Here is a 137,277-nt window from a genome sequence, read left to right as displayed (position 1 = left end):
GGCTTCGGCGGATGAGACGACTATGGCCGATCGTCGTCGGGAGAAGAGGGTGGCCGAAGCGGAGGCCGTTCGGGAGGTCCACCTCCAGGTGACGGGCAAGAGGCAGATCGAGGGTGCCTTCGATGTGACGCCGATGCCGAAGAAGCCGATGGGGCCGAACGAGGGGACCTCTGTGCTAATTCCCGACGATGAAGGGGAGGGAGAAGAGGGGCCGGTGAACATTGCCTGCCCTCGGAAGGCCGTGCCGTTCATCAACTGCATGATTTATGGCGCTTAGATGGAGCTGTCAGAGATCGAGCAGTTGTCTATGAAGACGGTGCGCTAGCAGACCGGACGCGCCCTCCAGCTTCAGGCTGCAGTAAGTGTAGATTTTGTTGTTTTAAAGCGTTTGTGGGATCGGTACTTACTGAACCTTTTTTTTTTTTTTTTTTTTTTTTTACAGGCTGATATGGAGATGTGGCTTTGCGTAAAGCGAGCCGTTAATGCTGTCGAACGATACCAAAAGAAGTTTGAAGAGGGCCGTTCGAAGATCGCCGAAGCCGGTAAGCTCCTCCAGGAAGCTGATCGGCGGGCTGAGGAGAATACCGCGAAGATTGCAAAGCTCTCGTCTAAGCTTGCGGCGACCGAGCTGGAGGTGGTGGCTGCTCATGAGGCCAAGGCGGCTATAGAGGTGGCGATGGATGCGGCTGAGCGGTCGCATGCCAGGGAGGTGGAGGAGGCTAAGGCGAAAACCATTGCTGACTACCGAAGGACGGAGGAGTTCACGCTTCTGGTGGACAAGGAGGTCATGGATCAATGTGACGACCTTGTCTACCGATTCAAGCGTTACAACGTGGACAAGAAGCTGAATCTGAACTTCCTCCGGGACCCGCCACCGCTGCTGGAAGGCGTGACTGAAGAGATGGTGGAGGCTTACAAGGGTGAGGATGCCGAGCCTGAAGAAGCCGACGACACCGATTCTAGTAGCGGGGAATAGGAGAGCCATCCTGCACCAACTGCAGCTAGTGCGCCTATTGCCGAAGCTTCGGCTGCTGCCGAGCCTGCGTCTACCGAGCCCCCTGCCCCTTAGACTTTGTTGTTTTTAATTGCCTATTTTTGGGAATGTATAATTTTTGGAACATGCCGAATGGCGATTTGTTAAGACAGATGGTCCTTTGGTGGCCCTTTCATCTCAAGTTTACTTTGATTCGGTTTAATGTGCTATTTCCTGTGTTCTTGTATGTGTGCATGCCGTAGATAATATATTTTGGATATAGGACTGGTTGTTTAAGGCAGTGCTGTATGCATAGAATAGGAAATATGAAAATTGATGCCGAATACAAAGGCGATGAACGACCGAGGGTGCAGTCACGTGTACAAAGGTGACGACCGAAGGTGTAATCACTTGTAGTAGTATTTGAGATGCTCGATATTCCAAGGGTGGTCGAGGGCATAGCCATCAATACCACGTAATCGGTAAGTTCCCGATCGGCAAATGGAGACGACCTCGTAAGGACCTTCCCATGAAGGGCCTAGGGTACATGTTGTGTAGATTTAGCTCCACCAAAATGGATTAAGCTGCATCCTCAACTTGTGATACTCGCAAGTGCACGAGCCGTTCGGTAGTATAGCGTATGTAAGTGCGAGGTCGATCCCACGAGGATTGGTGATTGAATGATCCAATTCATTTCTCCTACACAAAACAGAAATGAAAAAGAAAGGAAATAAATAAAACAAGGAAGAAAGAAATAACTAACTCAAGCAGATAAGTTCCCAAGTTCAATTAGATTAATGGATTGATTCTAGCTAAAGTATGATTAAGCCATGGTGTTTGGTCATAACCTTGTGTTCCTAATTCCCTAATTTGATCATTTGTTGTCTAACCTAAAATTAAGCATTAGGAACCCATTAAGCATAGAAGAACATTTTAAACAACCAAGTATGTATCTAATCCCTGTTGTCGAATGTCCATACATACTCTTCCTATTCATAGTTCAATTCGAATTAAAGCATGGTGTATACTCTTAATTCAAACCAAGATAGCTAACATGCAAGCCTAAATGGTGATCAATCATTCAAACTAGCATATTAACTTATAAGCATAATGAATAAGAACAAAAACCATAATTGAAACTTGGAAACTAATTCAACTTGAAAACTTAAGAAAAGAATTTACATAACAAAGAAAAATAAATTACAACTAAGAAGCAAAAGGAAAGCTAGAATTGAGAACTAGAAAGCAAAATTAAGAGAATTTGAGGGAGAGAAGGGAAGGGAGCTCTAGAGAAGTGTTTGAGAGCTCCCCCCCTTGGGGTGTGTTTACAAGCTTAGGAAACCTCACTATTTATAGGCCTAAGGAAGTTGAAAATCTGAATTATACAATTGAATTATCTAAACACACTAACTTCACCTAACACACTACACTTAATTCACCAACTTAACCTAACACACAATTGCATTTGAAAATAATTCCTCTTGTCTTTAGGCTTAGTGTTGCACCCCCACTTCAACTTCAATTAATTCATTTGGCTGCTGCAAAATTCCACTAAAAAATAGGTATTGAATATGCTTCACCAAACTTTCCCACAATTAACAACACTTCATCATGCATATGTCATGCATGACAATGCATTGCAGCCAGCTTGTGGGCTCGTTTTGGGCTTTTGGCTCCAATCTGAAAAATATGGAAAAATATGGATCTTGAAGCTCTTTGTCTTATCTTTCCAAGCATATGCAGCCCAGCTCAAGGAAAAATCGGAAAGCCCTTCAAATGTGATTTTTGGCCCAGTAACGCAGATGCTGCCGAATTTGACCTTAAGTTGCCAAAACATGTATAACTTTCTCTAGAAGACTTGGAATCATGAACCGTAAAATTATACAGAAACTAGACTTCTGTATCTTTCCAATGATATATGACTCATCATCTGGTTCTTCTTGAGCAAGTACAGTCCAATCCGTGAAGTTGACTGATCTGCAGACACCGTTTTGAGCTAACTTGTCTCCAAAATGCAATTAGTGAGTCCTCAAGTTTATTACACTGAAACAAACACAAAACTTATTAAAAGCACAAGTTTAACTCAAAACCATAACCAAATCATAAATTAGAAGGGTACAAAATGATATGTAAATATGCACCGATCAAATACCCCAAAACCTAGATTTTGCTAGTCCTCGAGCAAAACAAAAGGAAAACAAAGATAAAAACAAACAAGAAGTTAACTAGACCACTTTCGTAGGTAGGAGGTGTTGATGGCCCATAACGCTTCCGGGAGCAAGTCAGGCCAGGCTCCTTTAGCTGCCCCGAGCTTTTTCTTCAATGTCTTCTTGATGATCTTGTTGATTGCTTCTACCTGGCCGTTTGATTGTGGGTGTGCTGGAGATGCGAAGAACAAGTTGAGGTTGAATCGGTGGCATAGGTGCCGGAACTGAGAGGAGTCGAATTGTTTACCGTTGTCGGTGATGATTGCGTTCGGGAGGCCGAATCGACAAATGATGTTCTTCCAAACAAAGTGCTCGACCCTAGCAGCAGTGATGGTTGCCAATGCTTCAGCTTCGGTATACTTCGTGAAGTAGTCAACGGCAACGATGGCGAATTTTACTTGTCCCTTGCCTTGTGGCATTGGGCCGATGAGATCCAAACCCCATTGAGCGAAGGGCCATGGGCTGACAATCGGAGTTAGCGGTTCGGCAGGCAGGTGCGGGATGGAGTCGAAACGCTGGCAATTGTCGCACTTCTGGACGAGTTTAGTGGCATCGGCATGAAGAGTTGGCCAATAGTACCCTTGCCGAATGGTCCTGAAGGCCAGACGTAGTTCCCTTGCTGTGGGGTCATGCACCGAAGTAATGGTAAGGAATGACCGCGCCGATAGAGGGACTGATTCAAAAGGAGGTATCGTGCCGATCGGCGACGTAGAGTTTTGGCCTCGGTCTTGTCCTCTGGTAATGTTCCGCTTGTGAGGTAATCGTGGATCGGATCCATCCAGTTTGGATCCTGCCGAACGGCATGTACTTCGGTTTCAATGGTGCTACGCCGAGCGAGGACTTCGATCAGCACGTGGCGGCCGACGTTGTCGTCGATTGCCGATGCCAGGCGTGACAGGGCATCGGCGTGGCTGTTTTCGGATCTGGGGATCTGCTGAACTCGATACGCAGCAAAGTGGTGGAGCAATCGGCGGGCATACGTCAAGTAGGCTGCCATCGAAGTATCCTTGGCTTCGAATTCAGTCAGTATCTGATTAACGACCAGTTGTGAGTCGCTGCATATCTTTAGCTGTTGAGCACCCATTTCCTTGGAGAGGCGAAGGCCTGCCAACAGAGCTTCATATTCGGCTTCATTGTTGGAAGCTTGGAATTGGAATCGGATGGCATATGCGATGGTCGTTTGATCAGGGGTCTTCAGTACTAAGCCGGCCCCGCTGCCTTGTCGGTTGGATGAGCCGTCCACATAGAGGATCCATAGAGGAATTGATGGATTAAACGTTCCTTCGGTCAGATGGGTGACTGGTGAGGCCGAAGCCGAACCGGGGGCGATGTGTTTCGAATCAGCGCCTTCGGACGTGGTCATCTCAGAGATGAAATCAGCTACGGCTTGACCCTTCTCGGCGAGCCGAGGGTGGTAGTGGATGTCGAATTCGCTGAGCTCGATAGCCCATTTCACTAGTCGACCGGACGTCTCGGGTTTCTGTAGTATTTGGCATAGAGGCTGATTTGTGAGAACGGTGATGCTGTGAGCTTGAAAATACGGCCGAAGCTTTTGTGCCGAGAGGACCAGAGCGTAGGCGAGCTTCTCGAGCTCAAGGTACCGAAGCTCGGCATCCTGTAGGGCATGGCTGGTATAGAAAATTGGGAGTTCTATGCCGTTCGGCTTGCGAATGAGCACGGAACTGAGTGTTGTTGTTGAAACCGAGAGGTAGAGGATGAGTTCTTCGCCGGGAAGAGGAGTGGATAATAGGGGCGCTCTGCTCATGTAGGCCTTAAGGTCTTGGAAAGCTCGATCGCATTCGGCAGTCCAGATAATCTGCCGTTTGCTTCCTTTGAGGGCCTTGAAGAATGGGGCGCATCGATCGGTAGCTTTGGATATAAATCGGGCCAAAGCGGCGACGCGTCCAGTGAGACTCTGAATATCCTTCTGTGTCTTCGGTATCTGCATGTCGAGCAATGCCTTGATTTTCTCAAGGTTGGCCTCAATGCCTCTTGGGCTGATCATGAAGCCAAGGAATTTTCCTGAAGAGACGCCAAAGGCACACTTGCTTGGGTTGAGATGCATGTTGTATTTTTTCAAGACACTGAACATGAGGGAGAGGTTGTGGAGATGAGAATCGGCCGTTTTGCTTTTGACCAGCATGTCGTCCACATAAACTTCCATCGAGGTGCCGATGAGTTCAGAGAAAATTTTATTGACCAATCGCTGGTATGTTACCCCAGCATTCTTTAAGCCGAACGGCATGACGTTGTAGCAGTAAAGGCCTTTGTCAGTGATGAATGCCGTATGTTCGCGATCGGCAGGGCTCATGAAAATCTGGTTGTAGCCCGAGTAAGCATCCATAAAGCTGAGAAGTTCATGGCCTGTCGTGGCGTCTACCATCTGATCGATCCTTGGCAAAGGGAAACTGTCTTTGGGGCAAGCCTTGTTTAGATCGGTATAATCCTGACACATTCTCCAGGCGCCGCTTGATTTTTTGACCAATACCGAATTGGCCAACCAAATTGGCTAAGTGACTTCTTGGATGAAGCCGATTGTTTTCAGTTTTTGTACCTCGAGCCTCATTGCTTCGTATCGTTCGGCATCATAGGCCCGCCGTTTCTGTCTTATGGGTTTGAAAGTGGGACAAATGCTGAGCTTGTGACTGATGACGCTCGGGGCGATGCCGGGCATGTCGTTGTATGACCAGGCGAAGACTTCTGTATTGGCGCGCAGAAAGGCAATAAAATCGGCCCGTAGTGCCGAACTCAAGGTGGTGCCAATTCGGACCTGTCGGTCGGGCTGTGCTTCGGAGAGGGTGACCGATTCTAGATCTTCGATGGGTTGTGCTTGCAGGGTGACGGCCTCATCTCGGGGGTCATCTGGTTTGTCCGTCCCCCTGCCATTCGACACAGTCATTTTGGTAGATACGGAGTATGCTTCGCGAAGCGTTGCTCGTGCCGATTCCTTTGTTGCTGAAACGTAACATGTCCGTGCACTCAACTGATCTCCCCGCACTTGGTCGACGCCAGCGTGCGTGGGGAACTTGAGGAGGAGCATGTGTGGTGACAGCATGGCCTTCATCTTTGTGAGCGACGTCCGGCCGATGATGGCGTTGTATGCCGTCGGGCAATCGACCACCAGAAAGTGAGTGTAGATTATCGTTCGTCTGGGGATAGTGCCGATGGCAAATGGGAGCTGAACACTGCCGATGGGTTCAACCAAGTCACCAGAGAAGCTTAAGAGGGGGGTGATATCCTTGTTTAGGTGCCGATGGTCTATGCCGAGGGCATTGAAAGCATCGGCAAAGAGGACGTTGACTGAACTGCCGGTGTCGATGAGGATTCGGCCTACGTCGAAGTCTGAAATGTCGACTCGTATGATCATGGGATCGGAGTGGGGGTAGATGATGCCTCGTTCTTCTTCTTCAGATAGGGTAATAGGTTCCCAACCGATTCGCCAGACCTTGTCGCTGCGGCCTTCTGCTATGCTAAGGATCTGGGGGTGCCGAACGGCACGAACGTAATTCTTGATTGATCGGTTGCTGGTTGTAGTGGTCTTTTTCTTCCGGCGGCAGGTGGGCTTAGCTGATGAAATTGTCCCCTTTGTCTGAGTTCGAAAATTAAGCCCCAAAAATACTTCGAAAGGCCAGTAGAGCCTTAGGAAGCATTTTGGTTACCTTCACCAACCAAAACAACAGCAACTTACAGATAATTTCTTCATGCTTACAGATAAAATCTTGGGCTTGGCATGAGAGGCATGTGGCATGGAAGCAAAATCAACATGAGTTTAGCACTGAGGGAAAATTAAGTGTTTCTAGGGGAAAGATGGGGTATTAAGGTAGGAGAGGAAAGGGTTTTGCAGAGAGGTTTGGTTGAGATTGAGGGAAAGAGAAATGAGTGACTTGAGTATCACTTCCGGCAGCTCGTCAGTGACTTTGAGCAGCTTGCCAGAAGAGGAAAAAATGAGGGGAATAAGGGTGATAGACCAGCAAAGCACGAAAATTACTGAGCTTGCAGGCAGGAGAGGAAGCTTGCTCTCCCAAGTGTGTTGTGTTGGGTAGAGAGGGGTCCTATTTATAGCTGCTGGGATTTGCTCTTCTCCAAGAAACCCTAATGGTTTCCTCCCAATCTAGCTAAGCTTTCCTCCTTCTTTCTTCTCCTCCCTCTTGACTTACCTTATGGTGGCAATAATTAGCTCTGCCCAATCCCACAAAATCAGAGACTTTTGGGGGCTCAAGGCTCCCTCCCTTGGCTGCTTCAGAGGAGAGCCTCTATTTTCACCCATCTTCTTTCTCTTCTTTCTTCCTTTTTCCATGGCCAAATTTGATGAAGGAAAGAAACTGGGTTTGTATGCTGGTTCAAGGGATGGCATCCCTCCTTGCGTGCTAATATCCCTTGGTTCCTTGAAGGATTTTTGCTTGGAACTTGCTCCCCCATGTGCTGGAACCTACAACAGCTTTATTCAATAAACCTTCATACCTCCCCCTTCGTGGCTTTTGTTCTCCCAGCCAGCTGGGGTAATTGTATGGGCCAAGATGGCTCATTAAGTAAGTGGGCTTTTTGGTTGAGTCAATAGGCTACTTTTTGATTGGGCTATTTTTTATTGGGCTATTTTCATTAAACGTTTGGGCTTTTGGTAAGGTTCATAGGCTATTTTGACTGGGCTATTTCTTCCTCTTGTGCTCACCCACATGTTTGGGCCTAAGAAATGGGCTTGAGTCCCGAGGCTCCCAAGCGACTCGGGGCTTCCATTTCTCGGCCCATCAATGGGCCTCATGTTGACTTATTACCATCCATACCACAACCCACTCAAGCAAGCCCCGAGCATTTGAGTGGCTTGGGCCCACTTAAGCTTGTAGCGCGACATGTTGCTTATTTGCTTGGCGTGGCAAGTGTGCAAGCGCGTATGACGAACTTTCGCGTGCCCTAATGATCCAATTCCCTATATGATGTATTGCTCCATTCTTTGCTTCAGCCCATCAGTTCACACCCCACTTGGTAATTCTTTTTGTTTCTCTATTTTAAGCTTCCAATTCCCTGCTTTATTCACAAATCATCTTTTCTACAAAAACTCACACAAGACACATTAAACTCACCAATTTAATATAAAATCATGACTAAATAATAAGTGTAAGGGGTATAAAATTTGCATATAAAATCAACCTAACAAAGGGTCACTCCCACATGAGATCATTTCGTTAGGCAGGGCATCCTTCTTTAATTGATTTCCAATATGCGTGTTTCAGACTTCATAAAAAAAGTATATCTATTTGGACTGCCATCGTCTTGTCTTTGTCCTGACATCGCGTGTAAAATCATTCATTCTTCCCCCTTCTGGAAATGGCAACCCAATTAAAGTTTTGTTATTGTTGTAACTGTGGCTTTTGCCTCTTTTTCTAGTAGTGATTTTTATAAATAGCTAGGGAACCTAAAATAATTAAAAATCGACAAGGGCTTAAGATAATTGAATGTGGGGTACATTTGGAAGATATTCAAACCTATATAAGAGTTGGTGATGAGTTATTAACTTACGAGCAATGCTTGCTTGTGTAAAGTAACAGAACTTTCTTAATGAAATACATATAATAATAACGTCATGAAGAACTGTTAATTTAACAAACAGAAATTCAGGACACCAAAAATATAATAGCAAATATGGCAAACGTGTTTTGTGGGTTGTGTAGAATTGAAGGATTCTCAAATATATATTAACCCGTGCAACGGGTTCGTGTTGAATATCACACTACAAGTTGTAAGCATATCAGCAACTTTGAGCTTGCTTAAATAGTTGACCCTCCAACATGGATGAGTCCCTTTCCCACAATGATGAAGCCCATGCATCATCATCACATTCCGGTCGCAGGCGCGGTGGTTGGATCACTTTCCCATTCATTACTGGTCTCTCTCTTTCTCTCCATCTCTTTCATTTTATTAGTTTGCTAACTCACGCTAGTGTAGTGATTGTCGAACATAGTATCCGAGTTATGATTATGAACTTCTATATTGCGCAGGGGCTTTGGTAGGCCTGACACTTGCAGCCGGAGGATGGCTCTCAAATTTGATTGTATTTCTGATTGAAGAATTCAATGTAAAGAGCATTGATGCTGCTCAGATTGCAAATGTGGTTAACGGTTCTTCAAGTTTTTTCCCAATCATCGGAGCAATCGTAGCTGACTCTCTCTTCGGCTCATTCTCCGTTATCTCAATTTCCTCCTGCATTTCCTTGCTGGTAATAAAATAGTCAATCTCTTAGTACATGCTTGTTCCATCTGTGCCTATTTTTTGCTCCTGATTTATGTGAACACATGAATAAAACTTTTGATATGTACTTGGTTTTAGCTGCTATTCACTTTTATTTGGCAATTGCTAGCTAAGTACTTGGGTGGAAATGCTTAATTTAGAGGCTTAAATTGAGGGACAAGTTATATATTCACATTTAATGGTTGAATTTAACAATATAACATCGTCTGGTCAATCTGATCTTAGATTGATCACGTAGAGATGAATGATCTAACAATATAACATATTAGATATCAGCATAACCTTTTAACTTGTTAAACTTCCTGCATAATCTTGGATTCAAATATTTTGTAGGGCATAATTGTCTTAGCATTAACTGCGATGCTGAATTCGTTGAGGCCTCAACCTTGTGTTGTGGGATCAGAGTTATGCCAACCCACTTCAACATTACAAGATGCAGTATTGTATACTGGTATAGCTCTAGCTTCTATTGGCTTGGGCGGTACCCGCTATACCCTGGCAACAATGGGAGCAAACCAGTTTGACAAGCCTAAGAATCAAGCGAGTTTCTTCAACTGGTACTTCTTTACTCTATACTCTACTACAGCTGTAGCCCTAACAGTTATTGTCTACATTGAGGACAATGCTGGATGGAGATGGGGGTTTGGCCTATGTGTCCTTACCAACATAATTGGCTTGGCCGTATTCTTATCTGGAACCCGGTTTTATAACATTGATAAGCCACAAGGAAGTCCATTTGTTGGTTTAGCTAGGGTTGCTGTTGCTGCTTTTCAAAAAAGGAAACTCCAGCTCTCCTCCGAAAGCAAGGATTATTACGATGGACATGATGGAGTGAAAGAAGGCATAGTGACTGGAACACTTAGCAACAGTTTCAGGTACAAACTTTACAGGGTTAATTACTTAGATCGAAAAGTTATGCTATCTTACCAAACTTTTGTTGTCAAACAAATGCTTATGTCGTCAGAGAGTGAATCTTGGCCATCTTAGAATCATAGTTTGGCACAAGACAACAATTTCCTTTTCTTTTTTTTATTAAACTAGTCAATGTCGTATAATATAGAGATCATGTAGAAATATGGGTTGAGAGATCGATTCAATTTGGACTATAGAAATACGAACTTGATGTCCCCTCTTTGCATACAGATTCCTAAACCGTGCAGCACAAAAAATTGAAGGAGACATCAGATCAGATGGTTCCATTGCAAAACCATGGAGACTAAGCACAATGCAACAGGTCGAAGATTTCAAGACAATTATAAGAATTTTGCCATTATGGTCGACAACCATATTCTTAAGTACCCCATTAGGAGTCCAGTCCAGCATGATAGTCCTGCAAGCTCTAAGCATGGACCGTCACATTGGCCCTCATTTCAAAATGCCATCTGGCTCTGTTATAGTCATTGTCCTACTCTCCACAGCCATCTCTCTCACCCTTATTGATAGGTTCTTATGTCCTGTGTGGCAGAAGCTGACTGGTCGATCTCCAACGCCCCTCCAACGTATAGGATTAGGCCACGTGCTAAATGTTCTTAGCATGGCTCTTTCAGCACTAGTAGAGTCAAAAAGGCTCAAATTAGCCAAAGCGAACCACCTCCAACCTGTTGTACCAATGCTGGCCTTGTGGCTTTTCCCGCAGTTGGTTTTGGCAGGTATTGGAGAGGCATTTCATTTTCCGGGACAAGTTGCATTGTACTATCAAGAATTTCCAGTGTCTCTTCGAAGCACATCGACCGCGATGATCTCGTTGGTCATTGGGATTGCATTTTATTTAAGCACAGGTGTGATTAATTTGGTTCAGAGGGTTACAGGGTGGTTACCAAATGATATAAATAATGGGAAGCTAGACAATGTGTATTGGATGTTAGTTGTGGTTGGGGTGCTCAATTTTGGTTATTATCTAGTGTGTGCTAAGTTGTACAAGTATCGAAATGTTAAGGGTGCAGATGTTAATTCTGGCTCTGCTGATAGTGAAAAGTGATGTTGTCTCAGTCCAATATTATGTATTTCTACTATTGTTGATGAAAGAGATCCGTATGTATTAATTGTTGAAAGGATTATCTCACATCAGAAAATGAAAGCCTTATCTTAATAGTTTAAATTTTGGGTTAAATTATTAAATTATTTTATTAACATTGAAATCGATGTGTGGAGAATATTATTTTTCTTTTTCCTTGTCTTAAATTTCAAACTCTGCCGCAGTGTAGAAAAGAAAATTGCACCAAAAACAGAGTTTGATCTTCATCCCCTCCAACCGGAAAATAATAGAAATTATAAGAAAAATATAAGAGCACTTTCACCCATGGTGTCATGGTGCCATGGCAAAGGATAAGGGCAAGAAAGGACTGACACTATTCACATAAATAGTGACTACCCTACTCATTTTTATTTTGCTTTTCCACTCACTGCCATGACAAGTAAAAGCAAGCATTATTCACATGAGATATGAGCAGAGGAATTTGTATGGAGTTTTGGTGTGTGAAGTAAAGTAAAGAACATGGCTATGTATTTATAGAAAAAATATTCTGAACATTTTGGTATTTTTCCTTCTTTTTTTGTGTATTATTTTGGTTTTTTTTAATATATAATTTTTTGATTTTTGAATTTGCAGAAAGAGAGAGAGAGAGAGGAGGGGTGGTTTAGGGCTCTGAGTTGGGATGAATCTAGGCAGTAGGGGCTAGAGATTGGGGTCAGGAAGGGGGGGGCTTGGGTATGATAGTTTTTTTTATTATTTATTTTAAATTTTAAAAAATGATTTTAAAATTTCTTATGTGGAGGTGGGCTCCACTTGCCACATCACCAACTCAATTGATGGATAATGATCCATGTGTACGAAATTACAAAAACACCCCTGTCACGTCATCAAAGTTAACAAACTTTTGGATGGAGTTAATGGGAGAGAGCAAAGTGGGTCACCAAACCTCGGTCAATGGATGAAATTGGGTCATTTTGAGTTTGAAGGGGCAAAGTGGAATTTGACCAAAATTTCAGGGGTATTGATGTAATTAAGCCTAAATAATTAGAAGGAGACCCGAAGGCGGATGGTTCGTTCCAAAGCCATGGATGAGGTTGTTCTGTGCACACTCCAACAAGTAGAAGATGACAAAAAGCGTGTTTGAATGAAGTTCGTTTAGAATTTTAGTGTGTTTAAATAAAGGTATTATTCGAGAGATGCTGAAGATGATGATGCGGAATATAGCTGCTTCTTCTTCTTCTTATTGCACCAGCAGGAGATGGAGAGGTATGCCTTGTCTTCACTCTCACTCCACTGTTGTTGTTTTTGCCAACGATTACTTTGTTTTCCTTCACTCTCAATCTCAACCTTCTAAACCAATCAAATCTACAAGAACCCAACTAGACCAGGCAGTGAGAAACGTACCCACAATCACAACTGTTGAGGATGCTTTCAATGTGTTTGATAGAATGCTTCAAATGCGTCCTCCGCCTTCAGTTGTTCATTTCAATCAAATATTGGGTCAAGTTGCGAAATTGAAACATTATTCCGCCGTCATCTCATTGTATAACCAAATGGATGTGTCGGGAATTGGACCTGATGTTTATACTCTAAACATTCTCATAAATTGTTATTGTCATCTAAACCAAATGGGATTTAGTTTATCTGTATTGGGAAATTTCTTCAAACTTGATCTTGAACCAGATGTCTTTACCTTCAACACTCTGATCAACGGCTTTCTTCTTGAGCATAGAGTGGCGGAGGCAGCTGCACTTCTCCACAAAATGGATGTGTCGGAAATTGGACCTGATGTTTATACTCTAAACATTCTCATAAATTGTTATTGTCATCTAAACCAAATGGGGTTTAGTTTATCTGTATTGGGAAAATTCTTCAAACTTGGTCTTGAACCAGATGTCTTTACATTCACCACTCTAATCAAAGGCTTTCTTCTTGAGAATAGAGTGGCGGAGGCAGCAGGAATTTTCAACAAAATGATTGCGGGAGGTAATTGTCAGCCCAGTGTGGTTACTTACGGCACACTAGTAAAGGGCTTTTGCATGAAAGGTAACAATAGTGCTGCAATTCAGTTGCTTAGGAAGATGGAGGAAGGAGCTTGCAAGCCTAACCTAGTTGTCTATAGCACAATCATCGACAGTCTTTGTAAGGACACACTAGTTGATGATGCATTAAACCTCTTCTCAGAAATGATGTGCAAGGGTATTGCCCCAAATGTCATTACCTATACATCCTTGATTCATGGAGTTTGCAAATTAGGCGAGTGGAAAGAAGCTACAAAGTTGTTGAATGACATGGTGAGTAAAAGTATCTTTCCAGATGCGCACACATTCAATGTCTTGGTAGACGCACTTTGTAAGGAGGGAATGACCGTGGAAGCAGAAGGCGTGGTTGAGATGATGATTCAAAGAGGTATTGAACCTGATACGGTTACGTACAATTCACTAATGGATGGTTACTGTTTGCAAGGAAGAATGGACGAAGCGAAAAAGGTTTTTGAACTAATGCTTCGCAAGGGCTTGATGGTTGATGTTGTTAGTTACAGCACATTGATAAATGGATATTGTAAGCATAAAAAGATTGATGAGGCCATGATGCTTTTTCTGGATATGTCTCATAAGGGACTAGTTGCAAATCCTGTTACCTATAACACTCTTCTGGATGGTTTTGGCAAAGCAGGTAGAATACAGGATGCACAAAAGTTGTTCTCCGAGATGCAAGCTTGTGGCCAGCTTCCAAATGCTCAAACTTATTCTATTTTACTGGATGGCATGTGTAAAAACCGACAACTGTCTACCGCAATGCAATTGTTTGGAGAGATGGAAGCGAAGAAGTTGGATATTAATATTGTGATTTACAGTATTCTTATTGAAGGTTTGTGCATAGCTGGAAAAATTGAATCTGCAAGGGATCTCTTTTGTGGTTTATCATCATCAGGACTTCGACCTGATGTGAGGACATACACTATAATGATTAATGGACTCTGTTTCGCGGGCCTTACAAGTGAAGCAGAAAAGTTACTTATTGAAATGGAAGTGAAAGGCTGTTCTCCTGATGGTTGGACCTTTAACACAATTATCCGAGGGTTCATCCATAATAAACAGACATCAAGGGCGATGGTACTTATTCAAACAATGGTAGAGAAGGGTTTTTCTGCAGATGCATCAACAATGGAGTTGATAGTTAATTTACTGTCGAAAGATGAAGTGGATCCTGCTTTGTTGCCTTTGATAAAAAAATCACTGTGAAATTAATATGCATTTGTGGACAATGAAATTTGGAACTGCTGCACCTTCAACGACCATAAAGGTATTACAGTGGTTGTGCGTATGGCAGGAGGTGAAAATGCCTTCTCACTTGCATCCTTAATTTCTGGTATTAGTTCTGTTTAGTGGGATATCTCTTTTGAACTTTTCCCTTAATCTATGATGATTTATTTACTTTGTATTCCTGTCACTTGGCATCTTGCAGTATATAGAAGGCCAAATATATAAATTTAGGTGTGCCTTCTCACGACTGTCCTAGCTTGAAAATGTTTCTACAGATAATGTGTCTACTGTTTCGGGATCAGAAACTTTGACAAAACATAGACCATTATAGGTTAAGTCAATTGACATTGACTTCAAAATTAGTTATCTACAGAGGATCTTGAAAATCAAAGGTTGGTTTGTCTCTCTTCCCACATAATGTATAATATATACACTAATGGCTTCTAGTTCATTGATGTTCTGGAGAGGAGTGTGTTATTTTGGGATAGTTCCTTGATTGAACTTGTGTTGAGTACCCATCTTTATGTTAACTAAACTATTTTTCCAAGTTAAAACTCTTTTGTTTCTTGTCTGGTTCATATATACCAGTCAAACTCTTTAGATGGTTTGCTTGGTTAGAAGTTGGAACTAGTTAGCCATGATGGAAAATGCTTGCCCCAATGCCAGGATTGCGATTGGAAGGGAAGGGAGAATTTTTACGAAGTGATTTCTTAATGTAGTGAACTATATATTTTCTATCAAAAAGAAAATGACATGCTTTAATTTGCAGCTAGTTTATGTTTTCTTTTCATATTTCCACCCATACAGTAAGTAAAACTCATGTGTGTTTGTAAAGGCCTATATTTGTGCAATTTGTGTAATTTTGGCATTAAGACAACTGTCATTTATTGAGTTTGATGGTGCAAGCAGTTATTGTGATTGAGTTTAAATAAAATAATAAAATTTGACAGCATTTAATAATAGTTTTGTAATTTTGAGGTTTTTTCGTTGCGTGATTGTAAAATTACATCCTATTTTTTAGGCATTGGCCTTATGTAAAGTAGGTAAAATTATATTCTTATTTTATATATTAATAAACTATTTAGTGGGCTTAAACTAAAGCTCCATATACACTACTACAATATTTGGGTTTAGGCACCATTTTTATTTGTGCTCTTAACTTCAAAAGACACAAATAATTGTGCTTTATAATCAAATACCACGATGCAGCCACTTTTAAGTTGACGGTTTCCTATATAGGAGTTTCCATTGCTATAGGACACTAATTGGTCATTTGTGTCAGACACTATAGAGCACGAAAAGAGGCATCTGTGCTTGTATTCTGATAGGGTCATGCTAGGTAGACCAACTTGGGTTACCAACTTGTGTACCAACTCTCTAATAGAGGTGGAGCCCACCAATACAATGGGTCACGCTCTATTAGAGAGTTGGTACACAAGTTGGTATCCCAAATTGGTCTCCCTAGTATTTTCCATTCTGATAAGCTATAACTTAGCAACTTTATCAGTTGATTAGACATATATGTGCAGGCACAACTATAGAATCGTGCTCAATGCTAAATATTTAAATATTTTGTTTAAAAAAAATTTGAAACCCAAGCGCTCGCGCCTTGGGCTGGATTCCACCCATTCAGAAGTTACACCCAAATACAAATATGAAACAAATTACGAATAAATGAACATAAAATCGAATTACAAATTGAGAAAATTAGCATATTAGGTGCTCCAAATAGCTTACAAAGCCAATGACCCAATTGTTTACAAGAACCAAACAATTATTCTATGAAATACAACAACAAACACTTAATTATACCCAAGTCTATGAAATGCAACAAACAAAAAAACTCAGCAAACGGCAACAACCGCCACAAATTCGAGAAGAAGACAGCAACACCAAGAGAAACTGCATAAAAAACCATCCAAGTATGAAAAAATACAGAACCATCCAAATGAAAAAAGTGGTAATTTAACGTATTAAGTGGTAATTTAAATGAAAAAAAGTTGTGTTAAATAACATAACTTTCTTAATGAAATACATATAATAATAACGTCATGAAGGACTGTTAATTTAACAAACAGAAATTCAGGACACCATAAATATAATAGCAAATATACTGCAAACGTGTTTTGTGGGTTGTGTAGAATTGAAGGATTCTCAAAGGGAGCTGATTTCCCCACTTACACTCCCTTTTACTTTTTAATACTTTTTAATCAATTTTGTTCTTTCTCTTTCCTATTCTATCCTTACTCTACATTGTTTTCTTTTTTACTTCACTTTTATATTATTTCTTTTTCTTTATACTTAATTTTCCAACTTACACTCCATTTTCAGTATTAAAGGGAGAAAAAAAACTTAATTTCTTACTCGATTAAAGGAAAAAAAAATACTGAAAATGTAGTGCAAGTTGGAAAATTAAGTATAACTAGCCTCTCTGCACGCGCTTCCGCGCCTGCGAGAGGCTTTTTAAAAAAAATAAATAAATTTATTTAGAATTAAAAAAGATAATGGGTAGTTGTGTTCCATAAAAATAGGCCATTATCTGATTTATTTATTTTTTAATTATATTTTTTTTAAATATGAAAAGGTGTGAATTTACCATATTATCCTCATTTAATTAATAATTTTAATTCTTAATGTTTGCATTAACCAAGGGCATTTTCTGGTATTTTGAATGTTTCACCATTCTCTGCCTTTTGCTTTATATATATAGATGAAAAAGAACTAATTAAGTATAATGAAAAAGAACTAATATAAAAGTGAAGTAAAAAAGAAAATAATGTAGGGTAAGGGTAGAATAGGAAAGAGAAAGAACACAATTAATTAAAAAATATTAAAAAGCAAAAGGGAGTGTAAGTGTGGAAAAGGGGAGTGGGGAAATCATATCCCTTCTCAAATATATATTAACCCGTTCAACGGGTTCATGTTGAATATCACACTACAAGTTGTAAGAGCATCCACAGTGGGAGATGTATAATGGGGTGTATGTTAAATATATACCCGTTGTGATCGGAATCACTCGCAATGGGGAGGTGTAAATGAGTGGAAATTTACATCACCATCATGAGATGTAAATTTAGATGCACTTGTACATCTCTTTTTAACATCTCTTACAGGTGGGACCCAACTGAGAAAATGAGAGAAAAAGTGGAGAAAAGTCAGCATAAAAAGGTGGGACCCACTGCTACAGTAATTGCTGGACCAAAATTCATATGCAGGCCCATTTTTTGGTTGTCATCTCTCCTCCCCACGGCTACATTGTGCCAACATTTAAATCATCTCCAACAGCTTTAATTTTTCAAAGACAGCCAACAGAAAACGGCTTGAATTAGGCATGCATCTGAAATCAGGTCCAATGGGTAGTTGATCCAAGGGTCCAAGAAAAATTCAGATACAATAATCCAAAGGCCAAAAAAATTCAGATTTTTCTATATATACTCACCTCTTTGTTCATAAAATCACAATTCTTCTTTACTCTCAAAGATTTGGTTTGGTTTGGTTTTTTTTTTTAATTTTAATTATTGTGCTTTCCTATCTTTTACAATCCAACGATTCTTTTTCGATGAAATCATATCATCTCTGAATTTAAATATTTTTAGGTATATTTGTTTGAAAAAATAAAATTAACCTAATACATAAAATAATTAATTTTATAAAGTTAACACAAAAACAAATTAAGACAAACAAATCAATTATACATCTTTAGATTTACATCGTTTCCTATTGGAGCCAAAAACATATTTACACCCCCCGGAGAAGTAAAGGGGATGGAAAAGTGGCTTTACACCCCCGAAAATACACACACACACCCACCCAACATGTATGAGTCCCTTTCCCACAATGATGAAGCCCATGCATCATCATCACATTCCGGTTGCAGGCGCGGTGGTTGGATCACTTTCCCATTCATTACTAGTCTCTCTCTTTCTATCCGTCTCTTTCATTTTATTAGTTTGCTAACTCACACTAGTGTAGTGATTGTCGAACATAGTATCCGAGTTATGATTATGAACTTCTATATTGCGCAGGGGCTTTGGTAGGCCTGACACTTACAGCCGGAGGATGGCTCTCAAATTTGATTGTATTTCTTATTGAAGAATTCAATGTAAAGAGCATTGATGCTGCTCAGATTGCAAATTTGGTTAACGGTTCTTCAAGTATTTCCCCAATCATCGGAGCAATCGTAGCTGACTCTCTCTTCGGCTCATTCTCCGTTATCTCAATTTCCTCCTGCATTTCCTTGCTGGTAATAAAATAGTCAATCTCTTAGAGCAACTCCACCCGTTTGCCCTTTGCCATGGCAAGGGGGGAGTTAGGGCAGCCACTATTCACGTGAATAGTAGTTGCCCTTGCAAATAGTATTGTGTGTTTCAACCCGTTGCCATGGCAAAGGGCAATTACTATTCATTTTTTTGTTTTTTTCACAAATTTTTTTACCTCAATAATTAATTTGGATAATATTTTCGGATAAGATTTTCGGGTTCCTACGTGTCAAGACTATTCATAATCGGATAAAATTTCCGGATAAGATTTTTGGGTTCAAATTTCGGATGAATTTCAAAATTCAAAATTCAGATAAATTTCAAATTTCAAATTTCGGTTGAATTTCAAATTTCAGATAAGATTTTCATCCAATCAAATCAAGCCACGTGGCATCTCTATCTGGCCAAAATTTTCTATAAAACCAGAGGCTCAACTCATACCTCTCACACCACATCTTTCTATATTTTCATTTCTGAGAGTTTAGAATTCATACTCCATTCTCAAATGGAAGATTTTAGGAGATGCTTGGAGAGGCAAGAGCGAGAAACAAATGAGAGAAGTCGTAGAGCAGATGAAAGAAATATGTTGCAGAGAGAAGAAGATGAACAAGTTGTCATAGCAGTGGCTATGCTTGATGAAGAGAACCAAGGTCGCTACCGTGGTTCAGAAGTCGGCCGTCGCCGGAATGTGGACAGACATAGGCAGTCTCGGGGTAAGAATCTTTTGGAAGATTATTTTATCCCAACTTGTTTGTACTTTGATGTTGATTTTCGAAGGCGATATAGAATGCAACCCCATTTGTTCAATAAAGTCATGCATGATATTTGCAATTATGATGCATACTTTGTTCAAAAGTGTGATGCTGCTGGGGTTGTCGGACTTCTTCCGGAGCAAAAGCTTACAGCTGTTATACGAATGTTGGCGTATGGAGCATCTGTTGATCAGGTGGATGAGATTGCCCGGATGGGGAAGTCCACTACGTTGGAGGCCTTGGTAAGATTTTGTGATGCAGTTGAAACTCTGTACACTAGAGACTACCTGCGCAGACCTACTCCCAAGGACCTCCAACAGCTTCTACAAAAAGCCGAATCCCGAGGATTTCCAGGAATGATTGGTAGCATCGACTGCATGCACTGGCAATGGAAGAATTGCCCAACTACCTGGCAAGGTGATTACGGAAATAGAAAAGGCCAAAAAAGTATCATCCTTGAAGCCTTTGCTGGCTTCGACACATGGGTTTGGCATGCCTTCTTCGGAGTTGCTGGATCCCAAAATGACCTCAACGTGCTGGGTCAATCCCCGGTCTTCAACGATGTTTTGAGAGGCCAAGGCCCCAATATCACCTATCAAGTCAACGATACAATCTACCAGACGAGGTATTATTTAGCTGACGGCATCTACCCGAGGTGGACCACATTTGTCAAATCCATTCCGAATCCCCGATCCCAAAAGCAAAAATTATTTGCTACCTATCAAGAAAAATATAGGAAAGATGTCGAAAGGTGTTTTGGCATCCTTCAAGCTCGGTGGTTGATTATTCGAGGTGCAGCCCGTATGTTTGATGAGGAAGTCCTCAGAAGCATTATGATGATTTGCATCATCCTCCATAATATGATTGTGGAAGACGAGTATGATTATGAAGCTCCAGAGGTCTACGAACCGGATCCCATGAACACGGCCTTGACACGAATTTATGAAAGGCCCATGGGGCTAAGTGGAGAATTGTTTGAGCCGGATCCGTTAGTTAGGGATGGTCGTTTCATGACCCGTATGATAGATCGATATACAGAGATGCAATCTTCGTATATTCATGAAAGGCGTCAACTTGACTTGATGGAGCATCTATGGGCGGTGAAAGGCAATGAAGATGAATGATGGAGCATAGATGCTTTGGTTAGGTTTTATTTAGTTATGGTTTGGTTGTGTTGTTTTTTATTTATTATGGTTTGGTTGTGGTTTGTTATTATTATTGTGCTATGTTTGTAGTTTTTTTTTGTTTTTTTATTATGCTTTGGTTGTGGTTTTTCCTTTTAATTATGTTTTGTTTGATGTATGGAATATGTTGAATAAAAAGGTATTTTATTGAATGCTTTGTTTATTAAATAAAGAAAGCCAATGCAAGTCATTAAGAATTACTACTACTAAAATAAAATACATGAATTACAAGAACTTTAATAGAAAACATGAAAACTACAAATACATAAAAGGTATGCCAACTAATTTAATGGTTTTGATCATTTAACCAATCCGTGTTGCTAGGCCCATCATCCCGGAAAAGTCTTCTTCTCATAACATCCCTTCGTTCTAGCTTCCAAAATTATTTTGTTTCAGGAGACATATGGCTTGTATCCATCGCCATGGTTTCCCGATCCGTCTTGTCCATCTCTTTTTTGCGCAAATACTCCCTTTCTTGTGCATATTGTGCTTCCATTGCCATCTCGTTCTCTTGGCGTTTCTGCTCCATTTCAACTCTTATGACGCTCTACCTTACAATTTCCTCCAAAAAATTTGATGTATTACTACAATTATTACCCCCTTTCTTTGCCTTCGCAGCCTTTCGGCCAATGGGCCTCGACTCATTTTCGATGGGTGAGTCTTGACTCATAGGGGAATCGACAGGTGAATCCGATGTCATTGAATCAAGGAGTGGCGTCTCGTTTAACATAACGGCGGGACCCGTGGGAATGATTCTAAAGCGTTTGCAATTTTTCACCACGTCCCAACATTCATGATGGTTGAAACTTTTTTTGCCTCGCCCAATTGCACCAAACCACATCTGTTCTTGAATCATCTATTAAAAAAAAAAAAATGGACATGCAAGAAATATTTAAAATATATTGGATATGCAAGTAACAAAAAAAAAATAATGGAAATGCAATTAACCTTACAAATATATTGGAAGTGCAAGAAATATTAAGAAACAATTGGAAATGCAAGAAATATTAACAAAATATTGAAAATGCAATAAACATAAATAAATATATATATATATATATATATATATATATATATATATATATATATTAGGACATTAAACTTAATAAAACGAAAATTACAAAATACTTACCTCGTTACTAAGATTTTCCCCGCTTCTATGGTTGTCTATCGCTTTTGCCAAGGCATCCCTCCATTTTCCCAACTCTTTATTGAGAATTTTCCACCTACTAGACAATGCCATTTCCGGACGAGTCGACCCCGGAATTTTTTCACAAAATTCCGCATGAATTTTTTTCCACATATGAAAAAATTTCATCTCATTGCCTGACACAGGACAATGACAAATTTGGAGCCAAGCCTCACATAAGGAAACATCTTCCATGGTGCTCCACGCCCCTCCGGTTTCGATAGAAGAAGCCATAAATATAAGAAATAAAAATACAATTTGAAAGAGAGGAAAATGTTGAGTAAAGAGTGAATAATAGTAGAAGTAGAAGAAAATGTATGAGGATTGGTGTTGAAAGTGAAGGGTATTCATAGGTATTTATAGAAAAAAAAATTCAGAATATTTTGGTTTTTTTTTTCATAATTTTATTGCCAAAAAAAATGCCAACCGTTGGATTGGAGGAGAGAAGCAGATTGGAGCGCCCAGGGCTTGACACCTATCTTCTACCTGTTGGACCTGGCACAGGGCTGACGTCAGCGCGCGCGAGTTTAAATTTCCCCTCGAGTTCGAGCTCAGGCGAAACTGGCCTGAGGGCCAGCCCGTCTACGTGGGTCCCACTCCCAACCCGGGCTTGGGCTCCTCGCTGGAACGTCATTTCCCCCCCCCCCCCCCCCAGGCCTTGGGCTCAGCTAACCGGTGGAGTTGCTCTTAGTACATGCTTGTTCCATCTGTGCCTATTTTTTGCTGCTGATTTATGCGAACACATGAATAAAACTTTTTATATGTACCTGATTTTAGTTGCTATTCACTTTTATTTGGCAATTGCTAGCTAGCCTAGTTTGGGATTGCTGTCACTTTTAAAAAAAGTTGCTTATGCTGTGCTTTGAAAATAATTAGCTGTAAAGTAAAGCAGCTCCATGTTGGGTAAACAATATTTTTAAAGTGTTGTTAGTACAAAAAGCAGTGTAAAAGCGTTTGGTAAATTTTAATATAAAATTGTTGTAACTGTGAATAATGACTAAAATAGACATGATGTTAAAAGTGTTATGTACTAATCATGTGGTGGTGATTGTAGTGATGGAGTGGAGGTGGTGTTGGTGATGAAGGTGGAGTTGGTGGTGGTGGGGATGGCGGTTGTGGAGGTGGTGGTGGTGGTGGCAGTGGTAGCATGGTGGTAGTTGTAGTGATGGAGTGGAGGTGGTGGTGGTGATGAAGGTGGAGTTGGTGGTGGTGGGGATGGCGGTTGTGGAGGTGGTGGTGGTGGTGGCAGTGGTAGCATGGTGGTAGTTGTAGTGATGGAGTGGAGGTGGTGGTGGTGATGAAGGTGGAGTTGGTGGTGGTGGGGATGACGGTTGTGGAGGTGGTGGTGGATTTGGAGGTTTCGGAGGAGGAGGTGGTGGTGGTGGTGGTGGATGAGGTGGTGGTGGTGGATTTGGTGGTTTTGGAGGAGGAGGAGGAGGAGGAGGAGGTGGTGGTGGTGGTGGTGGCGGAGGATGAGGAAGAGGATGTGGTGGTTGTGGTGGTGGTCGTTGTGGAGGTGGAGGTGGAGGTGGAGGTGAAGGAGGGGGTGGTGGTGGAGGTGGTGGTGGTGGAGGATGAGGAGGAAGAGGATTTGGTGGCGGTGGTTGTGGAGGTAGTGAATGTGGTGGTGCAAGTGGTGGAGTTGGATGTGAAAGTGGAGGTGGTGTCATTTTTTAAAATGAATGATGGTATTTTGGGAATTAAAAAAATTCATTAAATGTTCATCTCTGCTTCTTTTGAAAGCAGCTTTGAAAAGCAACCCAGAGCCTGCTTTTAAAAGCTGCTGTCAAAAGGCCATTGCTTTTAAAATAATTGGGATATTTTTTTTTACCAAACACCTTAAACTGCTTAACTTTAAAGTGAAGCAGGTTTTTGGCGAAAAAAAGCAATCCCAAACGGGGCCTAAGTACTTGGGTGGAAATGCTTAATTTAGGGGCTTAAATTGAGGGACAAGTTATATATTCACATTTAATGGTTGAATTTAACAATATAACATCGTCTGGTCAATCTGATCTTAGATTGATCACATAGAGATGAATTATCTAACAATTTAACATATCAGATATCAGCCTAACCTTTTTAACTTGTTAAACTTCCTGCATAATCTTGGATTCAAATATTTTGTAGGGCATAATTGTCTTAGCATTAACCGCGACGCTGAATTCGTTGAGGCCTCAACCTTGTGTATTTATAGGAATTTTTTTTTGAATATTTGGGTATTTTTTCCTTCTTTTTTGTGTATTTAAATTGGTCTCTGATGTCAACATGAGATCAGCAAAGTTCAAGCAATTCTTGCCTTTGGGTTGACCTGGGTAAATGGGTCCCATCTTTGCCCAACCTACCTTTCATTGTTAGGGGCTTGTTCCAAGCCTAGACTCCCTTTTGCCCCGGCAAATAAGCACTGGTGGAAGTACTCTAATAGAAGGATTATTGGAGTAAAATTCTTATTATTAGCTCCATCGTTTAGATTATATGCACAGTGTCAAAGGATAATCTGAAGAAAGAAAAAAAAAGCTGATCATTTCGCAATTAGTACGTAAAAACAAACGTGCCATAACATATATAATATGATGATATTTACCAAAAATAAATAAAAGGACATATACAACCAAGCCAACCCTGGTCCCCGCCTTTGTTGCCTATAATGGGTTGGGTGTTCTGACCAAAAACTTGATGTGGTCTATACAACTGACTAATTTTGACCATGGAAAGATGATGTGGCCCATCCAATCTTGTGGTTGGCTCCCTGGCTGCCTACTTGTTTTGTCTTGGAAAGAAGCGTCTCACGATAACATCTTTCCCATGAATTGAGAATTTGACTTTGCCGCTGTCGTCTACGCCAACAAGAATTTTTGTGATGTCTGAGGAAGACTTAACAACAACACGAGCAAACAGTGGCTGCGAATTTCGCTCCTCTGCTCCCATACATATTGCTTCTATACACTCTCCAAATTTCCTACGTATAACATACACGACGCGTTAAAACATTTAATTCAAATCTTGTCAAAGCTGATAATGAAATAATAATAGAGAATAACAAAATTATTTATATCATCTTAACTAATCATGTGTTACGGTCTCTAAATAGAGATTCGACCCAATACGGTATATGAGAATATCATCAGTTACGATTGTACAAACATAGAAATACGAAAAAACAGAGTAGAGAAGCACCTTGTAAAGAAGCCTCTGAGTTCTTCTTCTGAAACAGGATGGCCCCTTGAGAAGGTCAAGAACAAAGTTCTTTCATTCTTGTCAGCATTAGGCTGGTGCCGATCAGGTCTTTCATCACATGCTTCTTGGGCTGGCAACGAAGGTTGAGCCTCAACAACATTAGGATCAACGCACAAATTAACTGAATTTTGAAACCCTTGTTGCACTATTAGACCATTCATCAAATGCAACAAGGGTTGCTGGGAAACAATAGGTTGTGGAATAAAAGCCAAATATGGATATATTGGAACTATATCACTAAAAGCTCTCTCACACACTTTGTTCACAAATTCCTCCATGATTTGCTTGGTGTGTTCCTTGTTGTTAAACACAGAACTTAGTGAAACTTTTACCGGAACAAGAAGACGCAGTTTCGGAAACTGGCTATCGATGTCCTCGAAGGGGGGATGAACGCAATCTGAATACAAACGTTTCAATAACTCAAAAGATTCGTTTGCCAAGTCATTGAAGAATGGATCGTGCAAAAATAAGGTATTCACCATAAATTTCTGGCCAATACTTTGTCTTTCAAGCGTGTGCCAAAGGGCTACGATATACTTGGATAGGATAGGGTCAAAACCTAACCCCATCAAGAGTCGAGAATATATGTTGCGATCGATTGTATGGAAAAGCTTAAGTTCTTGAAGGGCTCTGTCAGAAGATTTCATGGTGATATAAGTGGCAGTACTTCTTGGAGTGGTTGGAGAGAGAGAGAGAGAGAGAGACTTTGGATTTTGAAAAGGGTTGGCTAGGGTTTTAAAAAGGGGTGAATATCGGTCCTGGGGTTCATTGACAAGCAAGGCACCTTGTTTTATAAGAACTCTAAATCAGTACCAAAAAGGAACTCTAATTGTTAACCAGTGAAATTCTCCCTCACGATCAAGGAAACTTGATTTCTCTTTTTTAATTAAACCCCAATTAAGTTTTTATTCTTTTATTCTAATTAGGCAAGTTCCAAAATTCTGTTGCTGAAGCAATTTTATTGGCGCTTGAAGTTCCAGAGATTTGATGTTTTTGTGATGCTGCTGAAGCAACACAATATCTTTTATGGGGCCCAGTTGATAGGTGAGTATTATGATTGCTTGTTCTGGGTTTTGCACGTTTCGCTATATTTAGGTTTCCTTATTTCAATTGACTTCTTTCTTCTAGTGAAATTAGGTTTCCTTATTTCAATTGAAAAAAAAAAAAAAGGAGTTGTTCTATTTTGGTTTAAATAGAACAACTCTTTAAATAAATCCAAAAGAATAGTACAGAAAGAATTTGTAAAGATTTGTAAGTCAACAGAAAGAATTTTTCTATTTTAGGAAAAGAAATGCAAACATTTGTAAGTGCACCTAATAATCACATTAATTTCCTCTGAACTGAAATTGATGTTATCACTCATCAAATTAATCGGCTCTACTGAAACTCAAGAGCAATGGAAACACATGAGCAATTGCGTAGCAATTCATTGATTTTATAGGAGTGGGAGAGTTACAATTCCTTGCATATAAGGATATCCAAAACAAATGAAGAAAGAATATGTAGCAATTGTGGTGCCATGAAAGCATTAACTTTCTTCATTTATTTTTGGGTAATGGAGGACGCGGAAACAAAGCACAGCACACGGGGCATTGAGTCAATTTCAAATTCATAGGATTAAATGAGATTTTCAATAAAGCACACGGGGCATATCAATAAACAAGCTTTTATTGTTTTATCCTTATAAGCAATTGTTGTAGCAATTTGTGTGTTACGAAAGCAATTTGGCAGGGGATCCAAAAGCAGTTCGTGTGTTATAAGTTATAGTGTGCATGCACTAAAAAGCTTTGCAGGACAACTATTACCTCTCCGGCTGCTTCAAGCGCAAGTAACCATTCATCCGAGAAATGGAACGACATCTGATTCTGATGGAAGCTTTATTCCAGGGGCATCTTGTTTCCTATCACTTCCAGACTTCTTACTGCAATCAGAGACAGGAAAATTGAATCACTCACAGAACTTTTGTGAGCCAAATAGCTTAAAACACACAGGTACACCACATGCAATTGCACACATACAAGTAGATAAAATTGATCTAGGCTTTTTGGTACATATACAGCTCTTTTGTTGCCTCATTTATCTTCTGTGGGGTGCAAGGTATCTTCCAACTCATGCTGCAGTTCACGGTTAAGAGTATATACTCTCTTCTAAGATATTAATTTCAGATTCCTCTGCCAAAGTTTTTCAATCCAATAACACAATCTTGACAGACAAACTATATGAGCTGCAAATGTTTGTTTTTCAAATCCTATGAAGAAAAAAAAAAACCAGACGGTACGTAGCTACGACTATTGATGTATTCATCCATGGATTGTCGATCCCCATTCAATTAATTAGGTGGGAGCTTAAAAATAGTATTCTATCATGGGTCAAATATACATATATATGCCAAAAGTTTATCTAAATCAGTAAGATATCTTCCAATTCTCTCACCATTCTGTCAGTTGTATAAAATTTCTCCAACTAATCGTAAATACAATCTGCTACAGGTGCCAATTAAGAAAGAGGAAATGCCAATTGGAATTCCTAGTCTAGTTCCTTCTAGATTCTTCTAGAGTAATCCTATTTCTAATCTAGTACTACAAGAACGACACTTGTGCATCATGGATAGACAGAGAGTTACAGAGGCTCAATCCACACCACTTTTCCAAAACAAAGAAACAATTGGAGAAAAAGCCTATCAGATAAACAATTCAATTTCTCATATCTAATCAGACGTAATTCTTAAAATTCCAGCGTAATTAAAATTAAAAATACATAAATTTTAAAATTACAAAAATAGATGATTTGATAAACCTTTTCCCAGTTTCGGCAGCTTAGGAACTTCCTCCACCAATCAAGCTTTGGTCCGTTGAATCTCCACATTCAACCGCCACAGCCTGAGTACTCACCCATCTCGGTTTTCTGCACATTTCAGCAGACAATCAAACACCAGGCACTCAAATCTTTCCGTTTCCCCTTTCTCTCCGTTGCTACATCTCGGCAACCAAACAGAAACAATGGAATGATGAACAGACGCGATTCAAACAAACCTGAGGAGCGGCTTAGATTTTATCGTCGACGCCAGCGTAGAGACGAGCGAAGGCATTGTCGCCGTAAGGGTTGAGGTCGCGTTGCTTCTCGAAGTCGTACTAGTCGTATTTCTCTTTTCCTTACAGAATGAGAAGAAAATATAGCTGCGTTTGAGAGAGAGTCTCTCTCGTTTCGTTCAGGCATTGCGTCTCTCTCTCTCTCTCTCTGCGTTTGTCTTATTTCCAAACGAAATAAGGAAAACTAGTCTCCAACGGCTATTCTTTGTCTCCAAGTAACTGCTGGATTATAAATATAGTCGCTGCTATCAACACAGTTGATCAAAAATAAGCAAACAAACACTTGAACAAGAACCAAGGTCTTTTCTCTACCTCTCTCTATCTCTCATGGCTAATTCCGGCGTGACGCAGCTGCTCGGCTTCCGGTTCGACCCCACGGACCAAGAAATTATCGGCTTCTTTCTCTACAAGATGGTGGTGGCGAACAACCCTCTAACTTTGATGCCGCCATACAACAAGGTTATCCACGAGTGCAACCTCTTCGGCAACAAACGAGAACCCTCAGAAATTTGGAGAGATTACGGAGGGGATCAACTTGACGATCAAGACTTGTACTTCGTTTCCGAGCTCCAGAGAAACGGTTTGCGCATCCAACGCAAGACGGGCCGCTGCGGTACTTGGAGTGAAACCGAAACCTATCAAGATGTTAAAGATGAGGTGGATGAGATTATAGGTAGAAAACGGAAATTCCGGTACGAGAACGGCAATACTTCGGAGGACCACGCCGGCTGGCTTTGGATGAATATAGCCTTTTCGAAAAGGGCTGCAAGAATCGCACAAGTCATAATGGCTATGATTTTGACGTTGTGATTTGTCGGCTGAGAAGGAAGTGCAATATGGACAAGTCCGGGAAAAAGAGGAAGTGCTCATCTCAAGATCAATCAAACAAGAAGATGGAAAGAGATCAATCTACAAAGGAGATGAAGACTGAAAATTCAGTGGAGCCGCAAATTATGAATGATGAGAGCAATCAGTTGATGATCAACGACATTACAACTTGTGATCAAGATTATTTGATCGATACCAATCATAAAAGTTTCAACATTGATGAACTCTTTGTAGAACTAGACCACGAACCGCCATTGTTACACTCGCAGCAACTACCTCAGATTGTTGAAAGCCAAGAAAAGCCTTTGCCAACTTCTTGCATCTGTGTTAATCAATTTGATGGACCACTGGAAGCAGCCACCAGCAATCTGAGTAATCTTGAGTATAATAGCGATCAACTAGCAAGATCAACATGGCAACATAATATGAATGCCGATGATCATCAAGATCCGAATTTATTCTTCACCGTGGATGAATTATTGGCAGAAGATGCAGAGCCTTTGTCAACTTATGCACTCGATGATGTTTATAATGTGGTCAGTTAAACCATTAAACCAAAACAATTGTTGGTCCAAATCCTCTATGGATCAGACTTACAATTCCTATATATACTCATCAATAGAGGAGGAGATCATAGCTGACAATTAGATATATTGTACAAGTGTAACTGGCTGTAACAAAATTTTGACTACTCGTCGTAATTTCCATTCTTAGTACATGATATTGTTTCTTTATCTCATTGAATTTCTGCATGCAAATTCCTTAATACCAATACAAAACTAATTACTATCTATTAGTTAAGCAAGCGAGTAATAACAGGTAAACGGTTGTGCATTGACAATACAAACTTTGCACTATATTAAACCAAAGTGGTAAAAAAGAAACGAAAATAATAATAATAAGAATTGCTTGATTTTGTTTGTATGTTTCAGAGCAAGATAATGTGGCAATTATCTGTAAAAGTAGAAGAAAAGGAGGAAAGAAGAATGGTATCACACAGTTAGTGATTAGGCAGACTCCTATTAATTAGGTCATTGAGAACTAGGAGGAACGTTGTTGGTATGTTTTGTACAATCAAATGGTCCGATTACTTGATTAGTTTTTCGTTTCACCTGAAATTCAACAATGGAAACACATGAGCTCATAGCAAAATAGATAATGCAAATAATAAAATTACATACTAAGAAAGCCCATCTACCACTAAGGAAAAGGTGGCAGAATTCATTTTGTGTAGAAAAAAATTCAGATATGGTGTTGTTTCTCTCTCTATCTCTCTGTGGGGGGGTCCAAGTCTATGTATGGAAATGCAAACAACGAATAGATGATTGTCCAGTAAGCAAAACCATACCGGGGACCATGGACCTATTTGAGGTTCAGATTTGTTCGGGGGTGAATTTTGTACAGCACCACTTTTCTTTGTCAAAATTTCCTGCACCAAAACTTGGTATAAGATTACAAATATCAAAGAAATTAAGGCTAATTGTCTTACTATAAAATGTGTCCTTGTTTAAACCCAGAACTGCATTTCATTGATTTTAAAGAAGTGGGACAGTACCATTACATACATAAGGGTGCAAAACAAATGAATAAAGCATATTTAAGAATTGCAGTGCCATATCACAATTCATTGATTTTAAAGGAGTGGAGAGTAACAATTAATTGCATATGAGGATCCAAAAGAAATGAAGAGAGAATATGTAGCAATTGTAGTGCCATGAGACATTTGGTAAATAAAAACAAAAAGTTACAAAATGCTGGCATGAATTGCAAAAATGCAGTTCGTGTGTTATAAGTTATAGTGTGCATGCACTAAAAAGCTTTGCAGGACAACTATTACCTCTCCGGCTGCTTCAAGTGCAGCTAACCATTCATCCGAGAATGGAACAGCATCGGGTGGAAGCTTTATTACAGGGGCTTCTTGTTTCCTATCACTTCCAGACTTCTTACTGCAATCAGACAGGAAAATTAAATCTCTCACAGAACTTTTGTACCATCTAAAACAATCCATAAATTATGTGAACCAAATGGCTCAAAAGACAAAAGGCCTTTTGTCACACATGCCATTGCGCACGCATACAAGTAGATAAAATTGATCTAGGCTTTTTGGTACATACATCTCTTTTGTTGGCTCATTATCTTCTGTGGGGTGCAAGGTATCTTCCAACTCATGCTGCAGTTCACTGTTAAGAGTGTGATTCTCTTCTAAGTTATTAATTTCAGATTCCTCTGCCAAAGTTTTGCTGCTCAATACGTTAACTTCAATTTCCTGCAGAATTCTTCCACTTGATGATCTCAGATCAGAGATGACAGATGAGCATAACTCCCCTTCGCAGGAACTATATGCCAAAGTTGACACAAAGTTTTCTTCATTGGTTGTTTTTACAGATACATCAGACTCCACAGAACCAGCTTGATTGCTTAGCTTATTATCATGACTGGACTTCGTACAACTTTGAAGATTTTCTGATGATGGTTCAATCTTGAAAGAGCTGGTCACTGCAACTTCCATTTGTAAGTAGTCAGCCTTTTCCTCCAAATCAGGTCTGCCATCATGCATTGCTGCTGCTACTTTTGAACTCTTTGATTCAATTCCACAAGCATCGCAGTCATCTAAACCAACCTCATGAACAGTTTCCTCAAATACCTTGCAGGAAGCGTTGTTTGCAAGCAAGGTTCCATTCAAACAAGATCCTGGATTAATATCCTGGTACTCTAGTATGACACCAATATCTGAACTGAGATTGATTTTATCACTCTGCTCTACTGAAGTATCTTGCTGGCAATAGCTTTTGTCATCTTCAGTCTGTAACTGAGGGACACCATAGCAACTTTCAACAGGTAAGTTGCAATCTTTGGTTCCAAAATCATTGGGCTCAATTACGTCTTTTATCGCAGAGCCACCCTCAACTTGCACTTTCACATTTAGCTTGGACGTGAAATCTCCCACACTATCCAATTTCAAAGAACGGTCTTGACAATGAAGCTGATAGTCACTCATTGACTGTGAGTCCAGGTTGTAACTCTCAACCACTGTTTCGTTGTTTTCAGATACTGATGCAGTATTATCCACATTCTGGGACTCTACTATTTCTGCAACATTAGAACTGAAATCTAGCATACCATGTGGTATTAGAGAAACGGTTCTGGAAACTTCTGATTCACTTCTGCAGGCAGCAGTTCCTTCTGGTCCTTTTGAATCAACAAATTGAAGAAATTTCTGCTGGGATTCTTCAGGGAAAATACTGAATCCATCCAACACACAATCATTTAAGTGCAATTTATTTTCCTGGGAAACCTGTTCTCCAACATAGCAGGAATTTGGAAGGTCTAGCTGTTCAGGTTTTTCATTTCCACAATCAGTTATCACCAGTTGACAATTTTCTGGAGCTGAAGTGCTCAGGTCAACATCAATCATTTCATCTATTAACCTTCCACAATTTTCTGGAGCTGAAGTGCTCAGGTCAGCATCATTCATTTCATCTATATACCTTCCCCCTAAAGCCAGCATTTGTGCATCTTCCACATGTGGGTTCCTACGCTTTGTGTTAAATCTACTACCATCATCTTTTGCTTGGTTTTTAAATCTAGAGTCAGACAAAGCATCAGACCTTTTCAATTCAGATGCACTAGAATTTTGGACCTTTGGACTGACATCTGCAACCTTCACAGAACTGTAGCTCTGGATCTCTTCAGAAACTTGACATTCCTTGGTGAAACTACCTGTGTTTTCCCATATCATATGATCCTCATCAGAAATTTGGTTGCCTTCACAGGTCATAGGTTTAAACAGATCAGCTTCTGCCCCATGCAGTTCATTGACATTATGATCCCTACTTGACTGATCATCGTATGCTATCAAGATACCACCAGAAGAACTTGCCCCTTCAGATTTGGACTTTAAAAGGACACCACAATTCTTTTGTGGCAAGTCATGGGATTTGTGTTCAAGAAGTTGATGGATAGTCATTTTATTTTCGCCAGAAAAACAGGGAAATTTCACTGCAGAACTAAGATGGGGTGTAATATCTTTACTTTTTGGAGTAAGTACAAAAGCAGCCTTCACGCTATTGTCATCTTTATCCAATTGTTCACGGGATCGCCCCTGTAAAAGAGATTTATCAACATTCCTCTGAAATTTTACCTCTCCCATAGATTGTTGTTCTTCATGAACAGGAATGCTATTGAACTTACGCTGATTCTCTGTCATATCATAACTATTTGAGCTAGATTGTACCTTCAGTTCCACCTTCTGCATATCTGTGACTTGTGAGAATGGTTCCACCTTGTCCTTTGTGGCAGAGTTACTTGTAGATGAAACTGAGCAACATGAACTTGAGCATTGGACATTAATATTTCCAATTAGGGAAAGGGTTCTGGAAACTTCTGATTCACTTCTGCAGGCACCAGTTCCTTCTGGTTCTTTTGAATCAACACATTGAAGAACATTTTTCTGCCGGGATTCTTCGGGGAAAATACTGAATCCATCCAACACACAATCATTTAAGTGCAATTTATTTTCCTGCAAAACCTGTTCTCCAACATAGCAGGAATTTGGAAGGTCTAGCTGTTCAGGTTTTTCATTTCCACAATCAGTTATCACCAGTTGACAATTTTCTGGAGCTGAAGTGCTCAGGTCAACATCATTCATTTCATCTATCATCCTTCCACCTAAAGCCAGCATTTGTGCATCTTCCACATGTGGGTTCCTACTCTTTGTGTTAAATCTACTACCATCATCTTTTGCTTGGTTTTTAAATCTAGAGTCAGATGCACTAGAATTTTGGACCTTTGGACTGACATCTGCAACCTTCACAGAACTATAGCTCTGGATCTCTTCAGAAACTTGACATTCCTTGGTGAAACTACCCGTGTTTTCCCAGATCATTTGATCCTCATCAGAAATTTGGTTGCATTCACTGGCCAAAGGTTTAAACAGATCAGCTTCTGCCCCACGCAGTTCATTGACATTATAATCGCTGCTTGACTGATCATCATATGATATTAAGACACTACCAGAAGAACTTGCCTCTTCAGATTTGGACCTTAAAAGGACACCACAATTCTTTTGTGGCAAGTCATGAGATTTGTCATCAAGAAGGTGATGGACAGTTATGCCATTTTCGCCAGAAAAACAGGGAAATTTCACTGCAGAACTAAGATGGGGTGTAACATGGGGTTTCTCCATATCAAAAGCAGCCTTCACGCTATTGTCATCTTTAACCAATTGTTCACAGGATCCCCCCTGTAAAAGAAACTTATCATCGTTCCTCTGAAATTCTACCTCTCCCATAGATTGTTGGTCTTCATGAACAGGAATGCTATTGAACTTTTGCTGATTCTCTGTCATATCATAACTATTTGAGCTAGATTGTACCTTCAGTTCCACCTTCTGCATATTTGTTACTTGCGAGAATGGTTCCACCTTGTCCTTTGTGGCAGAGTTAATTGTAGATGAAACTGAGCAACCTGAACTTGAGCATTGGACATTGATATTTCCAATTACCGTCCGATCATTGATCACATTTTGCTTTTTCCCAAGGGAAGAGGGCGGCCTCAATTCATGAATTGGATCTACAGAACCAACTTGCCTCAAATTAGGAATAATGCATGGTTGAGAGCTTGTCTTCAAAGGACTAGGCAAAGAAGAAGCTTTTGGCTGCAAACAATTTATCAAAAATATAGCAAAGGAAAATCAGACATATGGAGTTGAGAAAATATCATCTCTTTTATGCAGCTGCAGAACAGTTGTTTGAAAAATACCTGATGAAAGAAACTCAGTGATGGTGATGGCATCCGTAAACCTGATGGCTTTGATGTTGGGAGCTGAGTACGTGACAAGTTCACACCAGTATGAGGAAGAGAAACTGCAGGTTTTCTGGATCTGTCATCGCAGCCATATGTTGCATGACCGGTAGAAGGAAGTGCTTGTTTTGAGATCGCCTCTGGAGCTGCAGTTTTCCGAGATCTGTCATTACGGCCATATGATGCATGACCAGTACAAGGAAGTGCTTGTTTTGAGATCACCTGCGGAACTGCAGTTTTTTTGGATCTGTCATCATGGCCATATGATGCATGACCAGTAGAAGGAAGTGTCTGTTTTGAGATCACCTTGATGCCATTATTTGCTTCAATAGTCGGTGGACATGGTATTTTGGTTGGTGAACCCTTCACCAAGCTGGCCTGCAAAATAAAGGAAATTCACAACACAGGAAGCACATGCATCTTTATTAATACCAGATTGTTGACGCAGTACAAAGGAAATGTCTATTGTCACACGTATTATTAGTAGTTAATTTACAAAGACCATTACTAAAGCTTCAAGCTCTCACCACATTTCTTCTGGCTTGCCGAACAGAACTTTTAGAAGTTAAAGATTTTCCAGGAGCAACTTTTGCATTATTTGGCCTAGTTTTGTTGTTGTTCAATTTCCCTGCTGCATGAGAGAGAAGTCGTTAACAAAATATAAAAAAATAATTTCCATTTGATTCAAATGTGAAAATCTTATCTCTTTATCCTTTAAAAAAGTACGAACATGTTAGACTACAAGGCCTTCTAGAAGTAGTGAAATAAATAAATAAATCTCACTAATAAATACAGTCAATATCTAAATATTTACCAGGGTGAGCAATCTGATTCCTCTTTAAATCATTTGCACCAACCATCACATTCTTGGAAGTCCTAGACAGCAGATAGGGATCAGGTTTTTGAACCGGTAGTGTAGAAATTCTTGGTTCTTTAATCGGTGATTTCATTGTATTCACATTCGCAGGCCTTTTCAGAGTTCACATAAGTCAAGGCAAACTCTCCCAAAAATTCATTAACATAACAAAAGACTCACAAAACTCCAACATATAGAAAAATTAATCAAAAGGATATGAAGAGGAGGCCAGAGGTCGAGGGCAACCACTGCGTTTTGAGCCACTTCTATTGATATCATGGGCTGAAAGCACCTTCCTCTTGGCCTAAAAATCAGAAACATGACTCCAATTGAACAATCTTCAACTTAAGGAAAACTTTGCCATCCTATAAGGGATTTGACAACTAACCGCAGAACCTGGCGCTGCCTTATCTTTAGCTGATGAGTCATGCTTTGGTAATAAACTGCCACCAACAGTCCTATCTTTACTTGAAGGACTTTCCGGCAATACCTTGAATAATTTTTCTTCAATCACCTCTAGATCTTCTGAATCAGCAATGCTATTTGTGTCTTCATGGATAACTGACAGCAACCCATTAGAATTTGCACTTCCACTAATCAGGGATAACTCTTCGGAATTCAATACACCTGACAAAAGTACCAAAATGGGAAAGAAAACAATAATCCCAGCTTTAATTTTCTTTTCTATATGAAAAAAATTAGTACGATCCAGAAACAAAATATAACCTTCATCAGTAAAGAAGGCTCGATCCCAAGCTAGGCTTTTACGCAAATTGTATCCTCCCCCCTTCTTCCTCTTCATTTGCTGCGGCTGGAGGCTGAGTTTTTGTTCCTCTATTTTGTTTGCATTACTACCATTATTCTCTTTATCTATACTATCTCTACATGACGGAGAGCTTGGCTTTTGGGATTTCTCATTCACCACTGCAATATAATTCACATAGTTTTCATTGTATGCCATGCAATGTAGGTCCAATTATGTTCATATACATATAAACATGTAAATATAAATCACTAAGAAGACGAATTGTACACTACAGAGCACAGTTAGAGGTCAATCTGAGTCAACATTATTCAAATGAAGAGAAAAACGAAACCCTAGAGAGCCAAAACAGAGAGCAAAATGTGAAGCATAGACTCAGTGAGAGAGTAAGAGAAAACCCTAACCGACTGGCTTGGATCTGCGGGGTTGGAGAGGCGAGCAAAAGAAAATGGCGTCGTCGCTGGTGCTTTTGCTTCTGTTACTGCTCGAAACGTTATCGTCCTGGATCAATTGAAGCAGCGAATCGTCTTCTTCAGCGATTTCGATGAGAGGGACGTCGGATTCCATCACCCTCTCTCTCTCTCTCTCTCTCTCTCTCTCTCTCACTCTCTCTCAAAGTTTCTGGAAAGATCGAATGGGAAATGGGGGAAATGATCGAAGGAAATGGGCGTAATGCAGAAGTCTGCAAATTGTTTGTTTTTTTGTTTGTGGATCTTAAAATTTTTGAATGGATCGACGAGCGCCAAAGGATGGATGGGGATGGAGACAAAATGGACAGCGACCACGTGACTGCTGAGTGAAATTACGAATGATTCCCTTGTGGTCGAAGGGTTAAAGCTAAAGGGATGGAGGATAGTTTTGACTTTGATGATTTATGTAATGAAGTTAGCGGATTTGGTTTGATCGTTACTTGACACGAACACGAATCTGATAGAATTTGTTAAACATGAATTATAAATGAGTCGATTCATTATCAACCTTAGACCATCTCCAACCCATGAGAGGCTAAACCCAAATTTTCCCCCTCCAAAAAGTGATTATTTGGATTTTGCCTGGACTCAAATCATTTTTTCTCCTAACCCTCCGTTCCCAAATTTTAAGTCTGCAACTTTATTAAATTGTTTAAGAATGATTTAAGTCTAATTTTTTTTTTTTATGGATAACTTTTCTTCATTCAATCTTTTTAAATAACATCATAATTTAATTTTTTGAACAATTTAACCTAAAAAAAATTGAAATTCCATAAATTTAATTTTATTCCAAAAGTAAACACACAACATAATTGAAACTACATGGGACGCTGACAAGTGGAGCAAAGAGGGGTGCATTTTTGCTCACCACTTTAACCATAGATGTACCCTCACCACCATCCTCAATGTTTGACACGTATCCATAGATATAACCATAGTTAACTTTTGCTTTGTATTTATGGAACTATGGTTATGTCGACACGTGTCAAGCATTGAAAATGGTGGTGAGGGTACACCTATGGTTAAAGTGGTGAGCAAAAATGATCCCCGCAAAGAGAAGGAAAAAGTCAGCTGCAAATTTGGAGGTGGGGCCCAGGTCAGCATCTTTGCACATGAGGGCTGTTTGAGTTGCAAGTGGGCTCCACGAAAGCATTTGGGTCCAAGTAAAAAGTAGACTCATATTTGGGTCCAAATTTGGGTTTTCCCAAATTTTGGATCCTTCATTTTGTTGGGTTGGGGGAGGTTTTGGACAATATTTTGGGTTTGGGTCCTTGCATTGGAGATGGCCTTAGTAGACTGATCTTCGAGATGGGGATTTGAGCACCATAAGCTCAACTTGAATTGCTCAAGCAAATAGTGTATAACAACACAATCTCAAACCAGTGGTCTCAGATTTGAATCCCCATAATACCTTGATAATATGTGTGTGAAAAACCTCATTTCCTTATAATTTAGACCATAACACCTTGATAATATGTGTGTGAAAAACCTCATTTCCTTATAATTTAGACTATCGCTTTTATTCAAATTCTTTGATTCCAAACATGTCCCCTAAAGTTAAGCACCGCCTACATATTCAAATATAACTGTAGAAAAAATCGACCGGTATTGCGTACTCATTGCAAAGACGATGCTGAAATACTTGAAAATTGGAAGTATACTCTTGAGTATCTTCCGGAATAAAATTCATAAAGAAAGTTGCTAAAAATTAAAACTGTCACGGGGAAGAATTTCCATCATATCATTAAGCTCTTAAAGTTGAACATTTTACGAATATCATGCTATTTTTCAGGCACAATAAGCATATTTGAGCTTGGAATTATCTAACTTATTTATCCTTACAAAATGAATTTCTTTGAATTTGAGATTTATAAACTTATACATGTCACAATTGTAAAGAATCCAGGACCAATTCCCAGCAAAATCAGCACTTAAAGTGCACGTGTGTGTAAGCTAAATAAACTAAAATCCCAGAAACGCTACACGGTATGATGATTCCCCAGCTCCTCTTTACAAACGGTGAATCTAATTCCCCTCTCCCCTCTCATTCCGATTAGATATAAATGAAATACAAACAACGTAAATACACCTATGAAGGGAACTAACCATGACTCTTATATGGAAACTTTTTTTTATACCAATGATACACCAAAAGAATATGAGCCAGGACTTTACATTTCTACGTCAAAATCGAGCATCTACCTCCTCCACACCACCCGAAATGGGGCTCTCTGAAATTCCATTTCAGGCTGGAGCTAGAACTCTGCCATTCTTGGTGCTTAGCTTACATATCTTCTCCTTCCAACGAATAAGAAAACTGGTGTACAAGTGGACTAATCCTCATCCTCGGTTATGGAGGCGAAGGAAAAAGGTTTGAACTTATAGCCATCTCCATAGTAGAATTTATTTTGATATTCCACCCAATGAAGACGCAGGGCGTGAAGAAAAGCACTGAGCGTCTCCATCATGAGTAGTATGAATGCTGTTGCAAACGCAAAAACTGCTAACCCAATTAACCGGATAACAAAGTTGTCGTACCTGTTATAATTATTTTCACAAGTTTATTATTACTGATTGAAGAATACATGCACCATCATATGCAGCAAGAAAAACTAGCAGCAAGAAGCACATGCATGGAATGATAGAGAATTAAAGGTTGGAACTCACCCCCAGGCAAGGAGGAGGACTTTCTCATAGAAAACCGTTGACAATTCTGAGTGCGCCAAGCTGTAATTGCAGTAACAGATATTAAAGAAAAGGGCTACCACATAGATTAAAGAAAACCATGGAATAAGCAAATAAATATATATACATACAGGTAAACTACAAAATATGTAAACAATATAGGTATACCTCAGAGCCCATAGTCGTAGATATGATGCTGTATTTGAAACTGCACCAAGAACAAACTCTATGGAGTGTATCATCTGGTGTACAAATACCTCACTGAAATTAAACTCCTCATGATGTTGCCTCGCAGAATCAGGCTCCACATCAAGGTCCATCTCTGAGGTGCCAAGCATCCCATACGCACGACCTTGAAACCTCTGGAAAATAACATCAGGAAAACATAGATATCATATATTCTCAAGCTCCTTATATCTCCCCTCAAATACCTTTAAGCGAGTCAAAGACAAGTCTATACTACACATAAGTAAACTAAGTCCACCAATTGAGGATACTAATCGCTAGTAATCACATTTTAAACAACATTTACAAAACAGAAACGTCAAAGAAAAATTTGGTTTTAATTTTATTCCTTTGCTGGTTTTCTTAAAAATCCAAAACTGAAGCCTAAGAAAGTTACACCACAGTACCTCTGTATGAAGCTTCTTCAAAATAAAAGGTTTTGGAAAGAGCATCCATGGAACTGCAATTAGAGCCAAAAGCAACAAAATGATCTGCAAAAACAGAGCCCTGTTAATCATAACATAAATTGAGAACATAAGCAATTATATATACAAAGTAACAATAAAAAGAAGATTAGAACTTGTGCCTGAAGTGGTCTTTGGCCCCAGAACAATTCATTTTCACCAAGATCATCAGTCGGACTTAAAAACATGTAAATCATTACATGATAGAGGTCTGCCTGAGAGCCGGTGCACCACTTGATGACAATAAGAAGTGAAAGATATCCAAAAAGGCTGTTAAGAAAGATAATCTGCGGCACAAACTGGTACCTAACAACAAGATACAGAACAAGTCAAAGGCTTGTGCACTTCATTTGCAAGTAATACAAGAAAGGGAAAAGTGAAAAAACAGGAGACCCACCTTATATCAATCGAGCTGCTGAAAAACCGTGCATTGAAGTAACTAAGTAGAATTCCTAAGTTCATTTGCGCCACACCCAACAAAATCGACATTTTCATTTTGAGAGAATTCAAGAAAGGCAGTTCTGAACGACTTCCACGCCAACTGGGATCCACACCAAATGGGTATGGATCTCGGTACTTGATTAAACCAATAGTGTACGCCTCACTGCTCAAAAGAAGACAAATTTATGATAAGTAGTTAGTTTTCTGCTGAGGAAAGTCATATGTTCAGCGAGCATAAACATGGGAAGATTTTAAGAGTTATAAAATAGAGGTTATAGAGAAAACGCCAGACAATAGAGTGCCATAAATGCCTAGTGAATGACAGTTATGATTAGCAGATCAACGTATGTTCCAACAACAGCGATACACATGGCTTGGATAGATATCATATCTTCTCAAGCTCTGTGCACAACAGACCAGACAGATGCTCGAAAGTAACACACCAGCAAAGTCATTAGTCAAGATGGGGAGAATCCCCATGGATCGAACGAGGGATGACCCTAGCGGCAGTGGGCCATAGGTATGAACTCTAAAGGAGGCAATGAAACCACTAATCCATCCAGAATGATGATGATGAAAAATAAGTTTTAGATTAATAAATTATTAAACTTTTAATAGGAAGATTCTGTGAATCTTAAAAATATTAGATTATTTGAAAAACATTAAAAATTCTTACAAGGATTGATCTCTAATTAAGTAGAGGTGTGATAAGAGCCGTGCAACAGCAGACTAGTAGTGGGGTTTAAGCACAAAGATTCCAGAAACCTCAATCTCTAAAACAAGAAATCAGAGCGGTATATTGTCGAACACAAACTCATTCTAAACAACCCAGCTGAAGGTGACTTCAATACAAGATACAACACATTAAGGCAAAATTAGAGATTGAAGATTTAAAATAGAGAGCCTACCTGCAAGCGGTATCTCTACATTTGTAAGCAGACCCACCAAATATGTGAAAAGGAACAGAGAAGAACTCATTGTAAATCAACCCACAGTAGATTGAAAATAGGGACATCAAAAGAAGTACATATCGCCCGCCAAATAGCATCTCCATAAAGCTCCCAAGTTTCTGGTAGGAAGTAATATAAAATTTCATATTAAGACAAGTGGAAAAAACACAACTCTCTTTCACATGTTAAATGCATGTTATGTTCTTTCTAAACACCAGAATCATAACAAATATTTGTTCAAACGAAAACTGAGAGAACTATCCTACTTATTGCTCCAATATGAAAGAAATTATTGCTACCGTTGCTGTTATTAAGTATTATTATTTGATACTGTCATCATTACGACAGTAAGACCACATCATTCCTCCATAAATAAACCATGAGATTGTGAATCTAGCTCAGAATATTATGTTGGTGCTAGCTAAATCTTTGCTGCGGGATTGGTTATATTATGAATCCTTGGACAACAAAAACCGGTCTCTATTATATTAAATCTTGCTGAATAGCATAGACACAGTAACAGTGACAGCCAGAAAAAAGTTCAGGGTCAACTGGTACTAGTGGGCAATATTGGTTATGGCTAGGGTTACAACATATCTTTTGACGACTTCTGGAGAGAGTGAAAGATACTTTAAATAGCAGCTGATCGAGTCAATGCCTATGAACTGGAAAATGGTAAATGTTACTGAGCAGCTTGAAGAAGTTTTGACTTAACTAAAGCAATATAATTCATTAGGGATCAAGCATAACGTCTTCTGATAGTACATTCCTCTTAAATTTAAATGCTAGAAGTTGACAAAAAGGGCGTACCTGAGCACTGAGCTTACTTTCACGGGCTATAAGAATTAATGCACCCAGCAACAAGCAAATTCCATGACCCCAGTCCCCAAACATCACCGCAAAAAGAAATGGAAAAGTAATACAAGTGTAAACTGCAGGATTGGCTTCTTGATATCTTGCAACACTGCCAAATGATAGTATAGCTCGTCACCTAAACAACTTATTATGTTGATTCACTTATCATTTTCCCTTTGTAATGAAAAATGCTAACAGAAATACTACTTAAAAGGAGAATTGTTGCCCCATCATGTACTTTGCAACTGGCTCTCGCTCTTAATTTTTCTTTTTCTTTTTTCTTCTATCAATTATTAAGATTTAATCCAGTAGTTAGAACGCTAAACTCTCTAGAATTTCAGCTAATTTTTCAAACCAAATTGAAAAGTTTAATTCCCCTATTTTAGGTGCGGGCAAAGGAAATACAGAATATTCCTCATTATTTAGTTGTAAAGTAACAACTTGCAGCAAATGCAAGCCTCCCATCCCATTCCTCGACAAACTCCTAACACATCCAAGCTCCACCCTTAAGTAGGTTGGACATGTAAAGCACATGATTTCTGATATTTAATTTGCTTGTTAATTGAAAAACAAAAAATCTACGCAGTAAATCATTTGTGCCAGCATGCATTGGCTTTCCTTCCTAATGTGTCAACCATAGACACCTACCAATATGTGAAAAGTGTACAAACAGAATGTAATTTCTAATCCAAAATATTCATCATTTCTAAGAACCTTTGCCACTGTTCATTCATAAGTTGACTGTGATTTCACAAGGAAATTGATGCATCACTTTAAAGACAATTTCCTTTCATTAACAGAAGAAATGATAAAGTGTCTAAATATCATATTTTGACTAACCCATATGCATCAACAATTTCCTGAAATGCACTCGTGAAGCGGTTGGTTCTGAAAAATGTAGGAGGTGATTCTATTGCATCTGTCACATGAAATATTATTCCCACTTGCGAATTGCTATCAAATGTAGCACGTTGCAGTGCCTCCTGAATCTGTTCAACAATAAAAATACTATGTAAAATTAACACAAGTTCGCAAAAGTCATCTACAATCAAAAAGTATTCAAGTAACAACATACCCTCGAGAAAGCTAAAAATTAGATATAGATACTCACTAGCTTTTTTTTTTTTTTTTTTACATGAGTCCAATGGTATCTGTTGGATCTTGCCTTATTTTATGGCTTTTTGGAAATATCATTAATGCCCTTTAAGTATTGAATGTAATAACTTGTACATCTACGTAAATTCTAAAACTCACATATTTCATTCCACTTTACGTAAAAGTTGTATTTTGGAAAATGTTCATAAATATCTATCAAAGACAACTCATGATAACTATAAAATTATGTATTACAAATGAACTGATGTACCTGTAAGACAGATACATTATTAAAATGAATGATTGCATCAAAAGTGAAATATAGGACATAGGCTAATCTATCTGTGGTACATGCATTTTCTAGAGGTGAAAAAAGGCCTTATGTTGCGTTAGGATAAGGGATCTGTATTACCGTTACATAAATTATTTTTTCAAACACAACCTTAGGTTCTTCACGGACCTTGTTTCATAGATATTGACGAATGTTGGCCAAAAAAATACAAATTCTATGTAAGACTTGGACATTCATAGACGCATTATTGATTTTTACAGAAAAATGTACAATCAACTCATAAAATTATGCGGACACATCATTAATGAGAGACCTAACCCAAAAGAATCATTGGACTTGTGAGACTGCAATAAAACTATTGATGAACATGGTGACAGAGGTTACCTTAGTTTTTGCAAATATAGGACACCAGCCCTCTCCAACAAGACATTTTTTTGTAACATCAAAGTTAAGCATGTTCAACGTATCATATACAGCTTTCTCCCTTCTCACCTGGTACAGAGTAGAAAACACGACATAGTTGTCACTATCAGGATAAAGCTACACCACTCCAATTCACACAAACTGTTAGTCATATATTAGATCAATATTTTATTTTATTTTTGCTCAAGCCAAAGAAATAACAATTAACAAGAGGCAAGCAGGACCAATATCTTACCATGTTCATCCATTTTGCTAGGTGAAACCCAACAGAAGTAAGGGCCTTATTTCTGTGACGGATCCCTGCATCCAAGGTTTCTTCCAATTCAGCAAGACGTGATGAAACCTGCAACCCAAAACCTGAACTTTCAAAAAGACGGAATAGAGTATTTGTTGATGCTATAATCAAGACCTGCAAATATATGCTATCACATGATAAAATAAATTAAAGGGAATTTGAAGATAATTATGCTATCAAGCTCATCAGATATACACAAACATTAAAGCAGAACAAAGTTTTGTAAAGATATTTGAATTAAAAAAATAAAAAGGATTCCATCTTTAAGCTTGAAACTTCATTCCAATTAAAGAATAAATGAACTGCCAACTATCTTAACTGAATGCTTACCTCTCTAGTTATTTGTCTCTGCTTAGTTATATCTTCAGGAACAGGATAGCAGTTTGCACCAAATGCCTCACAAATTTTCAAAATCTTTGTTTTTGCCTGCAGCCCAGAGAAGAACACTACAAACACTGTTTTCTCAACCTGCACAACTTTCAGGAATTAGTAAAAGAAGCGAACAGACATTCTCACTCTACACATAACAAAGCTAAAAGAAACCGCACCAAAAAAAGAAAAAAAATACAATTTTTATAGTACTGAGGCAGAAGAAAACCATTTCGGTAGATAAAGGATCCATGATCTGTTCATCTGCTGATGCTTGATTAAAAAGCATATTGCCCCTTGTAGCGCGAAACAACATCCTCTCAAACCTGAGAGCTTTGGATTTACAAATAATTCCACTAACAAAACTCAAACCAGATTGGTCTGATGGCCCAGGTCTGATATCCTGTAAAATGCATAATCAATTACAAATGAAATCATAGCAAAAGGATTTGCACCAAGAAGACATTAGATTTAGAAAAGCATAATTAACAAGTACCTGCTCAAGTAATGAAACTGAATCACTATAGTCATCATTTGAGTAAACATTCTCATCTAGTTCTCTCTCCTCTGGAACTGCATGGCTATTACTTGAAACAAGAAATCCGCTTGCCTGAGATTGCCGACATGAAGATATATAATGAGGCACAAGAAAAGGCATTTGAAACTATAATTAAGGTGTACTAAAGGAAAGAGCAGCAGATAGGAGGCTGCTAACACATCAGTAAAGGCTAGTTACCTTTTGCAATACCATCTTGAATTCCAGGAGTTCATTATATGAATGTTGAAGTCTATCACTATTAGAGTTCATTTCAATTAGCTCATGCTCGTGCTCGGCAAGTTGTATCTGGAATAGATACATACAATTCAAAGTATCAGTTTACAGAATTAAATGCTCTCTAAATAAGGGCGCAATTGGTTAGTGCCATTTTGGACTACAAGTTTCAGGTTCACATTACTGCTGCCATTATAAAAACCACAGCCAAAGGAGGGAGAGATAGGGGGTAACAGTAAATGCACCTCTAATTCCTCTAACTCAATATCTGGTTGCAAAACAGGATGTACAGATGAAAGTAGACCAGCTTTACTGATTTGATCTCTGAAGAACCGCAGCTTTCTTGACATCTCTGCACATCGCTTTACCTGTGGAAATCCTCACAAAGATATAACAACTAAACTTAAGGATGATCGGCTACTGCGATCAACATCACTATCAACTATGGAATTATTATAGTAGAAATATAATCAATAACTTTTCAATAAACTCAATCTCAACCTTCAAATCTCATCAGTTTAATAATTTATAGAGATTACCTAAACAGGGTTCAATTTGCACAGATTCTAGGTAGATAAAAAGACTACCACAGAATACTAATTCTAGTTAAAGATCCATAGCTTTTTTTCCTATGGTAAATAACAAGGAAAGTGGGGCATGCGCGATCAAGGTTTAATGTTGGAGAATGTTGCTGGCAGTCATAGTCATGTCAGACACGATACACAAGGAAGTGGAAAACCAGTTATTGAATATGCAACGATAAAGGGAAAATTATACTTATGCCCCTTCAACTTTGGAATCTATCACTTACCCCTTGAAAAGAACAATTGACTCAATTTCCCCGTATAAATTTGTTGCACCATGGGTCTTCTGTGCAACTCCATCAAAGATTCTGTCAGACTCCCCTTGTATTAGACTTCCACATTTTTCAAAGAATTCTGGATGAAGTTGTGCAAAAGACCCATATTGGAACAAATTCATAATACAGGGGGAAATGTGAGCCAATCCTTTTCTTATGGAGCAAATCCAGACACCACAAAATTGAGGGGGCATAGAGTCAGTTTTTCCAGGATATAAGAATATGCACACTAAAAACTGAAAGCATGAAGTCTCTAAAACACCAGCAATTCAAGAAATGAAACATTGAAATATCATATTAGCAAAATATTCCAACAAGAAAGATAGATGTTGCAGTCCAAAACATTCAGATTGCAACTGCAGTTCTAATAAAATCTGAGTAGATACCTGATTAACAAATGTTCGTTGGAAAGGACTTTTATCAGCATTTAACTGCAAAAATAATATGACCATAAGTATATCTGAACGAAAACTAAAAAGACTATATTACATATTCATTTTAAGAAATTATATATGAGAGGAGACCAGAAAAGAAAGAACAAAGAATTTCAATGCTTTCATAAGATGTCTCATATACAATAAAAATTCAGGTGTTTCACCAATAAATACAGAGTGTTGCAGAAAATGCAAACTCAACATATTCTGATGGAAATATGCACTCTCAGATGCTAACACAAGAAAGTATGAATAGCCATCACTCAAGGGCATTAAAAGTACTACTTTATAAAGAACACTCAAAGGGGTTTGGCATTGTTTAATGATTTATAGTTACAAAATTGTTTAAACCCAACTAGATATGGAAAGTTTGAGCACATTTCTCTGCTCTGGTTTCTATAGAACTTAGAAGTTGTCTTTTTTCTATTATCCTATTAGATTGCAAGCTGCTGTGGATTTGAATATATTGGTTTCAACACTTCAAAACATAGTCAAATTAGACAAATTTCTCAAACTATTTTTTTCAAGCCTAGAAATAGTTTGATGCTACAAGTTCAGTACATAGTCAGTTTAAAGAGAACTATTTAAAAAAAAAATCCTCAAACCACTTTTAGACAATGTATATTTTGAAGCTTTCAGTTTCAGGATTTAGCTTATTCCTTTCTTGCCAATTGCCATTAGAATCGGAAACCCTGCCACCACACTAATCAAAATGGAGAATTGATTCTTGGAATTACTAAGACAGATTTTGACAACGTATAATTTGAAGTCTTTCAATAGTTAGGTGCTACAGCAAGCCCAGTACATCTTTAAAGAGGACATCAACAAAAATTCTCTAACGACTTATGAGTTACGATTATTAGCATAATAGACTTTATGATAGTAACCATGGACAGCCTCACTTTTACTATATCATTTTGAAAAATATAATTAGTAGTACAACTAATTGTTCAGAATCATCCACAAAATTAATTGCATAATGGGTAATCCAAATAACTCTACTTGCGTGATCAATAAAGAAAAACTGGGTACAGGAAGATTATAAGTGAAGATAGTTTCACAAATACATGTGGATGTGCAGGGCACCACCTACATGGACAGCATAAAACCGTTGGCAGAACTGGGCTTGTCAAAACAAATCAGTTCCAAAAACTCACTCAAGCTTGGAAAATGGAATATGTGAATCTCACAGAATACCAAAGGATAGCCCAAGTATCCTAGACCTAGGGAAGCATCGTATTAAAAAGCCCAAAGGCATTTCAGGCAAAGCCACAGAGGTCCCAATACTTCACAGACCCAAAAGTACGGTTTTGTCCATCAAATGAAGTTAGCAAACCTGATCTAAGTGATAATAGGATATAAGCATTCCGGAAAGACAACTCAAATGGATTATATAACTGAAACTTAAAATTCAAATACCTTAATTGAGAGGAAGATGTAATTTATCTAATTGTGAAGTAGATTAATCTGGTATAGAGACTTAAAAATTTATTCACAAGTGCAAGAACTTAAATTTAGTACGTAATTATTCAAATTAATGAAAACATGCGGTTGTATATCTTGCACAATGAGGGTAAGGCATCCTTTACCTTTAGGATACTTGACCTATAACTTAGCACATGCTACTGAACATTTCTCAACCTACCCAGGCAAAATACCATTAGGAATGCAGGAGGATTTTTCTTGTTAAAATCAAGCAAAATAGGCCTCCATGCAAACCCCTCCTAACTGGGAATATATGCAATATAACCAGATCTAAAGCACTCTCAAATGCAATGTGCGTGTGATCCAAAACTCTAAGATGGACGTCTAAAATCAACTACTTAATTTAAACAAACTGAAGCAAAACTCTCATTTATCCTAAACCAATCAATCAAACCTCTCACTTCAGATCACTAGAGACACAGAGAGATGCCAAATCTAACACAATTCACGAAGACCGAGTCGTCGGATCTGAGTTCTCGAAAACTTACGTCTCGGAATTGGAGGAGGCCGAGTTCGCCGAGATAAGAAATGGCGCGGTGGGCAGACTCGACGGGGATGATGAGCTGGACGAAGGTCATCTTCTCGGAGCGCATCAGATCCATGGCTGGTAAGTTGTCGATGAACTTCTCCATTTTCTCGGCAACCAAACAGAAACTGATTTTCTTTTTCTTTTTCTCTTTCTTCGCCTCTGGATCTGAAACTCTCTTTCAGATCTGAAACTGAAAACTGCCTCTCTCTCTCTCTCTCTCTCTCTCTCGCTTTCTCTCTCTACGTGAGTGTGTGTGGTTTTAGTGCGTTATTCCGAGGTTTTCATTTTCGGGTTTTTGCTTTTCTTCTTGCCAACTGCCATTAGAATCGGAGAATTCGCATCACTTTCCATGCCCGATGCCAAGTGATGTTGGAAATAATATTATTTTGACAAAGGAAATAATATTAGGTTTTTTTTTTTTTTTTGGGTCAACTAAAAAGAGTTTTAAGGTTGGTGTAGAGCCAAAGGTGGTTAAGTGAAGTCCTAGTCTGCGCCGAACTTTCCATGTTAATTAACCATGTATTAGGCTCCAATTAAATCCATGTTGTATCCAAATGTTGTACTTGTATAGTAGGCATATGAACTCTAATTTTATTTGTATTTTAATGGATTATTGTTTTACGTATTTATCTTTTTCAAATGAAGTATTTATGTTTGAAAATTTCTCTTAAATAAGAGGATTTTTGGCCAATTTTAAAATTTAACCATAATAGCTCAATAGAAAAAGGCTTTGAATTTGGAGACAAGTGTTTTCATGATCAAACCCCATAACGCTTAATAACGCTTAAGAGAATTCTATATCAGCCCCAATATATTGAAGACACCCACTAAATTTTGAATATGAAAAATTAGTTTCCTCTAACATAAAATGACTATTGAGGTCAAAGAATTTTTAAATGTAACAATTATTTTTTGACTACATTCTAAGGGCCCATATTTGGTAACTCATACCCATCATCTTCTTCAAGCTCTCATATTCACCCTCATTCCACTATCCATTTTTAAAACAAAATGATCCCTTACAAGTTCATTGTATGCATACAAATCACATATGTTGAAAAAAAATAGTTAATCTCCAATGAATGTGAAACATGAATGTGCAAATGAATGTTCTTTTTCATTAGGCTAGATTCCGTTGATAAAAAATGATATCATTTTTAAGTTCGTACATAACATGTAAAGTAATAGTCAAATATTAATTTTGTTTCCATCTTGAATTGTAATATCATCGAACATGCATAGTAAAAGACATCTCATTAATTGTTTGTTGCATAAGACATGTGGTTTGTATTTGTTTATTTCAACCAAAATGTCCCTATGCATTTCTCAAGATAAAAATAATGTCCCTATGCAGATTGATTCAAGTAGGGGTCATCATTTAGTCCGCGGTATGTGGGTTGGCGTGGGTAGTTTGAGGTTTGATGGGCTAAACTCCGACTCAACTCGATAGTTAGGCATGCTCAACCCAACCCGCTCTAAGGTTGGGTAGAGCTTAGGCTTAGGTTTTGAAACCTTTAGCCTGGCTTGACAAGGCCCACCCATAGCCTAACCCGACCCGATTCAATTAAGCCCGCTCATTGCCTTGTTGTTTTTTGTTTCCCCTTATATTGCCGTATTTTCATTCTAAACACTAGCCTCTCCGCACGCGCTTCCGCGCCTATGAGAGGCTTTTTAAAAAAATTTAAAATTTTATTTTAGAATTAAAAAAATAATGGGTTGTTGTGTTCCATAAAAATAGGATCCATTATATGATTTTCTTTTAATTTTATTTTTTTTTAATATGAAAAAGTATAAATTTACCATATTATCCTCATTTAATTAATAATTTCAATTTTTAATATTTGCATTAACCAAGGGCATTTTTTGGTATTTTGAATGTTTCACCATTCTCTGCCTTTTGCTTTATATATATAGATTTACGTAAATGTCTTGTCTTTTTACTTTAATTTATTTTTATATTATTCCATTTACTTAAGTTTACAATGTCAATAAGGAAGTACCTTTATTTGGATTCAATAAAAAATACTAGAAATTAAATTCCCAACAAATCAAAATATGAAAATCCAGTTTAAGTATAAGATATAGTTTATATCAATATCGATACCTCATTTAGGCACGGCCATATGGGCGGGCTCGGGCCAATTCCTTTCAAACCTCGACATAACTTGGCCTGGCCCAAAAAAGAAAAAGCTTGACAAGACTTGACCCAAGCCTGACCCTAGCCCAAAAATTTAAAGCTTGCCCAACTCGATAATGAACCCTAGATTCACAAATGTAAAAAATACGATAAAAGATTTTTTATTATTTTAAGTAAGCTAAAAAGTCAAACAGTCCACGCTTGATTCGAGTTTTATACATAACAACATAAATAAAGTCCACTTGGATTTCCATATTTGTATATTAAACGCCACAATACCCATTTTGAGCCGTGCAATGAAATTCTCTAAGAAGGTTTGTAAAATAAGCAAGCATTCTTGATATATATTGTCGTTGTTGTTATTGTCGATGCTGTAAATGTAAAGGGCATGTAAAGGAGGTGTAGTCTAGATATTTATGTGCATTTAGCATGAGTTGTGCTAAATAGAGTGTTTCCTTTCTAACTTCTACTTAGAACTCTTTAATTATTCAATAAGTTTTTACGTTTTATTTGAGAGCTTGATACTCCAAAACAAACATCATGCACTTATTTTCTCCGTTGTAAAAATACAAAAGAAAATTGTAAAATGACTTTTATTTTTGTAAATTATTAATCCCATTTTACAATGTCAAAAGAAAACTTTAAAAATAAAATAAAATTAGGAGTTGGTGCTCTTCTCTAAGCACTATGGCTAGTGGCTAGTTGACAACTTGGCATAGTGCTCCACTATGAGTGTCATGGCCAATTAACCACAATTTAGGAGTCTAAGCACTATGGTAGCCCAAACTAAGTCCAACAATTTTTTTTGGTCGGAGTTATATATAAGCAAGAGATTTGGACCTCATTGCAAGTCAAATTAATATACAACACTACAACTGTAAAATTGAAATTATAAGGACTGAAATGAAAAAGGGGTTAAAAAAAAATACGTGGGCTAAAAGTAACGAAGATTAATAAAGCAACCCCACCCATTTGTCTCTTATAAAAAATATAAAAAAAACCCATTTGTCTCTCAACACCTGTGTGACAGTGTCCGTACAAAGATTCAAGCGCGAGAGGGCTTCGTCTTCTCAATCTTAACCAAACGTCCTTGAAATCGCTCTGTAAGTTGCTCTACCTTCTCTCTTTTCAATCGTTTATAAATCTCTTGCCTTGTTCTTTGCATCAAAATCGTCATCAAACCCTGAGATATAAAATCTCTGATCTTAATAATATTTAAGCAATTCAAGAAAAAGAAACAAGAACCCTTAGGTTGTTTAACCCAAACTGATAGTGAGGTCCGGAATTTCTCTTGCTTTGGTTGGGATTTTATTTTGGAGCCAAATAACTTTTAGTGAAAATTGAACTTGATGGAATGGGAAACTGAGCTGGGTTTTGTTCTTTGGGTGAATTTTTGATGGTGGGTTGCGTTGATTTCTTATTGAAATGGTTATAGGGTTACCCATTTTTCAGTTCTGGGGCACACACTCACACAAGCAATTTTCTATTCTGCTATATTGTGCTCTACATTTCTTCAACCTTTTTCCACCCCAGAGAGCCGAAAGAACTGTATATTAGTACGGGAAGTGGTATTGAGTTCAAGATTTGATAGAATGAATTGTAGACCGCTTTCGTATACTGTTGTTTTTCTGCTAAGTTGGTTGTTTGTGAATAAACCAGTTGTGTAAAAGGTTTATGCAATTGTAGTATATTGATGCCAAAGATTGGTTGCAAGACCAGTAAAGGTGAATGGTGTTCCTCCACTTGGTAAGAAAGAATGTTTGGTTTATGTTAATCCATATGGGAAGGACCGGAATTTGGAAATGTTATACCACTATTTGTCACGGGAAAAAAACGTAGATATTCCTTTTAGGAACGCAATGATATATGTTGGTATGTTCGATGGCATTCTTATGCAAAGGGCAATGAATTTGTATATTTCGTTCTTTTGAGTGTTGGTTGAATGCATTTCGTTCAAGAAGCTGAATTTGGGAAGATAATGTTTGTGATTTTGTCCTTCTTTTCATAAATTAAGTGTTTCAATTGGAAGATGAGTGTTCCTGTGTATAGTGGCGCCAAGGACGGTTGTTGTGATATAGGAAAGATCAAAATCTAAGAGGGCCAGGGCCACTCCAGGCCTAGGAGTGGCTCCGCCACAGGTTGTGAGGTTAGAGTTGATGAGGGCCACATTTAGAGCTTGCACAGGATGGTCCTGGTGTGAGCAACTGTCTGACTATCACATTATTGTTACTTTGATGGCCTATTTCTATCGATTTCTTACGTTTTTCATTATTATGTTTCTAAAGTATTGAATATTTGCTTTCTGTATGATGGCCTAACTCGGGTTTTTGAATTTTGTTTGATCAGGAGTACATAAACATTATCTACCAAATGGGAAAAACCAATCCTGATGAAAAGATTCTCAGCTACAATGATGTTGTACTCCGACGATCAGACTTGGATATCCTCAGTGGCCCATATTTTCTCAATGATCGAATCATTGAGTTCTATTTCAGTTATCTGTCATCGTGTTCTGAGGAGATCCTGCTGGTTCCACCTTCGATTGCATTCTGGATAATGAATTACCCAGTTGGTCAAGGCCTAACAGAGTTCTTAGAACCTCTTCATTTGCCTGAGAAAAAACTGGTGATCTTTCCCATCAATGACAATGATGATGTGAGTAAAGCTGGAGGCGGGTCTCACTGGAGCCTACTTGCATTTGAGAGAAACGCTAACAAATTTTTTCATCATGATAGTAATGGAGGGATGAATAGTGTCCACGCCAAACGACTTTACAATGCTGTTGTTAGCTTTATGAGTGTCTCCAGTTCCGCAACTAAGCCCGTTTATCAAGAGTGTAACTCTTCACCGCAGCAAATGAACGGTTATGATTGTGGCCTGTATGTGTTGACCATTGCAAGGGTTATATGCAGCTGGTATGGAAGGAAAGACAAAGATGGAGATAAAATGTGGTTCTCTGCTGTGCAGGGGCAGGTTACCCCATCTGTTGTTGCTGGAATGCGAAACGAGATCCTCAGGCAGATCAGAGATCTCATGCCCATTAAGTGAGGTTTGCTTACAAAGTGAGAGAATGTATAAGGGAACAAGAGAGGAACCGATGTTTTGGGAAGTCTTTAAACACAAAGTAGCTTAGATAGATCTGCTTGTTTGATTCGTAGAAATCCGTTCAGTTCCTTTTATATTTTTTTATGAGATGCTTGTAGAATTCTTATAGAACATGCCCACTTACCTTGGTTCTAGGACCGGGAACATAAGCATACCGGCAAGTAGAAGCATTTGATGGCATTCTAGAGCTTCAGAAATTCCATATTTCTAATACTTGTTCTATGCAGATTTTCCTATAGTTTTTTTGTGTTCTCTGAACATCTCTATGCTCCAACAAAGAGCTGAATTTTGCATGTTGAACAAATCCCACTGCTCCTTGTAGGTGGCAGAATAGTGTTGAATGGAGGATTTTAAACTGTATGTTTCAAATTTTCAAAAATAATCTAGACATTGAAACTAGAAATTTTAACAAAGAACGTCATATTGATGATAATCAATCTATAATAATTATTTCAACTTGGTAAACAAGTCCAATTTAAAATAAAAAAATACTTGATAAACAAGGGGCAGAAATTCTGAGAAGATGAGAGCAACAAGAATGCCGGCGAGATGACTAAATTTTCTCGAGAATTGAGGGGAAACCTAAAAATTAAATGAAAAAAGTAGAGAGAAGACAATACAAAATTGCATCCACGTGCAATGTCAACCAGCATCTATTAACAATACATTATCCAACTTCTGTACTTGCAGGGGCGCACAACAGCAAAGAGTAAAGTGAGCTTCAGAAATATTTGTGATGTAATTTGGTCAATTTTATTCTTGAAATTTGACAATGATGGAAGACGAAAGCTGCACAAGGAAAATCATCCACATTTCAAAGATACCTTCATAATCCATGCAACAGAAAGACCAATGATAAAAAGAAAAATAAAGTATCAGAAATCAAACGCTCATCAGAATAGAATTGAAACATCATAAAACATGCAAAAACAACTGCACCCTAAATTATGCTGTAAATTTGACATTATCACAACACTCTTAATATAGGTAATATTTTCTACATAATAACGAAAATGATGGAAGGATCAAGAAGTATAGAGAGTTGATATTAGGAAGAAAAAGATATACCTGTCACTTTCTTTTGCATACACTTTGTCATAACTATTTATAAGGAAACTACATCAAGCTACATCGAGGTTTAGGAAAATTACAGGAACTTTTTACTATTTCAAAAAATTACATATGCTTAGTGTATTGTATCAAGGGAGCTTTGTGTGATCTGTTAAAATAGGTTTCTGAAATTTCAGTAAACCTCAAGAGAGCTCTGTGTAATTTACTCTTATTGGATTTAATTTTTGAAAAAGAGATAGTAGCCCTTTTTATAGGTGAGTAGAACCTTCCACTTCATTTAAAAGAAAATTACAGAAATGGGAGGAAGTTTCTAATAATTGTAGGTCCCACATTGAAATTAGAAGTACGAAAAAAAAATGCAAGAGAGAACTTGTAATTTAATTTTGTTTTAATGGAACATATGTGACTTTGTGGTGCAACCAAACCTTGAAGGGCTCAAATTTATATGAAAGGATTCACAAGTTACTCTTACCACATTTGTAGGTCATTCATATCATGCTTCTATCCATCGGATAACTCCCTAGCACCCGCAAGAATGTGGCGAACTCCTGCCAAGGAAATGCATATTGCTAATTCACTGATAATTAAAGATTTATTCCCTTCTTAGGGTTGAGAAAAAATTTCAACTGAAGATACACAGTACACCGACCCCACCACCCCCCACCCCACAAACACACACACACAACAAAACAAAAACCCAACAAAAAGAAAAAAAGAACCTTCAGATGCCTAAGGGCATTTTGTGCACTTTGATCAGCCATTGATGCTTCAAAATCCACATAAAAAAGATAGTCAAAGTATCTGCCATTATTATCATCAGATGCTCGCAGCGGTTGCTTCCGCAAGGGACGGCTTTCAATCTGGTTAATGAAACAAACTAAGAAATCAACAGTTGCACGAAGCAATTATAGGAAGCCTCATAAATAAAAAAATCCAGGACCAACCTTCGTGAGATTGATTTGACGCAAAGCAAAAACAGCAAGCGCCTTAAAAAGGACCCCAGGGCCTTCCTCTAGTGAGAAAACTATACTCGTCTATAAATTCAATAACCGTGTGATTAACAAAAAAATCAATTTATAAAAGGAGGTCTACCTACAGTAAACTGGATACCAATGTATTCAACAACCAAAACTTGTTAATCCTGCAAGGGCTTAACCTTGAATGGCCTATCTGTGCCAGGAATAATAGGTTCTCTCGCAAGCATTAGAAACCGGGTCACATTGTCACAATCATCCTGTACATAGAAGCATATAAATTACCACTGGAGTGAAGTATAAATCATGAACACACCAAATTTCCTTCACGACAAACCTGGATATCCTGTGCAAGTATCGTCAGACCATAAATGTCTGCAGCCGCTGAGCCAGCAACAGCTCCTGTATCTTTTAGTTTGTGGAGAGCAACATGCTACAATTTATAGAGTACAGTCAGCGACACCAATATAAAAGCCATGATAGTTACAATTAGGTGAAAGTAATAGACAATTTAATTAAGAAGATTGTAGTTTTATCTGTAGCCTCAAATAATGCAACCTACTTCAACCATACTGGACCAGAAGGCCCCCTGAGCTGAGAGTAATGAAAGTTGTTCCACTTAAAATAGGCAGGCCCCACACGACGACTGTATTGAAGCGGCTCCACTTAAATAGACACCCAATTATAGTTTTTGGAGGGAAAGATAGAGAAGAAAAACTCCGAACACAAACACAAATACTATGCACATATCCTGACTCATGAGGTAACTTCGTATCAGGACTTAATGGACTAGAAAATCAGCTGCCCAACTACCTGATCAAGGGCGTACCTTTGCTGCACCAGCAGTATCATCCACTGCTTCTCGGACCAATCCCAACTTGGTTAACGTGTGCTCACACTGAGAAAGAGCCTGAAATATGACTAGTTATTGGGGGGAATCATGAGAAAATACTAGATGGACAGAGAATCTAGGAGCACTGCTTTATATACCTGTGGATGGCTAAGAACCCTCTTCAGGTCTTCCACTTCAACACCATGATTAGCCAGTAAGCAATGCCGAACTGCAAGTTTCACTTCCCCTACTATATGCAACCTGTGCCTGAGTAAAAGGTCGTAGTTTCTGTGGATGCTTCCACCTAATGAATTTTCAATTGGTAAGACTGCTCTGTCCACAAGCCAACGTTCAACAGCCTGCATTGAGTTGAATGGGGAAAGAATAAAACACTTACAGTTAATCCCATATTTAAGAACATGAATTCCATATTAGACAGTTTAGTGGTTTTCCTATTAGAGATGAAGCTGATAACCATACTCCTTGTGGCATCAAATATGCACAAGTCAAAAACAACACGAAGGGGAAGAAATATGGAGCATACAATATTTTCCTAAAAACTCCTTCCCTACTTTAACATATTAAGGTAAATTTGTCCATCATTTTGATAATACCAAAGACCCTTCTTTTATATACAAAAGGCTTCTAACTCCAAATTTTTGCATAATCAGAAGTTAGAGTAATTCCAAGGGAAGGATAACTAATTTTTCACCATTCCAAAATCATGCTATCAGTTACTTTACTTCTTACAAAATCAAGCCCCTAAAGGAAAAACCTTTCACATGCAGCCTGACTTAGCAATGTCCAGTGGTTTAAAGTCCATGAAATCAAATGCAGTTTCCCTTAACAATTACTAACTGTGGAGCCTCATAATCATTTAATTTCCACATTCCATATGCATTGTAGGTGAATACTCATTAACAAATATTGAAAACCTAAAATGAAAGTTAGTTGCACAGTTTGATCCAACAATGAGAAAAATGATGATGATAAAAAATTAGTAAGTATTCACTTCAAAAGTGGTATCAAATTGTTCACAAGGCACTGCTTCGCAGTTTGGATATGCTTTCTCCGCAGCTGATTCACTATATGCTCCACGAACCCCCTGAAATTTCAACATTCAACCATTTATAAACAATTGAATTAATTTCATTCAATACCAATCCCAAACTTAAATAATTTGAGGGAAAATTAGCATTAACCAAATTCATCACACACATGCATATGAAAATGATCAAATGAAAACCTCAGTTGAAGACCCTCAAGTTCCAGCCAGAAAATAAAGCGATGACTCTGGTTGAGTATATTAACCATTTAGAACAGATTTACAAAAGCCTTACATAAGCTATTAGATCAAATCTAGAGAGCTAATACACACAATAGGTGAGACTTCAACCGTCCTTATAAATGAGAAACAAGTCCTTATATAAGGACTGTCATAGAGAATAGCATTACGCACGCACACACACATAATGATGCTTTCGTTTGAAACTGTGAATCAAAAATTGTATCATTCAGAGCCATAATTCAACTTTATCGAAAATCACAATTGTTGCAAAATTGCATGGTAAGAAAACTAGAATGTTTGTCCAAAGCCATTATTGGACAGCATATTCTCTTTATAGTTGTCGTGCATGCAAAATTTAAGTCTAATGAGATACCAATTAACATTTGATGTTTTCCTATCTATTTGAAAGCAACAAATTTTTTTTTATCAAACTATAAATATTATTCACATTCCAGATAGGGGAGCTCCTAATCTTCAATTATCATAAAACTGGCACTTATGATGGATACAAGAAGAATGTTCAATCAAGGGTTGGTTTCTAATAAAACCAACTCAATAAAAAGTTAGTGAGAGTTATAAAGTCAAGCTACTTTTACACCAGGTGCACTTCGAACATAATCAATACATACACATCAAGGATATATACAATATATGCATATACAGTCATGATATTCTACTCATCTATTAATATTGAAATCCATGCTTGTTAATTAAAAAGAAAACCCTTTGTCAGAAATTGAATGTTAGTTGATCAATTAAAATTCCTCCTGCTAGAATACACACATATAAGTAACTAACTAAACAAAACAAAAAAACAAAAAAAAGGCAGCTACTTTCAGTCATAACAGTGGAAATGTTTCACTTGAGTGCTATTTTTTTTCTTTTTTTCTCTTTACCTGATATGCAACACGAAGGCGGGAGCCATCAGAGACCGAATTGGAGAGATGGGTCGATGACAAAGGTCCTGAAGCAAGCAAGACACGAAATCGAAAATGACACCGGATTTGTTACAGATCAATCACAACAATGACAAGGGCGAAAAATGGTACTTGGGAGAGTATGCAAGTCTTTCGATAAAACGTCATAGGGGAAGTCCTCGAAGGCGCTGCTGTCCAATTCTAGAGCACCTCCAACCAGGTGGTTGTGGCCGTGGCCGCCGTTGCTGCTGCGATCGTTGTCGTCTGAGCGAAGAGAGGCCAGGGCCAGGGCGATGCGACAGCATTTGAAGCGAGGGTCGAAGTTTAAAGCTGTTTTGGGAAAGTGATCGGACTGCGAGGGTTTCGATACGACGTTTAGTGGGAAAGGGGTTGTTGCGGATCGTGCAACAGAAGACGCCGCCATGGCGGGTTGAGATAAGTTCCAGACGGCGCCTGAGATATTTTCCGAGATGCTCAAAAGACCATAAAATGTTTTGCTTATTCACTTTTAATTTTATTTAATTTTTTTCTCTTTAAAAATGGAAATTAGATTGGGTTGTAAGAAACGTGAATTCAGGGCCTCAACAATACTCAAAAACCTTCTCCAACCCAAGTATCTTAGGGTCCCTCTCTCAAAAAAATAAATAAATAAATAAATCTTAGGGTCCCAAATTTTGTTTGAGCCATGAAAATGAAGCCCAAATTACAAAAAATAAAATACAAGTATCGATAGAGTGAATAGTACCATTGAGTGGACCTTATTTACAAAATTTGGAATTACCTAAAAGTTGATAAATTGGTATGTGCTTGGTGAAAATTTTCAATATTTATAGTCTTTTAGCTTCTTTTTTTTTTTTTTAAAGTCAAATGAGAATTCATTAATCTCAACAAATCAAATAATATTGATGTTTAAAAGTGTGGCCTTGCCTTCTTGAATAAAATAATGATATTTAACTATAGAAGTCACAAAAGAAGTCGAAAGCAAAATAGATTCCAACATTTTACAGCATTTAACTTGGTGTCCCTACTAATATATGACAATCACAATCTCTACATCCACATTTTAATTAAAAAGAATGCTTCTTTGCCAACATATTTTAGAAAGTATCTGCCCTTGAACATTCATGCAATCAAAGAGTTAGACAACTCTATAATTCGCCAACGCTATTTACAAGTAGAGCCTAATTAAAACTCACAAACTCGCTGAAGTCAATACATCACTAAAATTTAAGTACATTGATTTCCATGATTTCCAGTAAATTCTCTTACCATCACGTCTCGACCACCAACATCTTGAATCTCATAACATATGCTTACTAGCAATGAAAACGCACTTATAGGATATGACATGATTGCATGACACGCAAATTTTTTTAAAACTTCTTTATTGCCGTAGACATCAACATGATTTCCCAACCACGAATTATGTTCCACACACGAATTTTTTATGTCTCGAAACATCTTTTGTTTATCCGTTCTAGCATTAGTAGGGAGACCCAAATAATATTCATGGCATAGGACAATAGTAACTCCCAACATGTCACAAATATATTCTTGATCTCTTCTTGATTTGAGGGACTAGAACAAAGAGGCGACTTCTTCAAATTACCGTTTTGGCATGAAGCAACTTTATAGACTCCAAAAAGTCTATTGAAATTTGTTGTCTCTACAAACACAGCTTCATAATATTTTTAGAATTCACATGTATGATATCATTGAAGGCTTATGTATTAGTTTCTTCCGATATCTCATATAAAAAATATTTTATTTTATAAATGTTCATTTTATGTCTATACATAAATATAATATTCAAATTGATAATATCATGGAAATGAAACAATGGTGCAAATCCTTCCTTATCCTTGCCGGTAAATATAACGTTTTTTCATTGTTATTCAATGTCATATAACAATGTGTGCTGCAAAGTGCACGCAATGTGGTGTGATGAGAAAGGATTCCAACCTAAATGAGATGGATTCTAACTTCTTATTTTTTTCTCGCATAAGTTAACTAGTGTTTAACAATATTATAAAAATTTAATTACTAAAAACCTTGTTAAATCTGACATTAAATCAAGTATGGCTTTGGTTTAATTGGAATTAAATATTATTATGTGATCTTGCATAATGGAAGCAGCCTTGTGGCTTCCTGGCTGATGATGTGTCAAGATGAGAAAGCAAAGGCCCTTAATTAGTTGTTAATCTTGAGGACGACACATGGCCACTTGGCCTTGTTTTAGCATAAAAATAATGCCGACAAGGTATATTTATTAGTCAAATCGTGGATTAAAATAATAATGAAATCTTGGTTGTTCTTCAAACGGGGAATGTTTTGCATAAAAAAGTGTATTGGCATGCCAAAACGATGGAATATATATCCACCTCACTTTTCATTTTACTATATTGTTTTTCATTGACATGCTAAAGTCTTTTTAGGCTTTCACATTCTGTATGAAGTCGTCTAAAGAACTATATTCAATCAGGGCCAAAGTTCTACAATGAGTATTGGAGATTCGTATCGCATCGATTTTCATTAACTTTTCTTTTCGAGAGCCTTTGAAAATCAAAGACCCAGCACGGTAGCGCCACTTGCACTATTCCATGAACGCCCCTGTTTTCTATTGAAAAAACACACAAAAACTCTATGACCTAATGAAAACTTATTACATATTATATTTTTGGTTTGAATCCGATTTTTTGTATAATTTTTAAAGTTAATTATTTCTGATAATATAATTTAACATAATCAAAGAAATCTCAAAGATCAAGTTCGAAATATGAGAAATTCTATTATGTTTTTATGTTTTTATGTGATAGAGGGAATGGACCCTGTGGCTCTCAAGCAACATTGCATGGAATGTATGAACAAAATAAAATGTATACGTTACCAAAGCTTTCGTAATAAGTTAAATACAATTTGGACCGGAGTCGCTAAACATGTTTCGTAACTGAGCCATTCCAATACTTGGCGACAAAACCCAATCCGTTACCAAACACCCTCTGTCATGATCTCATCCCATCCGACCCATGATGACGTGTACCTGTTCCCTTATCGTGCCCCGCGTGACTAATTCAGTATAAGAAGCAATATTTCCTTTAGATCAATGAAAGTGGTATACTTTTGGACTAATTCAGTATATTTCCTTCAGATTAAAAACTATTTTCAAAATTCATTTTTAAAAAAACTATTTTTAAAGAGATATATGAACAAAGAAACCTACAACAAACAAAGAAAACCCACAAAACCAAAAACCAAAATTCATAGGCTTAGATGAAGATCAATTTGAAGCTCACCAACTTTGGGTCGGCGGAGTGGTTCAATGAGGAATGGTCCATATTTCAATATTTTCAAAAGAAGCAAAATGAATATAATTGAAAAAACAAAATCAGAGAGATATAAACATTATTTGAGCCAAATCAAAGGCTAAATAAACCAGAGAAGAAAGAGAGAGAAAAAAGACTTTAGAAATGAAAGTATTAAAGTATTCGACTGTAGATAATGTATATGAGGTGGGCTGCTTTCTAGAAAAAAAGGGTGGGCTATTATTTAATTTTTCTAAATTGAGCTTATACAATTAAGCCTGATTTGTCTCTCTCCAAAGTCAGCACTGGGTTAGGGCCCACTCTAGACCAAGCGTGAATCCGCCCCTGTATATATATATTTTTTTTAAACTTCCAAAAACTAAGAACTAAGACAATTAGAAAAGTGTCAGGCATATCTGTTAAGATAAATGTTGCCTTGGTGACCATCCCTGTTAAGAGTTGCATTGTAAGTAGCATCTCATGCATACCTATATTAAATGGTAGTTTATGTTATTAGATGTACTAATTTTGACATAAAACAATTAAGCTAGGGTAGTTGATTTTTACATTAGTATTTAATATAAATATGTGCATCATATAGTTTAATAAGATTGTATATATGCAGGGCTACTTCCATAACGGGTTGTTTCGAGTTTTTATGTGCAAATGGGTTGAACTCGAAGCTAAGTGTAAGAGTATTTAGTTATGCGCCCGATATTCTAGGTTTGATTCTCCTTTTTTTTCAATCTCGGTTGTATAAAAAAAATAAAAAATGAAGAGGTTACCATTCACATAAGAGTCCTTTTTTTTCTTCTTTTTTCTCTGTGATTGATCGGGTTCACATAAGAGAGAGAGAGAGAGAGAGAGAGAGAGAGAGAGAGAGAGGCCATTTATTATAGGCAAAAGAAATGGGCCTTTCACTTGTTAGCTTCCACATCAGGCTTGGGCTAACTACACAAGCAGAGCAGATTGTGAATAGGATGGAGAAAACAAAGTAGTTGAGTGTGCTCAGTGCTGTGCCAAATATAAAAGGTAACTAAGACTTGGGTTTTGGAGAAAATGTAGAAGTAGAATTAAGATCATAAATCTTTCCCAATTAAAAATGAACATACAATATGTATGCAAGAGCAAGAGAATGATCCATTGCTAGTGGAGTGGAAAAAACAAGAGCTTGACTAATGAATAGAACCAACCACCTTGTTAAACCCAAAGGGGCTCGTTCCGCAGTGACATAACCAAAATCATGCAGGCAGAAACTTCACGCCTCTATACATTGCAAACTACTAAAAGCACATAAACAAGCATTCAAGGATGAATGGGCCAAGTCAAATATGAGCATTGGAGTGATCGAGAAAACATAATCAGAAAAAAAGAACATATTTTGCCACAAAATTTCCATTAAAACATAAGCATCTGATTATAGAAAGGAGAAGAGAACAACGGACAATGGAGGAATAAAATGCTGACAAAATCTCTAAATCAAAACGTTTAAGTAGCACAACAGATAAAACATTTTATAGGAAATTCAAGATCTTGGCTTCTCCTTCTTCTCCTTGAAGAGAGCCAAAAGTGACACGCCTGAGACCTTCACAACCTTGAACCTAACTCCGGGAATATCACCAACAGCATGTCCCTTACGACCAAATCCAGCAATCAGAACCTCATCCTGCATGCGGCCACAATAATCAGTACAGCCAAAACCAATCAACTAAAAGACTTAATTTTTTCAAACATGAAAGCCAAGGGCTGGCAGCATTTATTCTCTACTATACTCACATTCTCTTCAATGTAGTTCAAGCAACCACTTGCACTATTCCATGAGCGCCCCTGTTTTCTATTGAAAAAACACAAAAAAACTCTATGACCTAATGAAAACTTATTACATATTATATTTTTCGTTTGAATCCGATTTTTTGCATTATTTTTTAAAGTTAATTACTTCTGATAATACAATTTAACATAATCAAAGAAAATCTCAAAGATTAAGTTCGAAATCTGAGAAAATCTGTTTTTTGTTTTTGTTTTTATGTGATAGAGGGAATGGACCTTGTGGCTCTCAAGCAACATTGCATGGAATGTATGAACAAAATAAAATGTATATGTTACCAAGGTTCTCGTAATAAGTTAAATACAATTTGGACCGGAGTCGCCAAACATGTTTCATAACTAAGCCATTCCCATACTTGGCGACAAAACCCAGTCCGTTACCAAACACCCTCTCTCATGATCTCATCCCATCCGGCCCATGATGACGTGTACCTGTTCCCTTCTCGTGCCCCGCGTGACTCTCCCATCATTATTCCCACGTGCCCAATAACCAACTAACCTCATCTCCATTATAAAAATAGAATATTGTAGGGTAAGCCGTTAGGCTAATGTGGTGAGTCCATTCCGTTACACTAAAGTTTGAATCACTCTCTTTGTAGATTTGATGAGTTTATAGCATGTTTATTCACCATAAACGAGGAATGTAAGAGATCAGAAAACTTTGAAATTAGGAAAGAAAGAAATTGTGTGGAATTAAGTCATATCCATATGGAATTATAGTATATGAATAGGAATTGTACGGATTCTAAGTGAGTGTTATTATGGATTTTAATATGAAACCCAAAACACCAGGGAATCGGCTTGGCAAAAGAAAAGAAAAAACTAGGAAGTCGGCAATTGGAATCATTCACATTCTTTCCATAAGGAGATTCTCCAATAAATATTTTATGTTAAAGATTGTTTACATACTTCTAATCGTGGTTGTTAGATTGTATTCATTAAATGTGTTTGTAGTCTCTTAAATGTAATTCAACGTCTGAGATTAGAAGTATATAACTAATTCTTGACTTAAATATTTATTGGAATGCATATTCATTATTTATAAATAAACATGCTATTGGAGTAATTCATAAATTCCTTTGTATAAAGAAAATATAAAGAATAGTAAAATTAAAAAGGGAGTTTCACTAAAACACCCAAAATGGGGGCTGAAATTATAAAAAAACCCAACACCCAAATTCATATCCATATGGAAATAAAGAAATTGTATGGAAAATAAAGAAATTGGGAAATAAAGAAATTGTATGGAAATAAGTCATATCCATATGGAATTATAGTATATGAATAGGAATTGTACAAATTCTAAGTGAGTGTTATTACGGATTTTAATATGGAACCCAAAACACCAAGGAATTGGCTTGGCCAAAAAAAAAAAAGACTAAGAAGTCGGCAATTGGAATCGTTCACATTCTTTTCATAGGGAGATTCTCCAATAAGTATTTTATGTTCAAGATTTGTTATATACTTCTAATCCTAGTTATTGGACTACATTCATTAAATGTGTTTGTAGCCTCTTAAATGCAATTCAACGACTGAAATTAAAAGTATGTAACCAATCATTAACTTAAATATTTATTAGAATACATATTCATTATTGATAAATAAACATGGATTAATTTATAAATTCCTTTGTATAAAGAAAATATAAAGAATAGTCAAATTAAAAAATACCAAAAATAATAAAATAATTGAGGAGAATTATCCTTTGCTTGAGAAGAGAGGACAAGGTGGGGGTCCACCGGTAAAGCCCACTAAGGCGGCCCAGTAGGACTTGACAGGTGAGGGTGTAGGGACTGTTTGCGGTGCTGCGGTGTACTTTCCTCGTAAACTGAAATATTCGTCTCGTAGCCGCATCGGTGGTGCCACGTGTCGGAGCAAGAAGGACCGGGGCTTTTTCCGGTGGAGCCCGCACTACACCGACCATATCACTCACAGCTGTCCCTACGTGTTTCTTTGCTTCTCCAAGTCGGCTCCTCCTATTCCCGCTTCTCGAATTTCTAACAACCAGCCTCCACTTTGTTCACACTTCAACTTCAACTTCAATTCTTTTTTTTCTTTTTTTTTTTAATGTGAGTTTTTCTTTTTCTTTTCTTTATAAACAAATATACATTTAAACTTGAAACCTTAGCCAAAAAAAGTTTCATTTTTAATGTATAGTTCTTCACAAATAAATAAATAACAAAAACAAATTAGGAAAAACTAGGAAAGTACAATGCTTCACCATTCATTCATTGTACCATTGCTTTGTAAGAAACATGAGAAAATGCATGCTGCCCAATTGAGAAATTAAATAGTGAGAATTCGATACGAGCGAAAGTAATGATTCTCTAAAATGTCTTAGAATTCCGTCTATAAAAAAATGTGTGAAAAATCACGTTCAATAAATCAAGTTAATCAATTACATGAAGCAATAACTTCAGCAGTGAGAATATTATTAGGAATAATTGTAAAACTTGTTTTAACAACAGATCAAAAAACCGAATCATCAAATTAAATTCGCTTTACTTATAACAAATCACAAAGAAATGAAGGCGCACATTCACATCACACCCGTAGATTTTGATGGTTGAAAAGATGCATCCATTTGACCATCAAATTCTATGAGTGTGATATGGGTGTGATGTGAATGTGTGATATTAAGTTATAAACCAAACACTCAAAGTCCAGATTCTTTTCTTCACAGAAGATGCATACACAATCACTATTCACTATTCACTATCACTGTCATGTATATGTATGTCCCAGCCTGGCACAGTTTCCCATCCCACTTTACCTCTTTTTCTCATTTTTGCGCCCTCAGTATTTTCTTTGACCGATCCATTTGACCAGTCAACTCAATTGACTGATCAATCCCGATGATTTCATCCCCATCTGGCCCCACATCTCATCCCTGGCCCACCACCACAATGTTTTGTAATTGCACCCCCAAAGTTGCTCTGCTTGCTTGTGAATTGCATTATTCAACTATTTTCATCATCAAAATTTCTTGTTTAGAATGTTTATTTTTTTATTTTTTATACAAGCGTTACTAAGAAAGAGAGGTGAATTCGAACGCAAGACCTCGGATATATTGTAACTGCTCTTACATACGTTTCTTCTTGAAATGGATTGTTGGAGACGAAGCCAAAACTTCATATTCTTAGGATCCAAAGGATGCGATATGATGGTGGTCTCAATCATTGTTTGTTTATTATTTTCTTGGTTTCTGACAGGTGATAACATGCAAAATACATGAAAATCTTGGTTGGTACATTGTGTTTCCCGCTAGCTACTCCAAGAATCTTGGTCCGAATATGGCAAATTTGAACACATGTAAAGATGGATGATTATCAACCGTTGGATCTTCACTTGATTGGCTGATCTATCGACCATCATAAGTGGGTTGCATGTGGATAACAAAAGAATGATGTCTTTAATTTGATTATTAAAACAAATAAGCCAATTAGTGAGCTAATAATTCTCATTAAGGAATGATAGCTCTAGATAAAACTTTAATGATAGAGCAAGAAAGCTGCCGTGTGTTCAAGTGTGAATGATTAAGATCAAGACCTTAGAACCGACAAAAACCATTTCATTTTCTAAGTGACATATCCAAACATGCCCTAGTCATGTTTAAGATTTTGTTTTTGTTTTTTTTGGGTTTTATAATGATCCAATATTAAAAAAACATTGATCAGAGTCTTGGCATTGCTTTCAAGAAAACAGGCAAGGTTTCTCTTTACTGGGAAATGGAAAGAAAACTAAAATTGTGCTTTATGATGAGCATGTCATTGTTAGTGCGGTGATTATATTCCAAGCACAAGTCCACACAAATCTAAGAGGTGATATTTTGCAGAGAAAACGAACCTTCATCAAGACCAGGAAATGGTAATTACGTATAGTTTAATTTTTTTGGGCAGAGCAAAAAAGAGAAGATTTGGTTGAAGCATTGAGCTTATATATGATATGATCTGGGCTCGATATTGCACTTTTGCAGGTTGTAGTTAATTTAAGGTGTACAAGGTGCATGGTACAAGACAAATGTTATCTTATTAGACAATTTAAGATTTATTAGTCTTGATCATCGATCAGGTCGATCTAATTAACCGATCACAAAAGAGCAACTTATACTATACACGTCGTCTTCTTATATTATAACATGTGAATTAGTTAAACAACACCAAGTTACGGTCACACAAAACCAAATAAAACCAACAGAAATCAATTTCCTTTCCCTTCTTCCTTAAGATTCCAGTCAATGCACATAATGACATTAGCTGTATCCCGTCTTTGAACTCAATAAATCTATAGATTGCACTCACATTAAGGTATACTCCCTCATTGGCTTGCAATTAGACAAAAGAAAAACAAGTATAATTTGAGTACATAATCAATGAAGTAGACGTACATATGCTACCCAGCCGTAAAACCAGTACAGAGTGGTACAAAATAATGGTGGTTGGCATGCTTTTAGGTTTGATTAGGACTGGTCACAAAATGTTCTCTCAATCTTCTCAATGTTAGATGGACCACAACCTAAGCTAAGCTATTCTCTAAACAAAAAGAAAAAGAAAAAGAAAAAGAAAAATCAAGATCCTCTCTCTCTCTCTCTCTCTCTCTCTCTCTCTCACACAATCAGCTGCAGTGGCATGTCCCAGCCATCATGATACAGTCCACATCATCAGAACCTTCAACCAGACAATCACAGTAACAACAAGACAAACTATTCCATAGAATTGAAATTAATCAAATAAAAAACATGTTTTTGTTCTGTGGGCCCCCGCCATCCACCGCTAGAATCCAAAAACACCTACCTCCTCCTTTCTTCTCTTTTCTCTTCTCTTCTCTTCTCTTCTCTTATTAGGGTTAGACCAAATCTCTGTTTTATTTTGTATTTAAAATTCTGTTTAATCATTTTTTGTTCTTCTTCATGTTTTTGGAACACGAGGATTGTGCTGCAGTCTGTCTGCATAAAAGGGTTTAGGAGAGGAATTGGGTTGAGCGGTGGGAGTGAGAGAGAGAGAGAGAGGTGAGGTGTGGTTAATTACAAGTAGAAGAAGAAGTGGTGGTGGTGGTGGTGGTGGGGACCACACTAATGTGGGGTTGTGGGGCCCACAAATAGTTGAATACACGCGAGAGTGGGACCCCACACACAAGAATGGGACTAGTAGAGGGGGGTGGTGGGGGCTGGCTGATGTTGCTGCTGGTTGGCTCTCTCTCTCTCTTTCTCTATCTCTCTCTCATTATATATGAAACCGTTGCAGAGAACAGAGATATGAACAAGACTCGAATTTTCTCAACACGCACACTTTCTCTGCGTGCAAGCTAGCTCATCTAAATCCCTCATCGATCAAAACCCATCATCATCATTACCCCATCTCTCTCTCACTGTGCTGTGTTTTTGGGCTTGCTTTGCTTTATATACCTCACTGTGCATGTGACATACTCTGCCTATACCCAAAACTCCCTCTTTACTCTTCATACCCTTTCAGTTTCTCTCTCTCTCTCTCTCTCTCTCTCTCTCTCTCATACACAAACTAAACATTTCTTTCAAATTAAGGAGAGGTGTTTGATTGATTGCATGAACTATATGGATCCTTCAAGTGGACAACAACACCAGGTAGGAATCAATAAGAATTGGGCAAATTTTATTTTTCTTTTCTCTCTTTTATTTTTGTTCTTGTTTCTGTGTTTTGTATTTTCAATAATATTAGCATGGTCCATAAGTGCTTCATAAAATTTTAATCTACCTTATTACTGGTTGGTAGCTAATTCTTTGTTCTTGGGTCCCAACTCTTCAAGAAGAAGAAGAAAAATATTGAATTGAATTGAAGCATAGAGTACTCACTTTCCATAAGAAGAATTCATCTCTGAGTTGTGTTTTTGGTTATTTATGCATATATGATGGTTTTTTCTTCTTCTTTTGTCCTTGAGTGGGTACAATTTACAATAACGCGTTTTCTATTCTAAGAAAATTATTAAATTCATGGGGTTTTGTTTCTGTTTTCTTGGCACTGAATTTTCACACTTGGCCAGAAGAACGAATTTATTTCTTTTTGGTTTTTGTTATGGGGTCTAATTTTCCAAGAAAATAATAATCCCCTTTCTTGTTCTCTAATTTACTCTTCGTCTTTTTTATAAATAAAAAATAAAAAATCACGCTTTGTGTCAAGAAAACTTCAAAAACAAGCAAACATGAAATCATGTTGCTATCATCTTACTTTGAACCTAAACTAGAATTCACTTGGGTTCATATTTTTAATGTGTAATCCAGATTCACAGTCTAAAACCGTTTCGGCTCATTTTAAAAAGCTGTCAAGATACATGTGTGATTGTAATTAGTAACATATGTAACTTAAAAGCTAAGATTAGAATATATCCAGCACTACTATTCCATTTCTTGACTTACCTAGATTTTTGTCTGATTTTGTGTTTCTAATATTTTCAACTTTTGTTGACCAATTCAGGAAATGTCAGCTCATTCACTGGACATGCTGGTCTGCTCAAAAACCCAACAGCAGCAGCAGCAGCAAGACAGGAAGCCAAGGCCTCAACCAGAGCAGGCTCTCAAGTGCCCAAGATGTGACTCCACAAACACCAAGTTCTGCTACTACAACAACTACAGCCTCTCTCAGCCAAGGTACTTCTGCAAGGCCTGCAGGAGGTACTGGACCAAGGGGGGTACACTGAGAAATGTTCCAGTGGGTGGTGGGTGCAGGAAGAACAAGAGATCCTCCTCCTCATCAAAGAGATCACAAGACCAACAACCCCTCACACCCAATTCCAATAACCCTCTCCCTTCCCTTGGATATGACTCAAATGACCTCACCCTTGCATTTGCTAGGCTCCAAAGACAGTCATGTGGGCAGTTGGGTTTTGATGACCAAGACCACCTTTCTATTTTGGGAAACCACAACAACACCACTTCCCATGGTGATCATTCTATTCTTGGAAACCATGGCCTTAACATGAACGCTACTTCAGCTGCTGCAGCACCTGGGTTTCTTGATGCACTCAGGACTGGGTTTCTTGAAACCCATAATGGTAATTTCCAGAACATGTATTATGGGTTTGGAAATGGGAGCAACAGCAGCAGTTTGGGTGAGGTTGAAAATGGGGTATGTGGAGAAATGGGGCTCCACCCATTTGAGGAAATGACCAACTCAACCACCACAGCAGTCACAGTGACAACAATGAAGCAAGAGCTTTGCAATGCAAGAGATCATCAAAGTGAGAGCAACAGGGTTTTGTGGGGCTTCCCATGGCAGCTCAATGGAGACGCAAACAATAATATGGTTAGTAATGAGTGTGATTCAGGAAGAGTAGAGAGCTGGAATGGTCTTGCTCCATCTTGGCATGGGCTTCTCCACAGTCCCCTAGTGTAAAACCCTTAATGAATTCAGCAGTGTTTAGTGTGATGATCAGCAAGAAAAACAAAAGCTAAGAAAGCATAGGTTTTTAATAGGTTTTTCTTTTTCTTTTTCTTTCTTCTTCTTTAATTTGTTCACTTATCAGACTTAAAATGTCAGTTTTAGTGCTTTTAAGTTTTGCATTAAGATGTTATATCATATCGATATGATTCACTTGAATCATCATCATCATCATCTCCATTTTCATTTTACTTAGTTTTGGTTTCCTTTTTTATTGGTTGATAAAACTCATGAAATCCCCAAGATTTGTTTGCTAACCAAGTCGAGAAACTTGCAGAGGTTGCCAAAGAATCATATGTACATTTCCATATAAAAAAAGAAAAAGATTAAGAGAGAGAAGAGAGAGAGAGTGAGAGTGATGTTTCATGGTTTGTGCAGTCTGAACTCTCTGACTCTTTGAAAAGCAAAGTTGTTGGAGAGAGAGAGAGAGAGGGCTTTGGATTTCGAATGAGTGGTGTTTTCAACATATTCTGCTATGATTACATCATATTTTCAGGTAGATATTCTTGGAATATTTTAATTGGGATTATTAAATTACCTAGGAATAATTATATATTTGATATAGGGTTCTCTTCTCTTCTCCCCAAGCATAAAAATTTCAGTGAAGCATGACTCCATGAGGCACCAATTTCCTGGTGGATTTCTTTCTGTTAATATTATTAGCAGACCAAATCCAAGTTAGGATTTGGGCGTGAGATAATAGTCAGCAGAATCAGCAGCTTCTGTTTGAAAATCTCTGTTTAAGGCAGCTGTGCCTGGTTTTCATATTTTATTACTGGTCTGCCAAATTTACTGCCTTTTGAATTTGAGTGGGACAACCAGATTTTCAGAATAGAAAATGAAAACATGCAAATTCCAACTTCAGAATTTTTTATATGATATGGTATGTTTGGTTTTGATGAGATTTTCATGTCATACTGAAGATGACAGTGCTCATTAACGACAAGGGGTCGTTATTCACTCACCAAACATACCCTACAAAATTTGTCCAATTTGCATAATTATATGATATCAGGCTCTCCTCAAGTTGTTATATAAGATATATTAATTGGTACGGCATCTTATTAGTCAAGATAACGAAATCTCCTAGTACTACCAAATAAATAAAATCACCTAAATCTCCTTGCTTTTCTTAAAATGAAAATCTTCTTCCCCCCAACAAAATTTAAATTTTATACGAATTTTCAACTCAAATGATATGGATATTTTAGTCACGCTCCAAAAGAGATGTTTCTAGTTTTTTTTTTCAGAAGTTTTCATCAAAATGATATTTCTCTTCTTAATGGTAGAAGTGGTCACATGTTCAGAGTTTTCAACAAAATTTTAAACTTTTGCTCATCAAAACAATAATATATATAATGACGAATCCAGGAATATTTATAGGGGGTGGGCTATTTTATTTTTAGAGATAAGCCCTATTTTTTAACTAATTTTTATTTATTTATAAGAAGCAATATTTCCTTCAGATTAATGAAAGTGGTATACTTTTGGACTATTCAGTATATTTCCTTCATATTAAAAACTATTTTCAAAATTCATTAATAAAAAAAAACTATTTTCAAAGAGATACATGAATAAAGAAACCTACAATAAACAAAGAAAACCCACAAAACCACAAACCAAAATTCATAGGCTTAGACGAAGATCAGTTTGAAGCTCACCAACTTTGGGTCGGCGGAGTGGTTCAATGAGGAAGGGTCCATATTTCAATATTTTCAAAAGAAGCAAAATGAATAAAATTGAAAAAACAAAATTAGAGAGAGATGTAAACATTATTTGAGCCAAATTAGAGGCTAAATAAACCAAAGAAGAAAGAGAGAGAAAAAAGACTCTAGTAATGAAAGTATTAAAGTATTCGACTGTAGATAATGTATATGAGGTGGGCTGCTTTCTAGAAAAAGGGGTGGGCTATTATTTAATTTTCCTAAATTGAGCTTACACAATGTCTCTCTCCAAAGTCAGCACTGAGTTAGAGCCCACTCTAGCCCAAGCGTGGATCCGCCCTTGTATATACATTTTTTAAAACTTCCAAAAACTAAGAACTAAGACAATTAGAAAAGTGTCAGGCATAGCTGCTAAGATAAACGTTGCCTTGGTGACCATCCCTGTTAAGAGTTGCATTGTAAGTAGCATCTCATGCATACCTATATGAAATAGTAGTTTAGATTGTAGGGGAAATGGCATTGATGATCAGGTTAGATGCTGTTTATGTTATTAGATGTACTAATTTTGACATAAAACAATTGAGCTAGGGTAGTTGATTTTTACATTAGTATTTAATATAAATATGTGCATTATATAGTTTAATAAGATTGTATATATGCAGGGCTACTTCCATAACGGGTTGTTTCGAGTTTTTATGTGCAAATGGGTTGAACTTGAAGCTAAGTGTAAGAGTATTTAGTTATTTCGAGTTTTTATGTGCAAATGGGTTGAACTTGAAGCTAAGTGTAAGAGTATTTAGTTATGCGCCCAATATCCTAGGTTTGATTCTCCTTTTTTTCAATCTCGGTTGTATAAAAGAAAATAAAAAATAAAGAGGTTACCATTCACATAAGAGTCCTTTTTTTTTTTTTTTTTTTTTTTTTTTTGGTGTGATCGGGTTCACATAAGAGGCTTAAGAGCCAAAAAGAAGGAAAGATACAAAGAGAGGGAGAGAGGCCGTTTATTATGGGCAAAAGAAATGGGCCTTTCACTTGTTTCCTTCCATATCAGGCTTGGGCTAACTACACAAGCAGAGCAGATTGTGAATAGGATGGAGAAAACAAAGGAGTTGAGTGTGCTCAGTGCTGGGCCAAATATAAAAGGTAACTGAGACTTGGGTTTTGGAGAAAATGTAGAAGTAGAATTAAGATCATAAATCTTTCCCAATTAAAAATGAACATACATTATATATGCAAGTGCAAGAGAATGATCCATTGCTAGTGGAGTGGAAAAAACAAGAGCTTGACCAATGAATAGAACCATCTACCTTGTTAAACCCATGTCCATATCATGATGACTGCAAAACCAGTTAGTAGAGTGCGTCTTTAGTTGTTAGCCAACTAGAAGAAATTGCTTGGGATTTGGAATTTGTTAATAGATTTGCAGGCAAGGTTGAAGGTATCGATATGGTATTGGTAAAATGGACAATAATCATATGAGAAAATTACATACTTGTTCAGAGAATTCAAACGAGGAGAAAGCTCTAAAAAGCTCAACACTTTAAGAGGTAGAAGAAGCACCAATACAGAAACCAGCAATGGGGCTCGTTCCGCAGTGACATAATCAAAATTTAGATACTAGATCATGCAGGCAGAAACTTCACGTCTCTATACATTGCTAACTACTAAAAGATTTGATACTGCACCTACATAGAAGCTGGGTCAAAAACAATGCACACAGTCGACGCATAAACAAGCATTTAAGGATGAAAGGGCCAAGTCAAATATGAGCATTGGAGTGATCGAGAAAACATAATCAGAGAAAAAGAACATATTTTGCCACAAAATTTCCATTAAAACATAAGCATCTGATTATAGAAAGGAGAAGAGAACGGACAATGGAGGAATAAAATGCTGACAAAATCTCTAAATCAAAACGTTTAAGTAGCAAATCAAAACGTTTAAGTAGCACAACAGACAAAACATTTTATAGGAAATTCAAGATCTTGGCTTCTCCTTCTTCTCCTTGAAGAGAGCCAAAAGTGACACGCCTGAGACCTTCACAACCTTGAACCTAACTCCGGGAATATCACCAACAGCATGTCCCTTACGACCAAATCCAGCAATCAGAACCTCATCCTGCATGCGGCCACAATAATCAGTACAGCCAAAACCAATCAACTAAAAGACTTAATTTTTTCAAACATGAAAGCCAAGAGCTGGCAGCATTTATTCTCTACTATACTCACATTCTCTTCAATGTAGTTCAAGCAACCATCATTTGGCACAAAGGCAGCAATCTTCTTTCCATTTTTAATAAGCTGAACTCGAGCACACTTTCTAATGGCAGAGTTAGGCTGCTTGGCTTCAATACCACTGCACAATTCAACACCAAAAAAAATGTAAGAACTATTGTCTAAGAATTCGGACCTCAAAGGATTGGTTGAAAAAGTGAAGGATAAGGGATCAAGCTGAATTTCCATACATTTTCTCAAGAACAATGCCTTTTGCGTGGGAAGATCCAGCAAATGGTTTCTTCCACTCATTTCCCAGATGAGATTTCTTGTAAGACTTGTCAGCCCACCTTTGCCTTCTGCGGTGGTCCTTCAGCTTGCGAGCTGCTCCCATACCACGTGTCTTCCTGCGAAAAGTTGCTACAAGTGTTAAGTCAATTATTTCTAGAAGGATTTAAAATCCGTACTGACATTGTTGGTTTTAATAAACTTGTATCAACAACACAGCCAATAGAATAGTCACTTCAGATGACTACGTATGGAGTCTGATTTTTTTCATTGCATCAAATAACTAATACAAGAAGATAAACATGGTAAAAACCCAGCTAATCAATATAAAATTTCCCCAAACTATTTCAGTTTTGTGCTTATTTTTGTTCAGTCAAGTTTAGTCATATGGTATTTAACAAAAACGCCTTCTAGAACTTAGGTTCGGCTTATTTCAATTGTATTTTGGTTACAGAACCAACTCAACATAAAGGTTCTTCTTATGTCAAGAAAACATATCCCGGAAAAATGGTCACGAAACGAAAACTTTTCCTTTCAAACGAACATCAAAATTTTTCCAACTGGAGAAACTTAAGCAATCGAAACCATAATGAAACGAGTCAAATGCATTGCTTCAATTTCTTTCTTAAAAAAACACAAACCGGTCACTGAAAAACTAACATATTCACTCGGTTCTTAGATCTAAAAACGTGTGCACTATAAACTATTTGATTCAACTAATATTGCTGAGATTTTGAGTAGATTCTATACAATGAATTCTATCGAGAAACTAGTTTCTGAGAAAACAAACAGAAAGTGAAAGCTGAATTGAATGGATGTAGGAACAGGAAGCTTACCCCATGGTGACCGAAGAAGAGACTCGACGACTAGCAGAAAAGATTCGGAGCCGCAAGAAGAAAACAGCTCTAGGTCACCAACAGCAATGAGAAACCCTAGGGGCTTATCACTCTCACTTAAATATAGGTCTTCGTTTTGGGCTTAGATATAAAACAAATAATGGGCCTACGCTACTTTAAATGAAAGGCCCACTAAACTTCAATTTACACATACGCCTACTATCTTTGAATGTGGAGGTTTTTCCAGAGTCCAATCCATTTATTTTCTTTATATATATATATATATATATATATTTAGAAATTCTCTTATGCGGACATCCGGACGTTATTATCGTGCGGACGCAGTGTATTTTGTACTACCCCTCTCTGTTTTCCTGCCTGTTTACAATAGGATCCGGACGATAATAACGTGCGGACATCCGGATAAGAGAATAACTGTATATATATTTATATTTATATATAAGCGATATTGAGAAAAAGAGGAACCGAAACTATGATCTCGGGTAGATGGGTAAATGAAAAAAGGCTTGCCCCGGATCCAAATTAATTAAAGAAATTTTGAGTCAAATTTTTGTGCCAAAGTGAGTTACTCTTGCTTGACACTAACTTCTTGGCACGACGAAAATGGTACGACCTACTAATACAATTAAGTATTGTATTTGTTGGTACCATTTGTATAATGAGAAGTTTCCAATTTATTTTATTTTATTTTTTTCAGTTATTGCAACTTGCCAGTAATTGATTTTGATCTATAAAATGTTGTATAAACTCAAATCCAGATTCACTACTTTCCTTCTATTGTGATAACTAAAACTTGTTTTCATAGAACGAATGTTGGGATCCTAGGAGATATGTGTGGTAATTTTCTTCTCCATAAGAAAAAAAAAACGGACAAGAACAATAAATTTGAAAAGACATGACACAATACGAAGTTTCTCTTTGATAAAAAAAAAGGGTACTGATTTTTCCACTCCCTTTTTATCCACTTACACTTCATTTTTTTTAAAATTATATGTTCTCACTCCTTTTTTGTTCACTTACACTCTCTTTTATCTTATAGTAAAAAGTATAAGAAAAATAAAAGGGAGTGTAGGTGGATAAAAGGGGAGTGGGAAAATGACCACCCTAAAAAAGAAAAAACCAAAAAAGTCCCTGCTCGCTTGGTTTATTTAAAATAAAAATAAAAAGAATCATCAAATTAAGAAGAGCTAATGAGATTTTATGAAATGACCTTCCATGAAAATAAAAATTATGACATGAGGGACACTTAATTTGGGTAGGAAGTTTGAGCTTCTCTTGGGTTGAAGCCACATTAGTGGTAAGAATGCACCATGACACTTCAAATAAAGCAGAAAGAAAGGAACTTGGCACATCATCACTTTAATCAACTCAGATAATAATAAGGAGGAAATTTCCAATCAACAATTAACAAAGGAATTAAGCAAACAGCTCAATAAGGAGGGGAAGGAGCTAACCCAGATATTTTAATAAGTAAATAATGTCTCACATAACAGTAATATTTGTCCTTAACTAATACATACATATATACCTTCCACAACTCATGGCAGCAAAGCTCAATTTTTTCATATAGCAGAAAATTCATAATTATAAACTCTCTTCTGGGTTAAAGGGAATGAACCAAAATAATCTATGCATTGCTGCCGCTACACTAGTAATAGAAGCTTAGTAGATTGCCAACTTTAAACCAACTGGATTAGCTCTTCCCCCAAAACCATAACATCTGTCAGAAGAAAAATAAAAATGTAGTTAGATTATAAGTAATTGCAAGATGAAAAAACCTTAAAGTTGATGGATGTAAGCAAAAGTAAAAGTATCAACCTGTCCGGCGGCGTTTCATTTCTGCGGCTTCTTCCAAAAGACTCCAATCTTCTTTAGCATGTTCCCATTTTTCTTCTTCAGTAAATCATCATCCATATCTTCAGAGTATGGTGAGCCAAACTTCCCAGTAACATGATTAAAGCTGCTGTCCAAAGATGCAGTTCTGTCCATGAGCTTGCCATTATTTCCGGCTGAAAGCATGGCTGCAGCTGCTTCAGCAGCCTTCCTCCACTGGTCGGACTGCACTTTTAGCCTTCTCAGTTCTGCCTCCATTTCTGCATTGGCTGCTTGAGCTGCCTCCAGCTGTTCAGCCACCCTTGCTACCCTCTTGTTGCTCTTATCTGCCTCCTCCATCACAATCCCAAGCTTCGTGAGAGCCTCTCGCTCCGCGTACCTTGCTGCCTCTACTTCAGCCACTACCTCATTGTTTATTTTACTCTTGTCCATTTGGATTTTGTTGATTTCCAATCTCAGCATGTCATTCTCTTCAGATATAATCTGTAGTTCTGTTTCCTTATCCATCAAATGAGCCTTAAAATCTGCAACATGCCCTTTCAGTTCTTTCAATTCCTTTTCCAGTTCATACTCTCTCTGGCATGACAGGCTCTTCTCAAGTTGGGAATTCAGCCCCTCATTTTCCTCTGAAATGCATTGTAATTCAGTTTCCTTATCCATCAGGTGTGCCTTCAACTCTTCAATTTCAGCTTTGGTTTTCTTCAGTTCTGCCTGCAGTTCCCCCTCTCTCTGACTAGATGTAAATTTTATCTGCTCCACCAGTTCATTAGCACTTCTTAGCTGCACTGTGCTCTGAGTTTGTTCTTCATGGTATTTGGTCTCAGCGGTTTCAAGAGTAGATCTTAGCCGTTTTACTTCAGACTTCAAGGTGTGAAACTCTGCCTCAGTCTGGTTTGATTCCATATTCTCTCGCTTTTCTCCAAATTCCTGCTGAAGGTCATGGTCACCAGTCTGATTTTGCAAAACATTGCTGCTTGCAATAATTAGGTCAGCCTTGAGTTTGCTAACAAGTTCTTCTAGTAAATTTATATGCGCCTTTGACTGATCTAACTCTGAAGCAATGGAGTTGTAAGCTTCTGTTGATTTCATGCCATCTAACCTGAGTGCCTCCACTGTTGTCCTTGCAGATTCCAACTGCAGTAGGGTTTCACCAACCAGTGCTTGTGCGTGAGCTTCTGATTCCTTGCTGTCCTTTAATTGGTTCTTCATGTTCTCCAAAAGAGAAAGCGTTTCTGCCAAGTTTCCTTTCAAGCTTTGGAGCTCGGCATTTGCTGATTCTGCATGCTTTGTCTGCTCAGCCTCAGATGCAGCTAGTGATTCAAGTTGCCCCTTAAGCCTCTCAATCTCATCAATGGCAGATACCAAGGCAGTTGAGTCAACTGATTGCTGCTTCCGCACAGCCTCAAGCTCGACCTGCCATGCTCGATCTTTTTCTTGTGATATCTTGTGGAGCTTGATAACACGAGCTTCCTCAGAAAGAGAAAGCTCCGGAAGCTGCAGCTGGGATTCTTCGAGCTTCGAAGACAAGGACAGTAATTGCTTCTTGGACTCCTCGGCATCTTGCTGAGCTTTTTCCTTGCATGATTCGGAAGATTGCAACTGGTCCTTTGCTTTTTTCAGATCTTCCTGGAGCTGAGAAATCTGAGATTCCAATTCAGATATTCTACTAGGGCCCTTCTTCTGGGTCAAGAATATAGACGAATTTTTAGAACCTTTTCTACATCACATAACAAGTATACAATGTATGCAATACAAACATTTTTACTAGCAAATCTCACAGCTGTGACACATGAGGAAAAAGGTACCCAAGTAAGGATGGCATTGGAGCAAAGACAAGATGAAGAAAGACCTTTTATAACATGATGAAGAACTGAGCTAACAAAAACCATGAATATGTATTAATTGTAAAGGTAAGAATAACTGAAGAAACATGTTAAATGTTACATGTACTGTAATGGGCCTGCATTTATAGATTAGGCAGAACAGGGTTTTCTCTTCAGAAATGAGAAGCTTCTCTGCCGCCTCTACAACCAAAATGTTCCTTCTATATCATCATAATTTATGTTGGCGTATGACACTAAAAATTAATAAAGAAGAATGACACTAAAAATTAATAAAGAAGAAACAAAGGCCTCCAGCTTCAATATTTTTAAACAGAAAGGAAAAAAGTTAAAGAAAAATGTGATGCCTAAAAATATGTTGCCATTTCTCATAAAGTTATAAGAAAGAGAAAAAAATCCAACCAGAAAGCAAACTCATATAATTATGTCTATTCAAAATCCAAACAGGTTCTCTTGCAACTAAAGCATTTATGAAGCTTCTAGCACATAAAGTATAAAACCCCAGGTTTAGACTATCCTTACAGTACACTCTAGTGGTTATACAGCATTCTATATATTGTGAAACAGAAGGATCCATGGAATCCGTTCAAAACTACCTCAGGCAATGGACTTCTGGGTGATCTCCGCTCATTCACTTTTGGGCTTTTGTCTTTAGATATTCTTCTAGCTTGACTTGAAGTAGATGCAGAATCAGTCTCCAATGCAGTTGGCCTGAGTTGGCGAGCAACTCGAGGGGAGACCCTTTGAGGTGGAGAGACCCTTTGAGGCACTTCAGAGGAGCCACTCCTGATAGAAAATTAATAAATGAATCAAATGAAGATCAGGTCAACTATCACAATGTTCTGGGAATTCAAAAGGAATTCAAAATAGTAACTCTCAGAACGATGAACTTGTGCTTTATTTCATGAAAAACACAGGTTATGTACATTGCAAGATTTCATCCTAGAATACTGACATTTGACTTATATCCTACAGTGGCTGGTGGATAAATGGACATTGTGCAAACCTTGGCAACATATTTAGAACTTAGGAGCAAGTCTCTACCAAAATATTTAATGGAGGATAAAATAATAAAATGAGTAAAGTTGATACAATATTAAGAGGGATGCCATATTTACTGGAAAGAAACAACTTTCCCCGTATAGAACGTTTTGGGGGGCACTGTTTGCCGATTTACAGTATAACTAAGATCCATATTCCGTGCAACTAATATAATTCCACTTGACATGAACAGTTTGGTTGCTTAAAACAATTTACCAACATTTACAATATTCATATCATAAAACAATTTTATCCAGTTTTTATCCACTCTCAAACAAATGACCTAAAAAAATTTCAAACTTTCGAGAATCATAATTGTTGCAAGTCCACAATTCCAATCAGCTGCAGTAATGGAAAGATCCCACACAAACATAAAGTAGTATACGCACTGACACAAAGAAAACGACCAAGAAAATGTTTCCTGCAATGACCTTCAGTAATAAAAAGATTCCACATAACAAACACAGGCCAACACAGAAAATTACAAACAAATGCAACACAGTGATATAATCCTTCTCTTTTGTAAGCTAAGAAGTTGTACATAATGATGCTGATACCAACTAATGATAAAATTCCTTCCCCATATAATCAAATTGCCCAACCAATAAGTCCTCAATCTAATGTGCGCATGAGATTATGCAACTAAAGTCACTTAATTGGTTCATGGGGCCCATTACGTTCCTTTGATAGCTGCACTGGGTCTTGAGGGCAGCAGTATAGCTGCCAAGAGGCCCCAGCTTAACCTCAAAGGCAGAGGAGACGACAAGTTGCCAAATCTTTATTTTGATGCTGATATGATAGATAGATATTGCTACCAAGGCCCTTACCACAAAACCAGTCCACTACTATCAGCAGTGGACGTGCCACAAATAGATTGGTACGATGTTCCACAGAAATAGGACAAACTCGAAACCAGATGTAAAAAGTTGAGTTTATAAAAATTAAAGGAGAGGCTGCTCGCAATAAAGAAATATAAATGCATAAAAAAGAGCTAACAACAACGTCAATTTCTCGCAGCATCAGTTAGCACTTCTGGAAATGTATCCTTCACCATTATTAGTTTCATTAGATTATACAGCAATAACGAAAAGTATACAGCATTACCTGTTGCCTCAAAAAACAAAACAACCCCTCATACGAACAAGCTCCTCGGAGGAGAAGATACCAATCATAAAAGAGAGCAAGTGAAGTTACCTTGCTTTTGGGGTCTGCATATTCAACTGCCCTTTTCTAGGAACAAAGGTGAGAATGAGATTGAACTAATTTAAGCTTCACCACTTGAGTGCCTGCGACCCACACGACCTGAAACAGTTGAGATAAAATCACAAGGGTATCCAATGTTTTAATGTAAAAGAAATAAATGGGTTTCATGAAGGACATGTGCTCCTTATCATCACAAAGAAAGCCATTATAGCAAAGATGTGCCAAACATAAATTCAACGTTCCAAACCAAAAGATAAAAAATGGTATCTCAACAAACAAATTTAATGCTTGATACCACAGCCCCACAGGGTCTAACCATGATCAAGACCCATCATTGTAATCACAGCTAGCCGACCAAATTACAGAAATACCCCTTATCCTAACAAGGAACATAGTCAGCTAATTTCGCTCCCAAACGAGGGCAGTTTCGTATTAGGGAGAAAAAGTTCCCTCCACCAGTTCTGCCGTGAAATGAGGGCACCAGTTTAAAAATGGAAGAACACAAAATGGTTTTCTCAAAACTGCTCAAAGCTTTTTGGTAATGTATTATGTGAGTTGAAACCCCCCACAGATCAGCTTGTCTCTTGATTTTCGAAGAAAACACTATTTTCTCGGAAGGGTATCATTATTTTCCCTTGAAACAAACACACAGAAACAGATCTGGAGACAGCATAAACCCAAAAGAGATAAAATAAAATAAACCATGGAATCAGAATCTGCAGAATAAAGCAGGTAATGTAGCTGAAGAAATTGAATCAACGGCCTCTTTGGAAGAGGGAAAGGGAAAGTAGATTATATGGAACAACTTTTTGAGATTCGATTTTGCTTTTCAAAGTCTGCAAAAGACAAAAAGCCTGCAAATGCTGAAGCTCAAAGTCTGCAAATGCCAGAAAAGAAGAGCTGCATTGTATTGTATCACTTAGCAGAGGAACTTCTTTTTATATACTCACATTTCAGCCAAAAAGAAGTTCAAAAGAAACATCATTACCCTTGAGACTACAAAAAAAAGTTTTGAAAAAACTTTAAAAGATGAAAATAAACCAAAAACGGAACTAACCTTGTTTGGTTGCCAGGAAAATGTAGGAAAATAAAAGAAAAAGAAAACCCATTGGGACATCAGAAGCAAAATGCTTGAAAATGCATGGTAATGGGATAGTGCTGTTCTGTTTCCTCTGTATCCCCACATTTTCGCAGCAGACAACCAAGAGCAGAATATTTGGGAAAGTTCACAGAAAATTACAAAATAAAAACAAAAAACAAAAAACGAAAAAATGGAGACATAAAAAGAGAAATGGGTCAACCTTACTTGGTGAGCTTGTGGGAGATAATGAAGTATATTGTAAATGCACGAAGCAGAGTATGAGGAATGTCCTTCTTCCTCTTCGTCTTCTTCTTCTAATTTTTGTTGTTGCAGTTTTCGAGGCGCTCTCTGCAGTCTCTATATATGAGAAAGGCTTTGCTTTGTTTGTTCAGACTTCAGACTTTTGGAGAGTGGAGGAGTGGACTGTTGGAGGTGGAGCGGAGAGGCATGTACGCAGAAAAAACAGGGGAGGACTATTTGTCGTATATTAAAAAGGATCATAAAACTGAATTTAATTCGACTTTTACGTCCGAATTGGATATTATTATTATCATCCATCTCCTCACCTCAGTTTTTTTTTTCAAATTTCAATGACATGCCGAGAAATTGAAAAAAAAAAGAGAGCGGGTGAAGGAAAAATATAAAACATATATAGAATTAAAAACTATTTTTTTCGAATTTTTTAGCTCGACTTTATGCAATTTTACAAATTTTCATATTTGATTTTGGGCTCATTTGGAATTACTTTTCTCAAAAGCACTTATGCTTATAAGCTATGCTAAGTAAAAGCGCTTTTATTATAAAGATGTTGAAATTTTCTTAAGAAATAGAAATGCTTCCTAGAGAAGCACTTGGGAAAGCTTCTGGAAGAAGCGCATAGCAAGTGCTTCTCCAAAAAGCACTTCTAAATTTTTATATCAAACATTATCAAAAGCGTTTTTGGTTTTAACAGAAGCACTTCCAAACAGAAAAGTAGGGCTACATACTGCATTTTGCAAAGAAATATTTTCTAAATCAAGTATGGAAATTGGGTACCATGTGAAGTAAAGGATTGAATTGGTCATTTTCTATTTCTATTTATTTAAAATGTACTCTTTTTATTTGTTTATTTTAAATTTGGTGTTGGCAATGTGACTTTATTTATTTATTTCCCGGCATGATTATTGGCGCCCAGAGGGGCCTTGGGCTCTCCTGGTGTGGCCTAACAAGAAAGAAGGGTTGGTTGATCTTGGGCTTCCTTATCTGTTGTTGGGCCTTTCAACCTAGTGATTGTGGGGCTTATGGACCTTTTTATTACTTGGGCACCCAAATCCAATCTAATACGTACTGGATTGTGGATTTTCCGATCCAATTTAATCCGTATGGTTTAAGATCCGATCCAATTGATGTTGAATTATTGGATTAGATAGTCAGATTTAATAATACGAAAAAAATATTGAAATACGAAACAATTCTTGTCAAAATTAATGCAATAAAACATTTTAATAGATGGCACACGGGGTAGCACCATAGCGGAAAAGTGAGCCAAATTCTATCTTGAGGCAATTTAATATCTTACTCTCCCCTCCCCCTTTTCCTTCCCTAAAATAAAAAAAAATCATTTTAATGGATGCAAATGTAAAATAAAAAATGTATAGATAAATATATAGATAAGTTTGACCAAAAAGTCAGGTAGCACCGACTACTTGGTAGTTTCTAGGTACTATAATTTTTTTTTATGAAAACTTTCTTGGTACTTTCGGTTTTGCATATTCCAGATGTCATTCAAGAACGGCTATAACGTTCATTCTTTTGGGCCCCCTCCCCTTCTCTCTTGCATATTCCAATTTCCAAGTCTTTTAACTTTTTAATATTCTAGGTTCATAATCATGTAGCATTCATACCTTCTCCTTCTTTTCAGCCACTTGCTTGCTGCGTACGTTTTTTTTTGGGGGCCAGAACTTGCTGTGTACGTTAGGTGGACAAGTTGGCATCACTCTGACATGTGAAAAACAACCCTCCACATTTTTCGTTAATTATTTAGAGCTTGTTTGATAATCATTTTAATTTTAGTTTTTAGTTTTTAGTTTTTAGTTTTTGTGATAGAGTATAGAGGAAAATGAGTGTGAAAATGGAGGTGATGATATGAGATTGAGAGAAAGGATGAGAGGAGATGAATAACAAAAGTAAAAACAAAACCTTAAAATGTATTTGACTTTATCTTCAATCGACATGCAAGTAATGATGAATATCTTGTGCTGGAATCCACTAGTCTCTATCACAGCAGTATTTGGGGGATATTGGGAGCTTGCCATTTCTTTAGGTAGGTGTTTACACTTGAGGTTAAGCGATTTTGGGATATTTAAATGGTTATCATAATTTTTTGTTTTATACAAATGGTATTGAGAGAGGGCGATTTGACTACAGGACCTCAGATGTAGGGATAACTGCTCTTACAATATTGTAATTTTTGTTGTAATCAACTTGATATTGTTCACGGTCAATTGGGTCAATTTTAACGATGTTTTAATATATTGTCACAAAGAATCACATACTTAGGATCTATTGTTTGAAAGTGATTAAACAAATTGGAGGGAGAGTAGAAATGAGTAATGAAGTATGATTTCGAAGTAAGAAGCGTGTGATTTCAGAATAAGATGTGATAAGAGGCAGATAGACAATTTGAGTTTTGCAATTGGAGATTTAGGATTTGAAAGAGATGGGACAGAGGAGAGAGAGTTTCTAAATTATATATATACCTACTAGTCAAGTTATGCCATGTTTTCAAAATTGTAATTAACTAATTATGACAGTCATAGAACATTGCTTTTTGAAGAGTAAAAATCTAGTGGTCTTGGTACTTCTGAAAACCCAATCCAATCTCTACATGAGTTCATGCGAAATTCTATAGCCATATATGGACCCCTCAAATGAATCATGTGTAAAAATCCACATCTATAGTCCATATATGATACTCTCACTATAAAATGACCTGTGAGTTCATATATAGTGGAAATCAACCCCAATCTTGACCGTCCACGAATTCCGGGCTCACATGGACAGACAAACACTAGTTCCATAAATATTTATAAAGAAGCAAACTTTGAGCTTCATGCACACATGACATGCTTAAAATATCCTCAGTCTTTATATGATTACATAAAAAGTCATTATTATGTATTTTGAAATTCTTCCTTTTTGGCTGAATTAAATTGGAAGTCATTGTCAACAGCAGAAAACCCAATTGAATAAAACAAATTACAAATCAATATCTTCACACAGTAACAATATCTTGCCTGTCTACCCACATAGTCAACACAATAATTCCTCAATTGCACGTAATGATTTTCCCATTTTGCCCCCAATGGCCGCTTTTAAGTAACAAGACAAATTCAAAACATATGGCCAGTTATGTCAGATCAGATACACGTATCTCATTTCTCCACAGCGGTGGTAGTCTGTGATTGGCAGGAACAGTAATATATCTCATTTCTTACAGCGCGTGGTAGTCTGTGATTGGCGGAGAACAGTAAACAGTGCATAAGTTTTTCTGCATTTTTCACTCTCGAAACAACCAAAACCTCCATTCCCTATAAAATAACACCCACATCTCACTCAACCCCTAATCAAAACTCCAACTTTAAGTATCAGAACAGCAGCAACAGCAGAAAGCAGAAAGCGGAAAGCAGAGGAAGAAGAAGAAGCAAATCTTCAAATCTTCCAAGAAAAACAACAACAACTCAGAAAACGAAAAAAGAAACCAAGATCATGAGGTCCAGCAACCACTTGATTGGGCTACTAAATTTCGCCACTTTCCTCCTCTCAATCCCAATCCTTGGAGGGGGCATATGGCTGAGCGGCAGAGCCAACAACACAGACTGCCTCAAGTTCCTCCAATGGCCGCTCATCATCATCGGGGTCTCGATCATGGTGGTTTCCCTAGCTGGGTTTGCAGGAGCCTGCTATAGGAACACTTTCCTCATGTGGGTTTACCTGTTCGTCATGTTCTTCATCATAGCAGCTCTGATTGGCTTCATCATCTTCGCATATGCTGTCACAGACAAAGGATCAGGCAGGCCTCTGACGAACAAGGCATATATGGACTATTATCTGGGGGACTATTCCGGCTGGCTGGAGGAGCATGTAGCTAAAGACAGCAACTGGAGAAAGATTGCCTCTTGTGTTAGAGACTCCAAGGTTTGCCAGAAGATGGGGAGGACTGTGAATGGTGTGCCTCAGACTGCCGACATGTTTTTCAACAGAAAGCTCAGCTCTGTTCAGGTATGTACTTAAATTTGTTTTCATGTTTGTTTCATTTTATTTACAGCCATGGATTTTTTTTTCTTTATGAACAATAAGAAAAAAAAGAATTGGGTTTCATTAGGAATTTTATTTTGGGTTGTGTTCATATAGCACAACTTAATCTGATCACTTTAGTGCTTGGGTTTTGAATTAGGAATTTTTTGTCATGTTCTGATTTTTGTGGTTTAGACTTTAGAGGGCCGGGAAAGAACCCGGCATCCGAATTCACCCAATTTTCGTGAATTAGAGTAATTTAGAATATCGCTATTAAAAAAAAGTCGAAGAAGATTAATTTTTGGTTTAGTGGTAGATCTAGTTTAAGATTTGTTAGATTTTTCCTATTTGCTTAGGAAGGTTATGGCACATGGGTACAGGCAATATGACAAGCATGGGTGGGGTTTGAGGTAGGAGCCCTCCTTAATACGTGGTACTTGCACCAATGGAAAATTGCCTCTTGTTGGCCCTCTTTTGTTTTATTTATGTTTTCTTGATAATGACGGAAAACCCCACCAACATAGAACCAAAGTACTCCCACTTGTACACTGTACTTATCTAATTATGTGATTTCTTATTTTTTTTAAAAAGAAAATAAAATTGTCATATTCACAAAAGAATTGTAGAAAATTGATCAGTAATATGTGGTTAGAATACAAATTTTTCGCAAATTCATATCTCAAGTGCTATCTTTTCTTTTTCTTTTTTCTTTTTTCACAAAAAATAAAAATAAAATAAAATACCCTTATGGTTGTAAAGGGCACTGAAGTAACGGCACGATGGACCACAAGGGGCGGTGACCTAAATCGAGACAAAGCAGCTTTTTTTTTTTGGACGAAGAGAAAGAGATAATTCCAATAGTTATGCGGTGGATGAAATCCTTACTTATTACAAAACTTGTCAGAAATTTTAGTTTTATCTTAAATCAACGAAAATTAGAAGATACTTATTTAGAGATTTTTTAAAAAATACAAGTGATAGTCTGAACTACAAAAAGAGAAGTGTTATGGGAGTTCGAACGTAATAACTCATTGTCCACTCAACTTTGTAGGACTATAATCATCTTAGATTAATTTGTTTGCTCAATTAAGAAACGTAATCTCTTAGTAAACACTCATGACTTTAACTCTTTACCTTTTCCTATTTTCTCCCAATATTTTCATAATTTGTCATCAATATTAATGTTAACGGTCATCATATCACCCTTTACAATTAGCTAGGTTTTCTGTCGTTAGATCAAAATCTTTTGAATAAATATTTTTTCAGAAAGAATGTTGTCTTTTGGGAGCATTGGATTGGATGGTGGCCTTTTCTGCTTTATCGTAACAGATTTTCTTTTAGGTGGTATATCCCTTTCTCATTTTTGTCTGCTTTCCCTGTTAGAGATAGCAAGTAATGATCATTACAGGCTTGGAACAAACTTGGAACTCTTGCCCAAATCTTTTTTGGGTTCATTTTCCTATGTGTATTTTTCTTTGTCGACAAGTCTACATGATTGCTGTAAAGAACAAAAGTCCAAATTATAGGTGCGAAGAATTCAGTTTTCCAGATATTGATGCATGGCCTAACCCATGTTCCATACTTTCTTCACATGTTGGACCATCCATTTTAAAATCACTTGGGAAAGAAGAAACAATTTTTCTATGAAGCAGGTTGTGCAATTTCTATAGATTGACAGAACTGAGGGAAATGGGGGGCCTTAACTTGCCCACAAAGGGCAATGTATTTGTATTGATATGATGACTAAAATACCAATGTTGTTCACAGTCTGGCTGCTGCAAGCCCCCTACAGTATGTGGCTTTACTTATGTGAATGAGACGACTTGGGAAACTGGAGGAGGTATAACGGGAACCAATCCTGACTGCACACTGTGGAACAATGACCAACGACAACTATGCTATTCCTGTAACTCTTGCAAAGCTGGTGTTCTGGCCAGCATTAGGAAGAGCTGGAGGAAGGTCTCCGTGATCAACATTGTTGTATTAATCATCCTAGTTATCTTCTATGTGATTGGCTGTGCAGCATTCCGAAACAATCGTCGGATTGACAACGATGAACCCTATGGCGAGGCTCGGATGACAAAATCACAACCTAGTGCTTTCCAACTCTAGTTATAATGATAGAGAATCTGATACTTGGAAACTAAACTCTGTGAAAAATGTATCTTTAAGGTTTTGGGATTGCACTCGTAGGGCTTATTTGTATTAGACAAGCGAACATCATGACTTTGGCTTGATTTTTCATAAGTTGGCTGTATATGTGAATTATCGGCACCTTATTTTCTCTGTATTAATCATCTATCCACTTGAGAGAAGAAAAAAAGATGTCATTTTGCAACAAGGCAATAGATTTCAAGTTGAAAATGCAGAAAATCAACTCTGGATTGAAAATTCCCTAGATATGAAACAGAGTCATTTAACCTGCAACATGCTCATGGAATTTGTAAAATGAGAAATAGGATTCTATGCTATCACTGAGCTAGATCCACTTTCAACTATTGTGATACTTGTGATTCAACATCAACTGATGTATCATCCTCGCGGCCTTGTTCTGGAACCCATCTTGAAACCGTGCGCTCGTCAACCGTATAGTTCTCCAAACATGATGGGCAGGCAGCATCATGACCATTTTTACTAATACTAAGAACTAGCAGTGTCTTTACAACACCTAAACAAAGCCTTAAGGTGCCATGAATATCAGACCACACCCTCAATCGCCCATTTGCTTCACCATCTCCTTCTGATGACACAAGCACAGCATAATCAGAATGGACCAAATTCGGATGGTGACGGTAGGCAACAAAGTCTGCACCATATTTAAATCCAGGCCTTACAACCCAATTTTTCAGTCGAAGATGAGAATAAGCCTTGTAAAAATCAGGGAAAGCTGCTTTTTTGGATTTCATGTACTGCCAGAGCTCTTGAACATCCTTTGGGCGTTTATCTTCACCCACTATCTTGAGGCATTTGAGAGAATAGCATAGGAAAAATGCCTCTTCCATATCCAACTGAAACCACTGCTTATCCTTCTCGGCGTTAATAACATGGTTGCCAAAGTAGGCACGGCCAAGGAGATGAGCTTGTTCTTCTTCTGCAGCAAGAAGTACACTACACCCACACAAGATTCCTCGAGCCTCTGATTGGATTAGAGAAGACTGAAGCTGCAATACTATCTTTGACATGGGATCTGCAAGAGCTTTAGCTTCTGCGCCTTTCGCTTTCCATTTACGCGCCATTTAATCCTACAACAAGATCAAACAGTTAGAAATTAGAGCATACAACAGAAAGTACTGGTAACAAAAGAAACCCACCTTTTGTTTTCCTCAAGTCATATATGTGTTAGTAAATATTGAAGACATCTAGAGGATATCCAGAATCAATTTACAAGTAATGCTCAATGCACCAAACAATCACCCTAAATATCAACCTACAAAATAAGGATGCTGTGTTCTTAATTGAACCCATGCTACAATAATATCAATTTACCAAATATTATTGAAAAAAAAAAAAAAGAAACAGAGACAGAGACAGAGACTTAGAAGTGACAGTTTTTAGAATAGTGTTTCACCCTCAGCACAAAGAAGAAAAAAAAAATTCTGATAGAGTTTGGAATATTTATTAGATCTTCTATGCAATCAGAGTTTTTCACTAATATATTTTCTGGTTGTATCTTTTCAAGCCAAGAAGTCCCAAAATTATAAGCCAACAACAACAGGAAATTAGGCATTTATGTAAAATCAGAAATTAGACATTAATTGAATCCCTAAACCCCTAATTTCTGAATCAGGACATTAGAATGTAGAAACAGAATGAGAAGTTAAATTACAAGAAAAAGAAGAGTAGAAGAAGAACCGTTTGTGCAGCTGTGGAGCTATGGAGCGCCTGCAAGCTTGCAAGGTAGACAGAGGAGTGACTGAGGAGGATGGTGGAACTGTTTTAAACGCAGCCGTTTTGCCGCTTTGGCTTTCCCAAAGTTACGGAGAGAGATTTTGCAACAGAGATAAGGAAGGAGTTCAATTCCCCTGTTACCATTTTCCCTTTCTCTCTCTCTCTCTCTCTCTCTCTCTCTCTCTCTCTCTCTCCCACTTGATTCTGAATCCAGACCTATCTCCTTCCCCTGCTCTTCTGGCTTCTTCTTTGAAAGAGAGAGGGAGATCGAGCGTGAAGCAGAGAAATCAAGGGAGATGAAGTTTGGGGACAGAGGTAGAAAAAAGGAGATAGAGAGAAAGCGAAAAGGAGGCTTTGCCGGCGGCTGACGAGATTAGGTGGGTGGGAGTTTTGGTGGCCGGCGGATTTGGGGTTGCTGTGGGAGTTCGCTGTTGGGTCTTTTTTTATTCTTCAATTATTAGTTTTATTTACTAAAAATTAGAATATTTTAAGGGTATGGCCGGACGGCTATACTCTGTAAATATAATATTTTAAAGGTATAGCCGAACGGCCATACTCTACTCTATAAATAGAATATTTTAAAGGTATAGCCGCCGGCTATACTCGTTAAATAGAAAATTGTAACAGTATAGCCGCGCGGCTATAGTCTTTAAATAGAACATTTTTACGGTATAGCCGCGCGGCTATAGTCTTTAAATAAAATATTTTTACGGTAAAGCCGGTCGGCTATACTGTATAAATAATTTTAACAGTAGAGCCGCGCGGCTATAGTCTTTAAATAGAATATTTTAAGGTATAGCCGCGCGGCTATACGGTATAAATAATTTTGACAGTATAGCCGCTCGGCTATACCGTTTAAAAATCATACTATGACTTTCTTTTTTTTAATTACTTTAATGAATAGTTATGTTTTAATTATTATTTAATTAGTGAATAATTTGTATTTAAATATTTAATTAAAGAACAATTTTTTTTTAAAAAAGTACTATTTATTAAGTAATATAATTTATGAAGTTATTTAAAATAATTAATACTAATTATTCAATAAAGAAATAATAATTAAAAAATAATTACTAATGAAAGTAATTAAATAAAGTTAAGATATTATTTAATTATAGAAATTTTTTTTTAAAATATATTGACCTAAAGATACTAAATTTATTTTTATTTTTAAAAAAAATCTCTCTCGATGAAATTGCGTCGGCACAGGTCTAACCCGGCGAAACTCTGCCGTATTAAATCTCTCCCGACGACATTTCATCGATAAAGGTAAATTTCTTCGGGAGACCTCTAATTCGGCAAATATTCGCTAGCGTAGACATGTACTGACGAAATTTGGTCGGGAGAGGTGTTTTTACTTTTATTTTTTATATTTTTTATTTATAATAAATTTTAAAAATATAAATTAGTTTCTTTATTTTTGTTTTTTGGCAAATTTCCTTAATTTAATATATGTAATTAAGTATTATATTTTTTAAATTAATTTAATTAATAATTATGTTTTAATGATTATTTCTTTAGTGAATATTTAAATATTTTATTGATTTCATAAATTACTTAATAAATAGTAATTAATTATTTTAAATTATTTTGTGGACTTTATTTTTTATTTTTTTATATTAAATAATAATTAAAACATACTATATGTGAAGAATATAGCTGCGCGACTATATTGTTTAAATATTTGAATATATTTAAGGGCATCTAAATATGACAAAGGGCACCTAAAAAGATAAGCAACCTCTTTATATCATTGCTCATCGCATTCACAATCATGCTCCTTATTTTTTAGTTAAAATTTAGCTAAAAACACTAGAAATATATTTTAAGAGCTCCTTATAAAATTTCAACTCCAAACGTGCTTCTTTCTTTTTTTAGTTTAGCATAAATGCTCCCTCTTCATATAAAATAATAATAATAAATAGTTAGCATTATATAAACACCTAAAATAGCATTAATGTAAGACATCATTTAATTATAGGGAGCCACTAAGAGTCTTTTCTCTCGGTAAAGAAGATAAATGGGTGGGCACAGTCTGGTTCAATCTAGTTTTCCTCTTGAATTGGAACCGAAACTGGAACTTACACACGGTCCAATCAGATTTAGTTTTTATTGAAAGTGTCTAGAAAAATCTAATCAAACCAGACCTATTCTAGGATGTAGAAAAATAGGAAGAAGAGAAAAATATGTACAATAGATAAAATAAGAGAAAAAGAGGTAGAAGAGATAAAAATAAGAGAGAAAGAGGTGAAGAGATAAATAGGAAGAGAAATAGAAAGAGAGGCCCTAGAAAGAAATATGTGGAAGAAAGAGAAAGACAAAAGCACAACAATAACAGATATGGTTCACCAAAAAGAAAAAGAAAATGGGCTAGAGTAGTTATTTAGTTGGGAATAAATTGGAACTAAAACATTTGAGTATTAATTGGGCTAAAATATCTATATATTACTTGGGGTTACTAGTGTTATTTGAATATTAATTAGGTTTTCTAATAATTTATACCGATTTTTCCAATAGAAGAACCGTGATGATAACGATCCAAAACGGTTCAGTTTAGTTAAAATTTTGAGCATAGGTAGACTTTTTTTTTTGTCAACACGGTTTTGTTTTTCGATTTTTTTCAATTCGGTTAATTGGTTCATTAGTTCAAATGTCCACCCCTTTCTTGTAAAATTGCGGTTTGGGCTTTTTTATTTTTTATATTTTTATGTTTTTGAAAATTTTTATACAGGAAAGATTGATGGAGGGTACCATATTGCTTTTCTTTTGGTTTATGGACCAACGATGTTTATAATTACAAACTCATGCAAAGTAGTTATATGCTTACAAGTTAATATACACAACTGAACAATTTATCAAACAAGTAAAAGTATGAGTTTGTAATATTAATTGGTCAATGGGGGAAAAACAAGTTACGTAGGAAGAGAGGGGGTGAGTGAGAAGAGTGTTTATGTTGAATTGATACATTAAGAGCAAGTCCACCCCAAAGGGCTAAGGCAAGGCAAGGGGCCTTTTTTGGTTCCACCCCAAAAGGCTAGGGCAAGGGCAAATACTATTCATTGTACTTTATTTCCTATTTTTTTATACTTTAAACCATTAATTTTGGTTGCCACGTGTCCATAATTTTGGTTGCCACGTGTCCATAATTTTTTTATACGTTTGTTTTTAATTAAACTTTGTTTTCATTTGCAAATATTTATAATAAATATTCATATTATTTAATGCTTTCTTTATTGAATAAAAGGGAAACAATACAACAATTCTTCATACATACGGAAGGAGAAGAGTTTATATGAAAATTGGTGTGGAAAGTGAATGAAATTGATAGGTATTTATAGAGAAAAAATCCAGAATTTTTTGGTATTTTTTTGATTTTTTTTTGATTTTTTTTAACCAAAAAAAAAAATTGATTTGCTTCGCTGACGTCAGCATGACGTCAGCGCCTTCGGGCTGAAGCCCAGTCAAGATCTGCCCTTGGGCTTGCCCGGGCTGGTGGGACCCAGGGCTTGCCCCGGCTGCTTTTCCTGCGCTGGAGGTCCATTTCCTGCTGGGGGGGCCTGTTGCCCTGGCAAAAGGGCATGCGGTGGACTTGCTCTAAGCGTGCCTTAGAGATAAGACAAATGGTGAAAATAGCAACACTTTTATAACAAATACATATACATGTGGTGGTTGTATGCTATTATTTCAAATTTCACTTACCCGTTTGATAATCATTTCAATTTTAGCTTTTTGTTTTTATTTTTTGTGCTAGAGTATAAAGGAAAATGAGAGTGAGAATGGAAGTGATGAGATTGAGAGAGAGGATGAGAGGGGAGGATAAGAGGGAGGAGTAACAAAAGTGAAAACAAAATCTTGAAAGTGAAAACAATTTGAAAATAGATTTCAATTTTTAGTTTTTGTTTTCACTTTCGTTACTCCTCTCTCTCATCCTCTCCTCTCATCTTCCCCTCTCAATCTCATCTCCACTCTCATTCTCACTTCCATTCTCCCTATTTTTACTCAATACTTTAGCACAAAAAATGAAAACTAAAAACTAAAATTGAAATGGTTATCAAACATGCTCTAATTTAACGGCGTTTACGATTTCAACTTGATTACAAACCAAACAAAATTACGATGGCCAAAATTTCCAAAAAAGTGAAATTACAAGAACCATGGTGAATAATAAGTCAAACTATAGAAACCAAAATATGGTTTATATATCCTACAACTACAATGTAACTCAGGTGGTTTATATATCCTACAAATTTCTCCAAAAATGAAGTTCATAGTTTTTATCAGGTGGAAGCCAAGAGGTCCAGGACAGATTGAAGGGGTCTTCAAAGAATTGACAAGTTCTAAGTTTTGAGTTCATCGCTATATGCTGACTATATGCAGCCAAAACTGCTTTGGTTAACTCGCTTTAAAAGTCCTAATTAAAAATACAAAAATAACTCAAGTTTTCTAAACTTTAGGTTAAAGAATGGTTAACCTTTCACCCCACCAACTCAAAATTAACTGGTGGTGTTGCAGAATTTGCTCTCCCTCAGTAAAGAACTGAAAATGCACATGTTCAAATAGAATTGAACGATCAATGGACTTTCAGGAAAATGAGAGAAACCAAGAAGTTAAAAAAAGAAGTTTCAGAGCCATATATGAGTACAAAGGCCTACGTTTCTCGAGATAATATCTATATATCCTTTGAATAGGAAGCAGATGTACCTAAAGAACACCACAAAAACAAGTTGCATTTTCTTGGTGAACCATTTGAATTGAAGCTTGATGATGAGATATGCCATATCTCATCTTAGTTAAGGGCACAATGCTATCGTCATAACTAGCAAGTAACTTCAATCGAACAACGTTCAGACATGTTGATTCTGGGGGCAAAACAATTTCATCACTTTCTCTAAAACTTTTGCTCTCCATATTGTATAGAAGCACCCTCGGATGAGCAGGCTTATGTCTGCTTAACCTAGAAGAGTGGAGGAGGAGCTCACCTGTGTGAATGGTACAAAAAGGAACGGGGTACCCTGCTTTCTCCCAATGAAAGGGAAAAGAGATGGTCTCCTTCACCCAAACCTGATTTTGGTAGTCCCTCAATATCCACAACCCTATCATCCCCATCCTCATCAACCGCTTGTCACCTATTAGAGCCACACATCCATCCACTTCAACTATGCTCCCAATAGGATAATCAACACGATGTATAAAACAATTATAATCTTCAGGAAGTGGAATTGCTTTGAATTTCTCATCTCCAATGTCGAAAACCACTATGACATTTTCTGTCCAATGCATCCAATGTACAGCCCCATTGACACAAACACTTCGCTTATGAAACGGGCAGTTAAGAGGATCAAAAGGGAGATCATTAAGGTCTACCTCTATGCGCCTCCATGAACTTGTCCCCAATTTGAATATCTTGAACACAAAATGATTACCCCTCAAGGCATCAGGGATGAGCTTTTGCACTTGGAGAACCTTATACTCATTTGTAAGAGGGCTGAACCCGAAATGGTGTGCAACATTGGTAGTGTGTGATGCAAGTGAAGCATGGGGAAGAGTGATAGACTCTCGCGTGGAGGGGTTAAATATGCGAATGGGGTGTTCAGGATCGGTTTGATTGGGAACTGAGGTGTTATGAAGGTAAAGACAGACCAAGCCGTTGATGCTTTGCACATGGTAGAGATGTTCATTCTTGGTTCGCAGCGTTGGAAGGCTTAGAAGATGGACGGGTATTAAACTTCCTTGTTGGTTGATTTCCAAGGAGAAGAAGTGTCGCTGCGTTGTGGGTTTGTCCCAGGCAGTGAGGAGGAGGTGAGTGTTCTTGTTGCATCCCAAGTTTTGATGGGCGCTGACAAAGGAAGGGTCGCAGATGAGAGAAGACCAAGACTTGCATACACATTTGAAGCGCATGAGAGACTTGGACGGCAGCCTTGGGAGAATCTCAAAGCATGTAATTTGGCTCGGGAGCTCTGGACCTGCAGTTGGCTCCATGTATTGATCTTTATGCCACTTTGGGATATTATCCTTCCTTACAAGTTACAAGTCTAACAGATGATAGTTTTGTATGGGCAGATGATTGATGAGAAATCTAAAGTTCATAGTTTTTATCAGAGGGAAGCCAAGAGTAAGACAGATTGAAGTGAAGGGGTCTTTAAAGAGATGACAAGTTCCAAGTGCATCCATTCTTGTTCTTGGTCATCAGATCGGGTATTCTTAAGTATAGTATGAACACATTATGATGCAAACCAACATCATACATATATTAGTGGGCCCACCTCTATTAGAGACGTGGAGAATAATGTGATCAATAAATCTGATACAAATAGTATTATTGTTAGTAAAATTTGTTTGTAACATGAATAACTGAACGACTAGCTTAGCATGAACATCACGTGTCATGCAACCATAGGCCATCGCCATAGCAAATGGAGCACCACCACGTGTTGTCACCAGAAGAAGTGCTTTGAGCTCCATTTCAAAATTTCAAGAATTGAAGACTCTCCCTCACCTATAAATGGATACCACTCCCCCACTTTGCAATGATCTCTCTCATTATAGATATTATGTTTGAATCAATCTCTTCTACTATGTAAGGGTGAACCACATATATATCCTCAGATTTGTACTTACCAAATCATGATATATCCCAATTTAATTAGGTATATACAATAACATGCAGTCACTAAATAGAGTTGAACAATCCTCTGATCATGTTCAGTCTGACTTTAAAAGATTAAAAGAATTGCCGATATCATCATCAAAATTCATGAATATATTGATGACCTGCCTGACCTTGTATTGGTTGAAGAGCAAAAACCCATTATACGTACCCTGATTTTCTTGAATGATACGAGAGAGTTGACGTAATTTTTTTCAATAGACAAGCAACCCACATTCAAAATGGGCAACAACGCAAATTGCCTTTGGGTACTACTTTTGGTTGGGACCTATAATGATCTAGTTTGTTGCTGCACACATTGCCTCAATCAACGTGACATCTGCAATCTCTACACAAGCAGTGGGTGTGCTCTGCCTCCCACCCCTCGATGTCACAATAACATACGAGCCGAATTCATATGCAGTCCTAAGGAAGATGATGGCATTGGAGATGGAAAAGAAGAATACTACAAGGACAAGATTATGCAAATAATGATTCATGAGAGTCCAGGGGATAATTCCTTTCAATTCAACTTGCATATGTTATGTTGTGAGAGTGGTAAATGAACAGAGACTGTTGCATCAAGCCCACGAAGCTTTAGTGAGAATCATTTGTGTTCCGATGCCAGTGTTCCTCACAATGGTCTGTTGTATTGGTGTGAATGTGATTTTATTATTAGCTTGAATCCCTACTCCAACGATAATATGTAGTCAAAATTGATTTTCTAGGTGTTGATAACAATATTAGTTAGTTTGTATTCAGTTAAGCTGTCACGTGTGTGCTCACGTGTTGTTTGTTAGTATTAGCTGTAATTAGTTAGGTTGTTAAGTCTTGGTTACAGAGATATATAAAACTGTTGACACACAATTGTAATTCCATTCTGAAAGATCAATATACAGAGCATATCATTTTCTTGAATCTTCTTCTTCCTTCTCAGCTTTCTCAACTCTTAAGCTTCCTTTTCTAAACTGTTAACATGGTATCAGAGCCCTCAGTGGCTATCACAAATTCGATCCTCATTCTCTAATTTTCTCCTTCTCCTTCTCGATCCCCAATTTTTCTCTTCCGTTCTTCAGATTTTTCTGACTTCCATGGCGTCTCCTTCGTAGTTTCCTTGATTTCTTCGTTCTTTCTTCCTCCTTTCTTCGTTTTCTGTGGTCTATTTCACTGTATTTCTTCTTTCTTCCTGAATCGTTGTTCTCAATTTCTCTTATTTTTCTTCTCCCGGTCGATTTCCTATTTTTCGATTGTTCTTCACTTGCTCTATCATGGCGTCCTCTCTCAAAATTGAAGGTCTCCTTGGTCTGCTCACCATTCGATTGAATGATGGAAATTATCTCAAGTGGAGCTATCAGCTCGAAGCTTTGCTTCAAGGTTATGACCTATTTGGGCATTTTGATGGATCGGTGGTTCCTCCTCCGAAATTCGCCATCTTGGAAGAGGAAGGTGTTACTTCTGAAATTACTGAGGCTTATAAGGCGTGGTTGCGTACTGATAAAGCCTTATTAAGCTTGCTTATTGCCTCTCTCTCTGACGAGGCAATTGAGTATGTGATCGGTAGTCGCACAGCACGAGAGGCATGGCTCAATCTTACAGATCGTTATGCGTCCGTTTCTAGGGCTCGCATCAATCACTTGAAGACTGAGCTGCAGACGGCTCAGAAAGGCGGAGATTCCATAGAACGTTATCTTCTTCGTCTGAAACATGTGCGCGATCAATTGCAAGCCGCTGGTGTGAAGCTTTCAGACGATGATTTCATTATTGCAGCATTGAATGGTTTACCACCGGAATATGATATGATCAAGACGGTATTGATTGCTCGTGATACCCCGATTTCTTTCAAAGATTTCAGAGCTCAACTTCTTGCGGCTGAACAGACTGCTGAGGCGAGAATCGTTACTCATTCTGCTATGTTTACTCCACATTCCATATCCAACGCTTCAAATGCATCTGCTGTGAGCTATGGCGGTGCTTCTTCCTCTTCTGTTCATTCTAGTCAAGGTTTGCTTGCTACACCAGTTCAAGGACCAATTGGCTATATTGGGAGTGCTCCTTCGAACTTCTCTGGTTCTCGTTTTAATTTCAATGGCAATTATGGCCGTGGTAAGGGTGCCTATGGCAGAACTGGTTCCTCCTCAAATGGTTTTCGTGGTGGTTTTTCATCAAACAAATCTGCTATTCCAGAGTGTCAAATCTGCAGTAAGCGTGGCCATACAACTGCTAATTGCTATTTTCGCAATTCTTCTCCATCCAATGCTGCCTCTGTGCTTGAGTGTCAGATTTGTGGTAAGAAGGGTCATGGGGCGTTAGACTGTTTCCATCGGTCTAACTATGCCTTTCAAGGTCAGCGTCCTCCTCCCTCCTTGACTGCTATGACTGCTCAGACAACCTATAATCCAGATCAAGTGTGGATCACAGACAGTGGTGCTACACATCATATGGTGTCTAATTTGGATCAGTTGACTAATGTGACTGCTTGTGATTCTGCTGAGAATGTTACTGTGGGCAATGGGGAAGGTTTGCATATAAGTCATATAGGCAATGCTAAACTTCATTGTGCTGATTCTTCTTTACGTCTTCCCTCTGTCTTTCATGTGCCTCAACTCAAGGCCAATTTATTATCTGTGTACCAATTATGCCAAGATAACAACTGTAATGTTGTATTTGATGTGTCTGGATTTTATATACAGGACAAGTTCACCAAGCAAATCCTCTTCCAAGGCAAGAGTAGTCACGGTCTATATCCCATCCCTAATTCTGTGAGGTCGTCTCTGCAGAAGTCAAAGCATTCAAAATCTGGTTCAAGTTCATCCGTAGCTTTTCTTGGTCAGCGGGTTAAGTCTTCTCTATGGCATCAACGGTTGGGGCATCCAACTAATGAAGTGGTGCAACTTATGCTCAAGGATTACAACATCTCATACAGTGATGATTGTCGGTCTTTTGTTTGTCCTGCTTGTCTTCATGGGAAAATGCACAAACTTCCTTTTCCTACTACTCATGTAAGAGTCTCTATCCCTTTTCAGAAAATACATAGCGATGTGTGGGGGCCGTCTAGGGTGAAGTCTGTGGATGGCTATAGATTCTATGTAATCTTTGTTGATGAGTGTACTGGTTATATGTGGTTATATCCACTCTATCATAAATCAGAAGTATTTCCTATGTTTCTCAAATTTTATGCCTTGCTTGGTAATCAATTTAATGCCAATATCAAGTGTTTTCAAAGTGATGGAGGTGGAGAGTTTGTTAGTAAGGTTTTTACTGATTTTTTGGCCTCTAAGGGCATTGAACATCAGTTTTCTTGTCCATATACTCCTCAGCAAAATGGATTGGCTGAGAGAAAGAATAGGCACTTGATTGAAACTGCTATCACTCTTTTAACTGCTGCACATCTGTCTAGTTCATTTTGGTTTCATGCCACTGCTCATGCTGCTTATTTGATAAATCGAATGCCTAGTAAGAGCTTGTCTTATCAGTCTCCTTATTATAGGTTGTATGGTAGTGTTCCTAATATTACACATATTAAGGTATTTGGGACTGCAGTATATCCGTATTTGAGACCTTACAAAGTACATAAACTTGAACCTAGGACTGCTTCGTGTGTTTTTCTTGGATATGCTCAAGGATATAAATGAGTTATATGTTACAATCTTCATACTGGAAAATTTGTGATATCTAGACATGTAGTCCACGATGAGACCTGCTATCCTTTTCACGGTTTTACAGAATCCAGTTCCATGCCTTCATTTATGTCTTCAGCTACTACAGCTCCACTAGTGATCTCTATGCCCAATTTAGTCTCTAGTGATTCTCATAGTTCACTGTCTCAAGAGAATTCAATGCCTCAGGATATTGGTACAATTGATTCCATGCAGCATGATATTGGTACAGATGTCATTTCTAATACTCTAACTGATCAGCAATTACAAGCTATTCTGCCTATTTCTTCTTCTAGTGATGATACTTCTTCTGCATCTAGTGTGTCATCTACTCCTCAGTCTACTAATGTTCATCCTATGCAGACTAGGGCTAAGAGTGGTCTTAGTCAACAAAAGTCTTTTCCTGATTATCATTGTTATCATACCAGCTTACCTATTATTCATGAAGAGAATGAACCCCTTTCTTATAAAGTAGCATCTCAGTCTCCTGCTTGGCTTCAAGCAATTCAAGAAGAGATTGATGCATTACATATGCAAGGTACGTGGTCTTTGGTCCCTTGTCCTCACCAGAAAAACATTGTTGGTAGCAAATGGATTTATAAAATCAAAAGACATGAAAATGGTTCTGTTGCAAGGTATAAGGCTTGACTGGTAGCTCAAGGATTTAGTCAAAAACCAGGCTTAGACTTCAGTGAAACATTCAGTCCTGTTGTAAGGCATACAACAGTGAGGTTAATTCTCAGTCTCGCAGCTATGCACAAGTGGTCTTTGAGACAATTGGATGTTAAGAACGCGTTCTTACATGGGGAGCTTGAAGAAGAAGTTTTTATGAGGCAACCTCAAGGTTTTGAAGACCCCAAGCAGCCTGAGTTTGTGTGTAAGTTGAATAAGTCTCTGTATGGACTTAAGCAAGCTCCACGGGCATGGAATGCCAAATTTACAGGATATTTGCCAGCTATAGGGTTCCAATCATCTCATTCTGATCCCAGCTTATTTGTCAAGCATGAAGGCACTGATATTGTCATTTTATTATTATATGTTGATGATATTATCTTGACAGGTTCCAATGCACAGTTAGTGCAGACAGTGATTGATGATTTAGGAGCTGTGTTTGAGATGAAGGACATGGGACGACTTACCTATTTCCTTGGCCTTCAGATATCTTACAATTCTACAGGTGACATTTTTGTACATCAGCACAAGTATGCTAAAGATCTGTTGAAAAAGGCTGGTCTTAGTAATTGTAGGGCTTGTCCTACTCCTTGCAAGCCACATAATCAAGTTTTAATGTCTGAAGGGGAACCACTGCAGGATCCTACATTTTATAGAAGTATTGTTGGTGCCTTGCAATACTTAACTTTCACAAGACCTGACTTATCCTATGCTGTCAATACTATGTGTCAGTATATGACTGCTCCCACTGAGATACATTTCAACCTGGTCAAAAGAATTTTGAGATACATTCAAGGTACTATGAAATATGGGATTCAGTTTACTCATGGTCCTTGGCAATTACAAGCTTATAGTGATGCTGACTGGGCAGGGGACATAAATACTAGGAGATCAACTACAGGTTTTGTGGTTTTGCTTGGACATAATCCTATCTCATGGCAGTCTAAGAAGCAAGGGTCTGTATCCAGAAGTTCAACAGAGGCTGAGTATAGGGCATTGGCTAATACAGCTGCAGATTTGGCTTGGATTCGACAGGTTTTGCTAGATTTGAAAGTGTGCTTGCCTCAACCTCCTACCATTTTTTGTGACAATCTATCTGCTTTGGCACTTAGTAGTAATCCTGTTTATCATTCACGAATCAAACACTTGGATACAGATTTTCACTTTGTTCGTGAAGGGTTCAAAGGAATGATCTGGTGGTTCAATATGTTCCTACTCAAGAGCAAATTGCAGATGTGTTTACTAAAGGATTGCATAGTCCTATTTTCTTAAGTCACTGTATTAGTATGCGACTTGGAAATCCAGAGCAGGATCCAGAGTTGGGTTTGAGGGCGAATGATAACAATATTAGTTAGTTTGTATTCAGTTAAGCTGTCACGTGTGTGCTCACGTGTTGTTTGTTAGTATTAGCTGTAATTAGTTAGGTTGTTAAGTCTTGGTTACAGAGATATATAAAACTGTTGACACACAATTGTAATTCCATTCTGAAAGATCAATATACAGAGCATATCATTTTCTTGAATCTTCTTCTTCCTTCTCAGCTTTCTCAACTCTTAAGCTTCCTTTTCTAAACTGTTAACAGGTGTGTGCCAATTGTACCTCAATTCAGTTGCGGATGGTCGAACCTATCTGAGTGTTCACAAAGATTATGATCACGTTGATGGCGAATGGTGTTTGGTACCCAGAGTTTACATCGACCAAATGGCTTTGAAAGATACGTTGATCGCTAAATGAAAACATCAGAGCTACTTGAAAAGCACTCTTAAGGTGCAAGGTTTGGATCTAAATAACAAGGACTTCTTGTGTCTAGAATTGCATCAACAACTAGTTATGTACAACATTCGTACTTGATTTGTACTAGAAACCTTAAAAGAAGGTTACAAGATTTGTAAGTTATTTATCATATTTTTTAAATTATTATAACTAGGCTGAGTAAGAATAATTTATTTTATTTATATTCAAATTAACTAATGCAATTCCTTACCCTTGTAGCATATCAAAATCGAAAAAACTGATTTGCCCCAAAAAGCCGTTTGGTAGGCTCATTTTTAAAAATCCAAACCCAAAAAAAATTCAGAAACACGCCTATTATTAAAAACAAAGAAAGTGAGGTTTTATAGTTTTTTTTTTCTCTCTATCTCTCTCTCCCTCTCTCCTCTTCCTTATCACCAGTTTCATATTACAATACAGCCTCACATCTTTTTCCTTTTCTTTTGTTAATTTCAATTTGGGGATTAGGGTTTATGATTTTTTTATTTTAATTTCAATTTTTTTTAGATCTTAAAAATAGTTTGGAGTTCAATACCAAACAAGTTTTTAGATCTTAAAATCACTATTTGAAAACTCATATTTTTAAAAAAGAATTATAGTTTTTCAGTTTACTTTTTTGAGTAGGATATCAAACAGGGCCTTAGTTTCCTCCAATATTTCATCTGTTTTTTTTGCAATTATGTTGGGATAACAATAACCTCTATATAGCAAAAAAGAGCAATCTTTGAAACATTATGACCAAAAACCTATGTTTACGAATTGAGCGACATGTGCACAAGCACATTAATCCTAATTCTAATAACTTGTGAATAGTCATGCCTCTCACCTCACTCACACAAATACGCCCCACACACCAACGCCCTTATCATCCTTATGACATTTTCTACACTAAACAATTGTTCTTACAGTAGTTGATCATTTAAAATGAATCACCAGTTTCTTATACCTTATCACCAGTTTCATATTACAAATACAGCCCTTTTGGTCTACACACCAAAAATAATAGGTTTTTAGCAATAAGTCCATTTTAACACGACATATTAAACTTTAAGTATACATGTTTTAGGAAATATTGAAGGACCCTCTATGGTGAACATCCAGAATCAGTTTACAAGTTACGCCCATGCACCCAACAATCAACTAATCACCCCCAAAAATCAACCTAATTAGAATTGGGATGTTGTGTTCCTAACTGAATTCATGCTATAATACATACCAATTAGGCATTTATGTAAAATTAACCCTTAATTACAACACTCTTATGAAAAACATGCTAACACATGCCATTTCAAGTTTTATCTATTAATTTTACGGTGTTTACGATTTCGACTTGATTACAAACCAAACAAAATTATGAAGGCCAAAATTTTCAGAAAGTGAAATTAGAAGAATCATGGTGAATAATAAGTCAAACTATAGTCCAAACCAAAGTATAGTGGATCCTACAATGTACGTCAAATTTCTCCAAAATAAGTTCATAGTTTTTATCAGGAGGAAGCCAAGAGGTCCAGGACAGATTGAAGGGGTCTTCAAAGAATTGACAAGTTCTAACTTTGAGTTCATCGCTATATATGCTGAGCTGACTATGCAGCTAAGCTGCTTTGGTTTACTCGCTTGAAAAAAAATGAGAGAAACCAAGAAGTTAAAAAAGGAGGGCAACCAAAAAAATATTAGACTCAAAACTAAAAATTGACAGATACATGTGCAAGGCAAATTGCTCTTCACATTAGGAGGGGGGAGGGGGGAATATTTTTTTGTGTTATTGGCTAGTCGGCTAGTTGTATTTCTCTTTACTTTGTTGAAGATGTTCTACGTTTAGGGTTTAGGGCCCAAAAAAATAAACTATAGACAAAAATAAATACCTAATTAAGTTGGAACCTTGACAAAATAAAATACAATATATATTAAGTGGTTCGCTTCAAATAATATTGGGGCTTTTTGTGATAAAACTCAACACCTATTGGACTTTGTAGGTAGATGATTAAGTTGGGAACAATATCAATATTTGCTAGTTTGCTGATCATTCTCTCTGAAATCTTAACAAAAAAACACCTCAAAAACTAGTTGCATTTTTTTTCCTTGTGACTATTTGAAATGAAGCTTGATGATGAAATACGCCATATCTCATCTTAAGAACACAATGCTATCCTCTAGTTACTGAAGCTTGATGATGAAATAGGCCATATCTCATCTTAAGGGCACAATGCTATCCTCATAACTAGCCAGCAACTTCAATCGATCATCGTTCAGAGATGTATATTTGGGGGGCAAAACAATCTCATCACTTCCCCTAAAACTTGCACTCTCCATATTGTATAGAAGCACCCTCGGATGTGAATGGTACAAAAAGGAACTGGGTACCCTGCTTCCCCCCAATGAGGGGAAAAGAGATGGTCTCCTTCACCCAAACCTGATTTTGGTAGTCCCTCAAAACCCAAAGCCTTAAAATGTTCAGTCTCCACTCCTTGTCACCTGTTAGAGCCACACATCCATCCACTTCAACTATACTCCTCCCAATGGGAAAATCAATACGATGTGTAAAACAATTATAATCTTTAGGAAGTGGATTTGCTCTGAATTTCTCATCTCCAATGTCAAAAGCCAGTATGACATTGTTAATCCCATGAATCCAATGTACAGCCCCGTTGACGCAAACACTTCGCTTATGAAATGGGGATGTAAAAGGATTAAAACGGAGACTATTACAGTCTACCTCTATGTGCCTCCATGAACTTGTCCCCAATTTAAATATTTTGAACATAAAATGCTCACCCCTCAAGGCATGGATGAGTTCTTGCACTTGGAGAACCTTATACTCATTTGTAAGAGGACTGAACCCGAAATGATATGTAACATAGACTTTGCGTGATGCAGGAGCGTGGGAGAGAGCGATAGACTCTCGGGTGGAGGGGTTAAAAATGCTAACGGGGTGGTCAGGATCGGTTTGATTGGGCACTGTAGTATTATAAAGGTAAAGACAGACCAAGCCGTTGATACTTTGTGCATATTGTAGAGACATTCATTCGTGGTTTGCGGTGTTGGAGGGCTTAGAAGATGGGTGGCAGGGATTAGACTTTCTTCTTGGTTGATTTGCAAGGAGAAGAGTGTTGCTGCGTTGTGGGTTTGTCCCAGGCAGTGAGGAGGAGGTGAACATTCTTGTTGCATCCCAAGTTTTGATGGGCGCTGACAAAGGAAGGGTCGCGGGTGAGAGAAGACCAAGACTTGCGGACACATTTGAAGCGCATGAGAGACTTGGAGGGTAGCCTTGGGAGAATCTCAAAGCATGTAATTTGGCTGGGGAGCTCTGGACCTCCAACTGGCTCCATGTATTGATCTCTATGTCACTTTGTTAGGATATTATCCTTCCTTACAAGTATAAGTCTAAAAGTTGATAGTTTGTAGGGGCAGATGGTGGATGGGATCCAAAGTAGAGTTTTTATCAGAAGGAAGCCAAGAGCTTCAAGACGGATTGAAGTGAAAGGTTCTTTAAGAAACATGACAAGTTCCAAGTTGGTGTTGAATTCCATGTGCATCTATATTAATTGAAGAATATTAATATTACAAATTTAATGAATTCCATAATTATATATTTCATATCAGTACTTGGGACAAAAACAAAAAATATTGTTTACATACGACAATGTTTCAAGTAAACAATTCAACATAATCTGTTCCATACAACATTGTCGTATAGACATGGTCCATACAACATTGTTGTTTATGAAACACAAGTCATTGTATTGCAAACAGAAAATTTAGTTTCCTCCAATATTTTATTTTCTGCAATTATTTTGGGATGGCATTAAGTTCGTTGAGAACAACTCTGATGAACGGAGGATGTGCAAAGATGCTTCCTCTCAAGTTCCAGCGTCTTCTTGGAATTAGAGCAGAGATGTGTGCACAATAACATGTGAATAATCATGCCATTCACACTCACACAAATCTACACCAATACCATTATCATCCTCATGACATTTTCTACTTGGTTTTTTTTTTTTTCGTTAAAAGAAAAAAAAACTGTTTTAGATGCGGGAATTGTTGTGGTATAGCTGATCGTTCCCGTTTCTTGTATCTTGTAACATAACGTACCGTTGCTTCACACAAATTTGACACCCAATATCTTCTTACTATATTTTTAAATTGAAAATTAATGGGGAGTCAAACTTATTTTACTCTCATGGCAGCAGAAATATCAAATTTCAGGGCCTTGTTGTCTTGCAACAATATGTAAGCACAAGGCACCATGAAAAAACCCAATATGTTTTTCAAGGTAAGAGAAGCCACCAAAATAACTTCTATTTGCAAGTTCACCATTGAATTAAAGCTTGATGATGAAATAGGTCATATCTCTCATCATAAGGGCACAATGTTATCCTCGTAACTAGCAAGTAAATTCAATGCATTATCCTTCAGAAATGTCGATCCGGGGGGCAAAACAATTTCATCAATTGCCCTAAAACTTGCAGTCTTCATGTTGTATAAATGCTCCCTCATATAGGCAGGGTGATGCCTGCTTAACCCTGAAGACTGGAAGAGGAGCTCACCTGTGTGAATGGTACAACAAGGAAGAGGGTACCCTACCTCCCTCCAAACAAAGGGCAGAGTGATGGTCTCCTTAAGCCACACCTGGTTTTGGTAGTCCCTCAAAATCCACAGCCCCATCAGGTCCTGTCCCATCAACTGCTCGTCAGCTACAAGAGCCAAACGTCCATCCACTCCAATTATATAACTAACCAAATGCAGAAAACAATTATAATCTTTAGGGTACGGGATTGCTCTGAACTTCTCTTCAACAATGTCAAAAACCAATATAACATTTTGTGTCGCATGCAACCAATGTATGACCCCATTAACGCACAGGCTTCGAGAATCAAACGGGCACTTAAGAGGATCAGAAGGGAGATCATTAAGGTCTACCTCGATGTTCCTCCATGAACTTGTCCCCAATTTGAATATCTTGAACATAAAATGGTTACCCCTCAAGGTAGGGACAAACTTTTGCACTTGGAGAACCTTATACTCATTTGTAAGATGACTGAACCCGAAATGGTGTGTAACATGGGCTGTGTGGGAAGCTGGTGAAGCATGGGGAAGAGCGATAGACTCTCGGGTGCAGGGGTTAAATACTCGAACAGGGTGGTCAGGATCAGTTTGATTGGGAACAAAGGTGTTATGAAGGTAAAGACAGACCAAGCTGTTGATACTCTGCGCAAGGTAGAGACGTTCGTTCTTGGTGCGCGGCGTTGGAAGGCTTAGAAGATGGACGGAGGGTGTTTGGCTTCCTTGTTGGTTGATTTGTGAGCTGAAGAAGTGTTGCTGCCTTGTGGATTTGTCCAAGGCAGAGAGGAGGAGGTGAGTGTGCTTGTTGCAGCCCAAGTTTTGATGGGCATTGACAAAGGAAGGGTTGTGGGTGAGAGAGGACCAAGACTTGCACACGCATTTGAAGCGCATCAGGGACTTGGATGGTAGCCTTGGGAGAATCTCAAAGCATGTAATTTGGCTGGGGAGCTCTTGATCCGCTGCCGCTTCCATGTATTGATCTTATAATATTATTATCTTTCCTTACAAGTTATAAGTCTAAAAGTTATAGTTTTGTAGGGGCAGATGGTGGATGGGAAATCTAAAGTTCATAGTTTTTTTATCAGAAGGAAGTCAAGAGCAAGACAGATTGAAACTAAATCTGCTTTGGTTTAGTCGCTTGTTGAATTTGTTTAAAACTTTGAAGAGTAAAACAAGAAAACAAACATTTACTCAGTGATTTTATATTCCTCGTCAGTGTCAATACATAGTTACTGTGCTTTTTTGCATTGGCCCTTATTCTATAACAAGAGAAGATGTACTTCAAATTGGGTTGGCAACTTAGCAAGTAGAAAGGATGAACGACGAAGAAGTCTTTTTCTATTATTCATCTATTTAACTTTTGTATTACTATAATGGTTACTCCTTTTTTTTTGTTTCCACAATCACTGCCCTACACCCTGCAAACCAACTAAGAAGTGAGAAACGAAAATCGAACTCTAAACCACTAGCAAATAATGCTCTGACAGTATTTTCAGGAATTTTAGAGCGTATGATTTTGAAATTTTTAATTTTTAATTTCAAAATACCAAAAACCTTTACAAAGAAATGTATAACATAATGATGATGACATTTTAAACTCTAAATGTATGAAATTATTCCATAATTAATGTAATTACTCTCTAGTTTGCAGTCTTCATTAAAGTAGTGAATGAGAGAGAAATGAAGAAGTAGAGCAAAAGGAGAGTAACATGACAAATAGTGTGAAGGTAAAACATCACCAAGTTGAAATTTCAAATTTTATAGAAGATAACCAACCATTGAATTGAAGCTTAGAATTAGATGATGCAATTAGGCCATCTCTCATCTTAAGGGGACAATGCTATCACCACCACAACCAACAAGCAACTTCAACAGAAGATGATCCGAGACTCTCAACTGTGGCGAAACAATTTCACTTCTGAAACTTTTACTCTCCATGTTGTAAAAGAACACTTTCACTTGTGCAGGGTCCTGCCTAAGTAATCTTGAAGATTGCAGAAGCAGCTCACCAGTGTGAATCGTATACAAAGGGACAGGGTACCCTAAGTCCCCCCAATAAATGGGAAATGTGATGGTCTCCTTAACCCAAACCTGGTTTTCGTAGTCCTTCAAAATCCATAACTCCATCATGTTCTGTTGCATCAGGTGCCTGTCACCCATTAGAGCCAAACACCCATCCAGTTCAACTATGTACCCAAGGGTATTCTTGATACCATGGATGCCATAGTTATAATCTTCAGGAAGTGGGATGGCTCTGAATCTCTCGTCTTCAAGGTCGAAAACTGCTATAATGTTCTGGGTTGACGTGTGCATCCAATGTATGGCTCCATGAGCGCACACACTTCTCCTGTCAAACTGGCACTTGAGCAGATCGAAAGGGAGATCATTAAGGTCTACCTCTATTCTCCTCCATGAACTTGTACCTAATTTGAAAATCCTGAACATGAAGCTCATATCCTCTATAGAATTTAGAGGCGGAAACCTTTTCACTTGAAGAACCTTATACTCGTTCGTAAGAGGACTGAACCCGAAGTGGTGTGTAAGGTGGATGGCGCTGTATGCAGGTGAATCATGAGGAAGAATTATAGACTCTCGAGTGCACGGGTTGAGTATTCGAACGGGATGGTTATGGTCGGTTCGATTGGGAAACACTAGGTTAGAAAGGTAAAGACAGACTAAGCCATTGACACTCAGTGCATTGTAGAGACGTTCACCATTCTTGGTTGGTGGTGTTGGAAGGTCTAGAAGGCGGATAACGAGCGTTGGACTTCCTTGTTTGATTTGTATGGAGAAGAAGGTCTGCTGCAGCATGGCTTCGTCCCAGGTGGTGAGGAGGAGCTGAGTGTGGTTGTTCCGGTGGAAGTTTCGATGGGCATTGACAAATGAAGGGTTGCGGTTGAGAGAGGACCAAGACTTGCAAACGCATTTGAAGCGCATGAGGGACTTGACCGGCAGCCTGGCAAGTATCTGAAAGCATATAACTTCGCTTGGGAGCTCTGAACCGGACTCCATGGATCTCTGCGACTTCCTTGGGATATTATTCGTATAAATCACAACTAGTTTTGTAGAGGCAGATGGCGAATAGAAAATGTAAGGGTCATTGTGTAATCTGAAGGCGGCCAAAATGTCAAGGGTCTTTAATAATGGACAAAAGTTCCAAGTTTGAATTCATCGTCATATGTTGACTAAGCCGCCTTTGGTTTCTTGGTTGACTTTAGAAAGACAACATGAACTTTCCAATTGTTTTCTAAGAAAAGAAAAAATGGCCAACATGTCACCTAACCAATTAAAAATTTAAGGGCTGCTTCTAGATTTTGAAATTTTCTTAATATAATTGGGGTACTGGCCTATACTTCAAGAACAAAACATACATAAAGAAACAAGCAATGAAGTAGTGTGTGTAACAAGATTCTCAATAAATTACAAACTTCTGTAAAATTTCTGAATAGATTATTTAAGGAACTATAAGTGGCTATGTGCTTCCAGTGGGGTACTCAGTAAATGTACAAAAGTTATGTACCTCTGGTATCTTAATAACTAACAGTGTCAATGAGGACTTGTGCTACTGATTTGATTGGGGTGAATGACAATTCCATGAACCGGTCGTGACCGGCCTATCGAGTTTCTGCGCGAGGTTGCAGCTGAAGAAGGCATTGGTTCAACATTAGGAGGTATTGGAGTTTCAGGTGAGTGGCCAGATATGCAGAGGGCACCGGAATCATCTTGCTCCCAGTAAACTTCTACCATAATCCCTCTTGGATTCTCTGCAGATTCTGTACCTGGAATCCCCACAAACCTAGCTCCGACTGGTATCTGCATAATCATTGAGATACAATAAGAGAAAAACAAGAAAACATGAAATCACACGTGATTTTATTGCCATTGCTTATGTATCTCACTACAGAATGATATAAAGAGAAAGGAATTGAGCTTACCTCGACTGAGGCTCCGGATGTTAAAGTGAGAGTGACCAACCTCCCCTCAGCTGTGGCAGTTTCTAGCTCTGCCTGCTTTGCAATATTCAAGAAAACTTCTTCTAGAGTTGTAAGACCAAGTTGGATGTCTGATATACCGAATTCACTTTGTCCGTCTTGTAGCTCCGCAAAAAAATTCTGCAGAAGATTTACAAAATATATGAAAACACGTATACCATCTTGGCAATTACATGTGTCCTCCAAGCTAACGAAACCAAAAACATAAGCTGCATTACACGATTTTATTATCAAATAATCAAATATATTGGTTTCAACATAACATCTTCCTTCTCCCGCAAATAGAGAGTAACATGAGAGTTTTCAAATTCATTTTATTAGCCACAACCTACGAGAATTAGACATTGTGCCATCCTTCTTCCATCAAGTTTCAGTATAAAAACAACTGTAATTACCTTGAAAAGAAAAAGTTGCTATAACAGATATACTAGAAAGTGAAATGATTACCTTCAAAAGCCCCTCTCTGTCGTGAGGAATAACAAAAGTCAGAAAGGATTTGTTCTCTTCTTTTGGTAAAACATCCAAATGCTGTCAAAACATTTCCCATGTTAGAAATTAACCTTTGTATGCATTAAAAAAAAATGTTTAAATCACTTTCGAAATTATCATACATGTTTAAAGAACTGCTTCACTGCCTCATGGTGAGGTGTAGCAACTGCATCACTGTTTGGAGGACTTTGTCCATTGGTGCTTCCAGTGAAGCTAACATTAGCAATAAAACCAGTCCCAAACCGTGACTTCAGCCTGATTGAAGTTCCAATGCAACGGAGCCTACCCTTTGCCATTATTCCAATCCTGTCACTTAAAATGTCAGCTTCTTCCATTGAGTGAGTGGTTAGGACAATTGCCCGCCCTTTTTTGGCATCCTCTATGATGTCCCATACATGTCTTCTAGTTATTGGATCCATACCAGTTGTCTGCAGATCATAAACTAAAACACATAAACAGAGCGTCTAGATTTACTCTCTTGTTGGCATAGGCTGATTATTGGTCATTTAGTTCAATGGCTGATTTGTAGCTTAAATTAAGTTCTGATTATTAGGCATGTAGCTGAATTTGAGGCTTATTGTCTGATTAGCTTAATTCAAGGCTAATCTTCATAGAGATTTATGTCTTGGTGTCCCATATAAGCACCCATGTTATTCTTCATAAGTAATGCAACATAATGATCTTCCTCATATTTTAATAAATTTTATTTTAATACGAATACAGGGAAAAGTTTATAATTTCCATACCGGTTCATCCAAGATGACTAACTTTGGATCACCAATAAGGGCTATTGCAAAACTCAGGCGACGTTTCATTCCTCCACTGTAACTCCCAGCTCTCATTTTGGCTGCCTCAGTGAGCCTCACCTCTGCCAAGGACTTCTTAGCAACCTACATTTGAGAAGGAGCATTCATCTTATACATGAACAAACAGTTTTTCTGCTTGCTTGAGCTCATAAAGCATGGGGACAAAAATGAAAGATTATAATCCCAGAGTTCAAACATTTGCAAAGTAGAAAGCATGCAGGAAATTTTCTGCCCTATCATCAGTGGTATACAACCAGTGATAGGGACGAATTACTCCTTGAATAATTAGCATAGCACATACTGATTTGATTGAAGCTGGGGATAGGCCTTTAATACTAGCGAACAGGTGGAGGTGCTCTTGCCCAGACAATGCATCCCACAGAATGTCAAACTGTGAACATAGGCAACATATGGACAAGTTAACTCTAAATTTATCAATGAGTTGAAGCATCATGATGACAACTACGTAACTTGCATACACTTGAAGTACAGACATTCATATACATGCTCATATGTGTGTAGGGAGGGAGAGCAGATCACCTGCGGACAAACTCCAATCATTTTTCTAATTTTTGCCATGCCAACAGAGCTTCGGGCAGAATATCCATAAATCAATGCTGTTATCAAGACAGTTCACAATTTATCATATCCATACTGATTTCATCAGAGAATTTTTTATTCATGAACTCAAAAATAATGATACTATTACCATCTCCGCCAGTCACCGGTGTGATGCCAGTCAGACAATTAATGGCCGTGGTTTTCCCAGCTCCATTGGGTCCAAGTAAACAAAATAACTGATCCTTGGAAAAGTTCACCCATAAACCCTGAAGGTTGTTCAAAAGAAATCCATTGTTATTATTAATTAAAAAAAAACCCGAACATATATGCTGTGTCTGCATTATACTTTTTGTCTCAAGTGTTATAATATTAATGACAGCTGATGAAAATCATGAAATATCAATCATTTTAGCTTAAAGGGGTATTCCTCTAGGAAGCTAAGTGATTGAAGGAGAAGTCCTTTTAATCTCTCAACTTTCACTGAGAACTAAAAGTCAGAAAAGGTTCTTTACCTTGAGGGCATGGTAAGGTGAAGTCCTCTTGCATCTACAGCAACCAATATTTGTGGTCCCAGGATATGTCTTTACAAGGCCACGTATCTGAACTGCAATGTTCGGATCGATTATGCCTTCCCTAGTTTGTTGTTTTACAATGTTCTCCTCTTCAAGGACATCTTCATCATCTGGAGTAAGTTGCTCCTGTGGTGGAACTGAACCTATGCAACTGCAAATGCCACCCTCTATGAAAAAGAGGAAAAAAAGCATCAAGTAATATCCAACAAGGGAAACTCACACGCAATCTGCATTCCAGTCTTATTTTTACCTTCTACTTTGTTTCCACCTTTCCCTATCCAGTACCCAGGCTTCAAAAAGTAAAACACTGATTTTCTCACACCAGATACGTTTGGGATGATATTATCGAAGTAGATAGCCAATACAAACCAGAGGAAGAATGTGGCCACCAGCCATATACAAATGTCATTCTATCAAAGTTCAAATCAGAATATTATAATTACGAACTAATCAAAAGGACTAATAACCTATCGTAAATGTTTTGAGTTTGAGGATCAATGTGTTTACATACAATTGTTATAACACAGTCATCATCATTTGGTGCACACTTTGTTCTTCTACTCCAGCTAACCCCAATATCTTGAGGAGTGGATGTTGCACCAGCGAGTATCTGTAGAGCTTTGGCAAGAAGATTAGGTGGGAATAATGACCAGAGGCTTCGAAAGGGACTGGAGATGCTATCAGAATAGGGAAATCCAAATGCTGTAACAAGCTGCAATGACAAAATGGATTCTGTTAGTACCATTGAACCAACAATTCCTAATATATAAATCTTGAACTGAGGAATCTTGCCTGGGTCATAAAACCAACAATAAATATGGAGAAACCCACAGTTGTGGATGAAGATGACTTGCTTATGAAGGCCGACAACATAAAGGCAAAACCTAGCTGGCATGAAATGTTAGAGAGGAAGGATCAGAGGTTATGAATAAAACCAAGAGGCTTATTTAAAAACATAAATCAGAAAGAATTAGAATGAATTAAAAAAAGTAATCGCAAACTTGCAAGAAGAAGTCTTACCATATTGAGTTGGAAAAGAAAGAAGACAAGGAACAAGACCGCAAAATTGTTCTTTAGGAAAAAATCAAACTGAAACATCATTCCGAAAAGAACGATGAAAAGTGATGAGAGTAGTGTAATGATTCCCTCCCATGTGAGCCATGAGAACCAGTACGCAGTATCATAAAGACCCATCATTGTCATTGCCTGCTTGGCGAAACAAATAAAACACCAGATAATTAATTGATTCTGCAAAAGAACAGCAAGGCTAGTAATAGTAATAGCCATTTAACTGGACAGTGTTATGCATTAACTTAAAGCTGCTTAAAGCCATCACCTGTCGAAGCTTTAGTTCTTTCTCTGTGATCAAAGAAGTCATTTGAAACACAAAACCAAACATGGCAGTTGCAAGAAAAAAGGTTGGTCCTACTGTATCCAATGCAGAGAAAAGCTCCATTGCAGGGTGTGCAAATTCCTTGAACGCAACAACCCAGCTAAAATTTGGAACTGAACAAGTCATTATATGAGAGCTAAGGTCAGGGTGGTAATCATGCAAGTAAACTTTCTGCAAGTAACACAGGACTTTAAGAAACAAAGCCTAATACCTCCAATCAGAGACCGAGCAATTTCACGCTCTGCAGCAATCTGAAGCGGAATTTGAAATTTGAAAGTAGGATCTTCATATTGCCCTCGTTTTGCAACAGGAGTAGAATTAGTCTGTATGCCATAGCTAATAACAGTGGCGTTTCTTTCCATAAAATGCAACGCTCCTGGGCAATACATTGGATTACTATACAGCCATGCATCCACTTCAGCTGTTGTTCTAAACGATTTGACCTGCAGAAATAAAAGGCACGACAAGAGTTATTACATGATATTTGTTATTCAGACTTTCTCACACCCAATTGTGATTTCCCTTTCCCAAGCCCCATTTCCCATGAACCAAAAGCACCCTAACAGTAACAAACAATGCAAAAGAAAGAAACTTAATGCAACTCAGTGAACCAACCTATTTAAGTGAAGCATAAATAAATGAGATTTAACATTTTGAATTTTTTCTCCCCCTTCCCCCCTTTTAGCCTCAATTTTTCAACAACCAAACCCCAAAATTTTGATTCTCAATGATGGTAACAATTCAATCTTAAGATATCAAATGTCACCACCATATTCGAAATATAAACAAAAATTCATAACTGAATATGAATATAATCAAGACTTCTTAGTTTTAATGAGGTTTTGTTGCATCTATGCTTATGCTTGAAAGTTAATCAGGTCCAAAGGTCATACCGGACAAGGTTTCTAAGGCATTTTTGCATTGTTTAGTCTTAAAAGGTTATCAGGTCAAAAGGGCGTATCATTTATCTTTGTTGGGGTTTTACATGGAGGCTTGAGTAATCAACAGCCCTGCACTAGGTGGCATTGGCTTTTCATTCTTACATGTGCATCAAGTAAAGCATATATCCTCTAAAATCTGAAAAGCCAATGCCAGCAATTTGTCATCACCCAGATCCCTCATATCCCAAGCTCAGGCAACACAATACCATCACCAAAATCAGTATTATGCATGCTACATATATACTTAAATGAGCTAACAATAAAACTGCTGGAGAGAAAACAATCAGATTGATGCTGTAGCAAAATCAATTTGCAGAGTCAGAATCAAATTCAAGCCCAAAGTGGAACAGTTTATTTTCAAGTAACTGGAAATGGGCCGTGTGCCCTTGGTAAAAAATTCTAAGCCTATGGTAAAAATAAACAAATTATATGCCTTTAGTCTAAATCCAACGAAGACCACATTGCTGACGTGGCTAACTAATGCGGACGGTTATCATTTCCCCAAGTAAAACAAACAAAACAGAATCAAAAGAAAAAGAAAAACGGCCCCGAACACTTTCTCCCCCATTTTCTCGACAACCAAACACAACACCAAGCTCTACACAGCAATAATCCAAATCCCTCCTTACCTTGCTCGCAGGAATGGGCCTGCCGGGATTATTATCCATGATAGCACTGACGATTCTCTGAATCCTAGCGCTCCCATCTCCGCTCCACACGAAGTCAAAGCACGGCGTTTTGATGTAGTACTTGTCCTCGCACGGCGGGATCGGCAGCGAAACCAGAGATGGAGGATCGGTGACGCTCTTGTACGACGTGGACGACGCGTTTCGAGCCTCGATCGCTTTCTGGATGCAGAAGATGAGGAAGATGAAGATGAAGGACGAGAAGAGCTGGAGAAATGTAGCCCTCTTGTTCCGCCATGAGAGCAGGAGGTTCTTCCTGAACAGAGCCTTGAATTGCTGGTGCAGCAGCGGAAAACCGCTGCGTAATGCCATGGCTTCTCTGAGCTTTTGCTGTGGACTTTTGAATTGAGAGTTTGTGTGGGGGGATTGGGGGAAGCTTTATGCTTTATACTGATTTTCAGTGGACTGGTTCAGTTCTGTTTCAGAGGGCGCGGTTTTACGCGTTGAGTTTTGGCAGGTGATGATGAATTCCCAAATTAGCCTTGGGTTTAGGTGGAATTTACGGATTTACCACTGAGCTTCGCTTGTTTTAGGACAAGAAGGTTCGTCTCCACGAGGGACGGCCGGAGACTTTCTGCCAAATGTTGTGAGATTGTTTGGTGTTTGGTCAAAGGCGCCTGAGAAATGTTGGTGATATTTCGCGCTGTTTTTTTATTATTAATATTATTATCTTATTTTGTTCAAAATTGACTTTTTGTGTTTTTTTGGGTAAATTATTTGACCTTTCGTGTTGGTTTATGTGCGGAATAGGTCATTAACCCCTTGGGTGATCAAATGGATTTTTTTAAAATTATATATATATATATGAGTGATGAAATGTTTAAGTGAAAAAAAAAATTTATTTAAAAAAAATGAAAATACAAAAAATATTATTGGATTTTTCTTTTTGTTATCAATAAGTTTGGGATTTCAAATTTAGGATTTTTTTTTTTTTTTTGGTCTGAATCACGAGGTGGTCCTGGATGGGCCCCAACTATGAGTGGCACCTTTAAGCCTTAACCATAACCCAGACTAATCCCCGCTCACACCGGGTCGGTCCATAAGGGGTAAAGTGCTGGGCAAAGTGGTGACTCCGTACAAGAGTAGGGATCGAACCCCTGACCTCTTTTAAGAAATGAGAGTGCCGAACCACTCACACCAACCACCTTGGTTAAATTTAGGACATCTTTCAATGTTGGAAAGAGAAATACAATTAGACCAAGAGTTAGTTGGCGAAAATTTTAAATCATTTTGCGTAATGAACCTTGTATTACAAAATGTTTTACGAATTGATTAGTTAATTCCATTTGTATTGCAAATGAAATTAGGAGCTTTGTTCAATTCACTCTACCATTCTTGAGGGCAGAAGTGTCATTGTAAAATTCATAACGGTAGACGAGACGACGCTATGTGATGTACACAAGTCTTACGTGGAGCACAGAAACCAGTTACTTGGAACTTAAGTAATAATGATTCAAAGTATATTATTACTGAAATGACTCTTTACTCCTTACCATTTAAAAGTATATAATTTTATTAACACTGTGATCAATTGTGGGCGAGAAGAGATTTGAATTCCAAACAATATGGTTCATAGCCACATGCTCTAATCCTCGGACTCAACACGGTCTCTACTACATCAAGAGTAACCTACGTAAAATAAAATAAAGAATTTTTCCAGTTCTCATGTTGAGAGAAATTAGTGTTAAAATGAAATTTAATGGTTAATATAAAAAAAGTTATGTGATTTAAAACAAATTATCTCAAAGACTTTTATTATTTTTTGGAAGGTCAACCTATTGAATGGAGAAATTATAGAATACTATGGTAATACGGTTATGTGGTACATTTTGTACACGTGTTATAATATAGGTGGACGATAGGGTTTATTTTTCCTCATTTTAGGGAATAATATTTATAAATATCTACTTATATTATAATATGTGTACAAAATGTATCACTTGATTGTACTGTCGTAGTATTCTATAATCTCTCCATCGAATGACGTAGTTTAACCATTGTGTGTATATGTGATTCTTTGACCAATCTTTAGTTCTTCTCATCTTTGAACTTGAATTTGAATGCAGTGTTCATTTAAGTAAGGTTTCCATTGTGTGCATATGTGATTATTTAATTGATATCTATTTCGAATGAACTTTAAAATTCACAAAGATACAATTTTTTTTAAGATCGACATGAGCCACAGGACATCCCATTTGACCGCACGAAGCTCCAAGGCAAATGCTTGGTTCAGAGATCTCTCTTAAACTAGACATTTTTTGGCTAATCAATTGAGTCTGAAGAAGCAGGTGGATGCCTACATTAATTAATTAATTAAAAGTGCAAATAAAGATACAATTGTTCGTTTCTCTATAAGTCAAATCACTTGTTTTTATTTTTTCAGTTTTATTTTTTTTAAAATTTTTTTCTCAGAACTATGTCATATAATACTTTATTCCTTAGAACATCTCTTAAATTATAGGCAAACTTTTTAGGCAAATTTGTACTTTGGTGACTTTTGTGGCACTTTAGCTTTAACATTTGCCTTATCAAAAGTTTGTTCATCCAAGAAATTAGACAAATGATCAAGACATTTATTAATTTTTTATATTTTTAATAATTGAAAATTTTATTATATGGATGAATGTCCAATATATATATATAGTTTCAATTGAGGGACACACTTATAGGCCCCATTATGCACTGTATTTCAATAATCCGAACGCCTAGTTTTTAGATATTTCCTCAAAGATCATATCTGCAAAAAAAATACTTGAATCTAAAACCATTTTACCACATAATTAGATGGTTGTTATTATAGTTTTTTTCTTGAAGCACCGTGTTCGTATATTTTGTTGATTCCAATTATCAATGATTTTCAATTTGTAAGGATGATCTATGAATGAAGATTTGAATAATAGACTGTTTGGATCGTTGAAAAAAAAAAATTCGTATGGGACCCTAAAGGGTGTCCCTCAATAAAAGAGGACTCTATATATATAGAGAGCTTCCATTGAGGGACACCCTCCCTTATAGGGCCCACTCCGTATTATATTTCACTAATCCAAACCATTTATTATATATATATATATATATATATATATATATATATATTATTTTCTCATCCAGATGTCCGCACATTATTACCGTGTAGATGCCATTATAAATAGGAAAGAAAATAGGGAGATGTAGTAGAAAATACATGATATTTATATGATAATAACATCCGGACGTCCACATAATAGTATTTCTTTATATATATATATATATATATATATATATAAAGAAATATAACCTTGCCAAACCCATGAGGGCGATATTGCCTTGCTTGTTGCCTCATCCATTGGGGAGGGAGACTATTTTGTTGAGGCCAGGCAAGACCCATATATGTTAAAATTAATTTGGCACAATTCTGCGTGCTTGGGCATCCCTCTCTGTCTTGGGCTGTTGATTCTCTTGTTTTTTTTTTTGCCCGTTTATTTTGCTGTGTATTTGTTGGGGAGCTTCTATAATGAGGGTTTATAGTGAGGAGGCTATTTGAGGAGGCCTATCTCACCATCAAAAGGGGTGTGGACCCCCCAATGCACCCCCCCATGTACTTTGTTTTTAGTTGTTGATGGTGAGATTTCACCTCCTCAAATAACCTCCTCACTCATCCTCCTCATTCTAGCCTCTCCAGTATTTGTTGGACCTTGTGTATTATTTGGTCTCCGAATGGTTGTAATATGTATTGTGGAACTGGGCATATATATAAAACTTTTTTTTGGTTTTGGTGTCCAAAGGACTAATAACCTATCATAAATGTTTTGAGTTTGAGGATCAATGTGTTTACATACAATTGTTATAGCACAGTCATCATCATTAGTGCACACTTTTGTTCTTCTACTCCAGTTAACCCCAATATCTAGAGGATTGGATGTTACACCAGCGAGTATCTGCAGAGCTTTGGCAAGAAGATTAGGTGGGAATAATGACCAGAGGATTCGATAGGTTCTGGAGATGCTATCAGAATAGGGAAATCCAAATGCTGTAACAAGCTGCAATGACAAAATGGATTCTGTTAGCACCATTGAACCAACAATCCCTAATATATAAATCTTGAACTGAGGAATCTTGCCTGGGTCATAAAACCAACAATAAATATGGAGAAACCCACAGTTGTGGATGGAGATGACTTGCTTATGAAGGCTGACAACATAAAGGCAAAACCAAGCTGGCATGAAATGTTAGGGAGGAAGGATCAGAGGTTATGAACTTATGATAAAACCAAGAGGCTTGTTGAAAAACATAAATCAGAATGAATTAAAACAAGTAATTGCAAATTTGCAAGAAAAAGTCTTACCATATTGAGTTGGAAAAGAAAGAAGACAAGGAACAAGACCAGAAAATTGTTCTTAAGGAAAAAATCAAACTGAAACATCATTCTGAAGAGAACGATGAAAAGTGATGAGAGAAGTGTTATGATTCCCTCCCATGTGAGCCATGAGAACCAGTATGCAGAATCATAAAGACCCATCATTGTCATTGCCTGCTTGGCGAAACAAATAAAACACTAGATAATTAATTGATTCTGCAAAATAACAGCGAGGCTAGTAATAGTTAAAGCCATTTAACTGAACAGTGTTATGCATTAACTTAAAGCTGCTTAAAGCCATCACCTGTTGAAGCTTTAGTTCTTTCTCTGTGATTAAAGAAGTCATTTGAAACACAAAACCAAACATGGCAGTTGCAAGAAATAAGGTTGGTCCTACTGTATCCAATGCAGAGAAAAGCTCCATTGCAGGGTGTGCAAATTCCTTGAACGCAACAACCCAGCTAAAATTTGGAACTGAACAAGTTATTATAAGAGAGCTAAGGTCAGGGTGATAATCATGCAAGTAAACTTTCTGCAAGTAACACAGGACTATAAGAATATAATCAAGACTTGTTAGTTTTAATGAGGTTTTGTTGTATCTATGCTTATGCTTAAAAGTTAATCAGGTCCAAAGGTCATATCAGACAAGGTTCCTCATCAACAATCATTCAGACCAAAAGTTCAGTGAAATCATCTGGCAGTTTCAATGTTTAATGTGATAGTCCGAAGAAGATGTGTTTCAAGTTTTGAAGAGGCAAGTTACCTTCATAATTCTCTTTTTATCAATGGCAACAATGCTGGATCCACTTTATCTTTACACAATAAATCAACTATCAATTCTGTAGTTGATGCATCTGCAGAGAAACCCCTTTCCACCATTTGTTGAATAAGTCCCATCGACCTTACTGTCTCATTGTTATTGATGAACCCTCGAATAATTATGTTATAGGTCCAACCATCTGGAGCACAACCTTTCTCTTCCATTTCGGTTAGCAGCTTTTCTGCATCACTTGTCAGGCCCCCAATACAGAGTCCACTAATCATGATGTTATATGTCCTCACATTTGGTTGAAGTCCTTTTGATGGTAACCCACGAAAGAGAACCCTTGCAGATTCAATTTTCCCAGCTATGCACAAACCCTCGATAAGAATAGTGTAAATCACAATATTTACATCCAACTTCTTGCCTTCCATCTCTCTAAACAATTGGATTGCTGTAGAAAGTTGTCGGTTTTTACACAGGCCATCCAGTAGAATAGCATAAGTTTGAACATTTGGAAGTTGGCCACAAGCTTGCATCTTAGAGAACAGCTGTTGTGCATCACGTATTTTGCCCATTTTGCAACAACCGTCCACAACAGTATTATAAGTAACGGTATCTGGAACAAGCCCTTTATGAGACATTTCCCCAAGAAGCATCATGGCCTCATCCATCATCTTATGCTTACAAAATCCGTTTATCAATATGTTATAACTAAAAGCATCAACCATGGAGCCCTTGCTAAGCATTAGTTCAAAAACCTTTTTCGCTTTGTCCATTCTTCCTCGCTAACAGTAACCATCCATTAGTGAATTGTACGTAACCGTATTAGGTTCAATATCTCTTTGAATCATTATTTCAACCACACCTTCTGCTTCCACGACCATCCCCTCCTTACAAAGTGTGTCTACCAAGACACTGAATGTGTGCATATTTGGATAGATATTTTTACTAACCATTTCATTCAACAACCTTGTAGCTTCTTTCCACTCGCCTAATTTGCAAACTCCATGAATCAAGGATGTATAGGTAATGACATTCGGGGCAATACCATTGCACATCATTTCTGAGAAGAGGTTGAATGCATCATCAACTAGTGCATCCTTACAAAGACTGTCGATGATTGTGCTATAGACAACTAGGCCAGGCTTGCAAGCTCCTTCCTCCATCTTCCTAAGCAACTGAATAGCAGCACTGTTGTTACCTTTCATGCAAAAGCCCTTTACTAGTGTGCCATAAGTAACCACATCAGGCTGACAATTACCTCCCACAATCATTTTGTTGAAAATTCCTGCCGCCTCCGCCACACTATTCTTGAGAAGAAAGCCGTTGATTAGAGTGGTGAAGGTAGAGACTTTTGGTTTAAGACCAAGTTTGAAGAAATTTCCCAAGACAGATAAACTAAACCCCATTTGGTTCAAATGGCAATGGCAATTAATGAGAATGTTTAGAGTATAACCATCAGGTTCAATTCCCGACATACCCATTTGGTTGTACAAAGATATGACGGCCGAATAATGTTTCAATTTCGCAAGTTGAATCAAGATTTGATTGAAAGGGGCAACAGAAGGCAGAGGACGCATTTGAAGCATTCTATCGAACACATTGAAAGCATCCCCAAGATTAGTGATATTGGGTAAGTCTCTCACTAGCTGCTTGAGTTGGGTGCTTCTAGATTTGATTGGTTTAGAAGGTTGAGAATGAAAGAAAGCAAAGTAATTGTTGAGGAAAACAACAAGAGTGGAGTTAGAGTGAAGACAAGGCATACCTCTCCAGCTCCAGCAAGAAGAAGAAGAAGCCGCAGCAGCAGTTGTAGATTTGATTATCTTCAGCATCGCTCCAACTGGTTTCCTTGAGAAAGCTCAAGTCTGTGTTACCATGAATTCGACAAACACTTACTTTCTCTAAAGTTCTAAACTTCGATAAGAAATTCCTCCGTTTCGTTTAGTTTTTGGCCGTATGATATATCATGAGCCTTTTTTTTTTTTCCTCCTAGTCCTACCGACCACGAAATGGTTTGGTTTTTGGTCTGAATGGCGCGAGAATTTATTTATTTTGTGGAGTTTATATTGGTTTTGATAGAAGAGAGCGGACTTTATTTTTTTGTTTTGAAAGGAGAGAGAAAGACTTTTGGTTTTGCTGTTTTGCACTCATTTTACAATGATTGGGATGTAAAACAAAGTTTGTTTAATTTTTTAATTATACCCATATTAAATTAAATTAAAAAAAAAATACTTTTAATAATATATGGCTTATTTATGTACATGCCCCCTGTGATTTCAAACTTGTCTCAGATTACCACCCGTGTTTCGAAACGTCTCAAAATACCCCCCATACTTTTAAAAACAGTCTCAAGTTACCCGTTCCGTCAATATTATAGACGTTCCGTTATGAGCGTTGGGCCCCACTTCGTTTTAGTCGCTTAACATTGGAGAAAAAAGGTTTTCGAGTTTCAGAAAAGGGGGAAAAGGGTATTTGGGTGAGAAGGGGAGATTTAGAGAAGAAGGCTTGGGCTTTTGCAAAATTTGAGGTGGGGTTCGAATTTTGGAGAATCTGGAGAAGAAATCACGGGTTCATAAAACTCTGAGGTGGAGTTCGAAATTGGGAGATTCTTGAGTAGAATATTAGGGTTTATGAATTTCTGAGTGGAGTTCGGATTTGGGAAAGGGGGAAGGGGTAGCAAGATTTGGGAGAAAAGGGGGAAGGGGGATTTTAGATTTGGAGGTTCAGCTGGTTCTTCTCTGTGTGAATACTGACTGAATTGAAGACGAGATGGAAAGAGGAGAAGCAAGGCATGCCCAATGGTGTCATTGTGGGAAGTTAGCACCGATGAAGACTTTGTGGACCCCTTCAAACCCAGGATGGAGATTTCTAGTCTGGCCAAAGTCAAAGGTAAGAATGTTTAAGATCAAATTTTCAGTCATTGTTTTGGGCATCACAAATTGATAGAGTTGTTATTGATGAAATTTTCAGTCATTGATCAAATGGTTTAGGGTTTCAGTCATTGTTCTTGGTTGATACAGGGAAGTGGTGAAAAAGGATGTAGCTTTTTCAGTGGTTTGATGCAGAAATGTGTGAGCATTCAAAGTCTTTGATACCTGGTTTGCTGAGGAAGATTGATAGGGTGGAGAAGGAAAATGTAAAGATTCGAGCAAAGTCAAAAATATTGTGGGCTGCTATGTTGCTTTCCTGGTTGGTGGTGTTTGCCATGAAGATGAATTAGGAGGAATTAGGAGGAATTAAGAGTAATATGTTTGGTAATTTGGTGGGTGTAATGTGATGGAGAAGCAGTAGTTCAGTGGGCAATGTAATTTGAGAACAAATGCTAATGTAATGTAGCAGTAGTTTAGTTGGTGTAATGTAATGTAATTTGGTGGGAAAACAATGTAATTTGTTTTGAGTTTTATCAGTAAGCATTAGTTCATTTCTATTTGTTTAGAGTTTGCATCATTAGTTCTTTGATCTGTGATATGAATGTAAACTTGTTTAGAGGTTACAAATGGTGACATACTGATAAGCATCAAACCAAAAACAGGTTACTCATAAGCATATCTTGTTCATTGGATACCAAAAACAGGTTACAAAAACAAGTTACTCATAAGCATATCTTGTTCATGCCATATCAAATGGTTACATCTCAATACCTGATCAATATAAGCACAACAGCAAAACAGGTTCCAACCATCACATTACATATCAAATGGTCAATTACATCTAAGTACTTGACTCAAAAACCTTGATAGACATGAAAGCCTAATAAAACCAACCATCACAGACATCAATAATCCCACAAACCAACAACCTAATTGCAACGATAATCAAACCATTAAAGTCTTACAAAAGTAACTAATTGCAGAATGTATAATGCAAACCATTCAAAAAGAGTTTATCCTAATTCAAAAACAAGTTGCAAAAGTTCAACATCATCACATCTAAGGATGAAAAAAAGGATCTTTGACAAAATGGCTCCTCTGTTGATCTTTCATCCTCCTCCTACGTTGCTGTTGATGAGCACAAAATTAATACAAGTTTTATCCTTAAATTTATATTTGTTAGTATTTTCTTTTGTATTATGTAAATCTATTAGAGTATTTGTATTGGTGATTTCCAATCTTTGTTTTTGTATTTAATGAGTGGTTGTTTGTAGATATTAATTGTCTTCCACCAATGGCATGAGAAGGAGGAGAAATAGGCAATGTGTTGCAAAAAGAGAGAAGAACTCAAGTTGGATTTGATGACTTTGCCTTTTACAGCTCATGCTGTACAGTCCATTTGCAGGCCTGAAAACAGAATTCTCCCATGCTCAAATGAATAAATATCCTTCATGAAATTTGTTCATTAAGATGTCGACTAACACATATCCAAAACTTGGAGCAATTGGATAAAAACTCAATCCACAGGCTGTCACACACCAAGACAGGTTCTAGAAGACAGCTTGCACATGCAGCTGGAATGAAAGGGACTTCATGCTTCTATAAATAGGCAGCAACTCAAGAGGGTGGAGAGGATAATTTCAAGAGTGATACACGGCAGAAGGAAGGAAAGAAAGGAAGAGAGAAAGAGAGAGAAAGAGTGAGGAAGAAAGAGAACAATGATGGAAAGGAAAGAACCAAGAGCTAATAACTCTTTTAAACTTGTTCTTCCTTTCCTAGTTCTCATGTAAATTATGTATTTTAGTTTCTTTGTTTTGTTTTAAATATTAATTATGTCTATTTAAATTACTTAACTAAGGTTGGATGAAACACCATTATTAAATAGAATTCTAGTTTTTATTTTCAATTCTCAAATATTGTGGTGTTCAATGATTATAATTTTCACTTCACATGATTAATAGATTAATCTTCTTTTCACCACTTCTATCATGTATTGTGACATATAACATGTATTTGTGGTAGTTAAGAGTTTGGATTAATCTATTAATTCATCCTTGGTTTATATTTTTAGTTTACAAATTTCTTTGATATTTTGTTATTCAAATAAACTTTTTCACATAGGATGCTTAGGAAACTTTGATCCTTTGTAGTTAAATAATTTTGTTTACATTTTATGCTTAGAATTTGTACTTATGAAGGGAAGGAGAATTTACTTATGATATAAATTACAAGCTTAATTGATAAATCTTGAGAAAGCAGTAGATTGATTTCTAGATTGCTACTCCATGGGAATTGAAAGATAAATAATTAGGATCTTATGGAATGATGGTGTGGATTCCAATACCTTAGTTATTTTTCTTATAAGTTTAAATCTTAATTTCAGTTTATTGTCATTTCCATATTTGTTTTATGCTTTATTTAATTTTCTTTATCAACAAACAAATCACCATTTGAATCAACTAGGTTGGCAATGAAATTAACTTGGGTATAATTGGTTTTCTATCTTTACACGCAATCCCTTGGGTACGATCTCGCTCTTACACGCTTATGCTATATTCGATTCGTGCGCTTGCGAGTTTATAAATTTTAAAACACCTCTTTTGAGGAACAACAAGTTTTTGGCGCCGTTGCCGGGGATTGCAACGGAAAACTAATCAAATTCTGGTTAATTAAATTCTTCCACTAGTTATAATTTAGTTTTGTAATATATATAAAACTTTAAAAATTAAAAAAAACGAAATTTTAAAATTTTAAAAAAAAAATTTAGATTTTTTTTCAATTATCTTGTTTCTATTGTAATATATATTAAACTTTTATTAAAAAAAAAAATTTAAAAAAAAAAAACGAAATTAATTTTTAAAAAATTTTAAAAAAAAAAGAAAAAAGAAAATGTTAATTCTCTTGTTTATATTGTAATATCATTGTGTATTAATTTTTCACTTCTTTGTTTCAGTTATATAATCAAAGCTTCTTTTGGTGCAGCCTTGGACTTGGAAGAAGTTTTATATTTTATTTTATTTTATTTTAAGAAAGTTCATTTCTTTTTCTTTATGTCAATTTGTGTGCTTATTGCTTGAACTTTATGTGCTTGTTTGTACAGGTATCAATAAAAAAGGAAAAGAAGACAACTCTAATCATAAGGAGGAGAAGTATGAAGTAGTAGGAGAAGTCGCGACCTCCAAATGCATCCATGCTCGACCTAATCGCTTCAAGAGGGAGCATTCCAATCCTTTCTCTTTTCTTGTTTTGTTATTGTTATTATTATTTTATTATTATTATTATTATTATTTTAAACATTTTTTATTTTTTTTTTATTAAAAAAAAAAAAAAAATTTTTTTTTTCATATGAGCTGACTTTTGGTAACTTCAGTGAGTGTCTTCGTCAATACAGTGTCTAGGAGTTCTATAGGCGACACCTTCGGTGTTTAAGAAGTTTGGGTTTTAAGCGGGACCATTGTGACCCCTCCAACCTTCCCGGATCCCCTGGCTGTGTTTTCTGAGGCCCTTAACTGGTCATCCGTGAGTTGCTTGTATATTTGTGTGTTTTTAAAATAAGTTAATTTTTTTTTTACGTAGTATTAGTTTTTTTTTTTTACTGAGTGTTAAAAAATATATATATATATATATATAATTTTTGCTTATTTATTTGTGTGGTTATTTTTTTTTTTAATTTTTTTTTTCTTCATGAGTGATTTTTTTTTTCTTTTCGTGTTTGTATAGATTTTAGTTTTCTTTTTGGGTCTTTATTTATTTTTTCTTGGATTTTTTTTATTTATTTATTATTTTTGTCTTTTATTCTGCAATGGATAAATACCAAGGGATTGGCACGCATATTTTCCAGGTATTATCTTTCTATATCATTTACCCTCTTATTTCATACATTTGCTATGCTTTTATTTTGAAACATTAAGGACAATGTTTGATTTAGGTTCGGGGGTAAGGTTTAGAAGTTTTGTTTTGTTATTTATTTATTTTTAAGATAATTCCGAATTTCTTGTTTCTCTTTGTTTTTATTACTGTAATTCTTTCTTTCTTTTACTTGTTTATGTATTTAATTTGTTGTTAAGTTTGGGAAGTAGATTGCTTCAAGATTGCACACTTAGAAATTTGGCTCAAAAACTTATTCATTTCATAAACATGTGATTACATACACAAATGTGAAAATGCATACATAAATTTCTCAATCACATGTTTGTTTCCAGATTCTGAGCCACCTGAGGCATCATGCTAATTGCCTCTATTTGCTCTTACTTGTAGAACCTGCAAAAGTTCGACATGATCATTATTTCTCTTCTGCAGTGCTTCTACATTCTGGTTGGCACAGTAGAGCCGTTTCTGCAAATCCGCCACCAGAGCTTTCAAGGAGGCCACCTCCTCACTCAGTGCTGAACACTCCCGCGTCCTCGCCAGTAGGCGCAAGCCCAGATTTGTGGCCGAGACCGCTTGGAGCGCGGTAAAAGTGTGGGACTCATCCACTGCCACATTGTCAGACCTGTGTGCTATATGCCAATGATCTGCCAGTGTGAGCTTGCTGCCAATCATGCCTCCCAGCAGCACTGCTCTGTTCGGCCTTGCCTCAGCACAGTTCGGTATTGCCTCAGCAAAATTTGAGGCCGTGCCGTGATGATATGTAGAGTTTGGGAAGACAGGGTTTGAAGGAGCCCTTATCTGCGCATTCGGAGGTGCAAGGGACAATTCAAGGTTGAGATCATCAAGGTGAGCGCATGAGGATGCCATTGCTTTGTTTCTGAATTATTTGATGGTTTTTCTTGAGTTAGCAGGAAGAAATGAAGGGTACTCCAACACTTAACCAATGCACGGTTTAAATAGACATCTACTGATGAGGGAGCCGACATCCACTTCGGATCTCCAGATTGCTATCCAGCCGTTGCCCTTTTTTCTCGGATCCTTACGCTTCACGAGGATTTTGCGGTCGCATGCATTTAGAAGGGAGCATTTCTACTTTCACTTTACTTTTCTTTTTACCTCCGTGTTTTCTGGTGTTTTATGTTTTTGCCCGTTACTTTCATTTTCTGGTGCTTTGTGTTTTGCTTTGTTTTATTTTAAGTTTGGGAAGTGTGTTTTCCCTTTCGGCTGTCATCTTTGTTTTATTTTAAGTTTGGGCAGTGTGCTTACTCTTTCTTTTGCAACTTAATTTCTTTTATTTCTGAAAAAAAAAAAAAAAAAGTGAAACAAAATGAAAATGAAAAATACAGGGGAAGGGCGAAACAAACAAGCACACTAATAAAACATTAGAAATTATTTTTTCACAGTGCTTGGTGTCTCGACCATAGGAGATTTGAGTTTGGCCCCCTGGATGTCCTCTCCAGGGTCTTCACGCACAGCCTCTTGGGGCTCATCACTTGAGCTCCCAAAGATCGCAATCTTCGCTTCAGCAAAACTTCTCTCACGATCTGATTGCTTGCGTTTCCCTGGTCGGTCTAGGTCCTCCAGCTGCTTTCGCATGTCTCGAGAGTACAACTCTACCATCTTTGATAGGTTTTTATTCTCGTCCCGCAATACTTCTAGCTGGTGTCGATTCACCTCCACTATCCTTGACCTCTCCCTTTTCAAGCTTTTTATAACACTCTGACAATCTTCAACTATACTTCGCTCCGCCGCCAACTGACCTTTCAGCACCTCTACCTCATGGGACTTCGCAAGTAGGCGATGACCCAAACTTGCGACACATGTTGTACTCTGCACGCTCAGTGCCAGGGAGTCGCTCACGACCCGATTGTCATCCCTTGTGCCCAGCACACGTATATCTTTAGGAGTCACTAGATTTCTCGCAACTCCAACAGCAACATCGTTGTCCAGGAGTATTGAGTCATTTACTGTTACAGGCCCCCGTGCGGAGGCAAAGTAGGGCACCCATACTGGTGCCACTGCTTGGCCCCAAGTCTGAGTTGGTGGAGCTAAGTTAAGATCTAACGAAAATGGATAGGAAGAGGCCATTTTGATTTTTCACTCTCTTTTCTTCTTTCTTTTCTCTTTTGTGTGTTTAGGAGTTTGTGTTTTTCATTTTTTCTCTGCCTTTTATAGACTTAATTTTTTCTAAACCCTAGCCGCTGCGCTTCTGAGTTTCGCGCACCCCTACGGCTTATCTCCATCTGCCGCACCCGTCCCCCAACCCTCTTAACTGCATTTCTGCCTTTCAGCGCTTTCAAGAAATAAAAAGTCGCTGCGCCTTCCTACGAAGCCAATAATTCTGGCTTGGGGGATGTAAAAGCGGCCTCTGCACGCTGACATGTCCCTCACCTCTTTTGGCCCGTGACCTATCAGTAAACGAGACATCCGGCCCCTCTTCTTTCTTTTCAGAAATCTCGTTCCTTGCGCTTCTGACAACGCTTCTTTGTTTTCTTTAATTTTTAATAATAATAATAATAATAAAAGAAGTGTTTGGGCTTTCGTTTGGGTTGGGTTTTCAATTGATTTGAACGTCCTCATGGGCTGGATTTCTGCGTGCGTAGAACTGTTGTTAGGGCTTACTGTTGTATTTAGTTTAGTTTTGTTCCATTTGATTTTGTTTTGTTTTTGCAACTGAGTTGTAGTTTTAATTCTTGTTTGTTCTTTTATTTAATTACTTTAAATCCCTTTCATTTCTTGTTATAACTTTGCTGATGCCTAAATTTTTCAACATTGAGGACAATGTTTATTTCTAAGTTTGGGAAGGGATAGCAAGTCTTATTTTCGTTTCACTTAATTTCTTGCTTTCTTTTAGTTTGTTTTCTTTTCAGTTTTGAGTCATTTTGTTTTCAAGTCACTTTCCGGACACATAAGATGAGATTGTGATGAATGTTTACATGACTTGATTGAAAATGTCTATATATAAAAAATTTATTATTCACGTATTCACTGAATGGCATCGTTCTAGCATGATATGTTTGAACCACTCTATGCACTTGCCATTTGTTTCATAATTCTCTAGTTAAGGGACTTGCATGATCCAAAGAATTGTATCAAGCATGAATTAGACTTGTATAACCATATAATGTGAGCTTTGAGCCTTGTGCTTCATTTCATGAGTGTTATACACATATTCTTATTTTCTTGTCATCCAAGTTGGTGTTTGATCTCATTATTCATTGACTTGGTTGAGCACTTAAAAAAAAACATTCATTCTTGTGCAATTTGATTACGTGACATTTGAGAAATGATATTAAGGCCCTCTTTGAACCGTTTGTGCCTTTCAAACTAACCGTATGCATGCTTAAGCATGATTTTCCATTGTAACCACTTTGAGCCTACATGTAAGCCTTTTCTTTCATTTAACCAATTATTAGTCTTAGCCTTAGCCTGAAAAACAAGAATTTACCTTTCTAAGGAACTCATGAGCTTTAGTTTGGATGTGTTTTTTATGCTAAGTTTGGGAAGAGATATTACATTTTTTTTTTTTAAAAAAAGAAAAAAAAAGAAAGAAGAAGAACTTCACTCAAAGAGTGAAAGAAAAGAGAAAAGTTGTGGTTAAGTGACATTGGATTCAGATTTCGAGTCCAAGTTTCTTTATTGGCTTCAAAAAATAAATTGATGGTTGTTCAAATAGAAGAAAGGAGTGTGAATCAAAATAAATGGAGGCATAAAGCTTTGTGGTCTAAATGATCACGTAAAATAAAATAAAAAAATCTTAAGCGTGAGGATTCAAAGTCTTGTAATCAACTGTTATATGCTCTTACATTGTGAGTTCCTTGAACTTTGTTGTATCCATATCCTTCATTTCTCACTCACCTTACACCCTTAGCCCCATTACAACCCATGGTAAAGACCTAAATTGATCCTAAATGTCATGTGGTTCAATTGCACACATTTTTAACTTTTAAGTGTTTGGCATCCTTCTTGAGATCATAGTCATGCATATTTTCCATCCTTCTATTATGAGTTAAGTCCCTTATGGTTTAACTCTATTCTCATATTTATTATTGAGTGATGCATTGTAACCCTCTTCCGAGTGATTCATTTGTGAGAGGACAACTTTGGTGAGATTTGAAGTTACATTTGTGCTTGGTATGATTTTTGAAGTTTTGTAAAAACTGAAATTAGAGAATGAGTTGAATTTGGCCATCACACTACTACACTTTAAGCATATTGTGTTTTGAACATTGCCACCTTGTAAATAATGTCTAAAACTGAGCTTTCTTTGTTAAAACGTTTAAGTCATGTGCATGAGTCATTTCTTTTCAGAAAATGTGCGGAAAGATTGTTTTGAGTTTTTATTTTTGTTTTTATTTTGAATTTGTTTTTGTTTTTTTATTTTTTTTTTCTTTCTTTTAAGTTTTCTAATTACTTTGTTTTACAGAGTCAGTAAAACGTTTGTGGGTATCGTATCTGTTAAACCCTCAGGAGACACAACTCCTCCTACTAGGGATGCCTAGAGGTTTAAAGGCTTGTTGCATATGCTAAATGCAATCGAGATCCCTGCGAAAGTGGCTTAGTTTTCTTTTCTACTTAGTTTTTATTTTCTTTTGCTCGAGGACTAGCAAAATATAGGTTTGGGGGTATTTGATGAGCACAAAATTAATACAAGTTTTATCCTTAAATTTATATTTGTTAGTATTTTCTTTTGTATTATGTAAATCTATTAGAGTATTTGTATTGGTGATTTCCAATCTTTGTTTTTGTATTTAATGAGTGGTTGTTTGTAGATATTAATTGTCTTCCACCAATGGCATGAGAAGGAGGAGAAATAGGCAATGTGTTGCAAAAAGAGAGAAGAACTCAAGTTGGATTTGATGACTTTGCCTTTTACAGCTCATGCTGTACAGTCCATTTGCAGGCCTGAAAACAGAATTCTCCCATGCTCAAATGAATAAATATCCTTCATGACATTTGTTCATTAAGATGTCGACTAACACATATCCAAAACTTGGAGCAATTGGATAAAAACTCAATCCACAGGCTGTCACACACCAAGACAGGTTCTAGAAGACAGCTTGCACATGCAGCTGGAATGAAAGGGACTTCATGCTTCTATAAATAGGCAGCAACTCAAGAGGGTGGAGAGGATAATTTCAAGAGTGATACACGGCAGAAGGAAGGAAAGAAAGGAAGAGAGAAAGAGAGAGAAAGAGTGAGGAAGAAAGAGAACAATGATGGAAAGGAAAGAACCAAGAGCTAATAACTCTTTTAAACTTGTTCTTCCTTTCCTAGTTCTCATGTAAATTATGTATTTTAGTTTCTTTGTTTTGTTTTAAATATTAATTATGTCTATTTAAATTACTTAACTAAGGTTGGATGAAACACCATTATTAAATAGAATTCTAGTTTTTATTTTCAATTCTCAAATATTGTGGTGTTCAATGATTATAATTTTCACTTCACATGATTAATAGATTAATCTTCTTTTCACCACTTCTATCATGTATTGTGACATATAACATGTATTTGTGGTAGTTAAGAGTTTGGATTAATCTATTAATTCATCCTTGGTTTATATTTTTAGTTTACAAATTTCTTTGATATTTTGTTATTCAAATAAACTTTTTCACATAGGATGCTTAGGAAACTTTGATCCTTTGTAGTTAAATAATTTTGTTTACATTTTATGCTTAGAATTTGTACTTATGAAGGGAAGGAGAATTTACTTATGATATAAATTACAAGCTTAATTGATAAATCTTGAGAAAGCAGTAGATTGATTTCTAGATTGCTACTCCATGGGAATTGAAAGATAAATAATTAGGATCTTATGGAATGATGGTGTGGATTCCAATACCTTAGTTATTTTTCTTATAAGTTTAAATCTTAATTTCAGTTTATTGTCATTTCCATATTTGTTTTATGCTTTATTTAATTTTCTTTATCAACAAACAAATCACCATTTGAATCAACTAGGTTGGCAATGAAATTAACTTGGGTATAATTGGTTTTCTATCTTTACACGCAATCCCTTGGGTACGATCTCGCTCTTACACGCTTATGCTATATTCGATTCGTGCGCTTGCGAGTTTATAAATTTTAAAACACCTCTTTTGAGGAACAACAGCTGTACTCGAGATAGTTTGGCAGATTGAGATGAATCACATGTTTGAGAAGCCTGAGCTGCTTGAGATGGTTGGGATTGAGAAGCATAAGCTGCTTGAGATGGTTGGGATTGAGAAGCCTGGGCTACTTCAGATGCTTGGGATTGAGAAGGCCCTTGGGAACCACTTGCTTGTTTCCTTTGCCTTAGTTGCATACTTTGTTGTCCGCTACTTTGGTCTTCACCATCTCTCCTTTTTACCTAAAACAAATAATAATTAGGTAGGCATGATATGACAATTTG

General features: G+C 37.4%; 19 protein-coding genes and 1 pseudogene across 24 annotated transcripts; 6 read left to right on the top strand and 14 right to left on the bottom strand.

Moving 5' to 3' along the window:
- Positions 1-8,863: 8,863 nt before the first annotated feature.
- Positions 8,864-11,521, top strand: LOC110752772 (protein NRT1/ PTR FAMILY 2.6-like). The gene is made up of 4 exons (XM_021953497.2): positions 8,864-9,060; positions 9,174-9,391; positions 9,757-10,298; positions 10,567-11,521. The coding sequence occupies exons 1-4, from the start codon at positions 8,964-8,966 to the stop codon at positions 11,399-11,401; spliced, it is 1,692 nt and encodes a 563-aa protein (XP_021809189.2). The 5' UTR covers positions 8,864-8,963; the 3' UTR covers positions 11,402-11,521.
- Positions 11,522-12,464: 943 nt separating this feature from the next.
- LOC110752745 (uncharacterized) lies at positions 12,465-14,899 on the top strand. 2 transcript variants are annotated; one of them, XM_088255720.1, is made up of 2 exons: positions 12,471-12,661; positions 13,338-14,899. In XM_088255720.1, exons 1-2 carry the CDS (start codon positions 12,654-12,656, stop codon positions 14,638-14,640), a joined length of 1,311 nt encoding a protein of 436 aa, XP_088111846.1. In that variant the 5' UTR covers positions 12,471-12,653; the 3' UTR covers positions 14,641-14,899. The 2 variants fall into 2 exon arrangements, with proteins under 2 accessions (XP_021809158.2, XP_088111846.1); XM_021953466.2 differs by having other exon boundaries at positions 12,465-14,899.
- A 9,900-nt stretch (positions 14,900-24,799) lies between these two features.
- LOC110752774 (uncharacterized) lies at positions 24,800-25,926 on the bottom strand. Its single transcript, XM_021953499.2, has 2 exons — positions 25,220-25,926; positions 24,800-25,001 (listed from the first exon to the last, which is right to left on the bottom strand). Exons 1-2 carry the CDS (start codon positions 25,924-25,926, stop codon positions 24,800-24,802), a joined length of 909 nt encoding a protein of 302 aa, XP_021809191.1.
- Positions 25,927-28,695: 2,769 nt separating this feature from the next.
- On the top strand, positions 28,696-29,178 carry LOC148294056 (NAC domain containing protein 50-like). The gene has a single exon (XM_088254710.1). The coding sequence runs from the start codon at positions 28,696-28,698 to the stop codon at positions 29,176-29,178; it is 483 nt and encodes a 160-aa protein (XP_088110836.1).
- Positions 29,179-30,082: 904 nt separating this feature from the next.
- Positions 30,083-37,521, bottom strand: LOC110752811 (uncharacterized). Of its 2 annotated transcripts, none has more exons than XM_088255561.1 (11): positions 37,022-37,521; positions 36,581-36,778; positions 36,243-36,481; positions 36,074-36,158; positions 35,813-35,977; positions 35,526-35,629; positions 34,957-35,376; positions 31,311-34,852; positions 31,034-31,142; positions 30,545-30,625; positions 30,083-30,308 (listed from the first exon to the last, which is right to left on the bottom strand). In XM_088255561.1, the coding sequence occupies exons 1-11, from the start codon at positions 37,182-37,184 to the stop codon at positions 30,228-30,230; spliced, it is 5,187 nt and encodes a 1,728-aa protein (XP_088111687.1). In that variant the 5' UTR covers positions 37,185-37,521; the 3' UTR covers positions 30,083-30,227. The 2 variants fall into 2 exon arrangements, with proteins under 2 accessions (XP_088111687.1, XP_088111688.1); XM_088255562.1 differs by having other exon boundaries at positions 35,526-35,626.
- A 1,385-nt stretch (positions 37,522-38,906) lies between these two features.
- Positions 38,907-49,643, bottom strand: VHA-A1 (vacuolar proton ATPase A1). Its single transcript, XM_088254915.1, has 18 exons — positions 49,220-49,643; positions 47,199-47,243; positions 46,199-46,321; positions 45,918-46,025; positions 45,678-45,791; positions 45,411-45,584; positions 45,143-45,280; positions 44,753-44,860; positions 44,479-44,586; positions 43,548-43,696; positions 42,663-42,816; positions 41,811-41,971; positions 40,859-41,065; positions 40,584-40,767; positions 40,405-40,488; positions 39,941-40,134; positions 39,755-39,814; positions 38,907-39,625 (listed from the first exon to the last, which is right to left on the bottom strand). The coding sequence occupies exons 1-18, from the start codon at positions 49,361-49,363 to the stop codon at positions 39,421-39,423; spliced, it is 2,460 nt and encodes an 819-aa protein (XP_088111041.1). The 5' UTR covers positions 49,364-49,643; the 3' UTR covers positions 38,907-39,420.
- Positions 49,644-52,369: 2,726 nt separating this feature from the next.
- LOC110752755 (Cysteine proteinases superfamily protein) lies at positions 52,370-54,740 on the top strand. Its single transcript, XM_021953476.2, has 2 exons — positions 52,370-52,500; positions 53,744-54,740. Exon 2 carries the CDS (start codon positions 53,768-53,770, stop codon positions 54,443-54,445), a length of 678 nt encoding a protein of 225 aa, XP_021809168.2. The 5' UTR covers positions 52,370-52,500; positions 53,744-53,767; the 3' UTR covers positions 54,446-54,740.
- Positions 54,741-54,925: 185 nt separating this feature from the next.
- On the bottom strand, positions 54,926-60,145 carry ADT2 (arogenate dehydratase 2). Its single transcript, XM_021953478.2, has 11 exons — positions 59,717-60,145; positions 59,564-59,631; positions 58,392-58,484; positions 57,538-57,738; positions 57,377-57,457; positions 56,885-56,980; positions 56,730-56,807; positions 56,518-56,607; positions 56,293-56,433; positions 56,046-56,121; positions 54,926-55,291 (listed from the first exon to the last, which is right to left on the bottom strand). Exons 1-10 carry the CDS (start codon positions 60,006-60,008, stop codon positions 56,062-56,064), a joined length of 1,200 nt encoding a protein of 399 aa, XP_021809170.1. The 5' UTR covers positions 60,009-60,145; the 3' UTR covers positions 54,926-55,291; positions 56,046-56,061.
- A 9,791-nt stretch (positions 60,146-69,936) lies between these two features.
- On the top strand, positions 69,937-72,296 carry LOC110752758 (Dof-type zinc finger DNA-binding family protein). The gene is made up of 2 exons (XM_021953482.2): positions 69,937-70,312; positions 71,160-72,296. The coding sequence occupies exons 1-2, from the start codon at positions 70,274-70,276 to the stop codon at positions 72,075-72,077; spliced, it is 957 nt and encodes a 318-aa protein (XP_021809174.1). The 5' UTR covers positions 69,937-70,273; the 3' UTR covers positions 72,078-72,296.
- A 3,303-nt stretch (positions 72,297-75,599) lies between these two features.
- On the bottom strand, positions 75,600-77,257 carry LOC110752761 (small ribosomal subunit protein uS12). Its single transcript, XM_021953487.2, has 4 exons — positions 77,124-77,257; positions 76,251-76,406; positions 76,015-76,141; positions 75,600-75,904 (listed from the first exon to the last, which is right to left on the bottom strand). The coding sequence occupies exons 1-4, from the start codon at positions 77,126-77,128 to the stop codon at positions 75,764-75,766; spliced, it is 429 nt and encodes a 142-aa protein (XP_021809179.1). The 5' UTR covers positions 77,129-77,257; the 3' UTR covers positions 75,600-75,763.
- Positions 77,258-78,566: 1,309 nt separating this feature from the next.
- Positions 78,567-84,602, bottom strand: RIP5 (ROP interactive partner 5). Of its 3 annotated transcripts, none has more exons than XM_021953480.2 (5): positions 84,369-84,602; positions 83,054-83,161; positions 81,415-81,604; positions 78,963-80,657; positions 78,567-78,864 (listed from the first exon to the last, which is right to left on the bottom strand). In XM_021953480.2, exons 2-4 carry the CDS (start codon positions 83,071-83,073, stop codon positions 78,978-78,980), a joined length of 1,890 nt encoding a protein of 629 aa, XP_021809172.1. In that variant the 5' UTR covers positions 83,074-83,161; positions 84,369-84,602; the 3' UTR covers positions 78,567-78,864; positions 78,963-78,977. The 3 variants fall into 3 exon arrangements, with proteins under 3 accessions (XP_021809172.1, XP_021809171.1, XP_021809173.1); XM_021953479.2 differs by having other exon boundaries at positions 84,364-84,601; XM_021953481.2 differs by lacking the exon at positions 84,369-84,602 and adding an exon at positions 83,379-83,821.
- Positions 84,603-87,548: 2,946 nt separating this feature from the next.
- On the top strand, positions 87,549-90,708 carry LOC110752759 (tetraspanin-3). Its single transcript, XM_021953483.2, has 2 exons — positions 87,549-88,403; positions 90,186-90,708. The coding sequence occupies exons 1-2, from the start codon at positions 87,891-87,893 to the stop codon at positions 90,528-90,530; spliced, it is 858 nt and encodes a 285-aa protein (XP_021809175.1). The 5' UTR covers positions 87,549-87,890; the 3' UTR covers positions 90,531-90,708.
- LOC110752760 (tRNA-splicing endonuclease subunit Sen2-1) lies at positions 89,869-92,762 on the bottom strand. Of its 2 annotated transcripts, none has more exons than XM_021953486.2 (2): positions 92,245-92,762; positions 89,869-91,660 (listed from the first exon to the last, which is right to left on the bottom strand). In XM_021953486.2, the coding sequence occupies exon 2, from the start codon at positions 91,652-91,654 to the stop codon at positions 90,914-90,916; it is 741 nt and encodes a 246-aa protein (XP_021809178.1). In that variant the 5' UTR covers positions 91,655-91,660; positions 92,245-92,762; the 3' UTR covers positions 89,869-90,913. The 2 variants fall into 2 exon arrangements, with proteins under 2 accessions (XP_021809178.1, XP_021809176.1); XM_021953484.2 differs by having other exon boundaries at positions 92,271-92,762.
- A 4,197-nt stretch (positions 92,763-96,959) lies between these two features.
- LOC110752776 (F-box protein At1g30790-like) lies at positions 96,960-98,285 on the bottom strand. The gene has a single exon (XM_021953502.2). It carries the CDS (start codon positions 98,283-98,285, stop codon positions 97,008-97,010), a length of 1,278 nt encoding a protein of 425 aa, XP_021809194.1. The 3' UTR covers positions 96,960-97,007.
- An 8,769-nt stretch (positions 98,286-107,054) lies between these two features.
- Positions 107,055-108,376, bottom strand: LOC110752777 (F-box protein At1g30790-like; annotated as a pseudogene).
- Positions 108,377-109,330: 954 nt separating this feature from the next.
- LOC110752768 (putative F-box protein At4g38870) lies at positions 109,331-110,644 on the bottom strand. Its single transcript, XM_021953494.2, has one exon. It carries the CDS (start codon positions 110,580-110,582, stop codon positions 109,404-109,406), a length of 1,179 nt encoding a protein of 392 aa, XP_021809186.1. The 5' UTR covers positions 110,583-110,644; the 3' UTR covers positions 109,331-109,403.
- An 11-nt stretch (positions 110,645-110,655) lies between these two features.
- On the bottom strand, positions 110,656-112,823 carry LOC110752766 (putative F-box protein At1g19160). Its single transcript, XM_021953493.2, has one exon. The coding sequence runs from the start codon at positions 112,620-112,622 to the stop codon at positions 111,432-111,434; it is 1,191 nt and encodes a 396-aa protein (XP_021809185.1). The 5' UTR covers positions 112,623-112,823; the 3' UTR covers positions 110,656-111,431.
- Positions 112,824-112,963: 140 nt separating this feature from the next.
- On the bottom strand, positions 112,964-119,657 carry LOC110752765 (ABC transporter A family member 2-like). The gene is made up of 16 exons (XM_021953491.2): positions 118,994-119,657; positions 117,635-117,866; positions 117,367-117,536; positions 117,051-117,236; positions 116,823-116,918; positions 116,542-116,742; positions 116,281-116,440; positions 115,971-116,197; positions 115,607-115,724; positions 115,438-115,514; positions 115,199-115,288; positions 114,838-114,981; positions 114,214-114,519; positions 114,050-114,130; positions 113,546-113,722; positions 112,964-113,423 (listed from the first exon to the last, which is right to left on the bottom strand). Exons 1-16 carry the CDS (start codon positions 119,360-119,362, stop codon positions 113,157-113,159), a joined length of 2,901 nt encoding a protein of 966 aa, XP_021809183.1. The 5' UTR covers positions 119,363-119,657; the 3' UTR covers positions 112,964-113,156.
- Positions 119,658-122,774: 3,117 nt separating this feature from the next.
- Positions 122,775-124,933, bottom strand: LOC110752778 (uncharacterized). The gene is made up of 5 exons (XM_088253975.1): positions 124,147-124,933; positions 123,688-123,857; positions 123,372-123,557; positions 123,147-123,242; positions 122,775-123,066 (listed from the first exon to the last, which is right to left on the bottom strand). Exon 1 carries the CDS (start codon positions 124,920-124,922, stop codon positions 124,149-124,151), a length of 774 nt encoding a protein of 257 aa, XP_088110101.1. The 5' UTR covers positions 124,923-124,933; the 3' UTR covers positions 122,775-123,066; positions 123,147-123,242; positions 123,372-123,557; positions 123,688-123,857; positions 124,147-124,148.
- Positions 124,915-125,978, bottom strand: LOC110752744 (uncharacterized). The gene has a single exon (XM_088253976.1). It carries the CDS (start codon positions 125,976-125,978, stop codon positions 124,932-124,934), a length of 1,047 nt encoding a protein of 348 aa, XP_088110102.1. The 3' UTR covers positions 124,915-124,931.
- Between the last annotated feature and the right edge of the window lie 11,299 nt (positions 125,979-137,277).

The sequence above is a fragment of the Prunus avium genome, chromosome 6 (assembly GCF_965620075.1).
Source record: "Prunus avium chromosome 6, drPruAviu1.hap1.1, whole genome shotgun sequence".
In the NCBI taxonomy this organism is placed as follows: Eukaryota; Viridiplantae; Streptophyta; class Magnoliopsida; order Rosales; family Rosaceae; genus Prunus; species Prunus avium.
This window is presented reverse-complemented; position numbering and strand designations above follow the sequence as displayed.

Coding starts and splice junctions, on each gene's coding strand:
- LOC110752772 (XM_021953497.2), top strand. CDS start 8,964: ATGGATGAGTCCCTTTCCCACAATGATGAAGCCCATGCATCATCATCA. Junction 9,392..9,756: donor CCTCCTGCATTTCCTTGCTG/GTAATAAAATAG, acceptor AATATTTTGTAG/GGCATAATTGTCTTAGCATT. Junction 10,299..10,566: donor ACACTTAGCAACAGTTTCAG/GTACAAACTTTA, acceptor CTTTGCATACAG/ATTCCTAAACCGTGCAGCAC.
- LOC110752745 (XM_021953466.2), top strand. CDS start 12,592: ATGCTGAAGATGATGATGCGGAATATAGCTGCTTCTTCTTCTTCTTAT.
- LOC110752774 (XM_021953499.2), bottom strand. CDS start 25,926: ATGAAATCTTCTGACAGAGCCCTTCAAGAACTTAAGCTTTTCCATACA. Junction 25,002..25,219: donor CTCAGAGGCTTCTTTACAAG/GTGCTTCTCTAC, acceptor TGTTATACGTAG/GAAATTTGGAGAGTGTATAG.
- LOC148294056 (XM_088254710.1), top strand. CDS start 28,696: ATGGCTAATTCCGGCGTGACGCAGCTGCTCGGCTTCCGGTTCGACCCC.
- LOC110752811 (XM_088255561.1), bottom strand. CDS start 37,184: ATGGAATCCGACGTCCCTCTCATCGAAATCGCTGAAGAAGACGATTCG. Junction 31,143..31,310: donor AATGAGCCAACAAAAGAGAT/GTATGTACCAAA, acceptor GTCTGATTGCAG/TAAGAAGTCTGGAAGTGATA. Junction 30,626..31,033: donor CACTTGAAGCAGCCGGAGAG/GTAATAGTTGTC, acceptor GTTTTGGTGCAG/GAAATTTTGACAAAGAAAAG.
- VHA-A1 (XM_088254915.1), bottom strand. CDS start 49,363: ATGGAGAAGTTCATCGACAACTTACCAGCCATGGATCTGATGCGCTCC. Junction 46,026..46,198: donor TTGAGTTAGAGGAATTAGAG/GTGCATTTACTG, acceptor TATCTATTCCAG/ATACAACTTGCCGAGCACGA. Junction 45,792..45,917: donor TCAAGATGGTATTGCAAAAG/GTAACTAGCCTT, acceptor CGGCAATCTCAG/GCAAGCGGATTTCTTGTTTC.
- LOC110752755 (XM_021953476.2), top strand. CDS start 53,768: ATGGGAAAAACCAATCCTGATGAAAAGATTCTCAGCTACAATGATGTT.
- ADT2 (XM_021953478.2), bottom strand. CDS start 60,008: ATGGCGGCGTCTTCTGTTGCACGATCCGCAACAACCCCTTTCCCACTA. Junction 59,632..59,716: donor AGACTTGCATACTCTCCCAA/GTACCATTTTTC, acceptor TGCTTGCTTCAG/GACCTTTGTCATCGACCCAT. Junction 57,739..58,391: donor AATTTGATACCACTTTTGAA/GTGAATACTTAC, acceptor AACTCAATGCAG/GCTGTTGAACGTTGGCTTGT.
- LOC110752758 (XM_021953482.2), top strand. CDS start 70,274: ATGAACTATATGGATCCTTCAAGTGGACAACAACACCAG. Junction 70,313..71,159: donor CAAGTGGACAACAACACCAG/GTAGGAATCAAT, acceptor TGACCAATTCAG/GAAATGTCAGCTCATTCACT.
- LOC110752761 (XM_021953487.2), bottom strand. Junction 76,142..76,250: donor GGCATTGTTCTTGAGAAAAT/GTATGGAAATTC, acceptor TGAATTGTGCAG/TGGTATTGAAGCCAAGCAGC. Junction 75,905..76,014: donor TGAACTACATTGAAGAGAAT/GTGAGTATAGTA, acceptor GGCCGCATGCAG/GATGAGGTTCTGATTGCTGG.
- RIP5 (XM_021953480.2), bottom strand. CDS start 83,073: ATGCAGACCCCAAAAGCAAG. Junction 81,605..83,053: donor ATGCAGACCCCAAAAGCAAG/GTAACTTCACTT, acceptor ATTTTCTATCAG/GAGTGGCTCCTCTGAAGTGC. Junction 80,658..81,414: donor CCAGAAGTCCATTGCCTGAG/GTAGTTTTGAAC, acceptor TTCTTGACCCAG/AAGAAGGGCCCTAGTAGAAT.
- LOC110752759 (XM_021953483.2), top strand. CDS start 87,891: ATGAGGTCCAGCAACCACTTGATTGGGCTACTAAATTTCGCCACTTTC. Junction 88,404..90,185: donor GAAAGCTCAGCTCTGTTCAG/GTATGTACTTAA, acceptor TGTTGTTCACAG/TCTGGCTGCTGCAAGCCCCC.
- LOC110752760 (XM_021953486.2), bottom strand. CDS start 91,654: ATGGCGCGTAAATGGAAAGCGAAAGGCGCAGAAGCTAAAGCTCTTGCA.
- LOC110752776 (XM_021953502.2), bottom strand. CDS start 98,285: ATGGAGCCAACTGCAGGTCCAGAGCTCCCGAGCCAAATTACATGCTTT.
- LOC110752768 (XM_021953494.2), bottom strand. CDS start 110,582: ATGGAAGCGGCAGCGGATCAAGAGCTCCCCAGCCAAATTACATGCTTT.
- LOC110752766 (XM_021953493.2), bottom strand. CDS start 112,622: ATGGAGTCCGGTTCAGAGCTCCCAAGCGAAGTTATATGCTTTCAGATA.
- LOC110752765 (XM_021953491.2), bottom strand. CDS start 119,362: ATGGCATTACGCAGCGGTTTTCCGCTGCTGCACCAGCAATTCAAGGCT. Junction 117,867..118,993: donor GGCCCATTCCTGCGAGCAAG/GTAAGGAGGGAT, acceptor TTATTTCTGCAG/GTCAAATCGTTTAGAACAAC. Junction 117,537..117,634: donor TGCTCGGTCTCTGATTGGAG/GTATTAGGCTTT, acceptor TGACTTGTTCAG/TTCCAAATTTTAGCTGGGTT.
- LOC110752778 (XM_088253975.1), bottom strand. CDS start 124,922: ATGGACAAAGCGAAAAAGGTTTTTGAACTAATGCTTAGCAAGGGCTCC.
- LOC110752744 (XM_088253976.1), bottom strand. CDS start 125,978: ATGCTGAAGATAATCAAATCTACAACTGCTGCTGCGGCTTCTTCTTCT.